At 39.5% G+C, this 138,767-nt stretch overlaps 8 protein-coding genes and 1 pseudogene across 13 annotated transcripts; 4 read left to right on the forward strand and 5 right to left on the reverse strand.

Moving 5' to 3' along the window:
* Positions 1 to 3,430: 3,430 nt before the first annotated feature.
* LOC137287370 (beta-porphyranase A-like) lies at positions 3,431 to 7,354 on the reverse strand. Its single transcript, XM_067819629.1, has 3 exons — positions 7,115 to 7,354; positions 5,599 to 5,737; positions 3,431 to 4,911 (listed from the first exon to the last, which is right to left on the reverse strand). The coding sequence occupies exons 1-3, from the start codon at positions 7,352 to 7,354 to the stop codon at positions 3,431 to 3,433; spliced, it is 1,860 nt and encodes a 619-aa protein (XP_067675730.1).
* A 3,881-nt stretch (positions 7,355 to 11,235) lies between these two features.
* Positions 11,236 to 14,132, reverse strand: LOC137287814 (beta-porphyranase A-like; annotated as a pseudogene).
* A 2,894-nt stretch (positions 14,133 to 17,026) lies between these two features.
* LOC137287411 (beta-porphyranase A-like) lies at positions 17,027 to 20,659 on the reverse strand. The gene is made up of 3 exons (XM_067819679.1): positions 20,420 to 20,659; positions 19,032 to 19,170; positions 17,027 to 18,507 (listed from the first exon to the last, which is right to left on the reverse strand). The coding sequence occupies exons 1-3, from the start codon at positions 20,657 to 20,659 to the stop codon at positions 17,027 to 17,029; spliced, it is 1,860 nt and encodes a 619-aa protein (XP_067675780.1).
* A 4,573-nt stretch (positions 20,660 to 25,232) lies between these two features.
* Positions 25,233 to 28,286, reverse strand: LOC137287371 (beta-porphyranase A-like). The gene is made up of 3 exons (XM_067819630.1): positions 28,038 to 28,286; positions 27,250 to 27,388; positions 25,233 to 26,701 (listed from the first exon to the last, which is right to left on the reverse strand). The coding sequence occupies exons 1-3, from the start codon at positions 28,284 to 28,286 to the stop codon at positions 25,233 to 25,235; spliced, it is 1,857 nt and encodes a 618-aa protein (XP_067675731.1).
* Positions 28,287 to 30,666: 2,380 nt separating this feature from the next.
* LOC137286416 (NADH dehydrogenase [ubiquinone] 1 beta subcomplex subunit 4-like) lies at positions 30,667 to 41,182 on the forward strand. The gene is made up of 3 exons (XM_067818270.1): positions 30,667 to 30,850; positions 32,573 to 32,716; positions 40,967 to 41,182. Exons 1-3 carry the CDS (start codon positions 30,686 to 30,688, stop codon positions 41,036 to 41,038), a joined length of 381 nt encoding a protein of 126 aa, XP_067674371.1. The 5' UTR covers positions 30,667 to 30,685; the 3' UTR covers positions 41,039 to 41,182.
* A 4,385-nt stretch (positions 41,183 to 45,567) lies between these two features.
* On the forward strand, positions 45,568 to 83,192 carry LOC137286407 (cyclin-dependent kinase 8-like). Of its 6 annotated transcripts, XM_067818254.1 has the most exons (16): positions 45,573 to 45,775; positions 49,970 to 50,042; positions 50,951 to 51,061; positions 52,817 to 52,957; positions 55,599 to 55,656; positions 56,224 to 56,355; positions 56,671 to 56,814; positions 57,470 to 57,539; positions 59,271 to 59,343; positions 60,163 to 60,260; positions 61,731 to 61,827; positions 64,037 to 64,060; positions 70,134 to 70,160; positions 75,626 to 75,667; positions 79,349 to 79,441; positions 80,403 to 82,539. In XM_067818254.1, exons 1-16 carry the CDS (start codon positions 45,645 to 45,647, stop codon positions 80,499 to 80,501), a joined length of 1,413 nt encoding a protein of 470 aa, XP_067674355.1. In that variant the 5' UTR covers positions 45,573 to 45,644; the 3' UTR covers positions 80,502 to 82,539. The 6 variants fall into 6 exon arrangements, with proteins under 6 accessions (XP_067674356.1, XP_067674355.1, XP_067674360.1 ...); XM_067818255.1 differs by lacking the exon at positions 64,037 to 64,060 and having other exon boundaries at positions 45,568 to 45,775; XM_067818257.1 differs by lacking the exon at positions 75,626 to 75,667 and having other exon boundaries at positions 45,602 to 45,775; positions 80,403 to 81,440.
* A 3,507-nt stretch (positions 83,193 to 86,699) lies between these two features.
* Positions 86,700 to 88,363, forward strand: LOC137287815 (four-domain proteases inhibitor-like). The gene is made up of 4 exons (XM_067820203.1): positions 86,700 to 86,742; positions 87,524 to 87,635; positions 87,996 to 88,142; positions 88,309 to 88,363. Exons 1-4 carry the CDS (start codon positions 86,700 to 86,702, stop codon positions 88,361 to 88,363), a joined length of 357 nt encoding a protein of 118 aa, XP_067676304.1.
* A 4,350-nt stretch (positions 88,364 to 92,713) lies between these two features.
* LOC137286894 (four-domain proteases inhibitor-like) lies at positions 92,714 to 95,395 on the forward strand. The gene is made up of 4 exons (XM_067818913.1): positions 92,714 to 92,756; positions 93,643 to 93,754; positions 94,446 to 94,592; positions 95,341 to 95,395. The coding sequence occupies exons 1-4, from the start codon at positions 92,714 to 92,716 to the stop codon at positions 95,393 to 95,395; spliced, it is 357 nt and encodes a 118-aa protein (XP_067675014.1).
* A 1,547-nt stretch (positions 95,396 to 96,942) lies between these two features.
* On the reverse strand, positions 96,943 to 122,766 carry LOC137286698 (probable U3 small nucleolar RNA-associated protein 11). The gene is made up of 8 exons (XM_067818677.1): positions 122,500 to 122,766; positions 122,188 to 122,249; positions 119,301 to 119,403; positions 115,200 to 115,316; positions 112,033 to 112,126; positions 111,632 to 111,762; positions 98,630 to 98,740; positions 96,943 to 97,091 (listed from the first exon to the last, which is right to left on the reverse strand). The coding sequence occupies exons 1-8, from the start codon at positions 122,557 to 122,559 to the stop codon at positions 97,005 to 97,007; spliced, it is 765 nt and encodes a 254-aa protein (XP_067674778.1). The 5' UTR covers positions 122,560 to 122,766; the 3' UTR covers positions 96,943 to 97,004.
* Between the last annotated feature and the right edge of the window lie 16,001 nt (positions 122,767 to 138,767).

The following is a 138,767-nucleotide window of genomic DNA, read 5'->3' on the forward strand; positions in this document are numbered from 1 at the left end:
AAACTATGACTGACACGGACATGGACACGGACACGGACACGGACACGGACACGGACACGGACACGGACACGGACACGGATACTGGAGAAGCATCATCAATCGCAGCCAACACTTGATCTCTTAAACCCTGTTTGATCGCTCGCTGTGTTACATTCTGCATAACTGTTTCTCTCTCGCACTAAGACTTTGGTGATTTTGCTACATATTTTGTGACCCACTGCCTTAGATTTTGTCTCATTTGTATTGTATATGAAATCGGTATAGTGAAACTGACTTGTGACTCTTGCTCTCTTTGCTTAATAGTACAATATTTGAATGTTTTGGACGTGTCTTTGTTCTGTTTTGCTGGTTCACAGGGGATTTCTTACACCTTTTGTCACGGCAAAATGTTTAACCGTAACAGAGGGAGTTAACATTTTACATCGTATCGGCACTATTACAACCATTTGGCCATGAAAACAAGGTAAAATATCTGCCGACAAAGAATAGTAAAACTAACTAGACTATCAGAGTTACATTTGGTGTTTCATGGGGAGCTCTGCAAATTGCAGAATGGTCATGTATTGAAACTATTTCATTTTTATTTGCGGATTTTGTAAACTCAGGGACACGTCAAGTGAAAATTGTTTACTCAAATTTCACCACTAACTGAAATTTCGGTTTTATCAGTTAGTGTAATGTGTCACTAAAGTCATGAGGATGTTAAATGGGAGATATGAACCTTAGCAGTTCATGCGGATATAATGTTCCATAACCTAGCCATAGGAGTGTGTAATTATATTTAGAGAACATATTGATGTTTATTTCTCAAAATCCGCATCGTGTCATTGCATTTACAGAGCTATCTTTATCTAAATTATGATCCATAAAATCAAAAGTAAGTTTTCTGAATCTGACACTCACCATCTTAAAGGTGGAAACCAATTATTAACTTCAAATTTTGAAATTGTTAATACACTCGGTAAAACTATCACACCACCAATACCAACAAGAAAGAAAACCTTCAATGTTTACATACAGCATCACCAAAAGAGGCCCTATTAGATATTTAGTGGTGTGATGATATGACTGACCCAATACCTAACCCTGGATATGGTCATACCGATCCTTCACATTATCGATCAATTTAACTAATACACTTTGGGAAATTATGAATGCATGATCCATAATCGACTAGCTTGGTACTGGAAATCACCAAACTATTTACATATTTATAATGTGATTTCTGTAAAACCAGAAGTACATGACCAATTTCTGCGTGTCAAATATACCAGAAAAAATAAGCAAGCAGTTAGAAAAAAGGGCATAAGACTCTGCATGGAAAAATGGAATTTAAAGAAGTTTAAAAGATTTTGGAATGTGAAACCGCTTGCCTATTTTCATGTCAAGATCCGGATTAAAATATTGTCCTTAAGTAACTCATGCTTGTGGATGACTAACTAGAATAAAAGAGTGGGTGGTCAGGCTCGCTGACTTGGTTGACACATGTCATCAGTTGTCAAATTGCGCAAATCGATGCTCAGGCTGTGGATCACTGTAATGTCTGGTCCAGACTCTATGGACCGTCGCCATATAGCTGGAATGTTGCTGACAGCTACACTCACTCAGTCAACCTCGACAGATTTTCATAATCAAGATCAGTGTGTCCCAGATTGCAGCATTATGTCTGTCACAAGATGGAGAACAAAGATGTTTCTTGTGATTAAAGCATCTTGGGTCCGCAGTAATAAAAATACACTGGTTTCATACTTTTTCGGTTTTTTTCTTGGTTTATGGGGGTTGGCAGATTTGCAAACCAAGCTTTCACGAAGGTGTAGTGTTAGAAACATTAATTTTATTGTTAAAAATGCTCAACTTGAAAACTGAAATTTTTAATTCAAGTCTATGGAAACAGAAAAACATATTATTACACGATGCCATTTAGAAAGTGGTCAAATGCAACATATGTCATATTTGGGATTTCACCTTCTTAGTAAAGTACAAATTCTAGTACTTTTTTCGGTTGAGTCCCATCCGGGATTCGAACCCGCACCCTCAGAGTCAGGCACCTAATCGCCAGCACACAAAGTCAGCCGCCTAGCCCGCTCAGCCGCCGCGACTTCCAGTGGAAGGTGCGGGTTCGAATCCCGGATGGGACTCAACCGAAAAAAGTACTAGAATTTGTACTTTACTAAGAAGGTGAAATCCCAAATATGACATATGTAGAAAAACATATTGTTTAACAGCCAGTCACAGACAAACCTCAGTGTTTTATTGACACCTACGTGTGTGCATGCCTGTCTGCTAATAACAATAGGCAGTACACAACCACAATAACTGACCACATGCAATTTATACTTAACACTTATCATGTTATACACCATGAACAAAACGTTCGAAACAAATGAATTACAGTATCAACACACGAATGAATCAGCTAAAAGGTTGTTATTATTACATACTCAAATCTATATTCACAGATGGAGCCAGTGATTATGACTCAATTATTTGTGCCACAATCATTGTATCCAGAACAATATATTCTCCATTACCAACAACAATAACCAATCCATTCGTTCACCAGAAGCAACTTTTATATGAACAGTTGTGAGACATATAAACAATAAAACTCCAAATAGAAGCAGTATAGACTATTTTCTGAGACACTTTCGCGTTTATAAGGTATTATTAATAGGACATGTAAATATCCGCTTTTACTTTTATCATGATCTCGCTACTGGCCAATACGAACATCTTGCGCTGGTTGCACAGCCGACGTTCTGGTAACAGATTGACTGATAAAATAAAGCAGCACTCAGCAAATCTCTGACGCCACTTCGAATTCTGTTATCATATACTGATTTCAAACCGGGTATTAGATCGGAGTTCTAATGCAAGCAACAGGGGACTCCAAAGTAAAGATATCACATAACTACGTGGAACATAGCTATCGGCTACACCGACCTGGGCTGTCCAGATTGTATTTGACGGCGTTAGCAAGTGGCGGTGCACTCATTCTCGTGAATTGCACTATGAAAGCGAATAGGTGAGAATGTTATGGGTGTTTCCCGGAATTCAGCTCCTCATCCACCGCGACAGACAACTTCTAGATCTGATCTTTTGTACCATTTATTAAGGGAAATCTGTCATAACGTTTCTGGACAGAAGTGTAAAGAATGGTGAAGGATAGGAGGAAGAAAGGAGCAACGTGAATGGGAATGACGTCAGGGAGTTGATGTTTTGTTTGAAGACAACATATCCATTCGCGTGCAGCTGTCAAGCCAGAACATTGATCCCAAAACACTGAGCCAAAATCTATCTTTTTTCATGTTTATATATGCTTTTTTACAAAGGTAATATGTGTTTGAGGCAGACAGTTTGTTTTTACTGGCTCAAGCATACTAAGCATACACTTCTTCAAAACGTTTGCTCTATAATAAAACTTCTTTAATTAGGACTTTAAATCAGATGGGACAAGTGTGCCTGTGACAAGGGCTACTGACGAAACACACCCCACTGTCATGGTCTTTGAGAAGTGAACCTGTACCTTGTTAGCCCCAGTGACGAACAGGGAGGAAGGAACAACAAACTCCCGAACCTCCCAATAGGTCGTGCTGTTAAACTTGTTGGAATCATATAAGTTATAGTAAGATTCAAGGCGCTGGCCGTTAAAACTAAGGGATGACATACTGTTTGTTACATTGATCGGCCAACTGGTTGAAACTCTCAGTCTTGCACTATGATATTGGCCTGCAGGTAGAGATATTGCTGTGGAGACCGTATTGCCCTGGATTGGTATAAGTGCATTAGCTCCATAATATGTGGTTTCGTTGAATGTGACTCTAGGTAGTTCCCCGGAGGGGTTCTTGAATGTAAAATGACATGTTGCTTCAGGAGGCAGTTTAACAATTCCTTCTGTCTTCTGAATGTCAAATGTTTCATTGAAGGTGATGACTGGATTCCAATCGTCAGTGATAGTGACACAGGTTGCTTCTCCTGTGGTTGGTTTGATCCAGTTATCTTCAAATTCTATCTTGACATTCTGTGCCTTCTGAGAATAACTATGCAAGAGGATGACCACTTCGCTCTTCAGTGGACTTGCCATTGCTAATGGTGACACGGTTCGTTCCTCTCCGTCGTACTGACTGGTAGTTCTGATGAAGGAGTAGTCTGAGGTGAATTTGTACCAGAACTCAAAGACGTCGACAACTCTTTTAGGTTGTCCTTGGGAAGTGAAAAGCGACCAGGAGTAGTAGGGCTGTTGTATATAGGCCAAAAGAAACACCACTGCTCTGTCAATGTATTCCCGTAGACCAAGAAATGTAAATCTGTGAGCATTGGAGTGATATATCGTTGAAAAGTCTTCGATACCTGACGGAGCGTATTTGTCAATTCCTATCACAAGATCGCGACCATATTCACTGATGACAAGGGGAATACTCTTTCCTGTTTTCTCAAAAGCATAGTTTTCAACGAGATCAACAAATGCTACTAAACGTGCTTCATTCATACCAGTAAGGTTGTAAGATTTTCCAGAAACAATAAGGGTGTTGTATGAGTGAAAAGAAAACACGTCTAAATAGTCTAGAGCGACGTCCATGAAATATGCTACTTCTTTCCAGTATCTAAACTCGTCTCTATCCGCAGATCCAGCTTCTGCGTCGAGTGTAGGTCCAGCCACTTTAATGTTAAATCTTGCGTGGAGCTTTTCCGCAACTAATTTGTGGAACTGGGCAACAGTTGTGAAATTCAAAATGTAATATTTGGCATCGGGTTCATTCATGGGTTCAATGTAGGGTGGGATTCGTCCTTTGGTGTAGTCGTAAATTCCTTGCACCATCAAGACCATGAACTCTGCAGCAGCATCGACGTTGTTTGGGAACTGACCTGCATGTTCAGACTGGTTCAACCAATTCGGGAACATATTTAGACCTGGAAGTTGGATGGGAAAAGGAAATAGGTCTTGTTTTTATTGTTGTTTCATTTTTGTGGTTTGTTTGTTTTGGAGTTAAAGAAATGAAAAGTAAGGTTTCCAATAGTCGTTATGATAGGCAGTTGTGTCTGTGTGAATATTGTTGAAGGCAGCATCTGTGGTTTTGCAGCTATTCACGGCGTAAAGCTCAAAATGTATGTACTTCGCAACAGACTTAAATCTCATACCAGATTTTTATTAAAATCATACCGATTATCTATTAAACTTTTCCCGTTGTCGCTTTCTGTTTTGTTAGGTGCCCAAATTTGGCAGTGCATTGCATTTTTCTATCGGCAATTTATTTCCGCATCTACCGATGTGGCCATGGAATAACTTTGTACTTTGAAAGAGAAAATACGATTAATATATTGGCTGGACTATGTAGAAAACATTCTTTTGAGGGTTTTCTTGTGAAATTAATGAACAATACTGGCCTTTCTCTTTGCCATCATAATTGCATGTTACACTAACACACATGTGATCCAGGTAGGAAACGGTACAAGTAAAATGAGACATGAAATATTTAAAAGGTTGTAAAGTTCCAAAATAACGATTCAGTATCCATTCACAACAAGGCCAAATGATTATACAAACCATTATGGAATTCAATATTTATATCATTTATATCATTTGAAGCATTGTCTTACCTTCTGACATCATGATCATGTCGTTCTCATAACCACTGTTAATGTTATCAAGGTACACGGAAAACAGCTGCTTCTGTTTGGTGGCATTCTTCAGGTAGTTGGGGTCTGGGTAGCCGCGACGGTTGGGGTCCTCAGGCCACTGAAGTGAAGTTTCATTCCATCATGTTAACATTCACTTCTGGTTGAACGTGATGGGTCTGATGCTGGTCTCCAATTTGAGGGGACAAATTCTCCCATTTTCCACAACATAAACTATCGGGATTAAGCCTGTATCACCGACTTCGCTTAACCACATGTTGGTGGATTTTGGGTTACTGCATGTTTGCTCTGTTCAACATCGGCATGCACATATGCATTTAGACCAATCTCGCAGAATTACGTGTTTCACGTTTTAAAAGCATGAGTCATATGAAGTTGATCAAGTGGGACAAGTGGTGGCCGAATGTTTTGTGTTTGGGTTCAAACTTGCATCCGCACTTTTCTTTCTTATTTACAGTTACTTGAAACTTTCTCTTAACCGGCAGTTTATATGTGCATGAATATTAGGGATATCACAGAGAATTTTCATATTGCGATGCAAAAGCATGTATTGCAATATGTTTTCTGCAAGAATTTTTTTCAATAAAAACCTTCTTATAGACGAGTAATTGCTTGATTTATAAAGCAAAAACAAAATTATGCTTGATTAAGTTTTAATAAAAGCTTTTAATTATGACAAAATAAATAATATTTAGCAAATATGACAGAAATTTGCCATCAACTTAAAGATTACTAGTTTGAACGAATTTCTTCACTCTTAAAAACAAAGCCCTGAGATTTTAGACAGATAGAGGGAATACATATCAGAGAGCACCGGTCATTAAAACATTCAGATGAAAAACATTGCGAAGCAAAAATTAAGAACACAACTTCAAAACAAACTTGGCTTGATTTCCGGTGTGAAAAACGGAATCGATTTCATGTCTGAACCGGTAGATAACCTGCGATATATTGCGCAGCCATAATGAATATCGTTTGAGCAGTTCCATACGATGTCGCACACCTTGCTAGGTCTGAACATACATAAATGTATTCTGACTGCAAAATTTGCCATTTCCTTAGAATTGATGAAAATGCTTTGGCTAAGTACAAACGAAACTCTGAAACTAGGGTAGCAACATGTGATTGATCTAGATCTCGAACGAGATATCATGGACAGTGATTCTGACGGCTTACAGTTTTGCAAAAACTTCAATGCTAATCTCAATTTGTCAGTTGGCCTATAGTTGTCATTCATGTTTGATATCAGCACACGGTAAAACCCCCTTAACACCCAAAAAGTGAAAAGCTGATAAATGTGAGTTTTATCCGAATAGCAAGGGATTCTCACCCTGATGGAATGAGAATAATTTTTAATGAGTATAGTCCATAGCAATATCATTAGCATTAGCATTTTCACCATGTTACGGCACAATAACACTGTTAGCATTGACAATGAAATAGCAGTAGTTGGTAAAATCTAAAAATATCATCTTACATCTGCAAATAGTTGATACGAAAGGCCATTGTTATTCCAGCGCCCGCCGTCAGTCCGAAGGTTCCGACATTTGGGAATGAGGTATTCCTGATCCAGACCATTGTGTTTGTTCCACCTATTGCTGTCGTAGCGAGCACTACCTCCCTGTGCCAGCCACTGAGGGTGGATCGTCACCGTCGTGTCACTGTATACAGTGACAACTGACAAACTCAAAGTAAGATACACCAGTATCCACTTCATTTTCTGCGAATTGAAAATCTGTTGTTTAGTTTAATGATATTGATTGTCTTTTGTTCAAGACCTTTACATCTCCATTACCATCGTCACCATCAGAATGAGCATCATCGATGTCATGAAGGTTTTACAAACCACGCTGCAATAATACCAGGCCATTAAATAGATTATGCATACGACTCATCCCATAGTTTCCGTGCAGGAATAACGCCCCCAGAAAACCACAGGACACAGATGGAATATCATGATAGATTGTATATAGATTATAGCGTCAAAATTTTGTGACATGACGTCATGAACAATGCTTTGGCATCACGTTTCTTCTGTGACTTTGCGTGTTACATGCGGTGACGGTCTATGTTTGAAAGTAGATCTAGGAACATTTTCCTCAGTTAGACGACTTTTGTAATATACAGAGCCTATATTCGAGCCTAGTTCATGCTATGTTTACGACACTCGTGCCTAAAAAGTGGCGTAACCCTCACTCTCGCTACCAACGTTTAGACACTCATGTCTACAGTAACAGTATGACATGGGTACTCTAATGATATCATCTATGTACAGAAAATGTCCTGGCAGTGCTTGCAGAAAGTCAACAGAGTGATTGAAAACCATTTTGTGCAACTCGCGGAACGTGACCTGTAATAAATCATTAACAACAAAACATTAGCAACTCGCTTTAACTCGCATTAACAACTCAAAGCATTTTACACCTGTTGCCTGTCAAGTTTCCTATTTCGACTCACTTGGGAGTGACTCATAAAGAGGTCGGATAGTAGTCAAGCTTATTCTTTACATGTCTGATACTATTAAATATGCTCCATATCTTCCTATGACAAGACTGTTGTTTATACTCACATACATTAAACGTTATATTAAGTCACCTGGAAGCAACAAAATCCCTTGCTCACAAGGTTCGGAAAACTCTAGCCAACTGGGTTACCATCGGTTATATATATTGTCACTATATCTTCTTATCGTATCGTGTCTGACAGGAAGGAATTCGCCAAGCCTGTTCCACACACAGGTGGTTGTCCCACTTTCGCACTGCATTATCTCCCCTTATAATGGAACGCATATGTTGTTTTCTAAAAAAACATCTTGCAACGTTTATAGGACTTGAATGACCCCGTGTCCGTAAATAAGATAACACACTTCTAGATAGTTCTTTAAGCTTCAAGTTTTGGCTTGTTTGAACCTGTTACAATATGGCGCTCCCGTAGTAGTGAGTATGTCATTCAGTGTGATGGCCAGACACAAAATACCTGCAGATTATACCTTGTTTAATGTCTGCTCATTCTTCCGTCTGGTCATTATGGTCAGTATGCATCTTTGATGAGAAGAAATCTATTGCACTTGGAGTTGTCTTGCGAACAGTCGTCAGAGCATATGAACTCAGCCATATCCCATCATTTAACTGCTATACTTTTCATCTATAGAATACACCAACAAAATGTTATAGGTTAAAACTGCGAACATTTTTAAACTCACATTGTTATCTTTTAAAACTTTTATTTCAATTCTGTCGGGCAATAGTTGAATTGCGATTAACACGTCGAAAATAAAATGTTTCCGAATAACAAAATAGTATTTTTCCTTTGCAGGATGCTGACCTGACTTCTCCGACCTAAACGAATTGGAGTGGAGATAAAGATCCAAATGTGCTTGTGACCACGGGATGACCATATAAAATATCATTATATAATTAAATAGGTCAGTGTGTTCATGCTTCAATAATGTATGACGAATGAGCTAATCTCTCTTATTGGAAGCGATGTTCATTAATATTTCTGCTACTCCAGCACCTATTATTAGTCCAAAGGATCCCACATCAGGGAATGAAGGATGTTCGGTCCAGACCACGGTGGTTGTTCAAACTACACAAACTGCTTGCCTGTGTCAACGACTGTAGGTGGATCATCAAAGTGATCTCATTGAATACATATGTCGGACTTTCAGTGAAAAGACGTGTCTATTTTCTGTAATAAATATCGTGCCTGTCGAAATGATTGCAAAACGATGACCCAGTTGCTCAATATTAACCATAAAGAGGTTTCATCATTATCATATTGTTACTAGATCGCATACATTAATAAGATACTTACAGTTACATATTACATATTGTTATGTAACAAGCATTTCTATTATAATTAAAACGATCTTCACTAAAATCCAAATCAGGTTTGGACTGTGTTATCTGATCGTTGTTGTCGGGTAAAGTCGATTCTAAACAAACCTAACTGTCCAGAGCTTCGGTACATTCCAGGTGTACGAAATCTGTTCAATGTAACACATATATTGTATTTGAGATTACAATTTCTCAGTAAAGTACAGATTCGTACACACACTCTCAAGCCAACCAGCACACAAATCAGCCGTCTAAAACACTCAGCCACCTGCAATTCAAACCAACAAAAATGTTAGAATCTTCATTTTACACAGTGGTGATCTACTTTCGGTTGTGGGAGATCTATATTCTGTTTTTGTATTGTTTTGTCTAGAGGGTGATATTGATTTTAACTTTCCACGCTAGTTTTAATGATAATTGTGATATTCTAGTTCTTTTATTGTCGTTCGTCGACAGGTTTTTATAGTAGACATATATTTCTTTTCAGTGTTAAATGTTGTCCTCACGATATGGATGAAACATTGCCGATGTGACGTTAACTATGAACTCACTCACTCACTCATTTTACACAGAAAAGAGTACACTCTGTCCTACTCGGACTCTTTCTCGGATTGCTGCAAATACCAGAATGAATTTGGTTTCGACGGAATCCTTTGTAAGAAATTTATGTGTAACGCGGACTGCTGTCTAATTAGGACTTTCTTCTCTCTGAGGTGAATATAGCAAGTAAACAAGCGGGACGCTCCAGGCCCATCTGGTAATCACAAAACCTTTCAACAGGGTTATTTTCCACTCACATAAGAAGTTCTGTGAACTCATCTTCATATTATGATAATTATAGGCATATATTTAACTGGACAAAGCGTGTCAGATGTTGTCCTCCACCTACAATGGGGTCGTATTCCACACGAAGATAACTGAGGGCGTTAAACATTCACTTTTGTGAAAAACATTAACACATATATTTCAAGATTTCTCATCACCAAAACTGTTACCACAGACCCAATGCTGCATCAACTATGGATCTCACCATATTTTTTATATGATGTATGTTTGTTAATTACAGTTTGTAATGCCATCAAATAACCAGTATTTAAGAGAAAGACTAACATCTATTGTCCATCACAAGGGATAAATGTGTTACTATCACTATGCACAATCTGCTTGGCACGTATCAGATATTCAACTGAGAAATCAAATCTCAGGAGGATCCCTTTTATCCCTCACAGGGACATTCAAGGTATCAACATGTAATCTGTAGATCTGGCTGATCATTGATAGAAGCCTACAAACAATCATGTGTGTGTGTTTTTGTGACAGACAGGTTCCAATCATATCCAATGTTCCAATTTTTCATTTCTTTATTACATGTTTTACAAATGTGTTCAGACATCGACATTTTGTTAATAAGGAGGTGTGAGCTTGAGGGTGGGCAATGGGATGGGAAATAGCTATTTTGCCACCTGTATTGATGAATCGTATATCTTATTCAAAAATACTATCAAACTAAGGCTTTTACAAATTCCCTGCAAGTAGGTATTGTTTGTGGCACACAATTTCTTTTTACCAACTGACGTATGATTATTCATTCCATGTATTGTCTGTAACGTTTCATGATAAAATCCTATTTTATGACCTAACAATCATTATCCGGATATCAGTTCAGATGGAACAAGCTTGGTTGTAACAAGGGCTACTGAAGAAACATATCCTACTGTCATTTCGTTAGAGAAATGGACTTGTATCCTGTTAGCCTCAGTTACAAACAACACACTTGGGACAGCAAACTCCCAAACCTCCCAATAGGTCGTGCTGTTAAACTTGTCAGAATCATATAGTTGATAGAAGGACTCAAGGCGATGGTCGTTAAAGGTAAGATATGAAACACTGTTTGTAACACTGACTGGCCAACTGGCTGAAACTCTCAGTCTCGCACTGTGGTATATCCCTTTTGGGAGAGATATTGCCGTGGAAACGATATTGCCCTTGATTGGTATGAGTATATCACTTGCATAGTAAGTGGTTTCGTTCAGTGTGTCACTAGGAAACTTTTCTGATGGTGTCTTGAATGTAAAATGACATGTTGCTTCGGGGGGAAGATCAACCATTCCTTTTGTCTTCTGGAGGTCTAAGGATGCGTTGAAGGTGATGACTGGATACCAGTTGTCCTTGATGGTGACACAGGTAGCTTCTCCTGTGGTTGGTTTGATCCAGTCATTATCAAAGTCTAGCTTGACATTCTGTGGCTTCTGAGAATAGCTGTGCAAGAGAATTACCGTTTCGTTATTCAGTGGACTGGCCATTGCTAATGGTGACACGATTCGTTCCTCTCCATCATACTGGCTCGTAGTTCTGATGAAGGAGTAGTCTGAGGTGAATTTGTACCAGAACTCAAAGACGTCGTTGACACGTTTAGCTTGGCCTTGGCGAGTGAAGAGTGACCAGCTGTAATACGGGTATTCTATATAGGCCAAAAGAAACACCACTGCTCTGTCAATGTATTCCCGGAGACCTAGCTGAGTAAATCGGTGAGCATTGGAGTGGTATATTGTTGCAAAATCAACTATGCCTGACGGAGCAAATGGGCTAATTCCTTCAACGATGTCACGACCATATTCACTGATAACAAGGGGAACGAGTTTTCCTGTCTTCTGATAGGCATAACTTTCAACCAGATCAACAAATGCTACCAGTCGTGCTTCATTCATACCAGTAAGGTTGTAAGATTTTTCAGAAACAATAAGTGAGTTGTACGAATGAAAGGAAAATACATCTAAATGGTCTAAAGTAGTGTCCATGAAATTTGCCACTGTTTTCCAGTATGTAAAATTGTTTCTGTCCGATGATCCAGTTTCTCCATCTAATGTAGGACCAGTAACCTTTATGTTAAATCTTGCATGAAGTTTCTCCGCAACTAATCTGTGGAAAAGGGCAACAGTTGTGAAATTTAAGATGTTAGATTCGGCATCTGGTTCATTCATGGGTTCGATGTAAGGTGGGATCCGTCCTTTGGTGTAGTCATAAACACCTTGCACCATCAACATCATGAACTCTGCAGCAGCATCGACGTTGTTTGGGAACTGACCTGCATGTTCAGACTGGTTCATCCAACTCGGATAAAACAAACCTGTAAACAAACACACATACAAACTTATTTTCTTCTATCAATATATTTTCTTGTATACTTTTAAAGATTTTTATGTTTGTCTTGAGGCTAATTATTTGGCTTAATTATCTTTATCATCACTGTTTTGCCAAGAAGCATAACGTGACTTCTCAATAAACCATTGGTCTCGAAAAAAGAAATTAATTGAAATCTTTTTGATTATATATCGTATTTTAGTTAGTACATTTTAAACATGGTCGTCCGTGTCAGTGAGTTTGAAGTGGTCCCAAAGTATGGAGATATATCTACATACTAGTTTCAAACATCTGCTAAAATCTAGTTTTGGTTTGATCTATTATAATAAATTTCGAGTGCACAGCTATATCTCAGTACCTAAGATGAAACAGAAAACCTTTCAAGTTACAGTGTCAGTGAGTTGCGCATTTATTCGGTGCGAAAGTTGGAAACATTCCCCAATCATTTCCGTATGACCGCATGGATCCTCTCAAATTATAAACAAAATGTGCTATATTAGTCATTGTAATATCTGTCTGTGGTTGCATGCCTTACCTTCCGCCATCATGATCATGTCGTTCTCATAACCACTGTTGATGTTAGCTAGATATACGGAAAACAGCTCCTTCTGTTTGGTAGCATTCTTCAGGTAACTGGGATCTGGGTAGCCTCTTCGGTTTGGGTCCTCAGGCCACTGAATTAGAGTTGTATTAATTCATTCGAGGAAACATTCATTTAGCAGTTATACACAATGGCATGCAACACGATGACGTATTTGTACAGATATTAACAAATATATAACAAGAATACACAATAACAGATTCCATTTGGTGCAAGAAGCTGTGGAATAAATGGACCGCTAAAAGACAGTGACAACAACAAACAGTGAATAATGCAGGTAGGTCTTATGTCCATTGCCATAAACTCAAAATGTGAAAGAAGCTTATATCTTACAATGTCACACTGCTTCACATTTTCACCATTGGCGTCAGAAATTGATATATATATTACACTATATACGTTTCCAGTGGTTGCAACATTTGTAAGTTATTTTCGTTCCCCATTCCCCAGTGATGATGTCAGCAATAGAAATCCTTGTTCATGAATTCATCCTTTTTTTCACGGCAGGAAGACATTCCCACTGACATGGATTATTATATATCAATAAATTAATGGGTCCGATCATGTTACCACTCTTAATGGACTTTCAACTTGTCATGGTCCACTGTCTCTCTGAGCATTATTTGTGACAACTAAGTGAGTAGTATTTAGATAGACGTCAAACATTGTCTCACATCTTCAAAGAGACGAAGATTAAGGTCATTGTCATTCCAGCGTCCAGCGTCAGTCCGAAGGTTCCGACATTTGGGAATGAGGTATTCCTGATCCAGACCATTGTGCTTGTTCCACCTATTGCTGTCGTAGCGAGCACTACCTCCCTGTGCCAGCCACTGAGGGTGGATTGTCACTGTCGTGTAACTGTAGACACTGATTGCTGACAAGGCCAAAGTGATATAGACCAGTATCCACTCCATTTTCTGGAACAAATATGTGACTTAATTAAACCTCCTGGGTTCGGAGGCTTGGTGCCTTGGGAATTTATATTTACACTTACACAGTTCATTTACACAGGAAAGATTACTGTCGGGCCATGGTGCCAATGACACATCAATGATTGTATTTTGATTCTCTTTGCCATCAGAGATCATATCTAACTCAAGACATTTATTCGTAGCACAGAAAGTGCACTGTGTCGATTCTCATATCGACCATTAATAAGATTTACCTGCACCAACACGCCACCTTCCTACAACACCAGGCTCACATTATGAGCTGGGTGGTGGCCAGTTTTTATACATTTTTGTGATATCTTATCGCACTTGTCCCACATACCAAATACCAGAATTCGTCATATGCGTTACTGAGGACCAGATGGTTATCCCTGACAGTATGACTTGTTCTTTCGTTTTTTGTTTTGTTTTGTTTTGTTTCTTGTTGCTCTCCGAAAGAAAAGTATAAGTACACTTTGTGTTTGTGTGTGTTCCCTTTCAAAATCACAAACTGGACAGTTCTTCAACTGTAAGAGAACAGCCTGCTCCGATGCTTGCTCAAATGTGTTTGTTAACAGTCAGTACCTCAGGAGACTTTTAAAAACCATTTCATAGTACGCATGTGGAAGACATTCACAAAAATGACCAAAATGTGTCTGATATGGTTCCCTATTTTTACTTGAATTGTTTTTAGGTGAAGAAAGGGTCTTTCTGATGAATAGCTTTCACCCAAATTGTCATAATGGTTGTAGATTCAGCGGCCCTAAATGATGTTTTCGCAATTGTCTGATAACCTGCTCGGTCTGATTGGAAGCCGGTGCATTGGTGACATGGAGATGAAACCATCTATGAGACATGCTGTCAAAGTCAGCACTTCTTGTTCGGTCACTCTTAAACAGTTGCACACAGTGCAGACACGTGATATACTCCAGGAATTCGGGATGTGACGTAATGAACATGCAGGGGTGAGTGAGTGGTTACTCATAGGTCTAATGCTATTGTCCCTTACGTGGCGATCAACCGTCAGCTGTGGGCAATTTATAGCCCGTTTTATGTTGAAGTGTCCTCTATAGTAGTACTGTTTTAAATTTAATTGCTAATATTAAATGGATGTCTGTGATATACTAGTGGTTTTATTGTTCTTCGTAAACAGGATTTTAGCTTCTAATATTCTTGCTCGACTTTGTCATTATTCATTGTTCTCGTCATGACATGGCTGCAATATTGCCGATGTGATGATAAATATTCACTCACTCACGTGATGTGACGTAATGAATACCAGGGTTGCCAGGTGCGTATCTGCGTGACTGTTTTCATTGTTCATGATCTGAACGACCTCTAATAATGCATTTTGCATTGTCATGCCCAGCGTTGGGAACGCAGTCTCTGGGAAACGTTGAAATGCCCGAGAAACATTTCACATTTTTATGTTGCCTAATGCTATTGTCCCTGGTATGGTGCCAAACTTCAGTAGTTTGCAATCTATAGCTTGTTTGTATATTGTATTGTCGTTCATACTTACAATATCTTATATGTAAAATCTATATCTGTGAGAATGCTCTTACTAATGCTCTTACCTCCACGAAAGACATTCACATTGTTTGCTGTTTACAGTACTCTCAATGCTCATGTGATTGAGAGTAGGTGCTAGTTTGCAATACCATTTATCCACGGAAATTGAAAATGTCACTTGAATCTGTTTGATTACCCAGTCACATTTCTGCGAACACAACGGTCGATTTTGCCGTTAAGGCAGCACTCAAAAAATCTTTGACACCACTTCTTATTCCTTACACGGATTATATAGCTACAATTAGATCTTGTTTGCGTGGTCTCATTCAGAAGACGCTGGACACTCAAGTAGGTGTAATAACAAGTTAAATGTAATAACACCCTTTATTGGTTATACCTACTTGGATTGTCAGTCTAGATTTGAGTATTTACTTAAAGGTGAAGATCCTCCGTTTTTGCATCCCTTGTGATGTAAGAATCACACTCAAGCATGTCTTCCTTGACTGTGTTGAATAGTTATCACAATGGATAACTATTGTATCTATGAAGGATCTTCTTGACAATGTTAGTTCTCATTTGATTATTGCATTTTAAAAAGAATTTCGTTTGTGAATATGTAAATATTTCTGATTGGAAGTTTATATTAAAAACCCATATTGTTAGTGACTTTACCCTCAACGTGGGTTACAATTGTACAGTTGTCCTCCTGAGAGGGGTTGTAAGTCCCCAAACATTCAAAGTAAATCAAAACGTTCCACTATTTTTAATCGCAGAATATGAGTGATTTTAAATTATGCCATATATTTATATAATATTTGTATCTAATCACCAATGAAGGGATGACGTGAATCCAGCAAAGTTACCGAAAGTACATATGGTTCCTAGTGTGGAGATCTGCCTTCAGTTGTTGCTGATCTTCAGCCAGTTTTTGGTTTGTATTGTCCATAGTAGTCTATCAAATGTTAGCGTCCCATGCTAGTCGTAATTCTCTTTCTGTGGTAATCTAGTTATTGCACTGCTCTTCAATGGTGTTTACAATTTAATTGTGTCTGTTATGAATGTGTAACTTTCAAGTCACGATATGGCTAACTATTGCCGATGTGGCTATGACTTTTAGTTCACACTGCCGAAAGGGTGGAAGGTCGATGGCTCGATTTCCTGGCTGCGACATACCAAAGGTTGCGTTCACTCGATTGTGAGAAGAAACCAGAAGTAATGGTTTGGAAGTAATTAATGACGTAATACTAAACAAAGAATTCAGGTTAAGGACAATGCTTGAAACAGACACAAACACAAAGAACTTTTATAATATGATAACAATGACCATATGGAAATAAAAGTTTTAATGATGCTGTTTCTTACCATCATCATGGTTTCAAATCAGATTGGATGATCTTAGCTGTCACAAGAACAACCGAAGAAACGTGTCCACTTGTCATGTTGTTTGAGAAGTAAACTTGTACCTGGTTAGCCCCAGTGGCAAACAAAGAGGTAGGAAGTGCAAATTCCCAAACCTCCCAGTAGGTGGTGCTTCCAATCATGTTGGCATCATACAGCTGATAAAAAGAGTCAAGGCGGTGGTCGTTAAAGGTAAGATATGATATACTATTTGTTTCATTTATCGACCAACTGGCTGAAACTCTCAGTCTTGCACTGTCATACTGACCTTTTGGTAGAGTAATTACTGTCATGGCCATATTGCCCTTGACTGGTATGAGTATATCAGCTCCATAGTATGTCGTTTCGTTAGATGTTACTCTAGGTAGTTGATCTGAGTGGGTCTTGAATGTAAAATGACATGAAGCCTCTGGTGGTAGTTCTAGAATTCCTTTGGTCTTCTGGATGTCAAATGTTTCATTGGAGGTTATAACTGGATACCAGTTGTCCTTAATGGTGACACAGGTGGCTTCTCCTATGGTTGGCTTTGTCCAGTCGCCTTCAAAGTTAAGCTTGACATTCTGCGACTTCTGAGAATAACTATGCAAGAGAATGACCGTTTCGTTATTCCGTGTACTTGACATTGCTAACGGCGAAACAGTTCTTTCTTCTCCATCATAGTGACTTGTAGTTCTGATAAACGAGTAGTCGGAGGTGAATTTATACCAAAACTTGAAGAAATCGACGACTCTTTTGGGTTGTCCTTGGGGATTGAAAAGTGACCAGCTGTAATACGGATTATTTATATAGGCTAAAAGAAACACCACTGCCCTGTCAATATATTCCCGCAGGCCTAGCTGAGTAAATCGATAAGCATTTGAAAGGTAGATCGTTGCAAAATCTAGTATTGGTGAGGGATCTGTTGGACTGATTCCTTCCACACTTCCACGGCCATATTCACTGATAACAAGGGGCAGAAGCTTCCCAGTCTTCAAAAAGGCATAATTTTCGACCAGATCGACAAATGCTACCAGTCGGGCTTCATTCATACCAGAAAAATTCTGAGAGTTTCCAGAAACACTAAGTGAGTTATATGAATGAAAGGAAAATACGTCTAAATTTTCTCCAGTGATGTCCATGAAATTTGCCAGTATCTTCCAGTCGGTGAAATTATTTCTATTGCAAGATCTGGTGAAACCGTCAAGTGTAGGACCAGCAACTTTGATGTTAAATCTGGCATGGAGTTTCTCTGCAACTAATTTATGGAATAGAGCAACAGTTGTAAAATTCAAGATGTTATATTGAGTGTCCGGCTCATTCATGGGTTCGATGTAGGGCGGTATCCGTCCTTTGGTGTAGTCATAAACACCTTGCACCATCAACATCATGAACTCTGCAGCAGCATCGACGTTGTTTGGGAACTGACCTGAGTGTTCAGACTGGTTCAGCCAGCTTGGGAACATATTTACACCTGGAAGTTGGATGCAAAAAGGAGTTAGATCTTGTTTTTATTTTTACTTTTTTTAATTGTTGTTTTTTGTTTTGTTTTGTTGGTTTTTTTTGTGTGTGTCTGTGTGAAAATTGTTGAAGTCTATGGTCTTGCATCTTTTCTCGGCTTTTTCCCCAAATGATGACTGGAAACATACCATTAACTCCATTAACTCAGTATTATCAAGCCTAGTGGCCATTTGCCTTTTCACCTTGTCTCTTAGAGCTTGCTGTTTTGTTAGGCACCAAAATTCGGCAGTGCATTGGATTTTTCTATCGGCAAGTTCGTTCTGCATCTACCGATGTGAATGGGGAATCTTTGAATATGTCAAGTATTACGGTACAAGTAAAACAAGAAATGCAACATTTAAAGAGTTGAAAAGTTCCAAAATACTGATTAACTATTCATTCGCAACAAGGCCAAATAATTATATGAAGCACTGTGGAATTCAATATTTATATCACTTGGTGGTTTATGTTCATCTCAGTGCATAAACATTGTCTTACCTTCTGACATCATGATCATGTCGTTCTCATAACCACTGTTGATATTATCAAGGTACAAGGAAAACAGCTGCTTCTGTTTGGTGGCATTCTTCAGGTAGTTGGGGTCTGGGTAGCCGCGACGGTTGGGGTCCTCAGGCCACTGAAGTGAAGTTTCATTCCATTATATTAACATTCACTTCTCGGTGAACGTGATGGGTCTGATGCTGGTCTCCAATTTGAAGGGACAAATTCTCCCATTTTTTACAATGTAAACTACCTCGGTAAAGAAAGTTATCACCGACTTCGCTTAACCACATTTTGGTGGATTTTGGGTTACTGCATGTTTGCTCTGTCCAACATCAGCCGAACCAGAACCATACACATGCGTTAAGACCAATCTCGCAGAATTACGCGTTTCACGATTCATACGAGGCTTTCGTACAAGTTGCATGTAGGTCCTATGTTTTGGGCTTGGGTCCAAACTTGTACCCGCGTTTTGGTTTTCTATACAGTTACTTTAAATTTGATAACTTTCTCTTACCCAGTAGTTTATGTAAAAGACAAGGAATGAATATCGAGTCAGCAGTCTCTTACGATGCTACACACTTTGTTAGAAATACACTGCTGTTGAGTGATGAAAATACTGATAGGTCTGATCATATATATTTTCAGTGAGTGTTGATGAGTTTAGTTTTACACTCAGCAATACTCCACCTATATAGCAGCGGTTTGTAAATAATCGAGTCTGGACCAGACAATCTGGTGATCAACAGCATAGGCATCGATCTGTACAAGTGATAACCGATGGCATGTGTCAACCGAGTCAGCGCTTGACCACCCGATCCCGTTAGTTGACTCTGACGACATGCATAGTCGCATTTATGGCAAGCATGGGTTGCTGAAGGCTTATTCTACCCGGACCTTCAAGGGTCATATATATTGTGGCTGTAAAATATCTCATTCCGTTCGAATTGATATATTTTGATCATGGTACTTTGGCTAAGTATGAAATGTGATAGATCTTGAACAACCATCTGAGGACAAACAGCTACTTGCCTCTGTAAAATTCTGAGCGTTCTGTGCCATCTGAGCGTTCTATGTCATGCAAATATAAACAACATATCCCATTCACGTCTCCAGTTATCGGTTAGCCTATTGTCGTCATTCGTGTTTGATATCAGCATATGACACGGATCCCCGAACAACTCCAAAGTGAAAAGCTGATAAATGTGAGTTTTATCCGAATAGCAAGGGATTCTCGCCCTGATGGAATGAGAATAGTTTGTAATGAGTATAGTCCATAGCAATATCATTAGCATTAGCATTTTCACCATGTTACGGCACAATAACACTGTTAGCATTGACAATGAAATGTCAGTAGTTGGTAAAATCTAAAAATATCATCTTACATCTGCAAATAGCTGATATGAAAGGCCATTGTTATTCCAGCGCCCGCCGTCAGTCCGAAGGTCCCGACATTTGGGAATGAGGTATTCCTGATCCAGACCATTGTGCTTGTTCCACCTATTGCTGTCGTAGCGAGCACTACCTCCCTGTGCCAGCCACTGAGGGTGGATCGTCACCGTCGTGTCACTGTATACAGTGACAACTGACAAACTCAAAGTACAATACACCAGTATCCACTTCATTTTCTGTGAACTGAAAAGCTATTGTTTAGTTTAATGATATTAATTGTAATTGTCTTTTGTTCAAAGCAGGCTGCAATAATACCAGGCCAGTAACTAGCTTATGCATACGACTCATCCCATAGCTTCCGTGAAGGAAAAACCCAGAGAAAGCCATACGACAGAGATGCAATGCCATGACAGACTGTTTGTAGATAAAAACATCAAAATTGTGTGACGTGACGTCATGAACAATGCTCTGACGTCACGTTTCTTCTGTGACTTTGCGTTGTACATACGACGACGGTATATGTTTGAGAGTAGATTTAGGAACATTTTCCTCATTTAGACGAATTTGGTAATAGACAGAATATTATATCCCAGCCTACATCATACTATCTTGACGACACTCGTGCCTAAATAGTGGTGTAACCGTCACTCTCGCTACCAAAGTTTAGACACTCATGTGGTAAACATAAAATGACATGGGCACTATGATATCCTCTATGTACAGAAAATGTCCTGACAGTGCTTCCAGCAAGTCAAGAAAATGGATGAAAAAACTATTTATTTATACATCGGAACGCGACCAGTGATAATTCATTAAAAATAAAACATTAGCCACTCACATGTTTGAGGACAAAGACACTTTGGTCCAAATAACCAAAGAACTCTTAGCATTTTATTCTTATTTCTATTCACTTGGGAGTGACTCGCGAAGAGGTCGGATAGTTAATTGAGCTTATCATTCTTTACATCCCTGATACTCTTGAATATGTGCCGAATTTCCTATGACAATACTGTTCTTTATACTCACATTAAACGTTATATAGAGTCACCTAGAAGCAACAAAATCCCTTCTCACAAGGTTCGGAAAACTCTAGCCAACTGGGTTACAATTTGAAACAGTTATATATATTGTTACGATATCTTCTTATCGTATCTTGGCTGACATGAAGGATTTCTAACAGGTGGTTGTCCCATTTTCCAATAGCATTATCTCCCTTTATAAAAACTGCATATGTTGTTTTCAAAATATTATTCCTGCAAGGTTTACAAGACTTGAAGGTCCTTGTATCCGTTTGGAAGATAACACAGTTCTACATAGTTCTTTAAGCTTCACGTTTTTGCTAGTTTAGGCCGGTCATAGTATGGCACTCTCGCAGTAGTGAGTGTGTCATCCATTGTGATGGGTAGACGCAAAAACTTTATACTTTGTTTAATGTCAGTTCATTATTCCGTCTGGTCACAATATTCAATGTGCTTCTTTGTAGCTGTCTTGCAAAAATTGGCCAGAGCATATGAGCTCAGCCATGTGGAGTAATTTAACTGCTATACTTTTCATCTGTAGAATACACCACCAAAATGTTAATGGTTAAATCTTAATACAGGAGAAATTTTACAGTGTCAACAGTTAGCCTTACTGTTCAGTTCAGCTCAACCTGATGAGGGGGCTAGGATAAGCCCCGAAACGTCGTGAAAATAAACCCAAGAAGTTGCTATCCATAAAATTTGTCCTGTATTACTATGCCAACTTCTAAATGCCTTTGAAGAATCACAGGTTAAATCTTAGTTATGAACGTCTCAAAATTCACATCGTTGTCTTTTAAAATGTTTGGTTCTCAATTCTGTTGGGCAATTAATATTTTTACTTGAACTGACATGAGATTGACATGCCGGATGCAAAATATTTCTGAAGTACAAAATAGGTTTCTCTTCCTTAGAATCAGAGTTTGAACGTCGATACAGGATGATTATATACAATATCACTTTCACTTTAATGTTATATATAATTTGATAAGGTTAAACATATCTTCATATATGAATAAGCTCATCTCTCCTATTGGAAGTAAGCCCTTGGTGGTTTTTAGACCTTGTTTTACATTGGTTTGTCCAAATAGTGCTCTTAGTTTTCCACACTAGTTTTAACTGTACCTGTGAAATTTCAGTTGTTTTACTGTCCTTTGACGACAGGATTTTATAATACATATTTATTCAATTTCAATGTCAAACCTGTCTTTGCCACGATATGGCTCAATCATTGCAGATGACTTTGAATATTAACTCACTCACTCACTCACTCACAATAACCTGGTTCCCTGTACCAAAGACTGTAACACCAGGCCATTGGAATCCTTCACTTTAATTCTTGTCTCTTGGGTGAATATCACAAATAAACAAGCGAGATTCTCCAGGTCCAACAGGGTTATTCTCCACTCACATCAGAAGCTCTATGATCTCGTCTTCATATTATTTTTATTATGGGCATAGATTTAACTGTAGCGTTCGGTTCCAAATGAAATTTAGAGACTATCAATTAGGAGATAAACGTACTGTGTTGGGAAATTAGACGAATGTTATGCAGAATTGATAGTCTCTAAATTTAACTGACGAGTTCGGTTCCAAATGAAATTTAGAGACTATCAATTAGGAGATAAACGTACTGTGTTGGGAAATTAGACGAATGTTATGCAGAATTGATAGTCTCTAAATTTAACTGACGAGTTCGGTTCCAAATGAAATTTAGAGACTATCAATTAGGAGATAAACGTACTGTGTTGGGAAATTAGACGAATGTTATGCAGAATTGATAGTCTCTAAATTTAACTGACGAGTTCGGTTCCAAATGAAATTTAGAGACTATCAATTAGGAGATAAACGTACTGTGTTGGGAAATTAGACGAATGTTATGCAGAATTGATAGTCTCTAAATTTAACTGACGAGTTCGGTTCCAAATGAAATTTAGAGACTATCAATTAGGAGATAAACGTACTGTGTTGGGAAATTAGATGAATGTTATGCAGAATTGATAGTCTCTAAATTTCATTTGGAACCGAACTCGTCAGTTAAATTTAGAGACTATCAATTCTGCATAACATTCGTCTAATTTCCCAACACAGTACGTTTATCTCCTAACTCCACACGGAGATAACTTAAGGCGTTATACGTCCCTTTTGTGAAAATGTAAAAGATCACATGCAGCTAAAAAATCAAACTTAATTAAATCACAGTTATCACTAGTTCATGATATATGAAATGCTGTTTAAAATCCATTGCTGATTCAGAAAACGCAAATGAACAAAATTATAAGCGTATAATCGCAAACCAAAAGCGCATTTTGTACTTGGGTTTACCTCCGTCGAAACAAAGCAGCCGCGATACCGGACCCACAGTCGATAGGCGTGCACTCAAGGGTAACGAAGCCTTTCTATTGGCCACTGGTTCAGTGAATCGTTTGAACTCCGATTTCGCGGACCTTTTCTCATTGCGTTTTGATAGGTTTAATTGGAATTTTTTTAGTGGAGTTTTAATTCGGCAAGTTCATACCGAATGGTATCAGCATCGGCAAAGTGTATTACGTTGCGTGTGACAAATTTACATTTTGTCATGTCATCCTTCCGAAAGTCAAGTTAGAGACTGCGCTAAGGAGAGTAGTAACAAGTCCTGGCGAAATAAATATACCTGGAATATTGCTGGATGCGGCATAAAACTTAACTCACTCACTCACTCACTCCACACCCACATCCACACCCACACAAGGTTCACCTATCTTTTGGTAGGTATAACTTTTAACCAGGTCAACAAATGCTATCAGTCGTGCTTGCTTCATCCATACCAGTAAGATAGTGGGATTTTCCTGAAGTAATAAGTGACTTGTACGAATGAAAGGAAATCAACGCATAATTGGTCTAAAGTGGTGTCCATGAAATTTACACTGTTTGCCAGAATGTAGAATTGTTTCTATCCGATGATCCACTTTCTCTGTGTAACTAGCTCGGGCAAAACAACCCGCATGATAAAAATACAAACACATATACATTTCTTGTCTTGAATGAATTGAAAGTGATGTAGCTTTGCGTACTTGTAAAGATTTCGAATTTTGTCTTGAGGCTAATAATTTCCTAGTTAGCATTATCGTCACTGTTTTGTCAAAAGCACATCATCACGTGCAAATAAACTGTTGGTCTCGAAAAAGAAATTGATTAATATGATTCGTTTTGATCATGAATCGTAATTAGTGAACACATTTTGAATTATGATCGTCCGTGCCTGTGAGTTTGACGTGGTCCCAAAATATGGAGTTTTAAACATCTTTGGAAATCTAGGTTTGATTTGATCTCCTAAAATATATTTCAAGCGCAAAGCTGTATCCTAGTCTAGCCTAGTGTATCTACAATGAAACTGAAAACGTTTCAAGTTGCAGTGTGAGTGAATTATGCATTTATTCGGTGACAAGAGCGGAAGGTGTAAACGTCCCCAATCGTTTCCGTATGACTGCATCGATCCTCTCATATAGTAAACCAACTGCAATATGTTAATCATTGTAATGTCTGTCTGCATGCCAGGTAACTGAGGATACTGGGTAGCCGCGACAGTTTGGGTCGGCATAAAACTTATGAGTGCGGCATAAAACTAAGCTCACTCCCTCAGGTAGTAATGCATGGTGTCCTGGCTAAGGACTAATTCAGGCTCAGGACAAAACTTGAAAGACGCCAATGTAATCTAACATAACAAACAATTACCGTTGAAATTAAATGTTTAATAATGATGTCAAGATGTAGGGTTTTGTCAGAAATGTTACAGTCATCGTGACATTTAATCAGAAGGAACGACCTTAGCTGTGACAAGAGCAACCGAAGAAACGTGTCCACTTGTCATGTTGTTTGAGAAGTAAACCTGTACCTGGTTAGCCCCAGTGGCAAACAAAGAGGTAGGAAGTGCAAATTCCCAAACCTCCCAGTAGGTGGTGCTTCCAATCATGTTGGCATCATACAGCTGATAAAAAGAGTCTAGGCGGTGGTCGTTAAAGGTAAGATATGATATACTATTTGTTTCATTTATCGACCAACTGGCTGAAACTCTCAATCTTGCACTGTCATACTGGCCTTTTGGTAGAGAAATTACTGCCATGGCCATATTGCCCTTGACTGGTATGAGTATATCAGCTCCATAGTATGTCGTTTCGTTAGATGTAACTCTAGGTAGTTGATCTGAGTGGGTCTTAAATGTAAAATGACATGTAGCCTCTGGTGGAAGTTCTAGAATTCCTTTGGTCTTCTGGATGTCAAATGTTTCATTGAAGGTCATAACTGGATACCAGTTGTCCTTGATGGTGATACAGGTAGCTTCTCCTATGGTTGGTTTGATCCAGTCGCCTTCAAAGTTAAGCTTGACAGCCTCTGAGGTCTGAGAATAGCTATGCAAGAGAATGACCGTTTCATTATTCATTGAACTTGACATTGCTAACGGCGAAACAGTTCTTTCCTCTCCATCATACTGACTTGTAGTTCTGATAAAAGAGTAGTCAGAGGTGAATTTGTACCAAAACTTGAAGACATCAGTGACTCCTTTCGGTTGTCCTTGGGGAGTGAAAAGTGACCAGCTGTAATATGGATATTCAATATACGCTAACAGAAACACAACCGATCTGTCAATGTATTCCCGGAGACCCAGCTGAGTGAATCGATGGGCATTTGAGTGGTAAATTGTTGCAAAATCTACTATACCCGACGGAGCAGATGGGCTTATTCCTTCCACAATGCCACGACCATATTCGCTGATGAGAATCGGTAAAAGCTTCCCTGTCTTTTGATAGGCATAACTTTCAACCAGGTCGACAAATGCTACCAGTCGTGCTTCATTCATCCCCTTTAACTTGTGTGATTTTCCAGAAACGCTAAGAGAGTTGTACGAATGAAAGGAAAATACGTCTAAATAGTCTAGTGTGATGTCCATGAAATTAACCACTGCTTTCCAGTCGGTAAAGTTATTTCTATCCGAATTTCTGGCGAAACCGTCAAGTGTAGGACCAGCAACTTTGATGTTAAATCTTGCATGGAGTTTTTGTGCAACTAATTTGTGAAATAGAGCAGCAATTGTTAAATTCAAGATGTTAGATTCGGGATCCGGTTCATTCATGGGTTCAATGTAGGGTGGGATCCGTCCGTCAGTGAAATCGTAAAGCCCTTGCACCATTAACATCATGAATTCTGCAACAGCATCGACATTGTTTGGGAACTGACCTGCGTGTTCGGATTGGTTCATCCAACTCGGGTAAAACAAAGCTGTAAGAAACATGGGAAACACGTATAAAATGATCTGTACATGGAAAGGACAAGACAAGACAAGTTTTTTATAACGTTTTTTACTCTCTACGTGAGCACCATATCAAATTTGAGTAATAAATGAAATATACATATCACAAGTGTGCGTCGAGTCAGTTGAAATTCGCAAATGATTCCAACAACGACAATCATACTGAATGTTTTAATGAGACCATTTCTGCTTTATCCATACATCAGGAATTTAATAGTCAGTAAACAAGACAGTGACAAGAAATAATTTGATGTTCTGAACTAAATATCTAATGAAACTGTGTTGCAATACCCGGTATCCTGGTACCTCATGACTACAATGAAATGAAGAACTGCAGAATCAGGCCACAGAACATGTCGATTGTGTATTATATAAATGCCAATCTGAAGAATTGAAACGTCCACCAGTACGGATCCACTATCCATTGTCAACAATCCCAAAGAGTTCTATAACACGTTGTGTATCATATTTTGAAATTCCACTATGTTAATCATTGTTTTCTCTGTGGCTGCCTTACCTTCCGCCATCATGATCATGTCGTTCTCATAACCACTGTTGATGTTAGCTAGATATACGGAAAACAGCTCCTTTTGTTTGGTGGCATTCTTCAGGTAGTTAGGATCTGGGTAGCCTCTTCGGTTTGGGTCCTCAGGCCACTGAATTAGAGTTGTATTAATTCATTCGGGGAAGCATTCAGTGAGAAGAGAAACGTGATGTCTCTTTAGATTTGAAAGTTTATATTTCATTTCGAAATTAGTGCACGCAGTATAGATGATATCATGTAGTTTCAATGAGATTGAAAAGACAATTATAGTAAATTTCAAGGCATAATTAGCATGTGAGTTAATTGACATATGTTGCCCTATGCTTCCATTTAACCACCCTGTTAGACATAGCAACACACACATGATACAAATGCATGATGGCGCCATAGATACCACCGTTATGTGTCTCATGTGACGACATAGATACCACCGTTAAGTGTCTCATGTGACGACGCTTAGTTTTCACTGAACACCTGAAGAGCCGCTGAACGGCGATTGATCTTATGCAGATAAAGGGGTTTGGGCACGAAGAAATATCTGGACTCATCTTTCCTATTTTTATTGCTGAAATCGGAACTTTGGATGATGGTCTCTGTGTTAATGAGTCTTTTCTTGTAATATTCACATGTTAGTTGCACGCATTGAGTCCGCTATTACATTCACCGTCGACTGATTTTGAGCTGTGATCAACTGTCTCATTGAACATTCTTTGTGACAGCTAAATTTGTAGTATCTAGAAAGAAGTCAAACATTGTCTCACATCTTCGAAGAGGCGATGATTATCATTATGAAGGTCATTATCATTCCAGCGTCCAGCGTCAGTCCGAAGGTCCCGACATTTGGGAATGAGGTATTCCTGATCCAGGCCATTGTGCTTGTTCCACTTATTGCTGTCGTAGCGAGCACTACCTCCCTGTGCCAGCCACTGAGGGTGGATTGTCACTGTCGTGTAACCGTAGACACTAACTACTGACAAAGCCAAAGTTATATAGACCAGTGTCCACTCCATTTTCTGGAAAGAAAATATGTGGCTTAATTAAAGGACGTTGCCTGTGCGAGGTCCATCGGAAGTGGTCGTGAAGGTTTCATGGATCTAACTATATGTGTGCGTGTGTCCGTGCGTGCTTGAATATTGCGAATGATTCTTTCAGTTTGTCCGGCAGAGGAGCAACCTATTTTATGGTCCTTTTAAGTGCACACTGGCACGTGAGTCATTCGAAGTATTGTCGTTCCGTGGTACCAATTAGTACCAGTGTATTTAATTTGATATTCTTTATCAGATTTCAGTCGCGCCATGAATTCTTGACACAGTTTGACATATTCCTTACATTCATTATGTAACACCTATGTAATACCTATGGATATAATCACTTGTCTATCACTTAATGTGCTGTGTTCCGCTTTATGGACAACGATGGTAGCATCGTAATGCTCCTCTGTAGACCAGATAATCCAGTGATCAACAACATGATCAGTTTGAATGCCATGACGTATGTATACCAAGTCTGACCACCCGATCCCGTTAGTCTCCTCTCACAATCTAACATTGCTGAAGATCAATTCTAACTCGGTCCTTCACGAGTCTACACCAGAACGTCTCGTATATTGTAATTAATATGTCATAACATACATAAATAGCTTGTTCAACACACGTTTGTACTCACTTTAAGCGTTAAACAGAGGTACCTTTGCATCTACACTCCACTCCTCACTCAACACCAGGGCCACACTCACGGAACAGGGTGGTGGCTATTTTTTACACATTCTTGTAGTATCTTATCGTAACACATGAAAAATACAAGAATTCGCCACGTGGGTTCCTGGTAGCCAGATAGCTGGCTCTGCCAGTCAAAGACCTGCTCTATCTCTAGCGGAGCCATTCTATGATCAGTTGAAATCTCTAAAGTGTGAAAGCTCATTTACTTTGTCATCAATGCAGCTCATGTGACATTGCTGTAATATCCCTAAAAGCGGCGTAAAACCATACTCACTCACATTGAGTGTTGGTTCGTTTGGTGAATATTTGCAGCAAAAATATTTTTAAAAAGGTTAAAGATAGAAACACGAATGATTCATTTACTACAATATAGTACAAAACATTACACTCGGTTACATCAGCTCACTTAAAGGTAAAGGAAAACGTTTTGCATTTTAGCAAAACTGTTAAAGTGGTGTTGAGGGCGAGTGCCCTTGGTCAGTGGAAATCTGAATGATGCTGTTCAACATTAAGTGGGTGAGTGAGTGAGTTTGATTTTACGTCGCTTTTAGCTACATTCCAGTAACATCGGGGCGGGGAACACCATTAATGGGCTTCACGTATTACACTCATGTTGGAAATCGAACCCGATTCTTCAGCGTGAACGTCTAAAACACTAGGCTACCCCAGCGCTCCTGATTGTGGATATTCAGTGTGACAAGTATGGTTGTATAATCAAGAATTAGATCCGAATATTTGCTGTTCTCTGTAGGCTATATATCGGTGCTAGACGGTCGTGGACCAGCTTGTAGCTGCATCACGAAATATCGCGATAATTGATACGCGATGGCACTACGATCGGTTCGCACACATTTAAGCATAGAAACAAACCAGAAGTAGTGTGCGTTTCAGTAGTGACAAAACTTACCTTTCAAGAAATGGTAACCATACGCAAATCTTAATGATCATTACTGGAGCACCAAAGTGTCTCTTTGTAGTTCCAAACGGCTACAGATACATTGCATATTTGGAAAATCTTCATATTAGTGTAATATATCCATCGCGAGTAGGACTGCGCTGTCACGTAAAGTGTCAGTAAACGCATGACTGTGGAATATTATACAATCTCATATTCGGATCCACGACCTTTCAGGTGGTGTGCGTGTGTGCGTGCGTGCGTGCGTGCGTGTTTGTGAGGGGAGGGGGAGAGAGATGGGTTGTTCGGCCCTGGAAGTCGACACCCATTCCCATTTGATCCAATGATGAGAAGATTGAAACTGAATGATTACTGTCAGTTAATTCTTCACGTTGTAAGTAAAATTGCACATGTGATACCAAAGCGAGGGTTTTCTTTTGAATGTTTGTTTATTGTTTTTTATTAAGGGCTGGTATTACTTCAAGGAGGAGCCTTTTTGCAGTCTACTTTACTCACGGCAGTTGATAAATTTAAGCCGACAGTGTCGAACATAACGCAAACGAAACAATCTCCTTTAAAACAAGCTATTTATGTCGCAGGTGTTTTGTATACACTGTCTTTTGATGTGATCTCCCAAGAGCACTATTATTTAATTAAATACCATTAATGTTTGCACTATTTCAAGATTGCAAGATCATTTCCCCCAAAGCATTATTATGGTTCCCTCCGGATTAACTGATCCGGTCTATCGATATAGCTTGCCCGGATTTCAAACACATTTCCGGTTACAAACAACATGGCGGCGCCGAAACGACCGTGGGATCCTTGGAAAGTTTTCGATGTTAGTGCAGATGAATTGAAGGCAGCGCAAGAAAGAGCAAAGATGCGGGCTGCATTAAAAGCGGAATTTCAAAAGAAAGTCACAAACCCCAACCAAGGAGCAAACAATGGAGGATTTATGGTTTGTATCTTTGTATGAATACTATGACCTTCAGCACCCTCAACTAGCAATGTGTAAATATTTCGTCGGAAACACTTTCGCGCATAGTAATCAGCGACAGAGTGAAACGTGATAGACAAAGACAAGTAGGGGCCCAGCAGCAGTGTGTAAAGCTGACCTGGTTATGGTACCACTACACTACTGTCGCTACTGTACTGAGAGACAGAACACTCAGTCTCAAATATTCTGAAATATTTTCTGTTGATATGTCTCAGTGACGGTAACTTCTAGAGGAAGCGTTTCATTACACATAATCTAAAAATACTTCCAATGTCCCATATTTCAAAAGCCCTGCATAACAAAGCTGAAGCAATATCATTTGAGTTTGTTTTGTCACAAAATGTTTGTATTGTTTAATCAAATTGACGCCATGCTGAGCAGTATCCTAGTTATGTATAGGTAAATACATATTTTCATACCCAATTGCAACCCCCAACCAACTTTGTCATCCAAGTGTGAGCCAGACCATTTGATCTCATTATCAATTGTTTCTTATGACATGACCAATGCTAATGCAACTTTTCATAGGTTATTTCATATCATCTCCTTATTTCCTTGTTGCTAGTTTGCAGTGTTTGTCGTGACACTCCCTTTCTTGGCACCATATGGTCAGGATGATGCCTAAATTTATATGCCTTGGGCAAACACTGTAATTTAGATCTGCCTAAATGTTGTTTAGGTTTACATTACAAGATATGTAAGTGCAGATTTATCCTCATTTGAAGGGGAGAGGGGGGCACAAATGTTCAATGAAGCTTCATCATGTTCATATTCAGATAAATTTCACACAGTGTCTGACTATAACGCTTCTGTGTCTGTCGACAGTAAACAAGATGACAAAACAGGACAAACACAACAGATTACATGTTTATCATGTTTCCTCAAAGCTTTATGTTGGAACTGGTAAGATATTTAATCAACCAGTCTAAGTACAACTTAGTTTCAGTGTATTTAGTTACACTCCACCACGGAGTCTAACAAAACCTAGTAGAAGGTCACGTCAGGTAACCTTTGAGCGATCAATGACCCTCCAGTCAACAGCCAGACTGTTAATTAGATTTAACCAATCAGACAATGGCTACTATTTAGGGATCGGAGGGGCTTTGAAAATATTCAGGTCACTGACACAGATCTCTCCACAAACAAAAATCTGCTTAAAACACAGTTATTTGACCTGCAGTTTATACGTTTACGGGTTTCTGTTGACATGGTTACCATTAGCTGTTATTTCCGCAAGATAACATCCTTGAATATAGCCAAAACACTATTTTCTGCAACTGTTTTCTCACCGATGTCATGGTTGTACGAACGCTGTGTGCATCACCCAGAAGCAAGCATACGTGAAATAGCATTCTGAATCATTCGGGTACGAACCTTTTGAGATAAATTTTAAAAGGTATGTGCAAATGTGCATTTTTGTGATTTGGTAAGCTGTGTTCTGATTGGTCAATCTTAAAGGATACCTGATGCGACCTCCTGTAAGGTTTTGTTAGACTCAGTAGTGGAGTGTAAAGAAAAGTACTGAGGATAAGTTTACTTACACTGTTTAATCAACCTCATTCACTGTATTTTCATACTGATAAGTGGATTGTTGTATAAAGGCCACTTTGTACAGCATTTGATTTAACCTAAACTGGAGAAAGTCAGTCAGCAAAAATGATATTGATTGTAATTATGTTTCAGTTCGATCCTGCCATCCAGAGGTTCATGTCAATGAGGGCATCACAGGCTGATTATTTCAAGGCTTCTCCCAAGACTGTGTGGCAGGGCTTTGCCTTTGTAGTATTTCCAGTAGCCCTTTTGTCATATCTGACTATTTCAGGAAGGGTGAGTGGACACCTTGATGCTCTTCTTAGACTCACATTTAGTGGTTTAACCTCAGACTCTCTCTGAAACTACACATTTTTACCTCCTATTTAACAGTATTTTGAACAAATTATTTTCGTGTAGTAGTATCTCATAAAATTATAGGAGCAGTGGGGAAGCCTGCTGGTTAAAGACGCAAGTTTGATTCCGCACATGGGTACAGCATGCAAAGCCCATTTTTGGTGTCCCTGTTTGTGGTTCTGGATTAGTGCTAAATCCATACCCTTTCATTCACTCACTCAAAATTTGTCCAAGATGACTTCATAAAAGTCCATATCCTGAGCTAAAACCCAGCTGAATTTCAGTCCTGATATTGACAGAAATGCAATAAATAAATGTATGCGACACAATGTCTGGTTAATTGTAGTAGATAAGAGGCATCTTTGTGTTTGTTTTTAAACATTGTCTGTGTCATCTAGCAAATAATCCCGTGTGGACCCGGGACAGAATGTGTCCACAACACCCTATTGCTTGTCATAAGAGGCGACTAAATTGGACAACCTGTTTGCCGTGGGTTGTGTCCCGTGTCGGTGGAGGACGGGATCCTGGTGGTTGAGGGCACTGGGAGTCTGGAACATGTTCCTTTTGCTCAACACACCACTTCGGCCCTTACTTCACCAAGACAGGTGGTAGAATCGGCCCAATTCTATCAATCGGCTGGTCATGCCGTGCGCTGAGCATGGACACATTCATTCTGAAATTGCGTAGTATCAAAATTATGAGATGCTTTCAATGAATGTCATCAATAACCTGTTACCTTTACTATTGCCTAGAGTCCTATGCCAGAAGGCGGTGGCTCTTGGGCCAATCTGGTTGATCCTTTGGTTCAACTGGAGTATAACATTCCTGTATCATTTTGGTGTCAGTATGCTGGAATACCGCTTACATGTGGCATCGCCCTTGTTGGCGCTCCGTGGCGGGCAGGGAGCAGGAATGCTGAACCACAATTCATATAACCATGGGAAAACTAAATCCAAAAAAAACAAAGCGGCAATTGTTTGACTCAGATTCACAACTCGATTCCTCTGATGATGAAATAGTTACCAAATTACTTTATTCTGAAAGGGATACTTGGCCTCGTTTTCTAGTTATTGAAGCTAAGGGTGAACGTACCCTTACTTCATATCCACCATTTCTTTTGGAAAAAGGACTTCAAGGTAAAGCTGGAGATTTAAAAGATGTGACAAAACTGCGTTCAGGAGAACTTTTGGTGGAATGTGCTAGGGAGTCTCAAGCAATTAATCTCATGACTTCAACAAGATTGGCTGATATTCCGATTACCTGCTCTGCCCACAAGACCTTAAATTTTTCAAAAGGTCTGATATGTGATAGAGACCGAAGCCTTGCCAATGAATCAATTGAAGATATTGTGTCCATACTCAGATGTCAAGGTGTCATCGAGGCAAAACGTTTCACCTTTCGAAAAGATGACCGTGTGTTTCCATCAAACACATATCTGTTAACTTTTGATTCTCCAGTGCTACCTAGTTCTATTAAAGTAGGATGTTTTAATATGCGTGTGGAACTTTTCATCCCCCGACCAACATGCTGCGTTAATTGTCAGAAGTTTGGTCATGGGCAAAGTTCTTGCAGGAATAAGCTCACTTGCTACAGGTGTGGTGAATGTGATCATGGTGATAAAACATGCACCAACAAAATCAAGTGTTTGCATTGTGATGGCGACCACATGGCTTCATCCAAGGAATGCTCAGTGTTTAAACATGAGGCAACTTTTCAGAAACTGAAGTGTGAGAAAAGAATCAGCTATGCTGAGGCCTGAAAACAAGCACGTTTACTCACATCTGAAACCATCAGTCGTCCTTCTTATGCTGCTGTAGCAAAAAAGGTAACGGCATCAGTTCCTTGCCAAACAGATCTTACTTGGATAACGTCAGAACACCCAACAAATGTTTCTGCAGTGGTACCTAGTACGTTACATTCAGATAATAGTTCAAATCATACATCAAGCAAACACAGAGAATCGTCATCATTGACTCAGACTGAATCAAAGATTAAGCCATCTAAATCCACCAAAGTGGATACTAAAAAACAACAAATTCAATCGGATCGCATGCCAAAGGCCCTGAAAGATATCGTGCAACTCCATAACAGATATGGGTTGCTTGAGGACATGGATATGGAGGTATGGTCACTCGCCCAAAAAGAAAGCAGGATTGTCACCTGTTACTGCCCCTTAAATGACTAACACATCCTTAATTCAGTGGAATTGCAGGGGACTGCGGACTAATTTCAATGATTTACAGCTTTTAGTGCAAGATTTTACACCATCAGCAATCTGTCTACAGGAGACATAGTCTGATGTTTTTGACCTGCGTCATTTCAGTGCCTATCACTCTTTTTCACCTCCAGGTATGAGAGCAACTGGAGGATCTTCCATCCTTGTTAAGCAGAATGTTATTCACAGGCCTGTTACGCTCAGAACTAATCTCCAAGCTGTTGCAGTGCGGCTTACATTGCACGTTACTTTCACATTATGTTCTCTATATATGCCACCCTCTTCCGCTCTTCAACCGAATGATCTACTTCCTAAACCCTGCATTATTATGGGTGATCTAAATGGCCACAACCCGCTCTGGGGTGGTTCAGCTACAAACAATAAAGGCACAATACTGAAAGATTTTATTTTAAATAATGATTTGTGCATTTATAATGACGGTTCAAACACGTATTTACATCCCAGCACAGGAACATATTCAGCCCTCGATATTTCAGTTACAGACCCAAACCTATTAAATGAATTTGAATGGTCAGTCCATGATGACCTCTGTGGTAGTGACCATTTTCCAACACTATTTCTTCATCATCCAGATGGAACTTCAAAAAGGCTAACTGGGCTTTATATGAAATGTTGTGTGCAGACAAGCTTAAACCTGAACTTTTTATCAATATTCCTTATGCTATACAATGTTTTTCTGATGAAATGAATGTCATTGCTGGCGAATGTATACCACAGTCCTCTGCTATTCCACATATTCGGAAACCATGGTGCAACAATAATTGCAAACAGGCCAGAAAGGATTGGAAAAAGGCAGAACACTATTTCCATCGACACCCCATGTTGCATAATTTAAATAAATTTAAAATTTTAAATGCTGAAGCACGGCATACTTTTAAGCAAAGTAAACGCCAATCCTGGCAAAATTATGTATCGAACATTAATTCGCGTACGCCAATGTCTAAAGTCTGGAACATGATCCAAAAAATCAAAGGTAAGGGCTCCAAATCTAGCATTCACCATCTTAAAGATGAAAACCAGTTGTTAACTAGTAAACCCGACATTGCAAATAAACTTGGTGAAACTTTAGCAAAACATTCTTCCTCGTCAAATTATGAACCTAAGTTCCAAAAATACCAACTACAACAAGAAAAGAAAGCTAATAATTTTAGTTCCGATAATGGGGAAGATTACAATTAAACCTTTTCCATACTCGAGCTTTATACCGCTCTTGACCAGGCTCATGATACTGCTTCAGGAGCTGATAACATACATTATCAGCACCAGAAGCATTTACCAAAATCATGTCTAGAAACTCTGTTACATATTTTTGATGATATTTGGACATTTGGAAAATTTCCTACTTCATGGCGTAATGCTATAATTATCCCTATCCCTAAACCTGGACATGATCATACTGATCCTTCAAACTATAGACCAATTTCACTTACTAGCTGTGTTTGCCAAACCATGGAACGTATGATCAATAATCGGCTCGTTTGGTACCTGGAAACCAATAATCTTCTAACTGATATACAATGTGGTTTCCGTAAAAACCGTAGTACCATTGATCATTTAGTGCATCTTGAATCTTTTGTTAAAAATGCCATAGTTCATAAACAGTTCATAGTTCAGTGTCGATCTTTTTCGATCTAGAAAAGGCATACGACACCACATGGAAACATGGTATTTTAAAAGATTTACATGATTTTGGATTACGGGGCCGTTTGCCTCAATTTATATCCAACTTTTTAAATGATAGGCAATTTCAAGTCCGTGTGGGTTCTACCCTGTCTGATCATTACAATCAGGATCAGTGTGTCCCACAAGGCAGTATATTGTCTGTTACACTGTTTAGTATAAAGATAAATAGTTTGTCAAATGTTTTACATGATTCAATCGATGGATCATTATTTGTGGATGATTGTAACATTTCTTGCCGTGGCAAAAACATGCATACTATTGAACGGCAACTGCAGTTGTGATTAAACGAAATAAATAAATGGTGTCTTGAAAATGGCTTTAAATTTTCTAAATCCAAAACAAATTGTATCCATTTCTGCCGTAAATACAAACCACATAAAGATCCTGAACTATATCTAAATGGCAACCCCATCAAAGTTGTCAAGGAGGCCAAGTTCATGGGTCTTATTTTCGATTCACATTTAACCTTCCTGCCACATATTAAGTCACTAAAAGCTATATGCCTGAAGCCACTCGATTTGTTAAAGGTTGTTTCCAATTCAAAGTGGGGAGGGGATCAAACTACTCTCCTTCATCTATATAGATGACTCATTCATTCCAAACTTGATCATGGCTCCATTGTATATGGTGGAGCCTGCAAAAGCAACCTTAGACTGCTAGATTCTATCCATCACCAAGGTCTAAGACTTTGTCTTGGTTCCTTTAGAACTGCTCCCGTTGACTCTACATTGAGGCAGATGAACCATCTCCTTTTTGCTGCCGGGATTGAGCTGGAAAATATAGCTCCTTTGCGTTTCTGTCTTCTCCTCCTTGGCAGTTGGTTAGGCCACAAGTTGACCTAACTCTAACACAGTTTAAAAAATCAGAAACTAATGAATTACAATATAAACAGGAATATCGTCAATTAAATAGCAAATATATCAATTACAAATCCTTATTTACAGATGGGTCCATGGGTGGTGGCACAGTCATTGGATCCAGAACAATCTCTTCTAGATTACCAGATGACAGCTCAATTTTTACAGCTGAAGCAAACGCCATATTAACAGCTCTTAAATATATTCAAAGACATCCAAAACATACACAATATATTATTTATTCTGACTCGCTTTCTTGTCTTCAGGCTATCAAAAACTTCTCCACTTTTAACAGAAATTTTTGAATTTTATAATGATCTTGCTACTGACCAATGCGACATTGTTTTTTGTTGGTTACCCAGCCACGTAGGCATTTCTGGCAACACAATGGCCGACCTTGCTGCTAAGGCAGCACTTAACAAATCTGTGACACCACTTCTTATTCCATACACTGATTATAAAGCCAGCATTAGAGCCTACATCCGTAATCTGATGCAGAAGAAGTGGGACACCCAAGTAGGTATAAATAAATTACACGAAATAAAACCATATATCGGTTACACCTACTTGGGTTGTCAGTCCAGATTTGAAGAGGTCATCATGCGACGATGTCCTATTGGCCATACGAGATACACTCATAACTACTTATTGAAAGGTGAGGATCCTCCATTTTGCATCCCTTGTGATGAAAGAATTACAGTCAAGCATGTCTTGCTTGGCTGTGTTGAATATTCCATCACAAGGGATAATTATTTCAAATCACGTACTATGAACGATCTTTTTAGCAACATAAGTTCTCATTTAATTTTTTCATTTTTAAAAGAATTAGATTTGTTGGCTGATTTGTAAATATATCAATATTTTATGCTTGGAAGTTTGAATGAGTAACTTAGATTGTTAGTGACTGTATCCTCGATGGGGGTTAAAGTACTGTAGAATTATTGTCCTCCTGAGAGGGTACATAAGCCCCAGGACATTCCAAGTAAATTTAAACGTTTCACTTTTCTTATCGTAGAATATGTGTAGTTTTAAGTTATATCTAGATGTGTCTCAATTGCTAACGACTGAGGGGATGTAAATGATGTAAATCCAGCCAGAGTCCATGCAGGAAGCAAATGCACTGTAAGTCCCTAGGGTCCTTAGTGTGGTGATCTACCTTCAGTTGTTGGCAATATTTAGCTTGCTTTTACCTTGTATTGTACTGTATGATTAAACTTTTTTAGATCTAGTTGCTAGTTTTACATCAGAATCTGTGATAATCTAGTTGGTTTACTGTCCTTCGCTGACAGGTTTATACAAATTACCATTACTTATTATGTATGAAATTAATTGTTCTCGTCACTGTATGGCCGAAATATTGCCGATGTGACGATAAATTTTAACTCACTCACTCACTCTAGCAAAAAAGAAATATGTTCTGTCATGATTTACATCATGTCCTGGACAACTGTGTCATTACTGGTCATTGATATCAGGAATACAGAGGTATTCTGTGTAAACTAAAGATCAAGAAAAACATTTTAAAAAATATTAAATTTTCAACTATATATTCTGAGTGTTGAGGCTCACATTGTTTTGTGCAAGTGCCTTACCTTTCCCTGTGAGTCTTGGTAACCATGGTGACAGCACTTGAGACACAGGAGTTTCTAATCCAAAATAGTATTATGGTAACTGCCAGTAATGGTTGGATCAGTTTGGGATAGTTTAGAGGAGGATGTTTTGATGATTTTACTTAAAAGTAGAACTTCAAGGACTGTTCAAGTTTAAGAACACTGAGGTGTAAGCTTTAAACAAAAGCACTTCTAAGACCCTAGCAGTGACAATGTATGCCAAAAACCTGTTCATGTGTCTAGGATTGTCTTGCAGTGTCTCAGTGACACATTAGATGTTAACAGTTTTCTATAAACTGACAATGGAGTACCTACAGAATGCATAGACAAATTTAAAAAGGGGCACAGTAAGTCTTCAATGAGCTTGTGCGTCATTAATCTGTTCACTTGATTGACCCAACCTGTTCATTTTGCTTGAAGGGATGTTGATGTCCATTTGCTCCTTGGAACCCGTAGTGAATTACTTCATTTCCTATAAAGAACAGATGTCCAGTGTCGGAGGCGCAGTACCTTACACTCCATATTGCTCAGCATAGAGAGTCATGAATCATTACAAGAATGAGTTATATCTTTGGTATCTAGTTTTTCCTATCTACTCTGCAGTCAGCTTATCCAGCCTCTTGATTCCCAGAAAGTTTGTGAATTGATCAATATTGTATATTCAGAAATCTAGTTTCCTCATCAGAACAATTGCCAACCAAGTAAAATTCATATCATTGTGTACCTTTGCTGAACCACAGTTCACTTGACCATGTCAGTTCGGCAATTCACATGTTCATGACATGAGTGCTCACACGACAGGCACAGTGTTATCAAATCATTTTGTCAGTCTTGTCAAATCATGTCTCAGCTGTTAGTTTGGTAGCCATTGTCTTTGGATACAATCTGGAGGTATTGCTTTATTTTTATAGCTGGTAAACAGTATTATGCCTTGATGGACTTTGGGTAGGGGAGGTAACTCTGGTCGGTTGACAATGACAATTGTGCTGATCTACCTTCCGTTGGTGTTGTTGTTGTTGTTGTTGTTGTTATAGCCTGTATTATACTGCATTGTCCAAATAGTGATATTAGTTTTAACTTCCCACGTTGGTTTTAAATCTAATTGTGATGTTCTAGTTGTTTTATTGTCCTTCGTTGACAGGTTTTTATAATATACGTATATTCCATTTCAGAGTTCAATGTTCTTGTCACGATATGGCTGAAATATTGCCAGTGTGCCACTCACTCACTCACTCACTCACTCACTCACTCACTCACTCACTCACAAGAGGCAACTAACAGAATTAAGTGGTCAGGCTTGCTGACTTATTTGATGCTCATCAATTCCCAATTGCACCTATTGATGCTCATGCTTTTTATCACTGGATTGCCTGGTGCAAACTCAATTATTTACAGACCACCACAATATATAGCTGGAATATTACAGTGTGTGGTGTAAAATTAAATTCATTCACTCACTCTCTTTATTGTGGAATTAATGGCAGAGTTAAGAAACAGTATAAAATAATCAGAATGAATGAGAGACGTTAAGAAATATTAATAACAATGGCATTTGCAATGTCCTGAATTTTGCACCATGGAAGGATACACTCAAACATGATTCAATATGATTATTATTACCCCTGATAACCCAAGGTGCCTGTCAGGTGCTAGAGGATAAATAGTTGCATGACCTATCTCACCGGGTACCTGTTTAAATCCCAGTTCTCATTGTAAGTACGGAATTCTAACTGATGGTTTGCCTTTTCAAACAGAAATCTTGATATGGAGCATTTTCTCTGATATTGCAATTCCTTTGTTTCAGAGGGAACGAGAGAAGAAGTATCGTGCTGGAGAAATTAGCTACAAGGACAGACCATGGAAGTTTATGTATTAGAGACACTATGTAGATAAATGTTGAAGGAACAGACTGGGAACATTATTCACCTGGGATCCCTGAAATGATCCACGGCATTCTTGGTAGTTGTTGCCATGATGTGTTTGTAAATTAAGAAATAAATATGTTGTGTGACATTCTAAACTAGCTGTCCTCATCTTCCATGTATTGTTTGTCTCATCTGGACCAAGCATACAAATTATGTTACAGTGTGGTGTCATCATTTTTTTGTGATTCCGTGTCTAAATTGGCTGATATTTTTTATCTGAAAGAAACTCTATGGGGATGGCTCATTGATTGAAACACATGTCTAATGATATGGCTGAATCCACGAAAGATTGCAAAACGGATCCTACAAAGAACAGAGAAGTGTGATCTGCTTATAATAAAGACTTTCAATTGAGAATCATGCATCCAATCACAGTGTGCACAAGAGGGTTGAACAGGGTATTCAACATCTTTGTCTGGACTGGCTGTTTTCAACATACTTGCATCTCCCACTTGCTAACCTAGCAGTGAGGATGGATTGATCTGAAAGCACCATAATGCATTTCAGATGGGTTCATTTTTCTGCGGTGATTGGTCCTGGGCTGGTTCAGTATCCATGTACTCTCTACCTGGATTGCCTGTCTGGCACTGCACGCACGCACACGCACACACACGCACGCACAATTTCCCCTAACCGTTGGACTTCATGATCTTTACGTCAGTTCTTGGTAAGTTTGTGGAAGAAATATAATATCTGGCACCAACGAGTTTGCTTATTTGGAAATGATAACTGCAGCTTGAACCTGATAATGATGTGAAATGACATGGTCATGACAGGCTATAGGACAGGTCAAGGACGATAGCGGTAGGTCAAGGATGGTGCAGTGTGGCAACATCCACAGCTGTACAACAGACCTCATTCGTTGACACATGAAATTCTTATCACGATAAATGACTCCGAGTCATTGTTCCATTCTTCTTTCAATAAACCATTTGGATTCTTCTTTTGTAATTTCAATGTTTTTTTTATTGTCAGAAAGTCCCTGCTATAGGATTGAGGGTCACCTGCAGGGTAAGGGTGACTCATTTGTACGGTATGAATCCTTACAGGTGGACAATCTGATATTTTCTAATAAATAGGAAAACCATTCACTCTCACATTCATATCCATACTGGGCGAGTTAAGCAAGTTCAAAACAAACAGCTAGCGTTTACTGTGTGCCTGCTTTTCACACATACCTAAGCTCGAGTAACTGAAAAATGGATGATAGAATTCCCACTTTGTGTAAGTATTGAGTTCATTTCGGCTTGAGAAACGTATTTTCTGAATAGAATACGGCTTGCAGTGAATTCGTAGACCAGACTGGTTCGTAGACGTGGAAATCCAGTGGATTCGTAGACAAATTGAGCGGTGGATTCGTAGACGTTAGTAAATGTTAGTTTGGTATTATTATTAATTCTGACATTAGTGCAAACGAAAAGTGTTTGAGTTTGGTGAAATAAAACAATATATTAGGTAATTATGATCGGTGTTTAAAAAAACATGATGAGAGGCGTGCAAATAATATACTAATATCTGAGTTTTCTGAAATAAATACCAAACTACACAATAGGTAACTATGATCAACATTCAACTACGGAAACAAGTAGAAGTGGAGAAGAAGGATAGAGTGTGATGGTCACCGACAAATAATTAACAACACACTTGAATATACACACACTATTTCACAACCGAAACAACTCACTACTTCCTATTACCACAGAATTGATCAACATTCAACGACACAGACACAAGCCCAGAAGTAGCACTGGAGAAGGTGGATGGGTCACCGCCAAAGTAATTAACAAAACGCAGTCAAAACAACTCACTAGTTCCTAACATTCACAACAACTAAGTGCAACCGAATGGCTTCAATGAGTAAACAGTGAAAACTGTTTAACCACTTCATGGTTTTCTTATTTGCGGAAAACAAAACAAAAAATATTCACAACATATAAGCCTAGTGGTTTATCAAAATTAATATGCTTTCAGAATAATAATTATTCAATTATTTATACACTTCTACGAAATCACCGTCTACGAAACAGTCTGGGCTATGAAATCACCACGTCTACGAACTGGTTCAGTCTACGAAAACACCTCTGCTCACACACTTTCTTAAAACCATAAATGTGTGGTTTTGCCCCCCAGCCGCCGACATTTATACACATGTAGACGGTGTAGATATAGATTCATGTTGGATGTATAGATTTATTATAAGATTCCAATGTAACCAATACTCAATAGTATTCCAGAGGACTCTTGTCAAGTATCGATCACCAACACCACTGATGGCTGCGTGTCGCGTGCCAGCGATATCTACTCCTATTAAGGACTATAAATTCGATCTGAAGTTGTTTTAACACCGTGTTACCAAAATGGTCATATCTTATATTTTTTCATTCGCGATAAAAGTTGAATTACTTTCACAAGTGATTTAAAACCTCCCTCACTCGCTCAGTCACCCTCACCATCATTCACTCACCCACTCGGTACATTTTTAAAAAGCAACGCCAGTCAGTTACCAAGTTGAATCGTTATCCCCAATTATCTAATCCAGACAGACAACCTTTGCACATTTGTCGGAAACAGCAAACTATAACAAGGAGGCAAATGTGTTGCCAAGTTTGCTGGAGTAAATCGGTAAAGTGTAATCCATTTGCTTGTGAATAATGTCACCAAAGAAACAACCTGGCAATTTTTATGTTGGGAATTAGAGCCAGACATAACTTTACGAAATGTTAGAAAAGCGAGAAAATGGAAATCTTGTGCTGTGATCTCTGATTTTGTCGGTGGGTACTACCAGACTAAGTGAATGCACGTTCATATAAATTATTTCCTCTCTTGGTAGAATCAGAGGCCATATTATATTCTTAAAATTGTTTCTAAATTATGGCATTTTCATAACAAGGGAGATATTTATTTATGTAAATATATAATCCATATGTGCATATTTATGCATAACAGCGTCATACGTCACAGCTAGTATCTACGGATGATGAACGTACTCACTCTGTACCATACCCTTACCATTGCTTGCTACATATACCATTTATCCTTGAAACCACATAGTATGGGAGTGTTTTGATATTTAAGCATAAATTGTCCAGGAGTGTACCAAGTCTTTTCCCGTGAAAGACCGATAGGTTGCAAAGCTTATACTTAGATAATATCGAGGACCCGGCTTGCCCATCCTCGATATCTCCAGGGTATTACGTTCCGATAAGTCTCCACCATAGGGTGTAGTGGAGCTTCATCGGAACGTATACCCTGGGAATATCGAGGATGCGGCTTGCCCAACTTTTTAGGAAACATCGTGTCTAAGCCCTGGCATTTTTTTTTGTAATTGTAGCTACGTACGTATGTGCTCAACATGCGTACGTCCCTGTAGGCAATGTATTACTCATTTAGTACCAAAATCAACTTCATTCACATACACGGTGTTGGGTTTTGTATTCTCAGAATAATGGGGACACGATGGGCATCTGTACCCAAAGTCATTTGATATCAAAGCGGTCAGGAGCCTTTGAGGATTCCTTTATGCCACTCAGAGAGTTTAGGAAATCACATTATTTTTCACATTATGACATAAGATAGTACCTACAGTAATATTTACGATTCGGGAGATTCTTATTCCTCTTGAGGTTAAAGCAAGGGAACATACTTCATAAGTGACAATTTCATTCTTGTCGGCTGAGGGTGTCACAATATGTCGATCGGTTTGATTTGTATTTTAGAAGTTCACTGGTAATAATAAAGGAAAAATACTTCATGGATGACAACTTCTTTATTACATATAATGTTATTTAATTTGGGGGTGCGTCTAAATCATTTAGACTCGTGAAGGTCCGGGGTAGAATAGGCCTTCAGTAACCTATGCCATAAAAGTCGACTATGGTTGCCCTAAGAGGCGACTAACGGGATCGGGTGGTTTCATGTCATCAGTTCCCAGTTGGGCAGATCAATGCTCATGTTGTTGATTTTTGGATTGTATCTTGTATGATATGATCTCTCACTTTGCTGTAGAGAAAGGAACTGAGAAAGGTGGTTGTAAATTAATGTAGTGGAGTTCATGAGTTTTAAAGGGACTACCAGTTTCTGCAAGACGCACCATTTGTACAAATGTAAATATGTTATTCCTTACAGATTATGTTCTTGCCTACATCAAGAGACTGCTTTCCGTGCCGGATATTGGTTGAAAAACAATTACTGTTCATTCTAACTTGAACAATTCCCAAGAAAATTGTACTTTTAATGATTCAAAGCACCAGTAAAATATGTCTATTCAAGGGAGGTAATACACTGCCCCATGGGATTAAGGAGAACTCCACGCACTGTTGTTTTCATTTTATTTGTCACAATTATTTGAGAAAAAACCCAAGATGCTAAACTATGACCATTGTGTACGTCAAATCTAATGTATGCATATAGACCTAGCAACATATTGCATCTTAAGTACCTCAATAATTTTTAAATCGGGACAAAGCGGTCTGGGCCATATATCGCATGACCCTGCGTTGAGTTCGAAGAGTATCACTGACAGGAACCGCGGCTTCTATCAATGGAAAACCCGGACGTATGATGGACTACGATTTTAAAGTGAAGACAGCCAATGAACGAGCCAAAGTAGAAGATTTATTCGACTACGAAGGATGTAAAGTTGGTAGAGGGACTTACGGCCATGTGTACAAAGCAAAGCGGAAAGATGGGTACGCTGCGTTAGACAATTTGAGCACCGAAATTGAACAATGCATTAACTCCACACTTGCAGTATGAACTAAAGCAATGCGATAGGCATATTGTATGAATAAGGGAAATGACTAGCATCATCTGGTTCTGTAGTTCTTGTGAAGTAAGCTACACGGGGAGAGGCTTTCCTGTAATGTGTGGGAAACACAATTTACAAGTCAAAAATAGAAAGGGGTCATCGACGATTTGTGTAAACTTACACTGTTACAGGATTATAAATCTTCATAGCTCACTCAGTAAGATTTCCTCCCCTTCCCCCATCCCAAATAATATTTATAAACTGCTATATACTAGAATTATTAAAATCACAAAAATAACTTTTAGCCCCCTAATTAAGTGCAATATGCATGTATCGGGGTGAACCATTTACAATCTGCAGAAGAATGAATATAGGGGAACAGAAGGAACTCTTTCTGCACACTCTTTTCCATAGTTTTCTTTAAATGTTAGTCTAGTTTATTTCCAAACATTAGTCAATAATTTCTCATGCAAAGCATATTGGGATTCTAAAGCACACCGAGACCTTGGTTAGGACTCCCTTACTTGGTTACTTTTAACCTTTTCCATTTCATCTCTGTTACTGTCCATACATGCATGGCAGAAACATGCATTCATAACGCTGAAGATTCGAAAGCTTATTTCAGGTGTCCCCTGCAGTGATATTGCTGGAATATTGCTAGAAACAGCGTAAGACCATGCTCACTCTCATTATAACCCATACTGTGGAGAGAGCTGACCTGGCTGTGTATCATCACAGTCTGACTGCATTAGGGATACGGGGCAGCCTAGTGATTAAAGTGTTCATTTATTGTTCAATTCCCCATAAAGTGTCTGAAGTCCATTCCTGGTGTCCCCCTGATATGATGAAAGCAGCATACACCTCACCTCACCTCACCTCACTCACACTCACTCACCTCACCTCACCTCACCTCACCTCACCTCACCTCACCTCACCTCACCTCACCTCACTTCACCTCACCTCACCTCACTCGCCTCACTCGCCTCACCTCACCTCACCTACCTCACTCATCTCACCTGACAGCATGTGTCATTGTTTTTCATAGCAACCACGGGTCTACCTCAACTCTCTTGCACTCACTATCAGACATCAAATTATCCCAGCAATGTAGTTTTTTTCGGATGCTTGGATGGTATAGAGACTGATCCAGTTTGATCCTATTTCTGTGTTTTTAACCTCAATATTTAATCATGTTACGTGAAAATATGATGTCTACAGGCACGTAGCAAGCCATTTGTTTCAGTCTGAAAGATTGCAAAGCTTTATATTTAGGTAGTTTTGAATGTTGGTTCATAACTGTGATAGCAAATATCATAAGCAAATTTCTGTAGCTATGGTAGCTACCCTGGTTTATTATTTATGATTGAAAAAACACACAGTTGATTTATTTGAAATCGTAAACTAAAATCGATGACTTTGCCTTTGATAGAGAAATCTGAAAATTTTCTTACATAAAAAACCCAACATAGTATGCCTATTTACCCAAGTACAAGGCAAATGCGTGTATGTATTCCTTATGTAACGAAGTTCCGTTGATATTCTCAAAACAGTTTCAGCCCATAAGTGTTTTCAGGCTGCATGCGACACAGAGATTACATCTTCCTTGCTGTAACTCGCATTTGATGGTGTAAACCTGCACGTGTTATTTGTCATCATTCTCTGGATGATCAGTTAATGAATTTATAACAGGCATAATTAGTAGTAACACCACTTAGGTTACTCAACAAAGGTTCCCATTTGGCATTTCTCCTGTCTGGAGTAAATACTCAACACTATAAATTAAGGTCTGTAATGGCAAATGTATTGTATGTTATGTAATATGTGCATGTAAGTGATGCAAGAGGCTTTATCAGCTGAGTTACAGAAACAAACATTGAATAAAGGATTAACCGATAACACACTGATTGATTAATTACTTTTATCTTCTAGTGGATTTGTCAAAAGGCAGTGTGTGTAATTTATACTGACTACACCCTGTCGTAAAGTGCGAGTGTAAAAACAACATCCTCCCTGCAAAGAATTAACCACCCTTGCATTGATTGATTGATTGCTCATTTTTGGTTAACTAAATTACTTAGAATGGCGGAAATCATACAATTAGTCGCCAGGTGTGCTATCTTGGGTGACCAATGAGAAGTTTATCAGTTTTTCACCAATGTGAAAGACGTGAAACAATGTGTTACTTTTTAGCAAATTAGACTGTTGTAAGAAACACAACACAGAGCAGGATTATTTACCAGCTTGGAATATCGTTCTTTTATGTGGATATTGATGGATGCATTCCTGAACAAGGTAGTAGCCTGACATTGTTGCTATAAAATTAGTCTGTTTTACATTCATTATTTGCTTTTTGTTTTAATTTAGTTGTTGTAGCATTCAGCAGAATTCATATGACAGAAAACACACTAGGTCGCGTATGTGTGTGAAATAGGATCCACATTGGCAATCTATACAATGTATAAATGTTGCTGTCATGTTAGAAATTTACTGTAACTATAAGCAGACCATGTGTTCTTTTATTAATTTTCAAAATCATACAAATATGACAATGAACTAATTACGGTTATGAGACAAAATATAGAGACGTACATTGGCTTCATTATTTTTCCGTCCTAATAGTTTTTTACCATTTCTATCACTGGCAAACGATTAACCTTCAAAGTGTTTCATTCGTTTTCATAATACATTTGTAATGAAGTAAAAATGACTTCACCTTAGTTGATCTGTCTATAATTAAACTATCAATTGCGCATATGGCAGCAGAAGTCACAAACCAGTCACAAATTCTGGGATGTTGACTGGGTACTCACAGGAGAAAAGTCCACGGAAATTGCTCCGCATCAGTGCCTGTTTAAGGTAGCGGAGGTTTTCCTTTGTTACATGAAGGCACTGCTTTCTCACATGCACGTCCGAAGCCTTTTCTCGTGTCCCATCACTGTGATACTGCAAGCTATGCTTTCGTCTACATCACCAGAACTTTGAATATAGCTTGTTTTGGGATACATGATTACGGGAGCAAAAGTAAAGGACAATTTTAATTTGAAGGGAACTTTCTAAATATTAATGTCATTTTTGTTTATCGACCCGTGAAGGTCCTGGGGTAGAATAGGCCTTCAGCAACCTTTGCTTGCCATAAAAGGTGACTATGCTTGTCGTAAGGGGCGATTAACAGGATTGGGTGGTCAGACTCGCTAACTTGGTTGACACATGTCATCAGTTCCCAATTGTGCAGATCGTTGCTCATGTTATAATTACACGATGCCATTTAGAAAGTGGTCAAATGCAACATATGTCATATTTGGGATTTCACTTTCTTAGTAAAGTACAAATTCTAGTACTTTTTTTCGGTTGAGTCCCATCCGGGATTCGAACCCGCACCCTCAGAGTCAGGCACCTAATCGCCAGCACACAAAGTCAGCCGCCTAGCCCGCTCAGCCACCGCGACTTCCACAAAAATGAAAGTCGGACAACTGGTAGTCTAGACTGCGTACTTTTGTGTACCTCTCTGATGAGTGTAAATTGGCACGGCTCCCACGGCCGAAAGCTATGATTACACGATGCCATTTAGAAAGTGGTCAAATGCAACATATGTCATATTTGGGATTTCACTTTCTTAGTAAAGTACAAATTCTAGTACTTTTTTTCGGTTGAGTCCCATCCGGGATTCGAACCCGCACCCTCAGAGTCAGGCACCTAATCGCCAGCACACAAAGTCGGCCGCCTAGCCCGCTCAGCCACCGCGACTTCCACAAGAATGAAAGTCGGACAACTGGTAGTCTAGACTGCGTACTTTTGTGTACCTCTCTGATGAGGCTTTCATTTTTGTGGAAGTCGCGGTGGCTGAGCGGGCTAGGCGGCTGACTTTGTGTGCTGGCGATTAGGTGCCTGACTCTGAGGGTGCGGGTTCGAATCCCGGATGGGACTCAACCGAAAAAAAGTACTAGAATTTGTACTTTACTAAGAAAGTGAAATCCCAAATATGACATATGTTGCTCATGTTGTTGGTCACTGGATTGTCTGGTCCAGACTCGATTTTTTACAGACTGCTGCCATATGGCTGGAATATTGCTGAGTGTGGCGTAAAACTAAACTCACTCACTCATTTTTGTTTATCCAGTTTGTTTCTGTTTTCCAGTGATGGTCGGGAGTATGCTCTCAAGCAGATTGAAGGAACGGGTATATCAATGTCAGCATGCCGTGAGATAGCAGTAAGTAGAGGAAGCTTGTTGCAAAAATTTAGAATTTCCCAGCAATTGCTGTTTTCCAAACAGTATTTTCTCTGTTATGATGTACAGTTGTAGTGCTGAGATGCTTTTGGACACAAGTCACATGACTGATAGTTTTCTCTTTATCTCGGATTATCTAGCGTGCCGAGGTTTTTGGATTGAGAGACCTTGATTGTATTGTTTATTCCCATGCTGACCCAAGCATGTCATTCACTGTGCATTCCCTACTTCTGATTATCTAGCATACCAAGAGGATTAATTAGTGTATTAGATTATGGGTCCTTGATTGAACTGCTTATTACCCATGCCACTTACAGTTAAAATTTCTTGTTAGGACTGAAAAGTCATGTCCGACTATGGAATAGACAGGTTCTGGATTAGACAGTGTTTAGTGATCATAAGATCGTTGTAAAATGGCAGAGCCTAAATTTTAGGCCTGTTTTCCCGTGTTTACAGTGTGCTGGATTAGACAGGTGCCAGTGTTCGCAGGTTTTATTGTATTTTTCTAACCTTTATCTTGAGGATATTTGGCTGATATATTTTCATGGTGACATGAGCAGCTTGTATAACAGGGATTTAGATAGACAACTCAGAAGGAGAATTCGGTCTCTGTTCTACATGAAATGTCAGTAAAAATTCCCTTTTTGGAATTATTTGATTCTGTTTCTTAATCTTTATTTGAAAAGAAGGTGCATTAAACAGAGATTGGGATAGAGAACATTGACAATGGACCATATTCTGGAATATCAGTGATTTTCTGAATTTAGAGTGGGACATTGTATAAATAGTGAATTTCAAAATTTTTTATTTTCATGTGCACAAAGGCCCATGGCCCCTGCCTTTCAAATCTCTGACTAAAGTTAGATAACTCTTTCCTTCTTCTTTTGCAGCTGCTACGAGAGTTGAAGCATACCAATGTGATCAGTCTACAGAAAGTGTTCCTTTCCCACACAGACAGAAAAGTCTGGCTGCTGTTTGACTACTCAGAACATGATCTTTGGGTAACCATCCTTTTTCAGTTTTGTTTTTTACCATCAGTTTTGTACATGTCAAACATAGCTCATGACTAGCATGGATCAAACAGCTTATTCAGGATGAAGGGGGTGGATGAACTTTTATCAGCCGATTGATCAGCACTGAGCTTATTGGCCTATAGGGGTGGTGGGGTTTGCCTTGTGGTTAAAGCATTTACTTGTCACACCAACGGCCTGGGTTCAATTTCCTACATGGGTACAAGGTATGAAGCCCATTTCTGGTGTTAACCCACTGTAAAGCTAAAAACTGTGTAAAATCCAACTTACCCAGTATGATCCAAAAGCAATGAAAATATTTATGCATATTTTATGGCTGAATGATTACATCCTGTGCATGTAAGTGCCATTAGTTAACTAATACAACTGTGTGTTTAAGTGGGCAAGACTTTACTCTGTGCACACAACATAAATATGTAAGTAATGCATTTGTAGAGGGCTTGATATCCACCTCAGAGATGTGCAGTAGTGGTGAGGATAAAGTAGGGTTATAGTTCAGACAGTATTATATTAACCCCATTGACCCAAGTTGTCTGTGAGGCACTGGAAGGTTATATACAACCGGGTACCCATTTACTGCTAGGTGATCAGAGGCAATTTTAAACAAACTCACTTGCCAAAGGGAAGAGAATCTCTGTGCTTACCTTTAACGTAAGGCTCTATGCACAAGGTAACACTGCATCACCACATTTCCAGGTATGAGAATAGTGTGTGGCTAATGTGAGAAAAAATAATCCTGGGTGATCAGTTAAAATTGTGAAGTAGTTTGGACAGGCATCACTTGCATTCTCTCTGAAAGTAATTCCCACTTGTTCAAGTGTGCAGTGTGGTTATGGATCTGTGAACTCATGCTCACTGATACCATATTGGATTAGCTGACATACCAAAACAGGCGGGGGCAGGGAATATCATGTAAGCCCAATTTTATGTATCGAGTATTGACTTGACATAAGTTAATGAAGCCTCCAAACGAAGTCATGTGCTTTGATTAATTTACAAAAGCAACAAACAGAGAAGAATAATTTTATCTTGTTTTTACGCCCAGGGTTCCTCTTGACGTGGAAAACCTGCATATATGATGCTGTGTAAAGTGAAAATACACATCAATATGCCAACACTGTATCGAATCCGATGCAATAAACTCTTTAATCAAAACCACACAATGTAATGTCATAAGTAGAAATGTAAGTTCATTGATTTCTGATTTCAAACTGATTAGAAAGTGCACACAATAATTCAGACTAATACCTGGAAAGAAATTATTTAATTAATTAATATTGGTGAAAATCAATTATCTTTGTAAATTATTTGACCCCCAAATTTAGATGTTGACTCCTCCCAAAAATTTGGAGAGTCAACCTAACCCCAAAATATGTCTTGGGGCAACCCTGTGCGCAGTGTGCATCTAGAAATCACTGTTGTGAGGAGTGAGTGAATGAGTGAGTTTAGTTTTATACTGCAATGTTCCAGCTGTATGGTAGCAGTCTGTAAATTAAAAACTCAGGACCAGTCAGTCCAGAAATCGACATGATCTGTGCTATCGATGAATGTAATTGGGATATGATGACATTGGCAACCAAAACAGAGCAAAAACGTGTCAAGTAGATGCACTGTTAATAATTATTATGTTGAGATATGTTCCTGCATCAGGCTCCACATACATGATGGTTATAATAGAGTGTCTGTGTAAGCAATGTGTTCACATGTCTTGTATATCTCTTTCAGCACATCATCAAATTCCACCGGTCTGCTAAGGCCAACAAGAAGGTGGTCAATGTGCCAAAGAACATGGTGAAGTCACTCCTCTTCCAGATTCTAGATGGGATCCACTACCTCCATGCTAACTGGGTGCTACACAGAGATCTGGTCAGTATCCCAGACACAAGGTCATTTCTAGCCAATCTTTGGCTCATTTCACTATAATATTGTATGTAAAATAACTAGATTGTGGGTGAATGACATCAACTTTTGGTTGGCAAACAGTTTGTCGTGAGAATGGATCTATTCCAATATTACGGTGTACTCAGCAATATTCAAGCTATATGGCAGCAGTGTGTAAATAATCAAGTCCGGTTTAGTCCATCCAGTGATCAACAGCATGAGCATTGATCTAGACAACTGGGATACGATGACATCAGCAATGTCAGTGAGGTTGGTCGCATTAGTTACCTCTTACAATAAGCATGGATTACTGATCTAGCCTGTACCTTCACTGGTCTCCAGGAGGAACTGACTCAAGGGTTTAATCATTGTTATGGGGATAAATTATATGGGCATCACTAAAATTTGACTTGCTCAAAGAAATTCAGAAGAGAAACCGAATCAGACTAATGAAATGTGCATGCTCGCTCTGAGTTATAAATATTCATACTTTTAATCCCTGGGACTACATAAAATCAAGTCATGTGTGCGTCTGATAGGTACACTTCGTACGAAACATGTAAGCAAGATACACCTCAGCTGATCAGGCCCAGTGTAGTCACACATTTTGCTTCAACTTCTCCCTCTCTACTGCACGGACAGGATGTCCACAGTGGTTACATCTGTCATGTCAGAGAGCTCTTTCTCTAGTATCACTACTGAGGTACAGGTCCATAGACCCGACCCACCGGACGCGAAAAGAAGAAGACTTGCATTCGAGTTCGAACCCAAGTCCAATGTAACCACCGAGTCAAAAGCAGTCAAATTTGCTGACTTCCTGATGCCTATATAATGTTAGGAATGTTAACTCAAAGAGGACCTACCTCCAAGTGCATACAGACTTTTTGGAAGCATGCCTCCATGGGGACATAATTCCCACACAACTTGTGGACAGCCCACGATTGATAAAAGCCACATACCCCATTGAGCTCGCCCAACCAGCACCCAAGCATAAAAAACGTACGCAATTAGCTTATTGAGCATGCAAATCCAGCAAAAAAATGTCCAGCTGGAGAGTATTGAGTAATCTATCAAAGAGATCCAAGCAAGCATCCCACCCACCCACCACCCGTCCCACCCACCACCGATGCTGTCACACTATCACCGCTGCCATCGAAACAATCAATCGGAGGGAAACCACCTCTCAACATGAAACCTCACCTCTGCCTGAGGTTCATCAATGACATTTTCATGATATGGACACGCACGCCTACAATTTTTCTCGATTATCTCAAGAGCGCACATCGCACCATTAAATTCACAGCTGAATTTTCAAGAAACAAAGTCTCAATTCTTGACACCTGGGTCTCATACAGTAAAGGCCTCCACAAACTGGAGTTCACACTTTATTGCCAACCTACCGACATGCACTCGTACCTGTTGTATACATCTTGTCACCCTAGACATATTAAAATGAAAGGTCCTTTCAGTCAATTTCTATGATTGAAACGCATCTGTTTAACCCCTGATTAATATGAAAAACATAGCCTCAACCTTATCAACTACTACCTAAAACGAGGGTATCCCAAGAAATATACAACAAAACAAAACCAGGTCCAACTCTAAGGACCTGAAATCTCTCGTATCCTCACACACGAAAGAACCACGAAATAACAACAAAATAGTTCTAGTTAGCAACTATAATCCCATGAACATGGAACTCCGTGCCATTGTCAGAAATCGCTGGGACGCAGACATCTGCCTAGACACTTTCCCCTTACCACATACTGCTGCTTATCGCAAAATAAAACTCTTAAGGATCACCTAATCAAAGCCACTTTGACCTATCCCAGACAACTACCACAAATCAGTGGCCAGACAGTCAATTTCTTTGACGAAACGTGCGACAAAGCAAATTGCAAAATCAACAGTGACACTTTCACCAGGTCTGTCACCAAAACGGCCTTCAAAACACGAAGCTACATTTGCCAATCCCGTAATGTAGTATACCTCCTCACTTGCAATCACTGCAAGAAACAATTTGTAGGTGAAACCAAAAGATGTTTCAGAATCTCATTAACAGAACACTATGCTGATATCACACATAAGCACGACAAACCTGTCACACTACTCTTCAGATCGGAACATCATGGCAAAAATGATCTACAATTCCAAATCATAACCCAACTCAAAGACAATCCGGACTCTTGAGACAAACACGAAAAAAGAAGATCTATTTATTTGACCTGGATATTTCAGCTCCATATGTTCCACCTGCAAAGGCTCAATGACAGGATTGTGGGCTGAAATATCCCTTTCACCTTACCTGTAATCAAGTCTAGTCTCAAAATTCCTGAATTTGGCTGCTAACCAGTTTTCAGTACCTGTGACATTAAGTGTATGTTCACAAGAAAAATCATTCATGTCACACATTCTAACTAAGCAATCAACAGCTGGCATATTCAGTCAATGTAGCTTCTACTACATGGGTACAGATACAAAGTGGATGTCAGGGTTTTACTTTTTCTTGCTGGGGACTTTGACTTGACATACATCTGTACATTGTTGACAAATGATGTTGTTTATTCCATTTGTTATGCTGTTGTTACGATTTCACTAATGTGCAGTATTTTGGTGTGTGATACAGAAACCAGCGAATATCCTTGTGATGGGGGAAGGGACAGAACGAGGCAGAGTGAAAATAGGTGTGTATGGCCAATTGTTTGTTTGAAAATGGTGAAGGTAGCGGAAGTAATTCAGTGTGTGTCAGTACATGTTGATCCAAATCTGTCACTGTACAAAATTCATTACGTGATGTCCAAATTTAACTCACAAAACTAGGACTGTTCATTATTTGTGCCAAGGGGTGATGATAATTTTAGGGGGCCATGTAGTAGGGGTCATCAGTTTAGTACACATGTACTAGTGGGAGGAAGTGCAGTTATGCACATGACCTGCAAGGGGAAGGGGCACTTACTTTAAACATAATTTTTGTGCTTTAATCACATTGTACATACTCCTCCATAAAAATAATAATCTCCTCCTTTGCCATGAATTATGAACGGTCCATTACAAACACTCTCATGATGATAAGCACTGAGATTCAAATGTGTGAAATCATGGACCATTTTTTAATCATGTTTTCTTGTTTTGTCTTTTCATTCAGCCGCCCACATGCCATTCTTAATTACTTTGAGTTGTGTCAGGTTGGTTTAACTTTCCATGATGACATACTATGAGGTGAAATGAGACTTTTGTTGTAATTTTTCCAGCTGACATGGGTTTCGCCAGACTATTTAACTCTCCCTTGAAACCACTTGCTGACCTTGACCCTGTTGTTGTGACCTTCTGGTACAGAGCACCGGAACTTCTACTCGGGGCCAGGCATTACACAAAGGCAATAGGTAATGGCACAACACTAAAGGAAAGATCATGATGATTCTATTAAATGAGAAAAAGCTTTGGGATTTCCCTGCAATTCCCACATGCCAAGAATGTACATACCATATTCTGCTGTGCCATCTCAGAACAGTCAGTTGTGCAGTTGAAGCAGACCATTTAATTGTTTACTGTATGAATCACGGGATGGCCAAGTTCAGATTCATTTATGTACAAGCCTGTGTCATTTACCAGGAACGTTGCTAAGTCAATAAACAGCAAAAAACAAAGCATACAAAAGACCAATGACTTTATTGATGATGTTTTATTTCGTTTTGCAGATATCTGGGCAATAGGTTGTATATTTGCTGAGCTTTTGACGTCAGAACCAATTTTCCACTGTCGGCAGGAAGACATCAAAACCAGCAACCCATACCATCATGATCAGCTAGATAGGATATTCAATGTGATGGGCTTTCCACAAGGTAAGGAACACAGGGAATCTATGTGACAGAAGGGACTGTAACTTGTCAATTTTGAAAGTCCTCAAACTCTTATTATTCAAGTTTTTGAGTTCTTGGCTCGCATGTGTCAGTGTGATCATACTCTTTGTATTACAGTCTGGCCATGGTTGTCATGCATTTTACTATCTTTGTGCAGATGCTGAAATGATGGGAATTTTTTCACCACTATATAAAGTGATTTCTTTCCTTGAGAAGGTTGATTTGGTGTGGAAAATTTGGAAAGGACATTCAGGATATTTACTCTAGTATCTATCAGAATTGAAACTTCATCAGTTTTAATTATACAAACATTCACATATTATTTAAACCTGTGTGATTTGCTGTACTCGTTTACCTCTTTGATATTGTGCACATGACTTCTGATCTCAGATCAGGATGTCTGTAATTTGAATCCTATCACGGAATTAAGATGTTTTATAGCCTCTTTTTCTGCTGCCATTTCAATGTTGAACGACTGCTGGATTCAAAACATTTCAGCCAGTAAACCGTGAGCTGTTTGCTGCTATAAATGTCAAGGGAGGTAATCCATGTCTGGACAGATGTCATTTAGATTTGATGAATCTTCACAGAATGTATTAATGTCAACATTATCAGTTCCATTATTTGTTTGTTTCAGATAAAGATTGGGAAGATATACGAAAAATGCCAGAACATCAACAACTGCTTAAGGACTTTAAGAAAACCTCGTAAGTACACATGATATTAGAATCCATGTCCAGTTAAATCAATGTACTGTGGAACTGTTAATGAAAAATTTGTTATTAGTATTACAACACATACCCATGTGAAAAGTCCAGATAAGATCCAAAGTTGTCTTTTGTCCCCAAATCAGCAGTAAAAAAGGAAACTTCACAAATCGCTATCTTTCGACTCTAGAAAAGCGTTAGCAAAACAAACACAAACCCATCCATTTGTTGTACAAATGATGTTAGTGCCAAATCAGGTTTTTCATGTGATCTTCGCATTGAAGTTTTCCTCATTTGCACGTGTTTGCATTGGCCTCAAGAGTTATTAAAACACTTTTCAACCACAGTTTTAACGTTACTTTAAATGCCTCGATTGTCAAATATGCAATGTAAGCGTGGGGTTGACATGTTGAATGCGGGAAGATCAGATATTGACGTCGCAAGACCAATGGGATGCATATGCGTACTGTGTATGACTTGCGATGTTGTCTACAACAAACTGGCACCACTGATTGCCCAAGGTTGGGTTGTCCACGTGTGATGTCATGAGCAGAAGACCGTCAAATCATCCTACGTCACCTACATGACAGATTTCTGGCAGCTGTACGAACCAGGGTTGAGGTGTTTAGAGTTCGACTGTCCTCACAGACCATTCGAAATCGATTGCGGCCCGCCAATCTCCATTCTTGACGTCCATATTGTGGGCCAATATTTACACTGTTTCATCAATGTCAAGGTCTGCTGTGAGCCCAACATCACCTCCAATGGACCCAGAAAAACTGGAATCGAGTTGTCTTAAGCGATGAATCTAGGTTTACCCTCAGATTCGCGGACTGCAGACATAGAGTCTGGAGACGATGCCGTGAACGGTATGCCAAATGTTGTGTACAGGAAGTCGACAGATTCGGGGAGAAAGTTGCATAGTGTGGGGTGCTTTTTGTGGAAGCAACTGTTCCCGACTTCTGGTCATCCATAGAAACCTCACAACTGTTGCTTACCGTGACCAGGTGTTCACCCCTGAACTCGTTCCTTTCATGGCGGTTCATGGCTCAGGTCTACAGTTCCAGCATGATGATGCTCAATTGCATACCATGATGTTGACACGAAATTTCTTTCAAAATTCTGGAATCAACATCATGGACTGGCCATCGAGCCCCCCTGACCTTCATTCAATAGAGCCCTTTTGGGATGCACTTGGGAGAAGGCTTCGTGGTCATAGGAACCAGCCTCAGAATTTACAGGAACTTGGTGCTACTTTGCAAGAGCAATGGCACAGAATCCCCAGCCACGTGTTCACAAGCATCCGGCAGTTGATGAGGAGACGGTGTTTGGCAATGGTGAATGTGCGGAGCGTCCGTACACAATATTTAACTGATAAATTTCGAATCTCTATTCTTTGTACTCTTGTTTTGGAACAGCGGTGTAGCCTAACGGAAATGATTGTGGCACTGTCAGTATATTGAGTACATCACACAGATCTGAGCAATGAAATAATAACAAACATCTTACCATCTCTTGATCTTTTATAGTGCCCTGAAGAAAGAGTGTGAAGTTTCTTTTTTGACTCAGTATATGTCATTATGAAATACAGAGATGCTAAATGCTGGGTGATAATGAATGAGGATTCCTCTTTATAGAGGTAGGGTAGGCTGTATGTCTAAAAGGGTCGATATTTACAGAGGTAGATGCATGTTTTGTAAGTATCAGTAATGCATTTTGGTTGTGTTTCAGGTATGTCAATTGTAACTTAATGAAGTATATGGAGAAACACAAGGTGAAGTCGGACAGCAAAGCATTCCATTTGGTAGGTCACACATGGTCCTCCTTGTCACTGAAGCTGCACTTCACACCCACAGTTATGTTGGTCAGAATATTCCCAAAAATCTTATGCTTGTCATAAGAATCTTCAAGAGGTTACAGAATTTCATTGAATAGTCAGGCTTTAGAGTGTTTGTTGGTCATCTGCTTGTGATAATATCGATCACTTGTTTGTGTAACACATTGGCACTTTTCATTTGGGAATTCTAGATAAGAATAATTGTGCCCAGCAGCCTGTTGTTGTCCTGAAAGGCAACTAATAGGGCCTGTAAGTTGGTCACGACTCTTCACACGACTCTTTGCAGAGAACCAAATTGACAGCCAGGTATGCTTGCTAGTCTAGTCTAGTGAATCATGTTTGGCAGTCGCACATTTGTAAACCAGAACTGTTTCTTCAATATACGTTTGTCACCGGAAATTTGGTCCTAGAAGTAAACTGGGCCCCATCTCTCATATCGCAAGTTGGAGCACTTAAAGGGAACTGGGATCATTTGTATTCGATTATGAGAAAATGTGATCGATTGTTTGGTCGTTTGATCACTGTGACCAATCTTCTATTACCAAAAGGTTAATGGGAACACCACTAGTAAGTAAAAAAGCTGTGATGTTGTTAACTGCAGTATTGACGCAAAAACAAACATGATCTCATGTTTGGGCACAGATGTAAGTTTTCTGTCCTTGCTGTATATAATATCCTGGAATATTGATCTCTCATAATTGCTGCACATGAAATGGTGTTATCAGTCTTGGGACATTACGAGCAGTAATAGCACCTGTGGCCTGATTGCTAGTGTTGTCATTACAGTTACAGAAGTTGTTGACGATGGACCCGACCAAGAGGATAACCTCAGAACAAGCTATGAAGGACCAGTACTTCCTGGAGGAACCACTCCCATCACAAGAGTCAGTGTCTCCACCAGAACACTTCATTCATTGCTATCTTGTCCTTTGCCATCACAAGATTCAGTGTCTCCACCAGAACACATACACTCATTGTTGTCCAGTCCTTTGCCAACACAAGAGTCAGTGTCTCCACCAGAACACATACACTCAGTGTCGTCTAGTCTTTGCCATCACAATATTCAGTGTCTCCACCAGAACACATACACTCATTGTCCAGTCCTTTGCCAACACAAGAGTCAGTGTCTCCACCAGAACACATACACTCAGTGTCGTCTAGTCTTTGCCATCACAATATTCAGTGTCTCCACCAGAACACATACACTCATTGTTGTCCAGTCCTTTGCCAACACAAGAGTCAGTGTCTCCACCAGAACACATACACTCAGTGTCGTCTAGTCTTTGCCATCACAAGATTCAGTGTCTCCACCAGAACACACATACACTCACTGCTGTCTAGTTCTTGCCATGACAAGATTCAGTGTCTCCACCAGAACACATACAGTCATTGTTGTCTAGTTCTTGCCATCACAAGATTCAGTGTCTCCACCAGAACAGATACACTCAATGTTGTCTAGTTCTTGCTATCACAAGATTCAGTTTCTCCACCAGAACGCATACACTCACTGTTGTCCAGTCCTTTCCATCACAAGATTCAGTTTCTCCACCAGAACGCATACACTCAGTGTCGTCTAGTCCTTGAAATTAGTCACTTGCGTACACTTGTCACATGTTATAAACTTATTTTTATTTCATCAGAACAGAATCCTGGATTGTCAAATAAGCTTAGTGGCTTACATAAACACCGCTCCAGTATATTATTCCAAATGCAGGATACATAATTGAAATAATCTGCCGACAAAAGAACAATACTTAGACAAAATAACAGATAAATGGTTGTATAATAAACAATCACTGAAAGAGGTTACTTTTGGAAATGAACTGGTGTAATGAGTTGAGAATGTCACTATTTGTTGAGTTATTCAGTACTCTGTTACCGTATAAAGTGGGTTTTTTATTATTATTTGCACAGTGACTGTATAAAGTCTTCACATTGTATCCTTTTAGAAATGCATAGTTCTTAAATTCTGATAGTTCTGACATCTTAAAAGGTAGTGAATAACATCTTTTTTATAATGACCACATGAACTCTGATGTTTCTGAAATATGTTGATATGTCTGTGTTTAGATCATTATAGCCAAGCTACAGGACACATACGCACACTGTTGTCTTATTTTAATCATTAGTATGCAAGTTAATGATTAATGTTGCACATCAGCATTTTTGCTTCCTTGGTCCAGCTGTCACTTTCTGCAAAGCTGAAAGATTTTTTGTCAAAGTTCACTACCAGTGATTTGTAACTTGAAAGGAAAAGGTTCCATGTACATTACACTTACCTTTTCCATGTACATTAGACTTACCTTAGATTATGTAAATGCCTGTTAGTGACATGTTTCTGTTCCTACCTGCAGTGTGTTTGACGGGATGAGCATTCCCTATCCAAAACGTGAGTTCATCTCAGATGACGACAACGACGACAAGGCCGATACAGGGAAGATGGCTGACAAGGTACATTTACAGAAATCCCTTTGAATGTTTTACACATATAGGGCGACTGCTTATGTATTTCCTGATGCTTGTTTGCATCCTTGGTACTCACTCACTTGGGGCTTTTATGAATCCTGACTCAGAGTACGTACCAGCATACACTGCTAGGTGGGGCTTCAGTTGGACTGGCCTTATCACAGTCACATGAGGCATAAAACAACATACATTCACTTATGCTGAATATGAATGAATCTTTGAGCTCATTTGTGGTACAGATCTTTGATTAAACCTTAATACCTGAATGTGCTAAACAAATCTTTAAAATGGTTATTTTAGTTCCGAATGATAGAAATGAAAACAGTGTATATCACATTGAGCCTGCTGATAGACCCTAAAGTAGTGTGAAAATGCTCCATCAAAGTATATTTCCCAGAGAGATCAGTATGTTATTTGGATGCACACTTTTCTGTTCACTTTAATGCTATTACTAGCATTTGATCCTTGTGTATTGATATTACATTCTCAGAAGGTGATTACAGGAGATTAACATACAAAAGATCTTGTCATTACGACTTGCTTAATCAAATCTGCATTTTTGTCCTTGATCTACATTGTTAAAAATCTAAAAGTTTAAAAAAGTGTTAGTGAATCATACAACTCTTGCCTTACATTTCACAGTCAGTTTTCAAAGGTGTCCCCAGTTTTGATTTTTCCAAATATACTTTCTTTCATGACATTGCCTTATCATAAATTATTCCAACATTCCAACCCTGCTTTGAACTGTAAAGGACAGCTGTGTAACTGTACTGTAAAGGACAGCTGTGTAACTGTACTGTATAGGACAGCTGTGTAACTGTACTGTATAGGACAGCTGTGTAACTGAATTCAGTAGTGGTGTATTGATAATGCCAATATAGTATTGTATCACCATGGGAAGCAAACAGTACAACTACTTTTACAACTCTTGTATGACCTGTGAATATCTGGGGTAGAATAGGTCTTCAGCAACCCATGCTAGCCATAAGAGGCATCTATACTTGTCGTGACTAACTAACAGGATCGGGTGGTCAGACTAGCTGACTTGGTTGTATGTCATCAGTTCCCAGTTGCGCAGATTGATGCTGATGCTGTTGATCACTGGATTGTCTAGTCCAGTCTCGATTATTTACAGACTGCTGCCATATAGCTGGAATATTGCTGAGTGTTGCATAAAACTAAACTCACTCACTCACAACTCCTGGGTAGCAGTTCATACAATACATGACAACCTACATTGTTGTGAAGGCGTAAAAAACAAAAGAATTGTTCTGCAAACAGTGTATACAGATTCTCTACTATTTCCTTACTGGCTGCAGATAGCAGAATCTTTACAGTGCCCCAAGCTTATATATGTCTGCCCTACAATATGCTATCTTCACTTTATCTTGTTTAAAACGAGTGATTTACCTGTAGAAACGTCGATAATGCAAACTTTTGAATCGCGATATGAATCATATTGCACACACGTCAGCATGGGTATCATATCGCAACCTCGTCATGCCATTACACCTCTAACAATTTTGGGCTCCTTTCTCAAGGCCCAAAGGCGATCAAAAGTCACTAAGGTAACCTTTGTGGAATGTTAACCTTAGGAAGGGTTGCTTCATGACAATTAATGTGAATAGGCATGCCCCTTTAAGTAATAGTGGTGTGTGCCAATACCTTACAGTTATCCCCTATATGTCAGCACAATAATGATTTCCCTTAAAACTTGTGCCACCTGTAATTTCCCCTACACAAGTCTGACAGTTTGTGATAATGCTGAAATACTGCCTAGGTGAGTCATTGGTGTCAATGCAGAAAGGATTTTTGTAAACAAGTCGGTCTTGGAGCTCAATCCAAATTTTGATTTTGCGAAGAAGGCGGTTCTATTGTAGCCTGTTTATATTGAAGAAGAATGATTACAATTTTTATGGATATATAACTTCTTTTATTCTTTCACAGAATAAAAGACGTTGTATATTCATAAAAATAGTAATCATTCTTCTTCAACTCAGCTTCTAAAATGCCCATCAAAGAAGTCATACATTTATATTATTTAATTTTCCAGCCTTAATTTTGTGAACTATTGAAAGCACAATTGATCTAACCTCTGACTTTGAAACATTGATGTTTATTCCAACAGCTGATGATGTTGCTTGTGATGCAGGCAGTGCATGTATTATGTGTGTGTGTAATATGTGTTATTCAGGTGAAGCTTGGTGCTGGGCAGAAAGTGAGTATGAAGCTGTTAGCTTTTCCTCCCTCATCAGCCGCTGTAGTAACACTCATGTACTGTGTGCTCTCTTAGCAGCTCAAGACCATTTCACTTCGAAAACGGCAACAAAATTGTCAATTTCCATTTCGGTTTTAATTGAATTTTAAGTAAGTAAACATTAATTTGAGGCTGTATTGATTCATTGCAAGGTTTCTTAAATTGATGATGGGTGATGGTTTTAGGAAGTTTGTATGGATTCTTGACCTTGTATTCTGAGGTGTTAATCTTGTTAATTGAGTCATGACATGGAGGTGTCATTCATTAATGTGTAAGAGCTCCTGATTTGCCCTGAATGTCAGTGGAATATCAATACAATAGATGTACTTTCTGTTTCACCTGGCGACAAAGTAAACTTTCAAGCAGGTGCACTTGAGGTATCATATGTGTCAGCAAAGATTCTGTTGGTGTACGCTGAAATGCTTCTGTTCTGGTCTGACTGGAACTTGAAGGTCAGGACCTATGCTTTTATTAGTGTTTGGTGGATGCAGGTTTTGCATAGATTCTTCATGAATGGCATTGGGAAATACCATCTCTCTACATACACCTATGGGATTGTCCAAAGATTCAACAGGCAGTTGGGATGTCGACATATGCTAATGAGCTTGTCCCAAAATTCGGCAAAGTTGGATGTGGCTCTTGTAAGCATGAGTTGGTTTCAGCAACATTCTAGTTGTACAGGTTACCATGGTTACAGTGGTGGGCAAGATGGTGCCATAATTCACAGTGCACAATTGTATCATTTGGTTATGCACAGTTTCACTCATTGTGGGTTTGAGTCATCAGGTTTAAACTTGATGAATTTGTCTGCAATCATTGTTTTGGGGATTCAGTAATTCTTGGTTTGTACAAATGTGACAAAATCTGCCTCCATCATCACTTTGAGTTTTATATAATGTTAAGTTGATAAACCTTCATATAGCAGTAATAGTTCCACATTGATCTCAGCTTATCTATTTGTTCTTGATCATAGGATGGGGACTTAGTTTAACTTAAAGAGTGTGGGTAAAATCATGTAGGTATAGAGAGAAAACCTTGGACTGGATTTATCCTTGCCTCCTTCAAACCATTTAATGGATGAATTTATTGTAAAGTAAACTAAATCTGTGGCTGATGCATGAAACACTCTCAGTGAAACAAGTACCTAAAAGGCATCTGTGTTCCCACAACACCCTCACAACCTGAAATACACTGTACTTCAGTCTCATTTATAGCAAACTCTCTGTGGTATAGACATTGATGTATTGAGCAGGGATGGCAAGTTTCCTCGAATCCATGGATTTAAATGCAGATTGATCCTGGACCATTTTGGGGCCTGTGGCCCCCATTCCCTCAGCTGATTTTCCGCTGAAATCACTTGCACCTGTTGCCACTCCTGGATATCTAAAAACAACCAAGCATATTATCCCATAAACTATGACAGAAAGCGTAATATCTAAATATATGAAATGTTTTCGGGATGCCTTTTTAGCAATGTTTCACAGAAGGAAAAGCATAACAGCTTTTTGATACTTAAACTCCTCAGAGGAAGAGTTGTATTTGAAATGTCCTGGTCTATTGTCTCATTGCATTGTGTACCATACTACATATTTTGATATCATCCTTAGTATAAAATCATTTTCTGTATTCACTTTTATGTGATGTTCTCTCCATAGTATGATGTGAATAATACATGGAGATGGTGTTTTTTTCATTTAGGATGTTGTTTCAGCGTACCTATCTCACTTGAGATGTTGTTTCATCATCCCTATCTCATTTGAGATATTGTTTCAGCATTCCTTTCTCATCTGAGATGTTGTTTCATCAAGTTTTTAATTTGTTTATCACTTTTCCAGTGTAGATAGATTGTTGGTTATCTGAGACACTTTTTAACTTTAGTGGGGTCATTTCACTTAAAATTGGGCAAGGGTATTACTACCCCTATCTGTGACTTTCAACTTTGACCCCTGATTTCCTACTGTGGGTGTTGACAGATCACTCCCTAACACAAAGAATGATCGGTAGAAAGGGAGGTAAGGTTTTGGGGTAGAACTCAAGATCCCAGTGCAGCCAAGTACGTTAAACAGTGTCATGGGGTTTGACATTCAGGCACACAATTGGCCAGAGGCCTGGGTTATTTTCTTTTGTACAATGCAGACTTTAGTGTGATGCACACATTACTGCGAAGAGATACATTTCAATGTAGATTCTTACACCATTAAGAAGCTAAGGGTTTACTATATCAAGCTTAAAGTTAACTCTCAGCAGCTTGACAACAATGTCAGAACATACAGAAAGTTATATGCTTTCTTCCATGTACACAACTGTATAGCCATTTTCACAAAAAATGCACTGCACACAAGAAAGTATGGTAAATAGGAGTCAGAAGATAAAGTGTTTGCATGGTGTTTCAGCAGAAGTATGTGTATAGTAGAAGGGTAGAAAAGGGGGTCGTATAACGCCATTCTTTGACCCCCTTACCAGTGATCCAAATTATGTATGAGCTCTCACTCTTGATGTCAAGGGATTTGTTGTAAATTTTATTAAGGGATAACTGTACTGTGTATAGGAATAGGGACGATATATCGTGGCTATGTAGTCACAAATTTAGTAACGTTAAATTTGTCATCGATGTAACTACATTTGTGGGTATATAGCTATCAACATATGTTTCCAAATCGTCAAACACAGCACAGGTATAACCATTCTAATTCGAATTGTTTTAAGCTGTTATTCATGACAGAAATTGATTACTAAACCAGGTCAAAGGTCGTCGAGATCAAAGGTTAACCATGTCACTCCTTGAACTTACACAATAGCCAGAAAAAGTAGTTCCCTTTTCAAACTTCAACATCTTGTTATGTGCACACTAACTAAATCTGACAGTGATGAATAAATTATAGTTTCATAGATAAAATTGATGGAATAATGAAACCGCCCTCTAGTTATCAGAAATGAGCGTGCAAATGATAATGTCCCGTTGATTCCTTAATGACGGCAATTAACAGTTCTGTCGTCAAATGACGTCACACTCCGTGATGATGTCATAAATCTTGTTCCATGATCTAACAGTGTTAGGCTAACAGCCTGTTTCGAGTAAGTTATTTGAACGTAAATAAGTTTATGATACTGGGTTAGTTTTCTTTTTAAAGTAAATTCCATCCATTTCAGAGGGGTAGGGGTATTCATTGACGTAGGGGTTCTGAAAAACAGCACTACCAAAATAGTGTATGGATACATTCAAAGGTTTTGGTGCATCGGTTGTCAATGTGAAACTGTATGTGCTGATTATACAATCAGAGGTTTATAGCACTGACCAGTCAGAAGTCATGTTACACGCTAAGTTGAATTAGAATTCTTGTTTTATGGACTTTTGTCCTCATAAAACATATAGAAATTAAAAGCACCAGTCAAAGTAATATTCCTTCTAAATACATTGTACTAAGAGTATTTTACTTTTGGCAGTTTGTGAAGTGTAATTGGGACTTGAATACAATTTAAACCAAATTCCTGTAGGTTTATTTTTTTGGCCAGTACACAAACTAGCATTTTATTTTGTGAGTGAGGAAAATTAATTTTATTTTCTTCCAAATTTTTGAAAGAATTATGACTGGTGAATCCTTAAAGCAAGAAATAAAATAAAAATATATATGTACAGACATTGAAGCCCTTAGCCATGTTTGTATTCTCCTGTGACCCTCTCTGATGTATTTTTCATGTGTTTCCTGAAAGCTATAATTCCAAAGTCTGTCTGCAGGATCATTCAATGTCCTGTTTTCAGATGTTGATAATGAGCTTCCATACTAAATGGTAGCTTTCTGGTTTGTGTCTTAGGTGTTTTTTCAATGTTTCCACCCAAAGTCTAATGCCCAAAACCCCAATGAAATAAGGCATTCACTGATTGAAACTGCACATTTTTGCAGGTATGTACTTTCAGAAGTTATTGTTTCTTCATATTTCACAGGGTTTAAGGGTCTCTCAGAGTATCCTGCCAGTATGTGTGTGCTTGTACTGATTTAGAAATCACTAACATATTTGCTGCAGGTAGTAGTGTGAAATTTTCAGTATTATACAAAACATTTCTATAGTGTAGAAATAATATCATTTCATAATGTAACTTGCAAGTTGTAACATTATATGCTTTTACAGTGGAAGCTGTCAAACCGACATCTGTCCAATCCGGCAAGTTGTCAACACTGACACAAAATCTCACCCATCGGTGGTTTGTACATTTATCATTAGCTCTACAATCCAGCACACTGTCTAAACCAGATCATTCTGTCAATCCCAATGAGTGCCCTATTAGACAACTTCCACTGTATTTACTTTTCTCACCTACTTTTATGTCTATATTTAAAGCCATATTTTCTCCTGTGGCCTACTTGCCTGATATTTATGGTTTGTATTTCAGTGTAAGTCTGGTTTAACTTTTGCAGGAATAGGGGCCCGTAAGTAGGTCATGGCACTTCGCGAGACCTTAATACTTCCTGTGATAAACAATGTTTCAAGCCTTTTCAAATGGTCTCATTTTTGTCGGCTGACATTAAGGAACCGATAATTCTTGCATAAATAACACATTTCAGGTTTGAGCACCCCCAAATCAGCCAACTATTATGACTGTCACCATTTGTGACTGCCAAGCATGTTTGTACCCTTCGTCCGGTCTTTTAAAGTCATATTTGATGGTCATGCTATTCGGAACCAGAACTGAGTCCTTATTCTTTAAACATTTGTAGCCCTAAAAATTTGTAATTTTGATCGAAGCCAATGTGAATGGGCTTAAGAGGTTTGTAGCACTACAAACATTTGGAGAATAGCTAGCATGGTTCTTGAGTAATGGTATCTCCGCAAATCTGGTTCTTGAAGTAAGCTGGATCCCAATAGACACCACAAGTTGATGTGCACAAAGGGAGCTGTGAACCAGCTTAGTGCTAGAAGTAGCAACTCGAGAGATGGCTGAAGGGAAAGTATGAATCATATGTATCCCTTCTCCAGATAGTAGACCTACGGTGTTGAGACTGTATGTGGTAAATATTATATGTTATTTTCTATCTGAAAACTACATGACAGCAGATTTTCTAGATATTCTGAAAGTAGGAGAAAGTGGTGAACATTATTGTTCAGCTAGATTTTTGACACACTTTCATTATGTATCTCTGATGCCATGAGGCAATGTTTTGATAGGAGCCTTTACAAAACCCCTCCGTGCAAAAGTATCTATGAATGATTGATAGACTGTGTAAACTTTCAGGGTATGCTTACATATTACATTGTTATATATAGACTGTGTTTGATATGACTTAATTTTATGTGCTGATATGCATCATATAGTAGTGAGTTGATGGTAGGGTAGCCTAAAGGAGAGAGTGTCTCCAAGTCACATGGAAGACCTGGGTTCAGTTCCACATATTGGTACTATGTAATACAATGTACATGGATATTGCTGGAATATTACTGAAAGCGACATCAGAACATATGTGCTCACTCATTCACTCACTACAAAGACATGTAGTTGGGTGGCCTAGCAGTCAAAGACATGGCTGATTTAGAAGATGTACTTGTTTGCCTAGATGGTGAACCTGTGTTTGCGAAGTCCAGTCTTGATGTCTCTGTGTATTATGTTTCTGTATCACTCCTCCCTCAGACAAGACATTTAATTGTGTTAAAAAAATCAGTAAAATGTTTAGCACTGTTGCTTATTGGTGTTAATAAAGGTGAGCCACAGAACCGTATTTTGGTGCTCTCATTGGTATGTCGCCTTGGCAAAAACAGGGTTGGAATGGTTGCTTCAATCTTTGCACCTTGGCATGTGTAAAAGCATGTTTGTGACAGATTTCCCCCAAAATATCACATGTATCCAAGATTTGGTTTAGAATATTGCAGTGAAGCATTCTGTCTTAATATGTTCTGCCTTTTTTGTCAAAGAGAAAGTGAAACATGATTATAAAACTACTGAGTTTCTGTTGTTGTGACTTAGAGATGTTGCTGTTGTGCTTCAGTGTGTATGTTAGCATCCTTGGTAGTAACCCATGCATGTGTGCTTACCGTTATTCAGGTGTACAAAGTACAGGGTGGTCACAAAGTAAGTACTCTCCTCTCTGTCTCGCATTTCTTCCCCCACCCATCCCCATCACCCAACAACATCATCCAACAACATCATCGGTGTAGGCATTGCAGCACTTCAACGGTGCATCTGACAGACATAGCAACAGATGGCCCTTCACCCAACGTGATCCAACAACATCATCGCTGTAGGCATCACAACACACCACCAGTGGATCTGACAGACATAACAAGCAACACATGGTCCTCACCCAACAACATCGTCAGTATAGGCATCACAACACTCCACCAGTGGATCTGACAGATATAACAAGCAACACATGGTCCTTGCCCAACAACATTGTCAGTATAGGTATCACAACACTCCACCAGTGGATCTGACAGATATAACAAGCAACACATGGTCCTTGCCCAACAACATTATCAGTATAGGCATCACAACACTCCACCAGTGGATCTGACAGATATAACAAGCAACACATGGTCCTCGCCCAACAACATCGTCTGAGTAGGCATCACAACTCTCCACCAGTGGATCTGGCAGATATAACAAGCAACACATTGTCCTCGCCCAACAATGTCATCCAACAACATCATTGGTGTAGGCGTCGCAGTACTTCAACAGTGCATCTGACAGACATAGCAACAGATGGCCCTTCACCCAACAACGTCATCCAACAGCATCATCGCTGTAGGCATCACAACACACCACCAGTGGATCTGGCAGACATAACAAGCAACACATGGTCCTCGCCCAACAACATTGTCAGTATAGGCATCACAACACTCCACCGGTGGATCTGACAGATATAACAAGCAACACATGGTCCTCGCCCAACAACATTGTCAGTATAGGCATCACAACACTCCACCAGTGGATCTGACGGACATAACAAGCAACACATGGTCCTCGCCCAACAACATCGTCTGAGTAGGCATCACAACTCTCCACCAGTGGATCTGACAGATATAACAAGCAACACATGGTCCTCGCCCAACAACATCGTCTGAGTAGGCATCACAACTCTCCACCAGTGGATCTGGCAGATATAACAAGCAACACATTGTCCTCGCCCAACAACGTCATCCAACAACATCATTGGTGTAGGCGTCGCAGTACTTCAACAGTGCATCTGACAGACATAGCAACAGATGGCCCTTCACCCAACAACGTCATCCAACAGCATCATCGCTGTAGGCATCACAACACACCACCAGTGGATCTGGCAGACATAACAAGCAACACATGGTCCTCGCCCAACAACATTGTCAGTATAGGCATCACAACACTCCACCGGTGGATCTGACAGATATAACAAGCAACACATGGTCCTCGCCCAACAACATTGTCAGTATAGGCATCACAACACTCCACCAGTGGATCTGACGGACATAACAAGCAACACATGGTCCTCGCCCAACAACATTGTCAGTATAGGCATCACAACACTCCACCAGTGGATCTGATGGACATAACAAGCAACACATGGTCCTCGCCCAACAACATTGTCAGTATAGGCATCACAACACTCCACCAGTGGATCTGACAGACATAGCAACACATGACCCTTCACCCAGCAACATCATCCAACAACACCATCGGTGTAAGCATCACAACACTCCAGCAGTGGGTCTGACAGACAGCAATAGATGATCCTTCATGCATTCCACATTGTCTGACAAGTATGAGTCAGGGCTTTTCTTTTGTTTTCAGAAGTTATTTTATGCAGTAAACAATATTGCAATAGTATGATGGTAGTCTGTAAATAATGAACACGCCATTTCATCCGGCAATCATCATGCATGGCCCATCGGGCATTCAACATTGTCCAGGAGACATTCCACAGAGAACAGCAAACAATACATATTTCCTGATTAATGTCACATGTCACTAGACGAATCATGCATTGTCCAGAATCATACTATGACTAAGCATGACAAATGGAACAGAAAGTGTCATGCATTGCCCAGAAAGTATGACGCATGACCCATTAGGCATGACAAATGACCATTGAGGCATCACACAGGACTCCAGACAGTGATGCGTTGTTCAGCATCACTAACTGCACTGCATGCATGAACTGTAGCCCAGCAAACTTGTCCCTATCAACCTCACGCAGCCCTTCAGTTATTACACATGACTAAACAAGCCTTATGTTGCCCTAGCATGTGTCACAAATGGCCAAACACTTACACATGTCCCAGTAAGCATTATGTGAGACTATGCAAGCATTCCACTTGCAACAGAAGTACCACAAATGCCCAACAAATGCCCCATGAGCATCTACATTGATGATCAAGCATCACACAAGCCCCATCAAGCAGTATGTATAATTAACGAGCATGACATACTGCGCTTGGGGCATAAACAATTCACAATTGGCAATGCAAGTATGGCACATGAAAAAACTAAAAAACTAAAATCACAGATGGCTTGTCAAGCATTCTTCATTGCCTGACAAGCATTGCAAATACCTTAACAACTGTTATGCTTTGTCATTCAAGCATGAAACCAGCCCAAGCAAGTATCATGCACTCTCCACCATGTACACATGACATAGCAATCATCAAACAACCCAACAGGCATGGTCCAGGAAACATCATACATGACCCAGCAAGCATTGTCCTGCAGGCATCACATGACCCAGCAAGCATTGTCCTGCAGGCGTCACATGACTCAGCAAGCATTTTCCAGAAGGCAACATCTGAGCCAACAAGCATTGTCCAGCAGGCATCACATGACCCAGCAAGCATTGTCCAGAAGGCAACATCTGAGCCAACAAGCATTGTCCAGCAGGCATCACATGACCCAGCAAGCATTGTCCAGAAGGCAACTTCTGAGCCAACAAGCATTGTCCAGCAGGCATCACATGACCCAACAAGCGTTGTCCTGCAGGCATCACATGACCCAACAAGCGTTGTCCAGCAGGCATCACATGACCCAGCAAGCACTGTCCTGCAGGCATCACATGACCCAACAAGCATTGTCCAGCAGGCATCACATGACCCAGCCAGCACTGTCCAGCAGGCATCACATGACCCAACAAGCATTGTCCAGCAGGCATCACATGACCCAACAAGCATTGTCCCGCAGGCATCACATGACCCAACAAGCGTTGTCCCGCAGGCATACATGACCCAACAAGCGTTGTCCCGCAGGCATCACATGACCCAACAAGCATTGTCCAGCAAACATCACTTGGCCCAGAAAGCAACACACATTGCCCAACAAACAGAACATATAAAGTATATGGCCAAGCAGGTATTCCACATTGCCGAGCAAACATTCCACATTGCCAAGCAAGCATCACCCTTGGGTTCACAAGCATTCCACATTATCCATCAAGCACTAATATCAACTTCTATGGAACATGGCTTTACAATCATCACAACCATCACTAGATCACCCATCATTCTATCATCTAATCAAGCCATTGTCTCGCTGACTCCCACACACTGCATCAGTCTCCATCCAGTGGATCACATCCTGTACAAGGTATAGCAGATGTGCCTTGACACAGGTTCCAGGAATCATCAGAAGTTGTATACATTTGATTCTCTCATCATTGGTCCAGTGCATAACCAATCATTCATCCTTTGCTCATTATCTTGACATTGTATAACATTACTCAGCTATTGATCTGGTGGCAAAAAGTCACAATTTAACATCACACGCCATCCGTCTTGGACCAACATTGTTTACACTTCAGTTAAAACTCACACTTACATTCACAGAATGTACATATGAGGAAAATGCTGTCTGGTAATTCTGCCAACATAAGCACATTGATCGCAACATGGCAACTAATGTCTCTTATTTTCTGTGGTTTGACTGTACTGGAGTTTTGACGACATCGCTTGCTGTCCGTTAATTCTGTGCAGCAACTGATGCACATTATGTCCAGCTGGAGATCCACAGTATTTTCAAAAATCACTTCACATTGTCGGAAGAGTGTTTCGTATTAAATCTAGTTATGAATAATGGGGAAAAAGGTTTAAAAGTCTGAAGAAAACGAATTTTCATAAAACTGTCAAATAGTAACTATTTGCCATTATTTATTTACCTTTAGTGAAAGCCAGTCCTTTGTAGAAATGTCCTGATTTCCAGTGTAAATGTGATAGCAGATTATGTTTACCTGCGATAGGAAGTATGCTATTGCAGCTGTGCAGAATTACCGGACACTCTGAATTAAAGGATTCAATGATATACACACTCATACTTAGGTCAACACTTAAAGACTTAGCCAGCTTGCTCACACTCAGCAGTCAACACACATACACACCGGTTAGCACTCCATTCCAGACTAACACACACACACACACAAATTGACTGGCAGTTACAGATAGTACACACCCCCAGGTTATCACACACCTTCAGACAGACCAGCGCTTCGGCGGGATGAACACTTGCAGATGTGCAAACACACACACCTTGACCTGCATTGACACACTCATCAACAACATATTCCTACATCAACGTACGTAGTTCTGCATTGGGGATGGTGCAGTAGCCTAGTGGTTAAAGTGTTTGTTAGTCACACCGAAGATCCGGGTTTTATTCCCAACATGGGTACAATCTGTCAAGCATTTTTTGGTGTCCCTGGTTGTCATATTGATAGATATTGCTACGTGGCAACATTAAACCATACTCACTCACTATTCCTACATTGACACATCATTTCATAGACTCCATGTCACAACGTATGACAGATCTCCACCATAAATATTCTTAAAGTCCCACCCTCTACACACGAAGGTTGCCTAGCAACCAGACCCTCCTCTTACCACCTCACAATGCACTGGTTCTGACAAAGCCTCTGTGTATATATAGTTCATACCACCAGACTGTAAGTATCCCATACCATTCATGGCTACACCATTGTATTCACATCATCCATAGCATAACAAAACCCTCAGCTATGTAGGCTAATTCCTAGCTGTAGAAATATACAGGATATGTATTGCATATATATTCATAGGGTAGAACTATTTATTTTGCATTTGTCATGTATGCTTTACATTTCCATGATGATAATATATTCAGAAGTCTTGCTAAAATTTCTTAGACAATAAATTTCATACATATATGTGTAAATTAATATCTGCTTTATAATGTATCACTTAGTTCCTGTACTTTTACAGGCAGTAGGGTAGCCCAGTGGTTATAGCCACTTGTCACGCTGAAGACTGGGTTCAATTCTCCACATGGGTGAAATGTGTGAAGCCCATTTCTGGTGTTCCCCACCATGATATTGCTGGAATGTTGCTGAAAGCAACATAAAACTAAACACAGTCACATACTTCTGCACTTTTGCTGAAATTGTCAGACTTTTTTTGTTCAGATTGTCCATTTTCATCCTAAATCTCACAACCAGACCCTGTGAGAGGCAGACAGGGCAGGGTTGTCTCCCTTGTGGGTTAGGGTTGTCTCTCTTACACCAACTATGGAAGCTCATTTCACCTATCTTCTCTCTCTGTCCCCAGTTCTATCACATGCAAGCAAACAACTGTCTACAGTACCCATCTGCAAGTTGATACATTCACATTTTGTTAAAGTTAACTTTTTATGCTCCTCATGGAGTGGTCGTTATCTAACAAAGTTCTTTGAGGTTTTGTTCTTCACAACTGGCATTTTGTACACTGATAACAATATGAATGAAAGTAATGGTAAAGCTGGATGTTCATCTGAGCAAATTTGTAGGACTCCAATTAATGGCAGGTTTCATTATGGCATGATGTCAGATTCCTTCCAGATATATACCAGTCAAGGTATTATTATCTCCTAGCCTAGAAGATACCAACTAGATATTTTTGGTGCTTTTTTCACATTTGACTTTCATTAACATCTATCATAAATGTTTGGGAACACTTTATTCTTTCAAGTTTCAAGTGTCTACATTAAATAGACAGAATCATGTGGTCTTGAAATGTTTTGAGTAGTGTAGAGACAATGCCTCAACTAAGCATCTACCGCTGATCTGAGCCTTGCCATAGATTGGAGTCCTGCATCTTTAAAGTAAATGATTCTATCACTTATTAAGTTCATAGACACAAAGAACTAATGAAACAAATACTGTGAACATTTATTCAAATACAAAATGATGATAAGCCACCCTTTCCTGAGTTGACGGCTATGGGTTGGAGGTTGTAAATGAATGTGTATGTACCATGGAATACTTTTGGTTCAGCTGGAGAAGTATACTGCTTAATAACTGCTGTTGAACAAAAGGCTCAGTACTGCACCAGAGCCTAATGACCCGATCAATAATCATATACTAACTTAAAAATAATGATAAGTATCATACTCACATAATTCTATAATTTTGGTTTATTTTTAAGTGACTATGAACATTTTAATTTGTCAAGGACAAGATTTGTTTTATATTTTAGTTGGTGTTTTTGTTGGTGGATCATTTTCTGTTTGTTGAGCTGGAGTTGCGAGCTGCATGGTGGAACACTAACAAGCACATGTCGTGTTGAAACAGAGCACGTTCTGCGGTTTGCAGCTTCAGGGACAAGCAGTTCAGTCCCTAGCAGCATACATGTCAGACTGTCTGCAGTAGTACAGTGTGTAATGATTTATATGGATGAATATGCTAGTTCTCATCATAGAGGGATGGTGAGGTAGCCTAGTGGTTAGTGTGTCCATTCGACAAAATGAAGACCCAGGTTTGATTCCACACATGGATACAATATGTGAAGCCCATTTCTGGTGACCCATGCTGTAATATTGCTGGGATATTTCTAAAAGCAGCGTAAAACCATACTCTATCATTCTGATCGTAGGTATACTGAAACTTCCTTAACATTTTTCCAGAGTTTGAGGCATGGAGAGTCAGTGCATGAAATAAGCCAAAAGCTCAGACATCAGGACTGGTAACTTGAAAATGTTATCAGCCCAAAATGGATTTTGACATGTATGGAACATTTATGGTGCATTTAAAATGTACCAGACAATAGGGCTGGCTAGGTGTAAGTTTAGACCGTCTGTCAGAAATTTAGCTCTCTTGAGTAGTCGGACAAGCCTTATTTCATTCACTCAAGTTTGACTCAAGTTTGAAATGCAGCATGCATAAGAGCTGATAAATAGTTTCTTAGAATATCCCCAGCTCTCCTTTGGTTAGCGAGCAAGTGAATGTTGATAATGCTGCATCAGCATTTTTCCTGCTGTTTGCATTTACCATTGGTCACAGTATGTGGTGACCAAATCAGACTGTGAGTGATTACACATTATCATGAGTGATTTCACGTTATCAGTCCCTGATTGACTTGGGCATCACTCAGTACCAGTCACTGGATTGTCAGATGCAGCTCATTTATGACAAAATGCTGGGACTAAGTAAATTGTGAAGAATGTGACAAAAAAGGGAAGTTGTAGGTAAAGTCATGCTGACACAAGCTTATCAGTGTTTTCTTCACCTGTCCACATTGTCCCATCCTTGGAGAAAGTGAGATTATGTTTGATGTTTGATGTTTGATGTTGAATGAGCAGTTTTCCAGCTATGTGGCAGCGCCATTGGTTGTCAAAAGTAGCTGCATGATACGAATATTATATTTATTTCTTCACTAGGGTGAAATCTAAACCTCCGAATGGGAAGTGTATGTGTGATCAGAATGACAAGTCTCATTATTCCTATTGAAAATTGAGTTGTGTTTTATGGATTCTAGGGTAAACTATGACAGAAGTGACAGTGTTATAATACTGCCTCTGTAGTGTGCCACTGTGCCGTTCGGAACATCTTTGTGCAGATGGTAAAATATCTCCAGCCCATTGTTGTGAGCCTTCCTGACATGATACTGCTCTTAAAGCTTCCTGAAGATCAGGGTTATGGTTTATTACAGTTTGTACATTAAAGCTTTCTGGAACTGACATGTATGCTGCTGAAACTAACACAAGTAACCATGGTAACAGATGATGGGATAAATGCTGGTATCTACACAAATGTTGGTTGTGTGTTTTCTTTTCAGGAAATACAGTTTTGTTACAGTATTGGCTATTATCTCCAATATTTTGCTTTCATTATCATGTTGGTATTTAAATTAACAAGGTGCCTTTTTTTCCTTTTACAAGGTGTAAACACTGATATAAATTAAAAATTTTCAAAGGGAATTATGTCACCCACATGTGTATTTCAAGCTTTCACTAATTTGCAATATTTTAAAATTATTTTAGATCTGTATGTTCTGATTGGAACATCCTACTTTCATTATATGTATATGGATGATACTGATGTGTGCCATATTATTATGATAATAGTTTATGTAATATATATAAGAACAATTTATGCAAGTATTTACAATTGTAAACTGTTGGATATCCTTATATGGCAGGTTATTGATGATGCGAATGAATTAAACCTCTTGCTCATTTCCAGGCTGTGTAACAATATGTTAAGTACTGACATTTATTTGGGTGATATATATTACTCTGATCCTCCCACGTACAGTGTGTCCTGGCATAACATGCGAACCTGTTCAACTATAGTGAAGAGCAAAAGAAATGGAACTTTGTTTTATTGTCAAGTTTTAAAATAGAAGACGTAAACATGAACGTTTACTTTATAAGATTTCATTTTTTCGAAACTTGCGTTTCTTTTGCTGTTCAGTATACATAGCAGCAGGGATTCTGAGGTGGATGTACCCACTACTTCAGGTGTGTCTCAGCAGATGATGAATGATGAAATGATGATCAGGTGGTGACACTACAGGGCGTGGATGATAACATGTCACTGTACCACAGCAGATCATGCTTTCAAGAACTATTCCTGCTAGTCCCTGAATGGATTGTTTACAAGATACGAGCAATGGGTTAGCCTATTGGTTACAGTGTCTGCTTGTCACACCAAGGGCTTGAGTTTGATTCCCCACATGGGTACAAAGCTCATTTCTGCTGTTCCCAGCCGTGATATTGCTGGAATATTGCTAAAATCAGCGTAAAACCACGCTCACTCAGAGAACAAGAAGCCTAGATATTGCAGGAACGTCAGTGTCTATTTTGCTTGGTTCTTGCTAACACTGAAGCACATATTTGTTTCTTCTAGTGATTGGTGTTAATATCTCCTATAAGTGTCTTTGCTTTGATGTCAGCTTTCATGAAGCTGATTCTCCATGGTACCACGTGTCTGATCAACAACACAGTTGAAAGGCTAATCGTCATTTTGCTGTTGATCTTAGTAACCTACATAACGTTTGATGGTCTACTTCCAGCAAGCTGGGCAGGCTGACCAATCATCTGGACACAATCAACCACCAGCCAAGAAAGTTCGAGTTATGCCACCTTCAACGACAAGCAGTAATATGGTAGTATCTCATGTTTGCTGCAAATATATAGTAGAAGTGTTTCATGCATACAGAATAAAGGATTTTTTTTGTCTGTGTTCTTACATTATCTTTACTGTGTCTTTTCTGTCTGCACTAGTTTTATCCAGTATTATGCTTTGGTTAAACAAATATTTTCACTGTGCATGACCAATATCTTGTCTAAGTACATTCACCATCTTTTCTATGTGTATTCAGTGTCTCTTCCAACTGTATCCAATATTTTGTATATCTCTATGCAAAGAGGTTGTGGGGCAGCCTTTTGGATAAAGAGTTCACTTGTCACACTAAAAGCCCAGGTTCGATTCCCTATATGAATAAAATGTGTGAAGCCCATTTCTGGTGATCCTAGCAGGGATAATGCTAAAACCCAAATCATTCATTCTTCTTTATCAAAATTCTTCTGTATAAAACCCAAAACTCTAATAGAGGTAAAAAAACCCAAATCATTCATTCTTTGTCCAATGGGGTAGCCTGGTGGTTAAAGAGTTCGTCCCTCCGAAGGCCTAAGTTCAGTTTCCCACGTGGGTAAAATGTGTGAAGCCCATTTCTGGTGATCCTAGCTGGAATGATGCTAAAACAGAAATCATTCATTCATCTTTATCAAAATTCTTCTGCTGGTTTTCTTCTGCAGACTTATCCAGTATATTGTGTGTGTTTATCCTGTATTGCCCTGTACGTATCCAACACCCTCTTCAGGTATATCCACTCCTGGTATAGCTACCATTGAAGAATCGGGATGGTCAGGTTCTGACTTGGTTCACTTGTCATTATATTGCAGTTATGTAGAATGATGCTCATATTGTTCATCTGTAGACTGTCTGGTCCAGTCTTGATTATTTACAGACTGCTGCACCGTAGCTGAAATAATGAACAACAAACCAACCAGGTACATTGTATATCAATTATCTAATATGTCATCACTATTGTCTATTCTCTACAGGTTCACAACATGCACGGTCAACAACAGCAAGGCATGGCTTTCTCCACAAACAACACCCAGACATCGTCGTCAGGCTCAACCTACATGGGAAGATATTGATGCTTGCTGCACGGACAGCTTGAACAACTCAAAACAGCGGTTCTTCCACGAAGCTGTACCTGCTTCAGGAGAGATGGGAGACAGATGCCTCGCTGCTTCATACATGATGTGGTCTCGCATAGTTCAGGGAGCATAGGTCTACATCATCGTGCATTCCTGCTGTATCGATAATTTCAGTATGCTGGGGTTGTTTCAGAGATCTGATTTTTGTGTCGCACTTCCAACAAAAGCCCGTAGATGTTATGCAGTGATTTCTGAACACAAATTTTAACAGTTCTATAATTAATAATCAGCATTTTGATTTCCTTGATATCAGTTCTGCATTTAAGGGTACATTCATTTTTAACAATACAGTAATCTGTGGAATATCTTTTCAAGGAAGAGAATGTTATAGGTGAAAAATCGTTCCCCTGTCAGACACCTATTATCCTTTAGCTATTCTTGCTATGTCATGAAAACTAATTCTGTACTTTTTAAAAATTCTTTAAATTATTGTATATAATTAGCTTATTTTTGATGATAATGTCATTTGGTCCAGTAACACAGGTCTTTTTTTAGAAAGCATACTTCATTAATGTACTCGTGACAATCATTTTGATTGGAAAGGGCCAATACTTTTATTTGGCATTTGGCCATCAAGGCCTGCTGCCACCTGCAGGATATAAAATCTACAGGCCTGAATGAAATCTGCAAGCCCGTTTTCTTTCAGTCAAACCAATAAAATCAAACCAGACTTCACTGTACACAGTTTCACACTATTTGTATGAAATCAGTTAGTGAAGCCTTTTGCACAGAGTGAAGTCTTTATTTGTTAAAGCCTGGTGTTGACATTTGTCTGCATAAAGCACAGAAATACCAGGAAGTGAAAGTATGAGTTATTGTAAGATGAATGATGATAATAAAGAAAAAAAATATGGGAAAGATTCTAGTTGAAAAAAATAAGAGATAATTTACTGAAGGCCACAGGGGTCTGCAAGTATTTGAAACTGCTAGCCTGATACATTAATAACTGCACTGGGCCTCCAAGCCTTGAAGAAACAGTACTTAGTACCTATGATTCATGTGTCTCAATTTGCATTGTGTAACTCTCAAGTGGATAGTTTGCTTGCCATCTTGCTGTATGTTCATTAAATATGTGAAGTGAAGCAAGGTATCTCTTACATGGGACTATTCTCCTTCAAGTGGTGAGCATATTACCAGGTGAGTATGGCAAGATTAACATACAGTTTCTTGACAACAAGGTCACAGGAATATGATCATCTGTTTTGCATTAATGGAATCGAATAACAGATTTGGCAAATGGTTCAAGCATAGTTCTCTATGAGACTGTTAATCTTCGTAGTCTGTCAACTTATCACAACATAGTGTCATGTTGTGAGGGAAAAATGAAGATCCAAGTATTTTTTCATGTTTCTTTACGATCAAACGTCCGCGCTTGAAAGAACGTAAAATCAGAACTGCTGGATAGCTCAGTGGATACTGCAGTTCATGCAGATGGAGGGTTTGACCCTGTTGTTCATTCATGGCTTGTGGCAGTGGGGTGGCTAAAGTTTTTGCTCATCATACCAAAGACCTTGGTTCCATTCAGCATAGGGGTACAGTGTGTGAAGCCCATTTCTGGTGTCCCTAGCCATGATATTGCGGGAATGTTGCCTAAAGCCGCATAAAACCAAACTCACTTTTACTTGGGTTCATTCTGTGCCAGTTGGTAAAGTTCATAATGTACACTAAATGTTTAATCTGGAAAACTGAAGCTGAGTCGGTGACTCCTCTGTTGTCGGGATTTTACTCTCAATTTGAAAGAATATAACACCAGGGTTAGTAGTTATAATACGAAGTGAAAAAAAGTGAAATCCAGTAGTGATGTTTGACATGAAACCATTCATAAATAAGTTATTTTGCAAAAGGAAATGAGAATGACAGCAGAACTGTAATGATCTAAGGGGCTGTTTATAATTTATGGCTGGGGGTGGGGGAGGGTGTGGGGGTGGATGATGATTTTATGGAGCAGCATGTACAATATGAATGGAAAAAAAAACACACACACAGAGAGAGAGAGAGAGAGACAGACAGACACACACAGAGAGACAGAGAAGAAAATGGGTGACCCCCCATTAAAATCATCATCAAGCCATATGTTATGAAAATCAACATTGTCCTAGCCATATCTTGAAGTGGTCCCAAATATTGTCCATTGCTTAGATCGGGCACTAATTATTGAAACCCCAGGGTTGCTTGTAGTTTGGCAACTGGTATTTCTAGAGATCTAGATCTATGTACTGAAATATGTACTCTTGAAATGCTATTTGCTGAAGATGAAATCCGAATTGTGGGTAACTGCTTCAGTCTTGTGAAATTGACACTTATTAAAATTGAGCTTGACCTCCAGGAAGAACTCAAAATGGACAGTTACATTATGAACCATACAATGTCTCCTGTGCTTTATGGATGTTATCTACGTTTCTAAACTGCTAAAACATCAGGACTTAGTTAATGACAGACATAATTACAACTGTTGTTTTACCTGAAGTGTGTGTTTGACACTTGATATGGTGTTCAGTGCTGCCAGAATGTTGGGAGGCTTCAGTGTTGCGAGAAGAGGGACTCGTTGTTGGTAGTTGTTCATGGTGTGGAAGTATATGTCAGGCATCGATCTGTAAATAATAATAGGAATAAAGATGTATCAGTTGATGTACTCAGTGTTGTTTTCAGTTTTCTGTCAATGTTTACACTTTCATTAGATGAAAATAGAAGCCATATTACCCTTTCCATAATGGTGATATAAACTGTATGACTGTATGTGTTTAGTCTGTGAAAATGTCATCATACCTGATGTTCGAGAATAGGTTGGCATATCCTGCCTAAACAGTGTACAACACGTAAAAGTCTTTACTGTGAAAAGATGGAGTGAATGAGTGAGTGAGTTTAGTTTTTCGCCGCACTCGGCAATATTCTAGCTATATGGCGACGGTCTATAAATAATCCAGTCTGGACCAGACAATCCAGTGACCAACAATATGAGCATCGATCTGCGCAATTGGGAACCTATGACGTGTTAACCAAGTCAGCGAGCTAGACCACCTGATCCCGTCAGTTGCCTCTTACGACAAGCATAGTCGCTATTTATGGCAAGCTGAAGGTTGCTGAAGGCCTGTTCTACCCAAGGACATTCAGAGGTCGAAAAGATGGAAATTGAAAGGTCATTTCAGTAACTGCTGGTTTCCAAGTTGTACATACGAGTGGTGATTAAAATTTTGTATGGAGTATCACCAAACAACTATACAAAGGCAGTTATTTTTATGTTTTATATTTTGACATATGATCTGTCAAGTTCAAGCAATTTGGTTTTGCTGTTACAGTCTCACAATCCCCATTTTGTTTGGTCTATCTTGGTGCTCTAAAAACCCTGCAAAATCTACAATAAATGCATTACAAAGTATGAAAGAAATATTTTGCGTATTTGAGATTGACAGAAGTCCCCAAGAATCACACTTAACTATTGAACGTAATAAAAAAGCAGTTTGAAATTACAATCGCTTGTTAAATGAGCCTTTGCTAAAAATTCCTTCAAAATAAAATGGAAGCTTTTCAAACATTGGACATCGAGGATACATTTAGTGTACGTACGTTTTGATGTACTTTATAATCTAGCCTCGCCTGTGTACTACAGACTTTTGGAGCTCTCCCCAGGCCCTGAATATGGCAAGACATATCAAGCAGGAGTCATATGTCGCCCTTCGACAAGTGCGTGGCTTCGTTCAACTGTACCGTTGATAGACACAAACGGTAAAATTCATTAATGCTTGTTAGTCTTGTATGTATTTGTATTAGTATTAGTTATGTAATAATTCTACCAAGTGAAATGCGGGTTTATCAACTCGGTTTTTATTAAAGCTGACTACCAATGTGATTCGTAATGGGAGTTAACTTGACAAACAGTTTTTATCTCCACTGTGAAGAATCATTCTGCAAACTGAAGTCCCAACATTATGGCTTGGTCGTATATACATCTCTCGATTCATCAATGAGTGATTTGGAATAAGACCTCCACATAGCCAGGACTAGCACTGGTCTTCAGTAACCCATGCTTGTCGTATGAGGCGACTAAGAGGATCGGGTTGTCACCGCATTCCAGCTGCTTTATCGATGGTCATGATGTTGATCACTGGATTTTATGGCCCAGACTCGATTATTTACAGATCACCGGATTATGGATGAAATCATAGAAAACAAGTCACTGAATCCGATATGTCTGGAGATGCGATAGGACATCAGAATTGTTGAATCTCTTGAATGCCCAGATAAACATTAGCACATGCGCAGGGCATGTTTGAAGAGCAACCCCACACATGCCTCAGTAGTGCTACAGGCAAAGTATGGTCATATACCATCTCTACTTGCAGCTGACAAGAGTCGAGTGGCAGTGTGAGGAGTGTGACAAAAGCACTGGTATCCACTGGTACCTTTTTCAGGGTAAGAGCTCCGCACAAGTGACTGTTTCAAAAGCCAACAAACCGCCACTTCACAATATTGTGAACGCTCTAGAAGAAATTACGCACCACCAAATATTTCGAGAGTGTCATCAGATTACCTCTGGTTTGTTGAAGTGCATACTTGTTACAATGTCTTACCAGACTAAAGCACCTTGCCCCTATCCGACACGGCTGGAAACCTACAGATATTTTCGCTCAGTGCAAAACGTATGGTTTGTGGAACAATTTCAGGGGGTCCAAAGAAGCAGACTCCTTTTATAAGGCAATGAACATTTTTCTTGGTGGAAAAATACATTTCCTCCATTTAGGCTTCAGCTTTGTCTGATCCAACCGTTAGCACATAACTCCATCACAATAGTCACAGTGGTCATTCACTGTCCCTTGTCCTTTGACAATCAACACACGTAAAAACCAAGGTTAAAACTGATCTCCAACAACCCATTCTTGTGGTAAGAGGCGACAAGCGGGATTGGGTGGTCCGGCTCACTGGCTGATTGATGCATGTCATCGTATCCCCAATTGTGTGGATTGATACCCTTAATGTCAATCACTGGATTCTCTCGTCCAGACTTGATTCTTTACAGACGACGTCATATTCCTTGAACATTGGTGAATGCTGAGTTTATTTGGAAATTATAAGAACTTTCAGGCAATCAGCTTGTTTTTGCGAAACTACTATGGCCTGAGGTAAATGCCAAGGTTATTATTAACGTCAAAATTCAACCTTTGACAAACAGCTCCCTTGGGAAGCTGGGATGTTGCTGGGTGTGGTGTAAAACAAAATTCACTCTCTCACCTGGAGGAAAGACTCATAACCTATCGACGAATAATCACATCTCTTTGTACTTGTTCTTTTATGAGTATTAACCTATTTAGAATCTGTTTTATACATAGAGTGAGACAATATACTCAAAGATAAGTTTTGAAGCTGCTAACTGGATGGAAATAATAATTCTAGAGAAAGACGAGTTGAAAAGAACCCACTTTCGTAATGAGAGAAAGAAAGTATGGTTACGTTATTTTAACTTCGTCTTTTGACGTCACAGTTCTGGTTCATCGTATTAACAAATACGCATTTGTCTTTGAAAGAATGTACTACATTCCAAAGATTGTGTTTAGTTACAGGTTAAGGATTCAAAAGAGAAGTATGGGCCTAATACCGGGATTCATTACGGCCTCACACCGCTTGTGGTATATAACTTTCAACAAATAGCGTTGAACAACATTTTTATGCCTACTGTTAAGCCTTCCCTGCAGTGCTAAAACCTTAAATGAAACAAGTCTAGATTTCCTCAGGTTCTGAATCTCTAGTCTCACTGGGGCTGCTTTTCAATTAAAAAGGGTTTGTTTGTTACTACCAAAATTATATATATTCAGAGACTAAGCCTTAGTCTATGAGTCGTCCTCACATTCAAGTAGCTTGCTCCATTGTACACTCGCTTTCCAACCGAAATAGTGAGGTAACCGGTATTGTCATGATTTCCTACCTTTTCCTCTACTGACAGTTTTATAAATTTACGATTATTTGACAAGGAAATTGTATCCTGATACTAACTGAAACGAACACTAGGAAGGGGTAAACAAGTTGAATTATTATGTTGACACTTGTCAAGGCGTCGCGATATATATAGAAGTGTGCAGCAAGGTTGCTTCATACACCAAGTCTTTTTCCTACATCCTGACTACAAACAGCTCCTGTTTGAAAATGCTGAAGACTGCTATTCTGGCTGTTGCTGTGGTCCTCATTGGTAAGTTCCTTTAAACCCATTTTATTAGACCTACATAGTTACAACATTAGCTAAACAGGAACATAATTTGCACCATAGACGAGGAAATGATATGTAAACTTGTCAAAAACTGTATTACATATTAAACTTGTTAAATGACTCCTTTTCGATAAAGTAATGTCCGTACAATTGCCAAATATGCATCACCAACCTTCGGTTGCAATATAATAATGAATATACGCAAAAGCACGGTTTCTCAACCTGAAAAAATACGGCCTTTGGAAACAAATCAAATAAGTCTCGGACATCATTTCCGTCACGCCGAAAATTAGCCTGATCGAAGAAACCTTGACACGAGTCGTTGAAGGGTCTCAGCGAAAGCTCAGTTCTATTCAAAGCTGTATAAGGTAACACTGAGACTGTTTGTATGATGTTGAGAAAGGGTCATACATTCTGAACGTCAATGCAACTTGGTATTAACAAACGAAATGACACAAGCAATATGGCTACAAGAGTTCCTAGATGGGACCATAGCTTAAGACATGTGATTACTTTGAACGTAACGTATTTCTTATTCATTACATTGTACACATGATTAAAACATATGTATTCCCGTTCCAACACTATATGTCAGCCTATTGTTGCAAGAAAGTTTGAAGGGATGTCGGTCTCGGACCTTTGCCACTTTGTGAAATCCACGAGCTCTTGTATTGTTCTGACAATCGGGATTCGAACCCATTGAACTAGACAAAGTACTCCATTATATAAGATGCATTTCCAATAACAAAGTGTTCATATCCAGCTGGCGCCGAAGACGAGTGCCTGAAGGCATGTCCGAGAAACTTAAGCCCTGTGTGTGCCACGTTCACCAAAACCTATGGGAATGAATGCATGATGAAGGCTGACGCCTGCAGGTGAGCTACCGTAAACGTAGCGCAGATGCTTAATCCACTTGGTTGTAACTACATATAAATCTGTATGTAGTCTTTCGCAAACCCTGAACTGTAAATGCATAAACCACAAGCGTGGATACAGATTGTTTCAAAAAAGGTAAAAGGTATTTTTTTTTCAAAAAAAGAAAAAGAGTGAAGGCTGGATGTGTCCACCCCAACGCACACCCTTTCCCCTCGATCCCGATTGACAGCTCTGCGTGAGAGACTGCTGCCATGGATTGCATCCATGATCTTAGTGATAAAGCTCAATGACAAAACTTGCTTCACACAGAAAGGCGACAATTACACTGAACCACCGTATATTTTTATGTATATTTTCAGCTTGGCTAAGCAAGGCGTCCATCTTATGACTAAGAGGGACGCTGAGTGTAGCTGTGAAAGGGCATGTCCCTTCCTCCTCAGTCCCGTCTGTGCCACGGATGGCGTCACATACGACAACGAGTGCCTGATGAACGTGGCAGCATGCAAGTGAGTAGTGCAATAGATTACCGTACAAATGCAATAATAGCACTGCTGTATTTTCAACCTAAGTGAACATCGAGACGGTACCGGTCGAATGGCTCATGTCAAGTGGAGGATTATATCAGAGTCATTAACACCAGTCTGATTTTAATCGTTTTTATTCTTGTTACAGGCAAAACAAGTGGCTGGAAGTGAAGAGCGCTGGCAAATGCCCAACCGATTACTAATGACCTCTTTGTCAGGCAGAGCTGTGCCAGTATTGTACGAATAAATTGGCGTTAAATTGTAATGTTAATTCCAACTCTCTGAGTGCAGATTCTTTACGGTATGCCAATGTTCACATCTTGCTGTATGATGAGACATATAATGAATTCATGCATGCTTACAGATTTTTCTGATTTGTAATCTGGAATAAACAATTTGATCGGAGAAATGTGTTTAAGTATGTTTTACGTTCTTTTACATCTTTAAATGAGTGTGAATTGAGTTGACTTGGCTAAGCTAACCCTACCTGTGAATGTTATCGGGACGGGAGGACGATTTCATGCCGCACTACCGATGTGGCTCTTAAATGTCAGATTTATATACAGGAGTAGTGGATAGAGTGACGGATAGGTTCAAACCTCTTACCATGTCAGATCCAACAACGGTACCTACCATAGGGCGTCTCTGTCAAACTATGGTGTTAGAGAGCTGTCATGCTGCAACCGACACTAACCGAAACACAATCACAACCACAATGCACTCATTGCCATCTTACATTACTTCACTATTTACTACGATGACAAGTATATATACATATACATCATATTCATGAATAGGGGCGGTGGGGTAACCCAGTGGTTAAAGCGTTCGCTCGTCACGCCGAAGACCCGGGTTCGATCCTCCCATTTCTGGTGTCCACATATTCCTGAAACACTCCTGAAATACTGGTAAAGGCGGCGTAAAACCATAGTCACTCACTCACTCCCTCACTACAAAGACATCTGGTAAGGTAGCCATGCAGTCAAAGCCATGACTCCTATAAACTTGTACTTGCTTTCCTGGATGGTGAAGCTGAGTTTGTGAAGTCCAGTCTTGGTGTCTCCTCTCTATTATCTTTCCGTATTATTTCTTGCTCGAACAAGACATGTGATTGTCTAAAGACTAAAATGTTCAGCACATTGTTGCTGATCGGATTTAAAAAAGGTGAGCCACATATTTATGTACTCTCATTATCATGTCGCCTTGGTAAAACAGGGCTGGAATGTTTGCTTTCAATCTTTCAATCTTTGCACCTTGGCATGTGTAAAGGTTTGAGTGTGATAAGATCCCCAAAAGATATCACATGCATGCAAATTTTGGTTTAGACTGTAGCAGTTGAAACTGTCGTAATATGCTCTGAGATAAGACCTCATATCCAAGTAGGGGCGGTACTGTTGCCTCGTGGTTAATGCGTTCGCTCGTCACTCAGAAGACCCTGGTTTGATCCTCCACATGGTTACAATATATGAAGCCCATTTCTGGTGTCCACCACCGCGACATTGTTGAATGTTGCTAAAGGCGGCATAAAGCATAAAGTTTTCAGAATGTTTGGTACTCTAATGTTTATACAAATAAAAAAGCAAGCACAGACTTCAGTCATGTCTGAGGTTATTTGAGATGCGACAATTGGTTACAGCAATGACTGCAAAGTGCTTCCTACATGTCCAACTAGCCAAGCATCGATGCATGTGTCTTGAAACGTAAACGTCTATACTGGCTTCTGACTCTGAACACGGCTAGTCACTGAATGGTGTGGGGACCGATCTGTGATATGTGATTTCCAACCGTCTAATTACATGCCGTCTCAGAGATTCTAGTTCTGGATATTTATCATCCTAAAATTTATTCGCGAGAAAGCCTGCACATTTGAAATATTTTCTGCAAACGATACGGTGTGGTTTTTCTGATGTATACCTTATATTTCATATTAAATAGCCAACACATTGAAATAAATTGCAAACATTTGCCACGTACGAAACAATGCAATGTCAAGGTAAAGGTGATCTGGTCTCAGTATATTACATTGAAAGTATGAGGGTACAGAACTACCTGGCATCGTTGACCCTTGGAAAGAGATTGTTAATTCCAGTCCTGGAAAGCACGTACTCCTCCAGTGCTTGTGCTAAATGTTTGTGGGTCTGTGACTGTTGCTGACGTGTTCACAGACGCTGATTAAGAGCATCCTATAATTGTTCAATGGGCATTAATCTGGAGGCTTTTAGAGCTATATTTGCGTGGTTCCTGAAAATGCAAAAATGAAGTTGTCGGTGGCGTGTGCTGTGTGTCGTGTCATGCTGAAAAAAATACGTTTGCTTGTAGCATAATGCGAAGGACGTGAGGCCGAAGAATACGCACTTCCTGTTTACAGTCTGGACCAAAATAAATCTCCACAGTCCCGGCTGGCTAGCAGCGTTCAAAGGAGGCCTAGCGCCGGTTGTTATTGTTTCGGACCGGCAGTTCTAAATATCATATTTTTCTGGATTCTTTCCTATATTTGATTTCTTTATTAACGTTTTGGAATCCCCCATGATCCATCATATCACGATAACTTACAGTTTCACTTCGGGGTATTTCAACGTTATGCGCATATGAATGAAGAAACCTGTGCCAACAAGTTGATTTTGTAGAAACAATGTGAAATTTGTTTTTAATGGCTTGACTTTTAAAAAAATGTGCAGATTTCATCCAGGGCTTGCAGAGTTTAAAGCCCGCAGGTGGTTGCAGGCCCTGAAGGCCAACTGGCAAATAAAAGTATTGCAAACACTGCTGGCTAGGGAATTTTCATGAGGTCATTTTGGAAAACTATCGTTCTCTCTGACTTGTTATGTTATAAAACACTTTCAAATGATGCAGGATTATGGCCAGATTACAATGTTCATCATATCAACAGCTTTATGATGAAACCCGTTCCATGCCGACACAATCTTATTGTCATCTACTTTTGACATCTTTTGCTTAGTATCTACATTCAAATTTCGGAGTAGTGAATTATCTGGGGACTAATAACTTTCAGGCATCGATGTACCGACTGGTTCGCAAAATTTGGAAACTATTTCGCGCACTGCTTGTAATGGCGTCTGGTGAAACGAGTAATTGCTCTGAAAGAGAGACGGGGAAGAGAAAGTAATTAGCCGTATCTTTCAGACGGTGTTGAGTAAAACTCTGTGAGAATGGGCTCATTTGTACCTTCTGAGAGACTGGTGCGAGTGGTAAAATTTAGCTTCAGTGTGATCATTAGGCTAAATATGAAAATGTTTTCTCGGGCATCGGCGCGCACATTTATTTGTGGGCATAATATTTTTTTTTTTTTTTTTTGCCATTTAAAAAGACAAGAATTGACTTTCTCCCGATCATCCATTTGTCCACGACATCTTGTATAGGAATGAGTGTCTGTTAGAACGAGTGTGGCTGAATCTACAACTCATTGATACGTGCTAAACTTCCCAATATGTATTTCTTAGAGAAAAAATAAAAATGTCTCCCTCCCTCGTCACCTTTTTTCTATCATTTTTTTTTATAAAAGTCATACCGCCCTCGTCACTTTTAAAAAAAACATATGTGCCCGAAAAATATTTAATGTTTTGAAATGGACTCCATGCATTGCACCCATTCTTCGTGACGAGCGAACGCTTGAACAATTAAGCTCACCACTGTCCTTATTTGCTATGGTAATCGAGGGAGAATACACCACCAAGTTTAGACACTGGTCACACTTGGATGTCGAACTCGGCTTGACCAACGAAAGCTTTAAACACTGTGCTACTTCGCCGTCTTTGAAATGTAGGGGCATTATATATGATCGATGATTTAAACAGCAAGAAAATACAGTCGGTGCTAGGATGTGGTCTGTACCCGAGAGCCAAGGCGGATACACGTCAAGTGGTTCATTTACTGCGGACTTAAAAGTGCAATTTACAGCTCTCTGGTGGTGCCTGGGGTATATTCATATATTACATCACATCAGAGATGGTATATTGATGTGTATCGGATCCGTCTTTAGATTCTTAAGATACTTCAACCAAAAGGAGGTATTTACTTTCGTGAAACGTCAAGCATCTGATATACATTGGAGAGAAGCGGCCTGTTCAAAATACGTGTTTGAAAACAACATCTGTGATAGTCTACTTGTTTTACCGTCCTTTGATGTCTGGTAGCATTTCTAACGTTAAGTAAGGCTACTCCTTGATTGAGCCACCGAACCTTCCTCCCTCAAGACAGGCGCTCTATCTCAAGACAACGGAGGCGGTCAAGACATGTAGTTGTATACTACATAATGTCAAAAGTTTTTATCACTACTCGTGTCGAAAAACCTTTCCCTATATCATTTGTTTACAAATATTCAAGTATTTTTCTTGTTAAAAATTTATGATTTGATTACTTTAAAATGGGAGCCTCATACTGACTTGTACAGCGATAGGAAAGGGGAAAACAAGCTGACCTATTATGTTGACACTTGTCAGTACATCGTGTTATATATAGAGGTGTGCTGCAGGGCTGCGTCATACACCCAGTCATTTTCCTACAGACTGTCTGCAAAAGACACCTTTTTCAACATGTTAAAGACTATTCTCCTGGCAGGTGCAGTGATGCTCATGGGTAGGTTGTCGCATCAAATCTTAATCATGTTATTTGTAGATTTGGCCAAATGTTTAGTTGCAACGAAATGGAAACTGCAGATGTAGCAGATCGGATTAGTGCCAGTTCTCCCAATCTCTCATTCGTACGGGTCTACGAAACACATGCAGTTAGTGAAGAATCCAAAACTCGTCTTAAAATTATTCAGGTTTACTGTAGTGAATGCCAATAATCAAAATACTATGTTCATCTTTAGGAATTGTGTTATTGTGATACGACATACTTACTTACTTTATCAACTTCCTCACGTATCAGCCACGCTCAGATCCACCATAAATTTCTTCCCACATGCATTAACCTCCCGTGAGCCATGTTGTCATATGCATTACCATTAAAAGTTAAGACTCACTTAAAGCACTCACTATATGTTATGTCTATATGTCTCTCTCTCTCTCTCTCTCCCTCTCTCTCTCTCTCTCTCTCTCTCTCTATATATATATATATATATATATATATATATGGTTACAACTGTAAACCCTCTGCAAATGGTTAGCACGGAAGCCTGTGCAAATATTTTAAAAGCTGCGTTTTCGTGTAAAGTTATGTAAAGAATTCGCAAGTTTTCACTGAGTTTCATCATTTGTTGAACTCGTGACACTAATCTTTTCACCGTTTTGAATTTTGTTTTACAATACATCAGTTCATGTGTAAACAGTATATTTAAACAGTATGGAATGTTTTTGCATCCATGTGTAATCATTATGTTTAAACAGTATGGAATATTTTGCGTTCATGCCCAAACAGCATCTATGAACGGTATGGACTATTTTGCAGTGGTTATATTTGCACTAGTGAGTCTAAACTTTTGATGGGTAGCATTGTACACGTTTAATCTGACCGTCCACAGCTGATGCTGCTGACGACTGTCTGCGGCCTTGTCAGATGATGTACAGTCCCGTCTGCGCCACGTTCACCAAGACCTATGGGAACGAATGTATGATGAAGGCTGACGCCTGCAGGTGAGCTACCGTAGCGAGCTGCTCATGTCAGCACTATGGTATTGTTGATAATAAGTAATACCGGGGTACAGGTGGACGTTTCTTCTTGTGCGCTTCAATTCGCCCTGCAGAGGTTCATTCCGAGGTGGGTTCGAATCCGGATTGGAGCGATTATCTTCTTACATTTGTTTGTGGGTTTCATACTGAAAAAAGCTGATCACATCGAGTTTCACCGTTTAACAATAGAACCCTGACCTGTGTGAATAATGTCCGAGTCGGTTTCAGTGAGCGAGTGAGTTTTACGCCGCTTTTGGCAATTTTAGTACACTTTCAGGGCGGGGACATCAGAAATGGGCTTTACACGCTGTACCCATGTGGGGAATCGAACCCTAATTGTCGGTGTCACCAGCGAACGCTTTTAAACACTAGGCTCTTCCATCGCCACCAAATGTAGATAGGCAAGTCAAACAACACAGTCGTGAAATGAAAGGGTTAATCTAACAATGTTAAAACCTGGTCGCAGACACTACTGGTATAAACAAAATACTGACAAGGGCGTGATTGACTTGTTGTGATCGAGTGGATGCCTCTTTGAGTGAGGCCATTGTCTTGGGTTCTGCACACTGAAACAGTTACGACAGAAGTGAATCTGAAAGTAATACAATGCGTCAAGGTGACACTCACACCATCAAATGTCTCTGTATGGTTTCAGCTTGGCTAAGCAAGGCGTCCATCTTATGACTAAGAGGGACACTGAATGTAGCTGTGAAAGGGCGTGTCCTTTCCTCCTCAGTCCCGTCTGTGCCACGGATGGCGTCACATACGACAACGAGTGCCTGATGAACGTGGCAGCATGCAAGTGAGTAGTGCAATAGATTACCGTACAAATGCAATAATGACATACCGTTGATAGGCAATGAATGAACAAATGGATTCGATGTATGAAGTTACAGGTTCAATGACAGCGAAAGTGCCATACCAGCTGCTCGTTCCAATAACTATGTCTGTATCCAACGTACCATTCATTGATTATGAGCACGTTGTGCTGATTTACCTCCCTTGTGCGTGCCAAAACAAAAACCCATGCTCGTTGGTTCGAATCCTTGATTGGCTCTAATAATATTAATTTTCTAAGTCAGTCGAGAACAATACATGTGTTCGTGGGTATGGCCCAACTGATTACCATCTAAGACCTGCATCAATACGGGATTTCCTACAACTACTGTAAAGATACAGACTAGAAGTGATATGTGGGCCCCCATTCTCGTATATATACCTTGAATTGTTCTAAGTGTTGCTCAAACCCTACATTGTGGTGTCACCTTAGCACTGGAACAACAAAAATATTATTCATATCGGAACCCAAGTAGACACTGGCCTCAGCAGAGTTACGCCCCTTGGTCTCCAGGATCCGTTTATCGTGGGCTAAAATACAAGTTACGCCTCGATTATGATCCACAGTTTGGTAGCACAGCGCTGTTCATCAACTGGGCATTCTTCACTCACACACGTAATATGTCGCGAGATCACAGAACTTATGTTATAGTTTGAAGAAAGCTCTCTTTGTAGTATCTGTGTTATATCTGTCTCTATATCTACTATTTCAGACAGAACAAGTGGTTGGAGGTCAAGAGCCCTGGTCAGTGTCCAACAGAGAACTAAAGAGAGAGGTTGCGTCAGATTGCTATTTGGCTCGTAGTTCCAGATGAGCTAAATTCAAATTTATTCACAATTCACTAATTTTGCAATGCTTAAAATATATGTTGTATGCCAATAAATGTTTATTGACATCCTTAATGATTTTCATAATGTGCGATAGATTCCAAAGGTTGCCAAGGGATGTGTGCATGGTTAAGTGGGAATGATAGTTTTCGTCCAACGAGAAAAACCCATAGTCACGCAAATCTCTTGAGCTCACGTTGTCACTAGTGGGGCGTACATGACACAATGTGTGAAAAGTGCAGGATTTGGTTTTAAAGCCAGGTTGACGCATGCTATTTTCTTGTCCAGATCGATGCATTGTCCCCTCTCTGAAATGTCTTCATCGACTTCTGTACACGATGTTTGCTTCGGGCGGGGTAATGGTGGGACTAGGCATATTTTACGGATGCTTCCTTTGCTTAAAGCGTACAGCGATAGAAAGGGAAGGTGGCTTAATGTGTTCTCAATTCTGAAAATTGGATCCTTGTACTACGCACGGTTGAAGTTAAGGAAAACTGTGTGTGTTGCGAAATGACAAAGCATCAGCACACTTGGGCATCCTGCTCTTTAGTGCGTATCAGAGCCACAAATACTTTTTTCAAGCAATTGGATACTTTACTCTGTCTGTTCATGTAAGAGTAAATCGCACTTTTTTAGGAGTAACTAGCATTTTATATAGTTTAAAGAATTGAGTACATTCAATCAGGGTTTCTTATCCTTATTGGTTAATAACACTTCTAAACATATAAATATAAATGCTCCTAAAGATTTTAGCAATTCCTATATTGCCAAATAGTTGGCAGACACTTATAAACACTCAACATAGAAGTCATGAATTTGAGATTACTACGGTAAATTCCAGACAGTGACTACAGCTATTATAGTATACGTATATACAGCCAGAAATGGCCTTCACAGATTGCACCCATGTGCGGAATCGAACCCCAGTCTTCAGCGTGAGGAGCAAATGCTTTAACCACTAGGCCTTGTTCCCCACTGTCCCATTTGTAACATTCGTTTGAAAAAGAAAATGTGGAAAATGTATTGCAAATTCTTGACTCTTTGCAGTTCTTGACTCAATATTCAATCATATTCAAAATGTACTGGTTGACACTGTGGAGACACACTACAATCGCGGGTCCATTGCTGTACACAGCCAAGTTCCTGATGGTCACAGGTGGATGTTTTGTACTATCGGCAGTCTGTAAATAATCGAGTCTGGACCAGACAATCGAGTGATCAACAGCATGAGCATCGATCTGCACAACTGAGAACCAATGAACTGTGTCAACCAAGACCTTCACTGGTCAAATATAATCAGCAGTAGCAGCAGGAACAGTAGTAGTGTGATAGGTAACAGCAACAGCACTAGATTTGGTTTGCTGTTTAATATGTCACTCAGCAATATTGCAGCTATATGGCAGCAGTCTGTAAATAATCCAGTTTGGACCAGACAATCCAGTGATCAACTTCAATGCTCTGAAGTGATTGAAATAACTACACATGAAGAACATAGTGAAATATTTCTTTACTATTTACAACATGTACAAAAAGCACAGCAGTTGTGGTATTATTGCTTTCTGACAGGCTTCCATCGGTACTGAGCGGCTGCAGTCTTGGTCTCGTCCTTGACCTTCTCCTTCTTAGCCTCCTTGTCCTGAAACAAAAGAGAAATGAACATCTCAAAATATTAATTTACTTGAAAACATATTTACTTATCTTCAGACTAAAATTTCCCGCAGACTTCCTTTCTGTAACTGCAACAGAAAAAACTGTTTTGAGAGTTTGAGGCTGAATTCTCAACTGGAACACAGCATGAGGACACGTGGTGGTGACAGAGAAACAATATATTAATTGTTCTCAAACAGCATAGATCCAGACCTCAAACCACAAAAGAGTGCCTCCTGTCAAAGCTAAGGGAAGCAACTCAGGGAAATAGGGCATCTTAAACTATAGGACACCTTAAATACCCAAATATTCAATTACCATGTGCCAATTATTGAAATACAGAGAATAAAAAACTTTAGTCTTGTTCAACTCTTTACCATACAACAGCTATGTAATAAAACTTTTGTGAACAATGATAACTGCTATCAACAAGAAGTATTTTAAAGTCTACTGTCAGAAATAGAAAAACAAATGTTTTTAGGCTGTTACGTTGTATCCTGTTAATTTACACAACTGCAAATAGTGTATATGATAACTCACTTTGGCTTAACTGGGCTTTCAGTGGGATGTGTTAGAGGATAACTAGAAAGCATGTTTGCCTCTAAAATTGGGCAAACTTAGTAAAAATATGACAATAGGTCAGACTGTAGATGGCAATAAGGTCGCTCAGCCTTTTATAACGATGGACTGTTGACTCACCTGGCATGAAATGTATGTGCTGCTTACTGGTGCAAGGGGTCATGTCAAAGATATTTTGTGCTTTTTCATGTGTGTTGAAAATGTCTTATCTATTGATTAACATCCTACATGTCTTCTTTCATGAAGTTTACGTTAAGACATGTTAAAGAGTATGATACCTGATACCCTCAGAAAAGCATTGTATCAAATTTGTCAAAATACATAGGTGGCATGATCACCCGAAGACTGATACACGAGGATACTGTGATATATGTTAGGGCATGCCGTGTACCTCCCTTCTTTAATTCCTCTATGGGATTATCATATCCTAGCTGATATCACTATCCTCCAGCCTGACCCCAACCATCGTCTGCTTCACCTGTCCCAGTTTTGCTTTTGAGATGACCCCTCCTACCTGTTTCTTGTCATACTTATTGTGAGACTTGATAGTAGCTACATCCTTAACAGTTTCAGCATGAACACTATTATTTTTTCACAACAGCTATCGAGTATACAGAAGGTGAGTCTAATTTCAAATGGGCATTTAAAAAGTGTCCTTTGTAATATCATATCATTGCACACTACTTTGCACAAAGCCATGACGTGCTCCAAATATGTCACTTTGGACTTTGAAAAAATTTGCATTGTTCATTTTTTTAATCTCTCCTCAGTAAAATCCTTTTTCCAAGGGAAAGACCCTTTCCTGTCTCCCTCCCACTAGAACTGTAGGTATACTGAACAGATATTTCACACTTTCCCATATCAACTACAAAAACTATAGAGACAAGCATGAAAAAAAAAAAATTCTCATTTCTAACAGGACTTTAATGTTGTGTCTGACCAACTGACCATTAGATGTATCTTGGTCTCCATCTTGTCTGCAACAACACTCAGGTCCCTCTCTCTCTCTATCCTTTTGCCCAACTCACTGTAGCGCTTGTGTGTTGCCACGGCGATGTCCTGGAAGCAACAATATCAACACACTGATGGTGAACAAGATGCAAACTATAGTACATCTGTACTACACACATGGAAAAAGCATCATATACTCATGGAAACATATAAGGGAACAGATGAACGTACACATAAGGGAACAGATGAACGTACACATAAGGGAACAGATGAATGTACACATAAGGAAACAGATGAACATACACATAAGGGAACAGATGAACGTACACATAAGGGAACAGATGAACGTACACATAAGGGAACAGATGAACGTACACATAAGGAAACAGATGAACATACAGATAAGGGAACAGATGAACGTACACATAAGGGAACAGATGAACATACATATAAGGGAACAGATGAACGTACACATAAGGGAACAGATGAACGTACACATAAGGGAACAGATGAACGTACACATAAGGAAACACATGAACATACATATAAGGGAACAGATGAACGTACAAGTGTTCCTCTATTCTTTTCCTGGGCCTCATTTCACAAAGCTCTTGCCAAGCTTAACATTTCTTATAGTATATAGCAGTGTAGGAGATAAGGATGCTATATGAAAAGATACGAACTTTGTGAAACAGAAGCCCAGGTTTCTTCACAAGGTGTGAGTTATACTGTGAGTGAAATTCTGGAAATAAATAAAGGAACACTATTTTCATTATCCACCTGACGAAGGGGCAAGAATTAGCCTTGAAACGTCGTGTTAAAAGAAGAAGTTGTCATCCATAATAGTGTCTTGTAAAACACTATTTTCATATGTTCCCTTATTCATGTCTATGAGTTTATTTACCATAGCATCCATATGTTACCATCAATCATAGCAGAAGAGGTCTCCAAACCTCAATTTAACTTACTTTCTGGATATACTAACTCAAAAGGAATAATTAGGTTGTGAAAACAAAAAAACTAAAACTATCCATAGAGGCAAAAATGAAATAAAAAAATAATCAAAATTCTGTGGTGCTGCTCTGGTTGTATGACGTTAACAAGGTCAGACATTTCCAAGAGTCTGGAGAATTCTGTTTGTACAGTACTTAATGCTCACTAAACTGGCATCCCCTTTCTTGGCTCTCCTGATGATTGTCTGAACATGCATTAACAACACAGTGGATTACAATTAAGTAAGGTGGAGTGTAGTTAAGAATCTGAAGGTGAGGTAAATTGTTGATTGGTATGTGTCACTTGTATCATGATCGTATAAGATTGGCATCTTACAAATTGTCAAAAGGATCAAGTGTATCAAACAAAAATTTGAAGAAAACATCATTTTGAAAACAAAACATGTGAAATCAGTAAAATTTGTCAAAAATAACACCCTGATACTAGACTGGCTTTTGACTGCTCGCAGTAAAAACACGTCCATTTATGGTCCTATATTGAAAGAAAGAGCTATTCAGTTTGCTTCAGAATAAAATATCAGCAAATTATAGGCATCAGATGGTCGTCTGGCATTGCTCTTAAGATGAATTCAAATGTTATTTGTATTGATGAATACAGAAGATGATGACTATCAACTCGTTGTTCAGTCATATTGTACAGCACTCAGGATATTCTTCTCAGGTTGGAAAGGAAAAAGTTCACGCCCACTATACTGGCACCTATACATATACCTATGATCACCTAACGCACTCCTGGCACACCAAAGAAATGGGCACAGATCAGAAATCAGTAGAATATGCTCATGTCAAAAGCATTTATTAGCTTCTAAAGGGGAAATTGCTGAGGGATGGAATAAAATCAACCACTACTGCTCCAAACTTTGAATGAATTCCAGCACAGATGATAGTTTTCTGACATCCATCTACACGTTAATAACTTGCATGATTTAACCACACCATGAGTTCTGCGGGCATGTCAATTCCATGTCTCCTCCTAATTCTGTATGCATAACAGGCATAATAATGTGCATTGAGTCCAATACTGCCTCAGTGAGTGAGTGAGTGACTTTAGTATTACTACACTTTTAGAAATATTCCAGCAATATCAGCCTTGGGGACACCAGAAATGGGCTTCACACATTGTACCTATGTGGGAAATTGAACCCGGGTCTTTGGCATCATGAGCTAATGCTTGAACCTCTAGTTTAACCCACCGCCCCCATGTACTGACAGAATGATGTCCATGTTTCTTCAAGTGTCCAACAAGTCACTCAAATAATACTTTACAATCACATTTAGATCAAATCTCACTGTCCACTGACTAACTAATTTCAAATTTGGGTTTCTTAGTCAAGCACAAACTGCAGTACTTTTACAGGTCATTCCAATTTGGGATCTGAGGGCGACAATCTCTGTGAGTGGGCCAGTTCACACTTGTTAGTGGGGTACACAAAGTACATGAATTTTAATTTGATCATTAATTTCCATTTTATGAAAGCCACCGTGGCTGAGTTGGTAAGCCTGGTGTCTGGTGACTTTGTGTGTTGGTATTTGGTGCCTCACTTAAAGAACGTGGGTTTGAATCCTGGGGGAATTAAACACCAAAATATACTTGAAGTTTGTTCAGTAATTTGGAAAGTACAATCTGAAGATTTGTTACCACCCAAAAGTTTTCCAACCTACTGAATAGTTACAGGGATGAACATAGGGTACGTTTGTGCAGAATTTCCACATCAAAAATATGAATTGCCACTGACAGAATTTGGGTTGTATCTCATGGACACAATAACATTTGAAAATGCTGCATCCAAAAAATACAAGTGTGGCCTAAGTAAATAGAATGCAATACATATTCTTATTGTTTGCTGCAGTCAAGCAAAAGACGAGCAAGTGAACCAGTTTTAACCCACATGCAATAATATCCCTGACTGGTTGTTGTAATAAGTTCAGCCACTGAGAGTGTTTTTCTAGAAGTCTTGCACTTGGTAACTTTCAGCCAAAAGCCCAACAAAAAAAATATGAGCTTATCAAAACAGTTTATTAACATTCAAATTAAGTAAATACCATTTAGCTGAAAACTTCAAACACAAATCCAAGAGAGGCCCACCTAAACTTAATCTGGTGGGGCACATGGACCCTCCTACATAAACCTGAAGTGTGCTTCACACTATACATTAGGTCATCTCTTGTTTTTCCAGAATAACCGCATATGAGGTATTTGTTTTGTAGGGACAGGTTTTACTTTCTGCCAGAATGACCTCTTCCCAGGTTTCACTCTCTGCAGTTATCTTTTCCTAAATCTATATGAACATCAATATTCACATTATATACTCTTAACAAAAGCAGGGGAACCGTACTTTCAATGTACGATTGTCGAAATTGGGATATATATGGGACTGAATCAGTGTTGATATAATAATAATAGATGTTTTGAGAATGCATCACCACATGGATTTAATTCTTTTCATTCGAAGCAAAGCTGTTCATTCAGTTATCCCCCTTGTTAGGTAACTGGAGTATGACTTGGAAATTTCAGGTTTACAATTCTCAGCAGTGTTTGATTTGACCCTGAAAACCCTGACCATGCACAGATGCATGAACAGTATTAGAAAAAAAGGTCTACAGTGATTTATCAACCTGCCAGGAAATGTGAGGATTCATAATGACATACCAAGCATGTGGCTCTCACGTTGTACATGTGTTTTCCATGCTTGGTTTTTGCGTGTGGTGATATCGTGAAATGATGTTGTACACACAAGACGATAGCCTGTCCTACAGACCCTGAAGTATATATATCCAAGAAAGCCCATGCAAGTCTAGAAAATGTGGCAAGTCTAGATTTCCTTAGCTTCTGAAAATGAAGAAAGTCTCAGGGCTCCATTTCATTATATTATTTTTTCGCACTATGAACATTTTTTCAGTAAAATATGTTCATTTCAGAGAATAATCATTTGTGTAACAAGACGAATGTCATTGTAACGTTCCTCAGTGGGTTTTCTTTCTACCAGACTTAAAAGTTTAGGTTTCCCTACTATTTTTTAAGGGTATATATGAGTGTTTGAAATCAAGAAAAAGTATCATATAGATTAAGCTCAAAGTGCAAATGTTTTCCCTTGCAAGACTGAAACTGTAACTCTCAGATTTGTACACAGATGCTCTAACACGGCCAACTAACGGAATCGGGTTGAATTATATTTACTGTCATTCATAAAATTGATTTTATGTGTGCTTCAGTTTTTGTTATGTAGTTTCATTAAATGATCATCTGCATTGTGATTATCCATCATTGACGGTATATATGTTAAAGAAAACACTTCTCCTCGGTATTTGTAGACAATGCAGAACCATTGGGGTCCACAAATTTCCCTCTCACGCCTGTTCTACATTGTCTACCCAAACCTCAAAGGCATGTTTTCTCCAATAAATCAAGAACTGGGGCCCATACAAATTTTAACCAGGTGGCGCATTGGCACACCCCAAAAAACTCCAAGGTATATCCCTGTAGTTAGCACCCAATACTTTTACTGCTTTCTAACTAGTTCCCCTCCTGGCTTTTATTGGCTGCCGTGTAGTTACAGCCCTTCCCAGCCACCCCAGCAAAATCTACAGCCCTCTAGTTCCATACACCCCCTTCTTCCCTTACTTCTTACAGACAAATAACCATTTTAAAGTCACAGTGCCCACAGACTAGTCTCTCCCACCCTGTCTCCCCTCTCCTCTACAATCAAGAGCCTAGGCCGCATGATCTCTGTCACTATGGAGTCTTGAGAAGACACCAGTTCTGGCCAGAAATGCAAAGTTTGACCAGATGGCAGGGTAAAATGTGTTGCAGCCCTTGTTAAGTCCAACTTTAGTAGCGCAGCTGTCAGTATGATATATGCCTCCATAGATACATTAAAAATGGGAGGACGGAGAGAGATGTTGAGCCACGTTTAATGACATGACTACATGTGAAATAAACATGGCTTGTCAAAAACACACAAAAAATGCCCCCCAAACACAATTTCAAGTGTATCTACACCTCGCCAGTTTAATAGCCATGATGCAACAAAGCAAGGCAAATCTGCATAACAGGCTGTTCATTGTGACTCCGCTTGTAGCTGCCCATCACATGGCGTGGGCAATTTATCATGACTGACAAGCTACAGACGTGCAGAGGTGACAGACATCCACTGTACAAACACTGAAATTGGGAAACTAACATCCGAGCATGCTGATCATCAAAACATGCCTTGTAGATGTCGGGGAGAAATTAACGAGTCGCCATCGAGAGGAATCTTCAACCGACAACAAGAAGCGAGGGGAATCACTATGGGGCTTGGGAGGCTTGCGAAATCAATATCGAAATTGACGCTGCCGATCAGCTGACTGTTTTTGTCAACACAGTGCACTTGGGGGCTAATGGTCAAAATGAGCGTAATGAAAACCATCCAAATTCAATCAACGTCCAGTTAAATCAGACAAAGTCATCCCATCTGTGATACCACTGACTCACCTATGGGGTTGCCCCCCACCTCCGAGGGGACGTTGCATCACACCGACCCTCAGGGATCCCAATGAGAGGCCTTACAGTGTAAACAAAGGTCGATCAATTACCAAAACAGCACCCTCGCATAGTAGCGATCGCTAAACCATGGAGCAATGGATTACAAAGAGTAACACTACCATGCTTATCAAAGCCCCCTTGCTCTTTTCTCTTCTCCAATTTGGCGAGGAGCTCGTCAGAAATTGGATGAAAATGAAAAGCCCTTATTGCAATATGTTCGTAGCTCTGATTGAAGAAGATGTTGAGTTTTTTAGCAAAAATAACATGTTTTGACAAAATATTGGAACTCCCTCCAGAAAGTTTTATGAGAAAATATTTTCTCATTGCTAAGCAAACTCTTGCAAGGAGTCCAAAGAAAACTAGCCGACCATTTAATCAAAAAAAGAGCCTCTCGGGTTCATAGAAAAACAGCGTGGTTTTGACTAGCCATTCTACGAGTGAAATGCGACCCTGTACAGCCCCTGTTCAATGAAAGGGTGTTTGAAATGCGATACCCAGCATGTTCTTCACAACTCATGGATTACACCAGGGGAATTAACTAAATAAATACAAGTACGACATAAGTGAACCACTCTCCCTTCAATGGATAGGATGGGAGTGCTGACGAAGCATTCACCGATTTCATGTCCAAATTTTTAAAGCCTTTGTGGTCATTTGAAGAGATTGATTTCCAAAATGCAGGAAAGTGCTGAATTCTTCATGATTGACGATTTGCTACATTAGACTCAATGCATTAAACGTATTGAATTTTTGGAGCAAAATTGGTTATTTTAATCATGTTAACAGAAATTGTCCTTTTTTTCAAAACTGCGGAAGTTCCAGTTTATGAATGGGACATAATTATGATTACTTGTGGCGAGTAATCAAAGTGTTGGGAATAAACAAATCAGCATGTTTGCTGAGTGACTTTAGTATTTATTTAGAGGTAAAATATTTGTAAACAGAATAACTCCAATTTATGGAGACATTTAGTGGCTAGTCATTATCTTGATTATCATGTTTATTATGATATTATCGGGAAAGCATAATAATAATAGTAATACTAAGCATCATGATATCCTGTAGTCATATATATCCATCCATGTCATTGTCAAGACAATGTCCAGAGGAGTGCAAAAACAGTGACAATTTAAGAAATGTACTAACATGGAGTGAGTGATGTCCCATTGGCAACTGATCACGAACTTGCTGCGACAGTTTTCATCTTCCAAAAAAGATATTTAGTTATGTTACTTTCTATTTTCTGTTGTTTTCTTTGTAAAGTGTTTTTGTGAAATGACTCTCAATAAAGATTTTAGATTTTCAGTAGAAATAATAATATTCAAAGGCATGTCAAATACAATTCAGAAATGAATATATTCTGCTGAAAATACTCTCATATTTCCGTGTAGATTCAACTGTTAAAGGAAAGCTCTATACTGTACAATGACTTTACATTCAGTTCAAGCTCCAATGAACTGAACAGGTTGCACACACAGAATTTTACACAAATAGTATGCAAACATCCAGAAAAAATATCAACAGTGCATGAACAAATGGTTCCAGACTGAAAAAGAAATATGCAAATTACAGAAACAAGCATATCACTTGAATATGCAGATACCAGACGCATAACTAATCTTTGTTTACTTCCAAACAGACTGGAACCTAATGTCACAAAAACATGTTTGAAAATATTTATTTTCCCAAATGCAGGATTTAGAAATTCTATGGGAGTGAAAAGTATCTTTTTAACAAAAACAATGTACAATAGCTGAAAAATGCATAGTTGAGCTGTTATGGCTACAGACATTCAGCAGAGCAAACCAGTCTGTGACAGAAGGGAGCACCTGGTGCTAGGGCAGCCTGAAATGACAGAGTAACACCATCTTTCATGCTTTCCATGCAATAACAATCAAACCAGATGAATGTGCAAAATGAAATAAATAAACAATGACAAATAACTTGTTTGCAATACTGCAAAAGAATGATATCAATAACAGATGATGCCTTCGACGACTCAACACCACAACACCACGACCAAGATATTCCTTTCTCCACACATGCCTACTGCCACTATTAAAGTCAGACTGAGATGCTCCTTTCTCCACACATGCCTACTGTTACCATCATCAGACTTAGATGCTCCTTGTCTACACATGCCTACTGTCACCATCATCAGACTTAGATGCTCCTTTCTCTACACATGCCTACTGCCACTATCATCAGACTGAGATGCTCCTTGCTCTACACATGCCTACTGCCACTATCATCAGACTAAGACACACCTTGTTCCACACATGCCTACTGCCACAATCAAAGTCAGACTGAGATGCTCCTTTCTCCACACATGCCTACTATCACCATCATCAGACTTAGATGCTCCTTGTCTACACATGCCTACTGCCAAGATATTCCTTTCTCCACACATGCCTACTGCCACTATCATCAGACTGAGATGCTCCTTGCTCTACACATGCCTACTGCCACTATCATCAGACTGAGATGCTCCTTGCTCAACACATGCCTAATGTCACTATCATCAGACTGAGATACTCCTTCCTCTACACATGCCTACTGCCACTATCATCAGACTTAGATGCTCCTTGTCTACACATGCCTACTGCCACCATCATCAGACTTAGATGCTCCTTGCTCTACACATGCCTACTGCCACTATCATCAGACTGACATGCTCCTTGCTGTACACATGCCTAATGTCACTATCATCAGACTGAGATACTCCTTGCTCTACACATGCCTACTGCCACTATCATCAGACTTAGATGCTCCCTGTCTACACATGCCTACTGCCACCATCATCAGACTTAGATGCTCCTTGCTCTACACATGCCTAATGTCACTATCATCAGACTGAGATGCTCCTTGTCTACACATGCCTACTGCCACTATCATCAGACTGACATGCTCCTTGCTGTACACATGCCTACTGACACTATCATCAGACTAAGACACACCTTTCTCCACACATGCCTACTGCAACAATTAAAGTCAGACTGAGATGCTCCTTTCTTCACACATGCCTACTGTCACCATCATCAGACTTAGATGCTCCTTGTCTACACATGCCTACTGCCAAGATATTCCTTTCTCCACACATGCCTACTGCCACTATCATCAGACTGAGATGCTCCTTGCTCTACACATGCCTACTGCCACTATCATCAGACTTAGATGCTCCTTGTCTACACATGCCTACTGCCACCATCATCAGACTTAGATGCTCCTTGCTCTACACATGCCTACTGCCACTATCATCAGACTTAGATGCTCCTTGCTCTACACATGCCTAATGTCACTATCATCAGACTGAGATGCTCCTTGTCTACACATTCCTACTGCCACGATCATCAGACTTAGATGCTCCTTGCTCTACACATGCCTACTGCCACTATCATCAGACACTATCATCAGACTTAGATACTCCTTGCTCTACACATGCCTACTGCCACCATCATCAGACTTAGATGCTCCTTGCTCTACACATGCCTAATGTCACTATCATCAGACTGAGATACTCCTTGCTCTACACATGCCTACTGCCACTATCATCAGACTGAGATGCCCCTTGCTCTACACATGCCTACTGCCACCATCATCAGACTTAGATGCTCCTTGTCTACACATGCCTACTGCCACTATCATCAGACTGAGATGCCCCTTGCTCTACACATGCCTACTGCCACCATCATCAGACTTAGATGCTCCTTGTCTACACATGCCTACTGCCACGATCATCAGACTTAGATGCTAATTGCTCTACACATGCCTAATGCCACTATCATCAGACATTATCATCAGACTGAGATACTCCTTGCTCTACACATGTCTTCTGCCACTATCATCAGACAGACATGCTCCTTTCTCCACACGTGCCTACTGCCACTATCATCAGACTTAGATGCTCCTTTCTCCACACATGCCTACTGCCACTATCATCAGACTTACATGCTCCTTTCTCCACACATGCCTACTGCCACTATCATCAGACTGACATGCTCCTTTCTCCACACATGCCTACTGCCACTATCATCAGGCTGACATGCTCCTTTCTCCACACATGCCTACTGCCACTATCATCAGACTTACATGCTCCTTTCTCCACACATGCCTACTGCCACTATCATCAGACTGAGATGCTCCTTTCTCCACACATGCCTACTGCCACTATCATCAGACTGAGATGCTCCTTTCTCCACACATGCCTACTGCCACTATCATCAGACTTAGATGCTCCTTGTCTACACATGCCTACTGCCACCATCATCAGACTTAGATGCTCCTTGCTCTACACATGCCTACTGCCACTATCATCAGACTGACATGCTCCTTGCTGTACACATGCCTAATGTCACTATCATCAGACTGAGATACTCCTTGCTCTACACATGCCTACTGCCACCATCATCAGACTTAGATGCTCCTTGTCTACACATGCCTACTGCCACGATCATCAGACTTAGATGCTAATTGCTCTACACATGCCTAATGCCACTATCATCAGACATTATCATCAGACTGAGATACTCCTTGCTCTACACATGTCTTCTGCCACTATCATCAGACAGACATGCTCCTTTCTCCACACGTGCCTACTGCCACTATCATCAGACTTAGATGCTCCTTTCTCCACACATGCCTACTGCCACTATCATCAGACTTACATGCTCCTTTCTCCACACATGCCTACTGCCACTATCATCAGACTGACATGCTCCTTTCTCCACACATGCCTACTGCCACTATCATCAGGCTGACATGCTCCTTTCTCCACACATGCCTACTGCCACTATCATCAGACTTACATGCTCCTTTCTCCACACATGCCTACTGCCACTATCATCAGACTGAGATGCTCCTTTCTCCACACATGCCTACTGCCACTATCATCAGACTGAGATGCTCCTTTCTCCACACATGCCTACTGCCACTATCATCAGACTTAGATGCTCCTTGCTCTACACATGCTTACAGCTACTATCATCAGACTGACATGCTCTTTGCTCTACACATGCCAACTGCCATTATCATCAGACTGAGACACACCTTGCTCTACACATGTCTACTGCCATTATCATCAGACTGAGACACACCTTGCTCTACACATGTCTACTGCCACTATCATCAGACTGAGACGCTCCCTGCTCCACACATGCCTACTGCCACTATCATCAGACTAAGACACACCTTGTTCCACACATGCCTACTGCCGCTATCATCAGACTGAGACACACCTTGCTCTACACATGCCAACTGCCACTATCATCAGACTGAGACACTCCTTGAAATTAACTGTCATCAACTTTCAAAAATAAGCTTCCGAAGGAATCACTATGTATATAAAAAAAGATCAAACGAAAATGAGCGAGTGAGGGCGGGAGATCTTATGGTGCTTTGTGCAATACTGCAGAAACATCAGGATGGGGGGCACCAAAAATGGAATTCACACATTTTGGAATCAAACTCAGTTCTTCAGCATAACAAGTGGACACTTTGACCTTCAGGATACCCCACCACCCTGTGAAAATAAAATGTCATGTTTTCGGTTTCAGCCTTCTTGGAAATACAACAGGCTGAAAACAAAAAGCTCAAATGAAAACAGTATCGCTGTGGGATTTATCCTTGAATATCAAGAATGAACCTGACAGATTATGTCCACTAATCTTGTGAAAATTATCCATGATTTCACATGCACAATTCATTTAATGCATGTGACAAATTACATGAAGCGATTCACCAATCACTGAGACAGCAGAGGCTGGCCCTCTCTTCTGGTAAGCTGTGAGGCATCTGCCCTAACACATAACCTTTGATCTCCCACTCACCCCTGGGGGTACTTTGGGAGGGTTTATGCAGACGAGAGTGGTAATGAAATAAAAATTGCTAATTTCCCTCATATCTCCAAAATGGCCGATTATGAGGTCCATGCACTTCAGAACTAATTGTCCCAAACAGTATGATTGACTGCCATGGGTGTGTTATTATGAAATGTTATTGTATAAATGTCTCTTAACTCGTGAGGCAAACAAGCAGTGGACTACGATGCCTCTGGGGTCAGTTCAACATGAGAGTCTTAAAAATGTCACTGTGGGACTTGCCAATTTAATTTGTTGATTGTCAGATACTTTTGCACTAAGCATGCAGTGGCCCATGTACTTTCAACATATTCCTTTGGAAATGTGAAGATTAATGTTTTTCAAATGAAAAAAATCAGCATTAATTTACAAAAAGGAAGAAAACATTAAATTTTATTGAAAATGATTACACAAAAACAAAATAATCAGATACATGTAAGTAGAGAGGAGGTTTATGCATTTATGTGTCAGAATGAATACACAGGTTTTATTTCCAACACAGGTACAATGGGCTGGATTATTGCTGTGGCTGGCATTATACCTTACCCACTATGAAATGTAAAAGATCAATGTAACCAGATAATCTTTTAATTCTCTTTTCATCAAATGTTTTCTGACTCTTCCTTCAGTCAATACGCTGTCTGATATTGGATGTTAGACATAGGGGTGAAAATAAATGTTTTCACAGACAAAGACACGTAAAGATCCTGGGCCTAGATTTTCTAAGAGCTCTTAGTGTTAAGACAGTCGTAAGTGCCATACATTAACATTAACTTATGACAATCTTAGCGCTAAGAGGGCATTGAAAATCTTAGGCCCAGGGTAGAATTGACCTTCAGTAATTCATGCTTGTCATAAGAGACAACGAATGGGGCACGGTTGCTTGCTAACTTGGTTCACACATCATCATATCCTAATTGAGCAGATAGATGCTCATGTCGTAGATCACTGGATTGCCTGCTCCAGATTTGATTATTTACAGACCATTGTCATATAGCTGGAATATTGCTGAGTGTCGCATAAATCTAAACTCGCTCAAAGACATGACCATAAGTTTGACTTTTGCATAACATAAACATGTTTTGTCACTGCAAAAGGCTTTTGTGTAACTCTCAAAAAACAAACTAAACAGGTTGTGTCATGTGACAGTGCAGGTAGTGTCATGTTGCAGACCAGTTGTGACATGTAACAGTGCCGGTAGTGTCATGTTGCAGGCCAGTTGTGTCATGTGAAGGTGCAGGTAGTGTCATGTTGCAGGCCGGTAGTGTCATGTGACAGTGTAGGAAGTGTCATGTAGCAGGCTGGTTGTGTCATGTGACAGTGCAGGTTGTGTCATGTGACAGGAACAGTTATGGTAGTGTCATGTGACAGGTAGAGTTATGTCATGTGACTGGACCGGTTGTGCCATGTGACAGGACTGGTTATGTCATGTGACAGGACTGGTTATGTCACGTGACTGGGCTGGTTGTGACCAGTGGCAGGGCAGGTTATGTCATGTGACTGGGCTGGTTGTGCCACGTGACAGAATCAGTTAAGTCACGTGACTGGGCTGGTTGTGACCAGTGGCAGGGCAGGTTGTTATAGTGACGTGACAGCTAGGACCCACCTTCAGCATCTCTTCATCCATCATCTTACTCAGGTCCATCGACTCCAGCATGCTGCGAGTTGGACGGTTGTAAGCTCTGTTCACAAAGGCTGGGTGGGTGTCAAAATGTTTGGCAGGATCAAAGTTTTTGGCTACAAAAAGGAGAAATTTGTTAAACGATCAGAGTGAAGTGAAGGAGTTCTCATTTGTTTATCATTTGTTGATAACATTTCACATCATTAATGAATTGAACCTTCTACAGTAGCATCAGGTATACTACAGACAATTTGAATTCCAGGAACCATACACAGCCACAGGATCAATTTCTGGCTGTCTATTTCTGAAATCTCAAGATAGAAGTCTGTAACAAACAGCCCTTATATAAATGATGAATTATGAATATTATTTTGGCAACTGCTCACCTTCTTTCTTGCTGTCAACAAAGATGATGTGTTTGTTTTTGGGTTTGCTCTCGCCATCTATCAGCTGTAGTGATGATTTCAGCTTCTCAACTTTCTGTAAACCAACCGCAGAAAAAAATTACAAAATATATATCTCTAGTGCTACAAAGAACACTTGCAACAGGGCGTCGGGCTGACCAGCTGTAAATTTAGACTGTCTGTTACAAAAGTAGCCCGTCCTAGGTGGTCAAACAGGCCTTATTTCATACACTGCTATAACACACTCACAATTACAACACTCTTGGATTTTGGTCCTTGTAACATATACAACATAGCTGAAATGTATATAAGCAATTATGTTATACCAAAGTGAAAAACTGTCCTTGTTTATTGTAGTTTGCCATATATGATATAGGATATTTACATAGCACACATATCAACACACTAATGCATGCTCAAGGCACTGGTATTTTTCCTTTGACCATTGGATGCCAATCTCAACAGCACATCATATTTCTCCACTCCCTGAGGCGTATACAACTCTTGCTGCCACTTGGGGCACCGAGTTTATTGATTCTCTCTCATCCTTACAAGGTACCAATTCAAACCTGGGTGGACTGGGACACATAATCACAGTACTTTGTCCAGGTTCACTGCACGTTGCTGTACCGACAACTAGGTGTTTTCACATATTCATTTGGCCACCATCTGGTCATATACCGACGGATTCGCGGGTTCTTTCAAGTGCACAGGGTTGTGAACTTTATGCCAGGGGCTGTGACAACACTGAAAGAGTCTGCCCACAAAGCTGACTCCAAGGTTTTTACACCCGGCCACAGGTGGGCTCGATCCCGACATCTCAACCTCGCCAGATCACTAGCCTGGTAACTTAGCCAGCTCGCCCATCATGCCCCAATGTGTGGAACTGATGTTTTGGTACTTATTAGCAACCATCACATTATATTCATTAGCAGTTTTAGAAAATATGAAATTGTACACTCCACAGGTGCATTCATGCCAGTGAGTGAGTGAGTGAATGAGAGAGTTCGCGAGTTAGCGAGTAAGTGAGTGAGTTTTACGCCGCAATATTCCAGCTACTTGGCGGCAGTGCGTGAAAAACTGAGTCTGGACCAATCAATCCAGTGATCAAAAGCATGAGCATTGATCTGCGCAAATGGAAATGTCACATGAGTCAATTATACCCATGTTATACACATGCATACCTCGATACCTTACAAACAACAAATCCATAATTTACGAAAATCTGTCTTCACTTTGCTTTTAAGACTGCAGCTCAAACAGAACTGTTACTTGCCATTCACATCTAATAAAGACATCAAAAAACTTCTTAGTGGCTGCATCTTTTGGCCTCTGTCTCCATTGGAAGGACAAACATCAGTACGACTGTAACATCTGCTGTGAACATTGCATGGCTCTCTACATTTAAGATGAAGTCCAAATACGTTTTTACTGTCCAAAATATTCTGCACTTTGAATGGATATTTAAATTCAAATGGTTGACCTCTGTTTTGCCAAACAAACGTAAGTTCATCAAACTTATTTCTTCACAAAATCCACAAACAGTCAAACTTCTATCATTATATTTGAAGCAGGTATTTCAAGCACACCATTCTTAATTATTCGTTCTGTTTACTACATCAGATCCATGTGACAAAATAAAATGTTCTGATGTAATTGTACAAGTGGTCTGCAGTACTGAATACACGAGTCTGAGTCTGAGCTATTGTCTTCATGAGAACTGTCAAGAATTTCATCAAACCTGAGCTAATATTAAAGTTTTGAAGGGCATTTAGAAGTGGCAAGCACAAGAAAACCCAGATTTATGGATGTCAACCTCCTTATTGTGGAAAACATAACATCAGGTGATGACGGAACAAGCATATGCTCCGAAACCTTGTGTTTTCCACAAAAAAGAAGTTGACATCCATAAATCTTTCCTACGCTAACATTCTACGAGACACAATCTAGATTCTTCATGTGAGACTCCACACAGGCAATAAGTTTGAATAATGAATAGGACAATGTTTCATATATACATGAAAGTCATATGATCACTTCTATGCCACTAGCAGTAGATCACATCTGCTGGTTTCCCGATCAAAGCCAACTCTTTACAACAACTTTTCGAGTTTTGATGCCAAAGTATATCTATTTCATGTATTTTATCTAAATATTGTTGCACTAATATTCAACACAAATATTCAGTTGTGAATGAGAACATTCCTGTTGTCTTGTAAGTAGTTGTGAATGATCTACTGTTACTCGACTTATTGTCAAATGCTATTGCACCTGCATCACAACAACCTGTTGTGTATACAAACAAATACTGGTATAACAAACCAGTGGGTGATGGAATGAGCATCAAACAACACAAGTAACCATCAGCTGGTTCTTACAAAAAAGCAGAGTGAGTGATTAAGTGACTGAGTGAGACAAGTTTAACACTGCTTCAAATGATAGTCTAGTTATATCACAGTTCTCTAGGAGTTAGTATTGCATTCCTCTCATTAATACTAACTATCAGCCTTTAGGAAAGCTACCAGATAATTTACTCCTGAAACCTTACATATTATGATTACAAGATGAAATTAAGCAGTTCAAAACGAATTAATACCATGGTGCATTTAATGAACTCTTGTGCAGACCCATTAGATCTGTGTCCCTTGGAAGTTGGAACAATCCGTAGGGACATGCTATAATGCAACCTGTGATTGAGGCCAGTTCAGCAAACATCAATAACATCACATATGACAGTTTCAATGTACAGAGCTTTGGTAACATTCCATATGCGAGTGGCGTCTGTTTGGAGGCTGCTCGTCTCAAAGTTTCCACTATTGATTCCAGGCAAGTCATGAGGAATAATAGATCTTTTATTGTATCAATATTCTGAAGTGCCCCTGTAAACATATCTCAGACAAAAACATTGCTGAAAAAGTGTGACATTGTTCCTTTAATGTGGTGGGAAACACAAACTGATTACCACTTGCGTAGAACCAATGAGTCCATATTTAAAGCCAAAGTCATTGGTTTCTGGCATGCCCAAGGGACATAACTCTGCACAGTGAATTCTGATATTTCAGCAGACCAGACAATCTGTGTCAAGAGAGCAGGGACCTATTTTCCTGCCTAGCAACCCCATAGTGTTACGACAGGTGTACTTTGCTTACCTTTTTCTCTGTGAATCGTTTAAAGTTGACATATTTCAGATCCTGCGTCTCCATCAGTTTCAGCTGCTCCTCGGTGTTCATCGGCTCCGAACTCTCACGTCTCTGATGCACTCCATCCTAATGGGACAATTACAAAATGATATATATACAAAACTAGTTCACATGCATGAATGCATCTTACTGTCACCTACATGACATTTCCATCACTGATAGATTAGAACAGGAAAGAAATAGAAATACTTTAGTCTTATTTAATACCAGTTATTGTTGAAATAAATTGTTTTGGATGTCTTCATAGAGAGCAGTGGGGTAGCCAAGCGACCAAAGCATTTGTTCATGCCAAAGATCCAGATTTGATTCCTCACATCGGTAAAATTGTGAAGGCAAGTTCTGGTGTCCCCAGAATACAACCAAAACAAGGGTAAAACCTCACTGATGCCATGCTCAGTTCATTCCTTTTTGGAATTCATCATCTATTTTTACAAGTGAATTAATACAGATTTATTATCTTGAAATATGATAAATTTAAGAATATGGCAGCCTGTACTGTAAAAACCCATAATTGGCGGTTGGGCAGGGAGATATTTTGAACGTTGATAAAAGATAGTGTTATGTTTAAGCAGTTAGTGATGTGTTTCACAATCATTCATGAAGTATTTGAAAATCATTAAAATCTAAATATTTCAGATGTTTAAATACTTACCTTACCATAGGGCTTATGTATAATACCTCAAGCATCACTTAAAAGTGATCAGACAGTCGTTGATACGCCATTCTAGTGAATGGCTACCTCATGTATAGGAACAGAAGTGACAGGATCTCCCTATCCGCGCATGTGCGAACAATAAATAAAAACTTCACTTTTACTGAAAAGAAATAAGTCCAAAGAAGTCCAGAGTGGGGAGGAAAAAACTTCCATTGCTGGGTGGGCGTAATCTCCCTATGGCAAGGTAAGTATTTAAATATCTAAAATATTTAGATTTTCATAATTTTCTAACTTACCTTACCATAAGGCTTATGCATATGAATTCAACAGACAGGATGGTGGTGTCAGGCTTCTGAAGAAACCAAACATGTCTCAAGAAATCAAGACCGAGGAGACTAGCTGACGCTTGGAAAACTGGGTAACTGGAGTAATCCTCAGTAAAACCAAACTCCGAAAGAGATCAGCAGACAAAACAAAATTCACCAGATCATACGCTTCCTTAAAACCCATGGTCAGAAATATAATTAAAATTACCTAATGGGTGGAAGGTCGGGTGAGTTGTTGGGCCACCACCAACGGTCTGAAAGACTGGAAACCCTCCACATCTTTGAATGCTACATCACGAAGGTAGTGACTTGCAAACACAGTGGAGGACCACCAAAAACATTCCTCCATAACTGTTGGTGCAGAGCAGTTTCTGTGAAGAGCCATGGTGGATGCTAAGGCCTGAATCTCATGCGGGTTGCTGGCTGACGGATGTGGTAAGTGTCTTGCATCGAGGCCGCCAAAATGCTCGAACGTAACCATAGCGCCACAGTATTTCTAAACACCTCTCCTTTCACTGATGAAGAAAACAGGATGAAAAGTGTTTTACAGGTCTGTGTTCTCGATGCTGACCTGGAAATGTACACTTTCAATACCCACACTGGACAAAGAAGAAGCTCATCGGAGTCCTGAGGGACTAGAATGGATGACAGTGGAGGGATGGAGAATAATCTGTCTGGTTGTCCAGGGAGCTGGTTTTTGGCGACGAAATCCCACAATAGACCTAAATAAACCCGGCCATAATGAGCTTGTTCAAACTTTACATCCAGAGCATGAATCTCACTGACCCTTTCCGCAGTGGCCAATGACAACAAGAAAACCGTCTCCTTCGAAAGATTCTCGAATGAAGTCTTCTCCAAGGGTTCATAAGGGGGACCAGGGAGATGGTCTAAAACAACATTTAAACCTCAAGAAACTTCACCTTTTGATACTCCAACTGATATGCCTTCAACATGGCGAGGTGTACCAGCACCTTGGACACCTGCCAGTCCCACTTGACTGCTAGGACAGAATTAAGAGCCGATAAGTATGTCGCAATGGTACTGCCTCGAAGATGTTTGGACCTTCTCAGGTAGAGGAAAACTTTCGCAAGAAACTGAGGAGACACTGTTAAAGGATTTTGTTTTCTGAGTGTACAAAACTTCTCAAAGGATGTCCACTTATTATCATACAGAGATCTAGTAGATACCCGGTGCGCAAGAGCAGCAACCTTTGCCACCCCCATAGAGTAACCCTTTGCTCTCAAGGCTTTCTGCAGATGGTCCAAACGTGTAGACGAAACCTTGCCGGATCGGGATGCGGAAGATGACTGTGTGCATGACGTAGTAGATGCGGACAATCCGGTAGTGGTAACGGGTTTCTGTTGACGAGGTGGCGCAAGTCGGGGAACCAAAGTCTGGCCGACCAGGGCGCGACTAAAAGCAGATGAATCTGCCGGGTCTACTTGATCTTGGCTACCACCGCTGGTAGAAGAACTGGTGGAGTGAACACTTAAGCTTCCAGCCCCTCCCACGACAGGGACATGGAGTCAGGCCCGTGGATCCGGTACGGGAGACACTCACAAGGGAAGCTGACTCTTGAGACGTGTCGCGAACAGGTCGATGAGTGGCTGGTCGTGTTGTTGACACAGTAGACGAAAAGCTTCCGGGTGCAGCATCCACTCTGTCAGCTATGGTCTGCCTGGTCTGGAGAGGACATCTGCCAGTACATTCCTGCAACCTGGGATGTGGCGAACTTTGAACACGAATGTTGTCGTCGTTGAAGAGTAGATGGCACAGTAGGGAGCAACGCTGGCGATGGTGCTGGTTTTCAAAAGAGTTTGAACCTCAGGGTGAGAGAGAGCGTCCGGATGGGAGAGGTCGACTAAAGTGTCTGAGGAGCGCTGTGGTATAGGAGGTAGAGCAAGAGTCGATGGAGGTGGCGGAGTTGCCAATGGTGATGGGTGGTCATCCGGCATCCGACGACCGGGATCCCAGAGCCGAAGCATGGGAAGACATTTTTCCTTTCCTCTGAGTGAACTGTTCCCTTTCTGCCGACAGATAAGCCTTAAGTTCCTGAATTGGGAGAGATGAACAATGATGACATCGATCATCAACAGTACAATAAACACACGCACAATCCGGACACCAGGGTATGGATCCTTGACGGACTTCTGCACCTTGCAGAGTGCGCAAAACTGCCAGGTAACAAAGCTGCAACACGCAGAGAAACAAACAAATAACTTACTTGATAAACGCCATAAGGGAATTTAGAAAAAAAAACCTACAGCAGGAATGAAACTAACACTCCAGCAGAGAAAATAAGCACACCCTAGCAACGAGACAGCAGAGAGTAAACAACCAAAATGGCTGCCCCCACTGAAACACATAAAGCGTAAAAACCAAGCAACAAATGGATATATAAAGTAAAATTACGTACACAGAACACAAAGTGGTTAAGAAGATGTACTGGCATACAAGATTTACCAACATGTGCAAAGAATAAGGACAACCAAAATGGAGACTAAGACAAATGACCGCAAGTCGAAGAGCACAAGGTAGCCAGGTAAGTGAAGAAAAAATACTGTAATCTTCACCAAAAAACAAGGGAAAAGGCAGAAAAAACATACTTACCAGAACAAAACACAACTTCAATGCAAAGCAAGGAGCAAAATAGCATAATAAAAAAAACCCCCACATCTGACAGGTAAGACGCTTGAAGTAGAAGTGAAGGTGTTTGGATTGTTCGTGCATGCGCAGATAGGGAGATCCCGTCACTTCCATTCCTATAAATTGGCGTGCCTATACATGAGGTAGCCATTCTCTAGAATGGCATATCAACAACTGTCTGATCTCTTTTAAGCAATGCTTGAGGTAATATGCATAAGCCCTATGGTAAGGTAAGTTAAAAATATTAATGTTTGTTTCCTGTGTTAAGTTATATTGATGAAATGTGCTGCACATTTCCAAACATTATTACTATGGACAGTTTTTGTTCACACTAAACCAATTCACCCCAACAGCTCTAAGCCAGATTGGTAATACCTAATGAGCTGATGAGTAGTCACCAGAAACATTCAAAACATATCTCACCACTTTCTGAGTTTTCACCATGTTGAAGTAAAACTCATCTGGATTTCTGTCTTCTGCCTTGCGCTTCAGAGCTTTTAATGTCTTCTGTTTTCTCTGGAAATCACTGGAATAACACATGTGGAAATGTCACTAACTTGAAGATTTGTACTAGTAGCGATCAGTGATCATGGTCCTTTTCTGGTGTTTAATTTCAAAGAACAAAACACAATAGCCTACTCAATTGTTGCCACAAGGACATGATGAAGCAAAAAACAATCAGTTCTTATTGAAAACCTGTTTAACTCACATCCATTAACTGTGTCAAACATTGTTTCCTTGTCATTGCTATGGATATTGACTGATACGGATAATGTCTCAAATTATACAAATGTCTACTGTACCAATATATACATTTTTTAATGTGTCTAGTGGTCATGGATGGAAAAAGGGTTTATCAGTTTCAGTTTTGGATATGCATGGGCATGTATTGCCCAGTTCATTGTCATAATGGGTGATACAACTTTACTGTGTTTTACTGTTTATTTACCTGAATTTTGATATGACATATTTTATTACCCAATGAGCTTCTATATGTCACATAAACATGTCAAAATGATTACAGACCATCAGAAAGTCTACAGACACCCAGAATGAAATGATGCTTCAGTTGAAGATGTTGGAAATGTTTACACTGCCTACGTAAAAGAAGACAGTTCCCTAGAATTCCTTGGAATCGATACCTGGGACAGTTACTGGCGATATCCAGTCAGGTGAGATAACTGAAACAGCTCTTCTTGTAAGCACAAAAACATGGTCAGAAAACGGTGTGAAAAACAGGGGGATGCTTTTACGTGCATTTGTAACGTTGTCTCTGATTGCACAGAGAATACAAATGAACCAATGGAAAGAAGGATAACAATGCTAGACACACCTTTTTTCATAATTTGAGAAATGTGACGTCAAATGTTGACTTTGTGAAGGTAAAAACTTCAGAAGTGTAAAAAAACATATTTATGCAAAGCGCACATAAAAATTCTCATAGTTAGAAGAATTATACAGCTTCAAATAGCATTAGTAATTGTATTTTTTTAAAGAACGTGTTGATCTCGAAATAAAAATGGAAAGGAGGAAGTAACTTTCGCTTACGATGAAGCAACCATCCTGGTTCATTTAAATTGAGAGGCCCAGGAACCAGGATGCATACAGAGCCTGCCAGTGGAGATCGTATTTCAACTATTTGTCAACAAGCATGGATATATCATCCTTGGTGCGAAATAGGAGAGTGACAACATATTTCATACATGCGATATGATGTATCTTGAACTAATGAATGGATATAAGCCATTTATTACCGCCGATCAATCCTATTTTAACACAAATTTGGTGTAAATAAATAACATGCACACTGACACTGACTTGACGTACTTTTTTTATGAAATTGACATGGTTATCAAAAACGAAATACTACTAACAGTTAGTGACTTGAAATGTGATTGAGTTACTGTTTGTATACACAAGTTAGTAACATTTGACAGTTGAGCATGGCGACATTTTATGTTGTATTGTCTCCAATTTATGTTGTGTTGTTTCCATCATTTTCAGTTGCAGGAGCTGACCAAATGAAGAGAAGAAAGAGATAAAGCCAGGCTACTTATGTTTTGCAGAGTGACACAGATTGGTGGCTAGTGTTATATCAGATTTGCATGATTAACATGCATCTTGGCCTGTATTCTGTTGTCAGGATTTCTTTGAGGCATTTATACCTGCCATGTATTGATAACTTGTGATAGAGTTGAAAGAACAAGAAAGGAGCAAGAAGCCCTTACATTTTACTTGGTTGTTACTTATTTTGACAAACTTTTGTTAACATCAAACTTGCCTTGTATACAGTCATTGTCTTTTTCTAGTCATTACTACATTACTACATGTCATATGTTTATGATGGTGTTGAAACAGCCGAGTTGGGTAGTACTCCATCAGTTACAGATTTTACAGTTGTATGTGTTAGATATATTACTTTTGTTGCAACAAAGACAGGCTTGGGGCCAATAAACAAGTCTATCAATATTTTTCAGAAGTGCAGAAATATTTTGAAAAATTACCCTAGCAAATATATGGCCGGAAAGAAATGAGGTAACCTTTTGATGGAACAGGTGTTTGAATGCTAACAATTTTTTAAATAATGTTTTGTGTCAAAACAAAGTGTATTTTGACACATTATCCCTTGCCCTAGCTCCACATAAAATTTCATGTAAAATTTCACAGGTAGAACACTAGATATTCTTCTAAAGACATTTATATATGTTTGTATCACATGACCCTCAAAATTTAAGGTCGAACGTAAATTTTCATAAAAGCTGTAAAATATTCTTTTTTTCAAATTTTACTGTCACTCGTTTGGGATAGAAAGGCCTGTTGTACTATGACAATGTATATGTATGCTTATTTTAATGATTTTTACTCACCTTTAGACATTAATCATGAAAACTTAGTATAAAAAAGCAAAAAAGTGTAAAAATTATTGATATAGTGCTACTCTTACAGGGACAGATTTCCATATTGTATGTTGTAAATGTGTCACTACTATCACCAAAATGGATAGACAGGACACCATTACAGAAGTAGAATACTAAAACATAATTTTTGGTAGTGCAGAAATATTTTTAAAATGTTCCTAACACCCAAAAATGGCTGAAAAAAATCTAAGAACATTTTAATAAAATTCTTTTAAATGAAAATCAAAGTGTTTGGTTTTTATTGAAACTGCATTCTAGTAACACCAAATTTGGTTGAAAAATTCCCATAACAAATGACTGGTTATGCCTATATAGGCTATAATTAACTCGTTGTCATAGCAGTTTATTTCATTTTATACAATTACAATTAAAACACAGCGACATGTACTTACTCTGCTCTTTCTTTGTAATCCCTTTTCTTCTCTAACATTCCCAATTTTGCTCTGGATTCAGGCTGGAAAATGGAGGTTGAATACATCAGTTTTCATTCAACTGCTCAAGATTCATCTGACAAATACTTGAAGTGATGTGCAATTTATCAGGACAGTGTAGTGCATTATATAAAGTCAATCTACCTGTGATATCTATATAATGTATTACATGCACATGCAAACTTTGTAAACATTGACGTTTTCTATTTTCGTGGCAATCCTGCCATGTTATTTAATAAACACACGACATTTCTCGGTTTGGAAATACTTTACCTGACTTCTTTCTTTGTATGTCCGACGCATTGCTTTGTTTGCCTTCGTAAAAGACGCCATGGTTGTATTTTCAATCTGAACGGTGCTCTTAAATATATCAACACACAATATTTCACGTGTGAGAAAAAGAACGGAAGTTGACTATTTTTAGCCCTTTTCTCACGAGAGCTTCAACAGGGGACGTAACTGATGATTGGTGAAACTCCGTTCATTTTGTCTGCTTTAGTGAACACATGCTGTCAACACCTTGACAGAACTATACGAAGCAAAACACTGGTTTCAAGTTTCATGTGAAACATTTGTGTCTCTTTTACACCAAAACAAAACAAACAAACAAAAAACTACACACGTTGAAAAGCTCGTTTTCATAAACAACATCTGCATAAAACATTAAATGTTTTTAATAAAATAATGTGTATGCAATACCATGCATAGGTGTTTTGTGAATAATTTATAACGGACGGTCTATAAATATGGGCGGTGTCAGTGTTGAAAGATAGTGAAAAACTGGTAGACAGTTTATTCAGTGAAAAGGCCATAAGTCTATAATACGGGATACATGAGTCGCGCATGCAAAAGAAGTTAAGTTCATCTTAGCTTTTGCTATATGTTATAAACAATATGTGACAACCTTTATGCTATACACAAGTTGGAGAGGGACTGCGCAGCGATCTCCAAAACCCACTGCATTGTTTGTTGTTTGAGAAACCGTTTACACATTTCATGCTGTATGTCTCTAATAATACCTCAACACGATGGTGCACCACAATAAACTACAGAAACATCAAACAACTTTAATACATCTTCGTCAGGTATATCTCCAACTACATCTTTTGATGTCATTACAAAGCTTTCAATTGTTGTACTGCTCAGCAGGAGTTGTTTGTGTTTCAGTCCAAATTAACATCAGTCCATAAACACATCACCCAAACATCTATAAAAAGACAAAATTGAAATTTAATGTTAGCATTACCTGTCCATTTTTAATGTTTAAGACGTTCGTCATTTCAGAAAAGCATATTTTTTTCGAATTCAGCTTCATGTAATAGGATAAAACAGAGATCATTAGAAAATGTAAACTATACGTAGGTGAGAGCTATGAACACCCGCCGTGTTTCTTTACATCGACAAAACACATTGTTTCCTGCAATAGTTCCAATATCTCGAATTGGTGTTGAAGAAAGATGAGGGTCTCTAAAGATGTCAACCTCCATGTTTGTGCAGAGTGTGTCCATATCTGTCAGTAGGAGGTCAGTTTCAAATTTGGTTGTAGTGCAAGCGTTCAAATTTAGAGGAAAGCCACGAGAGCAATAATACTACATTTGCTGTTCTTACAGGTCCAAAACATGTCATTGTTGGAGGGAAACAAGTCACATTCGAGCTAACTCACGTGAACCAAATAATGCTACAAAAAAATGGCAGAACATTTTATTGTGCAAGCAAGTGCTATTGTATACACCGTGATATGTATATAGACAAATGCAGTGTATACACCACATAAATACAATAACCTTTTAATCGAAACGTTTAGAATTTATACACTTTAAACATGATCATACTTTGAAAATATTTAGCATTGAAAAATGTATAAATGAAGTATAGATGAGGGAGTGAATGAGTTTTACGCCGCACACGTAGCAATATTCCAGCTGTATAGTGGCTGTCTGTAAATACTCGAGACTGGACCAGACACTCCTGTGATCAACAGCATGAGCATCGTTCAAAACAACTGGAATACGATGACATGTGTGTCAACCACGACAGCGAATCTGATCACTCGATCCCGTTAGTTGAGATCAATCCTTACCAAGATATTCACGGGTCGTGAGGGGCGGTGGGGTAGCCTTGTGGTTAAAGCGTTCGCTCGTCACGCTGAAGACTCGGGTTCGATTCCCCATATGGGTACCATATGTCCACAGCAGTGATATTACTAGAATCTTGCAACGAGCGGCGTGAAACCATACCCACTCACCCATGGGCCACCAAGTGTGTATAAATGCAATATGTCAAATACGAGTGTGAGTGACTTTAGTTTTACGCCGCTTTTTAGCAATATTCCAGCAATATCACGACGGGGGACACCAGAAAATGGGCTTCACACATTGTACCCATGTGGGAATCGAACCCGGGGCTTCGGCGTTACGAGCGAACGCTTTAACCACTAGGCTACCCCCCGCCCCTATGTCCAATATGGATAAGATGTATTACACATATTAAAACTAGGTGAGGACACCAGATTCCGAGACACGTGTAAAACAGAGGTGCCAGTAGGCCTTGGTATTGCATCAACATAAACAAGCACTAGTTAGCCAGGCTGACGCTGAGGACAAGTGACAATTGTGATGACACCAGTCTCCGCAGCAAAGGCGGAAACGTGGAAGACTACAAATCAAGGGGCAGCAGGTTTCCAGGTTTAAAAAGTGGTGCTTTCATAAATATGATGTTGTATGACATACGGTAACTCATACATACGTCTAGCTTCTAAACACATCTGTAAATGTGACCTAAATGTCATAATTAAGCAAAAGGTAACGTGTTAAGACTTTAGCCTTGGATCTACTCATATTAAAACAGTGCTGGTAGTGATTAGTTGCGTATTTCAAATCTTGCTTGTGTGAACCTAACGTGTACGCGCGTGTGTGTGGACGAGTGCGGCAATTGAGGAAATTTAGGGAACAGGGTTGCGTCCCTTTGTCAGATCCTTAAGACCTGGGTTTAAATCCCATATTCCTGACTATGGAACTAGTCTTACGTTCAAGTGTTGGTAGTTGGTTTGTTTAGCGTCGAACTCAGCAATATTCCAGCTATATAGCAGCGATGTGTAAATATTAGATTTTGGACCAGACAGCCCAGAGACCAACAGCATGTGTTTCTGTCTGCGCACTGGGAAACGATGACATGTATCAACCAAGTTAACGAGTGTGACCAGTCGATCTCGTTAGTAGCCTGTCACGGGACGTAAGGGCTACTGAAGATCAATTCTAAGCTGGATCTTCACAGGTGTTCTGTGGCGTACAGGCTAGTAACTAAACCCACTCAAATAACAACATTTATTTATGTCAATAATAACATTAGAGACAACACAATTTCAATAATATACAACAGTTGTACAGTTTCTATCTGTTTCTGCTTTGTGAAACTTTCAATACTCTCGATGACAACGTCAACGACAATCAGATCCGTGAGCTCTTAATCAAAATGGGGACACACTAAACAAGAATATGAGTTCAGGTTATATTGGTAGTATGAAAGCTCCGGAAAACCAAATTGAAGGAATCAATTGTCAATGATGTAATGTTGAAGGAATTAGATAGTATACAAAGTACCAGAGTACCATTGACATCCCACTGACAGACTGCTGTCAACATCATCAGTCGGCATTCCTGGAGTCCCCCGCCGTGATATTGCGGGAACATTGCTTAAAGAGCGTAAACCCCACCTCACTCACTCACTCACTCACTCACTCACTCACTCACTCACTCATTAGACGGTTCAAGGATCCGTGTAAAGTAGGTTATGTTTCATGTATTACACGTGCAGCATTTTCGACTGTGTTGACTGAAATCCTCATCGACATTAGTGCGTATGTTCATTACCGGTCCGTAATTATAAATAGCTGACTACTGACATGGATTGTGAAAAACATGTTCTGTCGCAGAAAAAAAATATCTACTGCAAAGTTAAAGAGAAAGGCAGCATTCGAAAGAAAGGAGATTTTTCTTCTTCGAATACAGAACTTCTGTGAAATAAAATCGAAAAGTGACAGATAGTTGAGCAGGTTCTGTAGTCATTAGTAAGTACTCGATCCTTTCCGTTTCCAGTAGAGATCTTCTTTCAGGTTACGGAAAGGGACGAGTAGTTTTACGAATGATTCCGTAGGTTTACAAACGTGCACTTTCCGTATAGTTCAGTGCAGACTAAATCATCCGACTGCGATTGGATGATTTGGAGTGAAACTTTTTGTGTTTTCTAATGTACATCCTTCCAGTGATTACAAATGGCCATATTGTTCATATTTAGTGCTGTTTTTGTTAACCTGATGTTTTCTGCAGAATGTGCGCGGAGATATTTTCATGTGGGTGACATTTGGAGCGGAACTGGGGTTGGTGTGTTCATCTTCCCGTTCTCGGAAAAGGAACTGGTTAACCTCAAAATGTGTATCTTATTGTAGCTTGAAGGCCATGCATAAACGTTCGTTTAATGGCTATTAGCGACCTGATTTTTATTTTTATTCTTTGGAAGTTAATGGTATCCGGTATGTATTAAGAAGTGCCCTTGCATTGTTGCGACTTTGAATAACAAGAGGGCGGTGGCGTAGCTTTGTGGTTAAAGCGTTCGCTCGTCACGTCAAAGACCCGGTTCGATTCCTCGCATGGATACCATTCATCGGTTCATTTTGGTGTCCTCGCCGTAATAGTGCTTCAATACTGGCTATGTCGTAACAGCCACTCACTCTCCAAATGTTACTGCCGCAACCAGCCATTCATGCCAAAATAAAAAAAATGAAAAGTGTAATCCTAGATTCTCTTTGCTTCACGTTACGTACCTACTAACCCTCCTAGGGTGATACAATGCCTTAATGTAACCATAAATAATTTGTTCAACCTTCTGTTGCCTGCCAAAGAAGGGACAAAACAACGTTTCTTCCGTGGAAACATTTCAGTGTGGCTCTCCTCCGCCAAGCATTTGTCACTGAAATAACAAAGGAGGTATAAATTAGTCTCTCTCAAACAAGCAGGGGATTATCTACGGTTTAACGCTGAAGTTTTATGTGCGCGATTCTTGACAGCGCAATGAGTGTGTTGAAGTGCGATTTTATATACGATATATTATGTCAAAATAGCCCGATTGTGGGGCATGATTTATAGAGTGATCATGTATGGGAATGTATAATTTAAAAGTAAGGTCTATTGTCACACGTTTTGTTTATGGCATATAAGACGTCAGTTATAACAGAGACCGTATAGCGGTATATGGTCTCTGGTTATGAACACTATTGTTTTTGTTCCGGTCGTTTCTTAAGCTTATATGATTTGTTACAAGTACAATGGATGTTGTAATTGTGCTTTCGTTTTGTGTCGTGGATTGTGTTTTCAGAAATTTTACTGAGGCGTCCATATTACGTTTTCTTCAAAAAGGACCCGGAACAATCACAGGTATACTTGTCTTTACTATAATGATTATCTGTAAACAATTTGCAAGCATTGTGTATGTAGTCGATTTAATTGAGGATTTGATATGGCACACTGGAAAAGTTGAGATTTAACTAGATATCGTATATGACAAAAAGGACCGATTTGAAAATTCACCCAGCAAAGAATCGCACACGCGCATGCACACAACACAGACGGTGTGTGTGGTAAGGTGAAGTGGGGTTGTTGGATGGAGGTGTGTGTGCGTGCGTGCGTGCGCGCGTGTGTGTGCCTGTGTTAGTGTGAGGGGGAACAGGGAGGGGCGGTGAAATTTGGGGTCGCGGGAGTGTTTCTTTCGTTATATATCACGTGGAATATCAATCAATCGACACTTTCGATCTTTTAAAAAAATCCAGCTTTCTGTTTAAATGCATTTCTTAACAGCTGTGCTCAAGGGTGCTGGGAGTGTTTATCCGAAAGAAGTAATTTGCTGTTCTCACTTAAATGATATACGGGTGTTTTATATGAATGCTGAGGCCAAATTACATCCTATGCCTTTCATCAGTTTGGCCTTTTGGAAAAGCGTTTTGAAAATATTTGCATCTGAAAAGGTCTTGCGCAGAGAGGTCGAGTGTTTTAACATTCTTTTCGCAAATTTAGATTTATAAAATATCGATTTTTAATTTTTTGGAGTGTGTCGGGTTTATTCTAAGGGGGAAATCTGTGGGGGAAACATGTTGGACTCGTTTTAGAACTTTTATACTTTTACCTCCATCGACCTGGATATATGCATTAAAAGAAGTTGTATCTCTAAATTGATATTATGAAGAGTCATGTCTTTCAATAAACGTATTTATTTCCACATATGATAATATGTTTTGAGTATACACTGCTACTTAATTCTCATCGATGTAAGTGCTAGTTTTCTGTTCCGGGTAATCGTAATATTCGAATTTCTCCCTTAAGGAGACCTTTGTGGTAACATGGCGTCGGTGTTAACGCTGACCATGTTGAACAAGTGATTTGGATTTATTTCTTTTTAAGAGAATCCATTCAACGGCCAAAAGATTCACGAAAATCCAAATGGTGGACATGGAAAGGACCGTCTCCATATTTTAATCGCTGAAGGAAAATATCCTTTATTTCAGTAGTGAGTTAGTTACGCCAGATTCAGCACTGAACCATGTAGGGAATCGAACCCGGGTTTTCGCCACTTTAATCATTAGGCGCACATGTATCAGTGAATACAACATATGTCATATTTGGGATTTCACTTTCTTAGTAAAGTACAAATTCTAGTACTTTTTTCGGTTGAGTCCCATCCGGGATTCGAACCCGCACCCCGCATTAGGTGCCTGACTCTGAGGGTGCGGGTACCCAAATATGACATATGTTGCATTTGACCACTTTCTAAATGGCATCGTGTAATCATATCAGTGAATATGTATCAAACACGGACAACATCCGTCATAAACACATGCGAGAGCAAGTCAACTGTCAACCCGAAACACGCAAAGGATCTAATGGCACTCGAAGTGGGTAATTTTGTAGGATCATTTTTGACACCGACTGGTCAAAATTGTCTCTTCGGGTCTACCAAAACAGGCACAATGTTTTTTCTTGATATTTTCACATCAACATTGTCTATAAGCCACGTCATGGTCGGCGAAAGAAACGGCGCATACACTTTATGGGTTCTACTGTAGAGTTAAGCGTCATATAGTTATGTAATGTACCGGCTTAATGAAACCTAAAATTAGACTGCGGCGTAAAACTACACTCACTCACTATTTCCTTAAAAAAATACATATGTCAGGCCTTTTACGCGGTAGATCGTGTTGTTACTGAAAGAAGACGCCATGTTTTCTTGGTAGCAAAATATCGTGCTATAAGCACAGAAAGCAACCAATTCTTGTCGTAAAAGGCGACTTGCGGGATCGGGTGGACTGTTTGATACATGTCATCGTATCTCAAATGCATATATCGATGCTACTGATATCAGTCACTGAATTGTCTGGTTCAGAACCGAATACCCCATAACCAATATAAATACTGAGAAGGACGGAAGACGCGTTAGAGTATTTCGTGACCTCATATCAGACTGACCATCGAAGCAAAGAATTCTTTCTGACACTGGATATATACATCATCGAAGGTGTCGGATTAGGCGCTGGTTAAAAGTAATTGAACAAGTAACTGAGTGGAACATCTGTAAATTTGATACGATGATTGGTTAGTTTCATCAGCGCGAGGGAGAGACTTGTCTGAATCACAGCGTGGTAGCTTTATGTTGGACTGGAGCTCAGTATGATGCAGCGATTTGACACTCGGGTAGTTTGATTGTTGTTTAACGCCGCCCTCACCAATATTCAAGCTATGATTTTGTAATCACAGCTTGTCAGTAATTGGTGGGTCCGGACTATATACAATCCAGAGATCGACAACATGAGCATGATCTACGCAGTTGGGAAACGATGACATGTGACCTGGTCCCGTTAATCGTCTCCTACCGCAACCATTGGAGGCGGAAGATCCGGATCTTCGCGTTTAGAACACTCTGACGAAATCCACCAACGCGGTATGGTGCTGACAAACGTTTAAGATCATTAAGGGCCATCGGTATCGGGCATGTGCTAGGAAATACCCCTCCATTGCAAGTGTGATTGGGGTTAGTCGAGTGGTTAAAGCGTTCGCTCGTCACGCCGAAGACCCGGGTTCTAATCCTCACATCGGTACAACGCGTGAAGCTCATTTCTTGAGTCCCCCCGTCCTGATATTGCTGAACAATGGCTAAAAGCGGTGTAAAACTAAACTCATTCGCTATTTATAACAAACTCTCATCAAAATACTTCCTTAAACAAATCTTTTTACAAGGATGCGTGTTTTCTTTCTCTGTGTTTCAAGCATGTTTTCCTTTCTGTTGTCTTTACAATAATCGACAACCGGCAGCTTGTCAACGACAGCCAGAGAAAAACTGAGACAACGATGCTCAGGATGATTCAAGGTTCGATTTCGTATTTCATAAATCACTGTTGCACTAGATATCAAACGCAATCATCAAATTTTGAATCCTCGAATCTGCCTAAAGGATCTCTTATCAGTGTTATTTTCAAGTGCCGCTCTCAATCAACTTTAATCACAAAACAAGTCTCAAATAGTTTTTTCTCCTCTCTACATTAGAAGGTGTTAGTTTTACATTGCTGCGTTACAAATTTCAATATGATTCCAATTGATTTTATGCGGCTAAATAACTTATTTAAATCTTGTCGAATAATCTCGGTATGAAATGCTTTATCAAAGAGGAGTACTTTTTAAGAAACACGTTATTGCGCTCAAACTTCAAAGAGAAGATAATATTTCCTCTGTGGGTTGATGAAATTGACACCATATTGTCAAATATCATAAATCATTTTAATCACTCCCATAGCATCTTGTCCAATTAAATCTCTAGTATTATCGCTGACAGAGCAGTATGACCCTTCTATCTCGTACTACAAATCTTTCCCGATTCCTTTTTTCGATTCTGAAGAAATGGGGAAATCTGGCTCAGACGTTGTAACATTACCCGGAATGAATAACGCAGTATCGGAAGGTTTAAGCGGAGCCTTTTGTGTTCAATCGACGTCGCCATTCAAAGGGGGATAACTCATGCCGTGATTACAAGATGGCGGCCATGCTATGATTACGAAACAGATATAACGATCTAATTGTAAAAAGGGATTGCCGTTTATTGTGGTTTCTGGAACAAGACAACGAATCCCCGATAATGAAACATAGAGCCTAGATTAAGAGTGGGTAATAAAATGCCTGAGATAGATTCCTCCAATTTGAGAGAAAGTCGCTAACACCAGTAACGGATTCAATAAATAAAGGAACGATGGCATGACACGTGTCTCGCAACCCTTGCAGCTGCACCGAAGTCGTAAAATGGGGAAAAGCCATGTTGATAACTCTTGCCGTAAAATGATATGGAGATGGGAGACAACACTGACTATTTTTCAGACATAACCGCTAAAATGATCCCCATAAACGTAATTTTGAATATTGTGCGGTTTTTCCATTGACGTAAAATTTATGCAATCGTTGTGATCGCAATCTGCCGATGGAACATCACAAGAAAGCGGGGCGTCTTTTGTGGCGTTTTTGTGTCTTCGTTCTGGCATCAAATGATTTCAGACAAATACAATGTTGCATACATATTGGTTTGCGTCATCTTTCATGCAGTAATAAGCTATACTTTCGGTATGCAATATTTAGGTCATCTGTTTGAGACACCGCGTTCTCGTTGTCTGAGGAGTTGTGGTTAGGTATAAGTTTAACTTGTTTGGTCGACAAGCAAAATACATGGGTTCGATTCCCAAAATTTGTTAAGACAATTCTTGGTGTCCGCTGCTGTTACATGGCGAGAATAACTTAATACAAATGCAAAACGCAACCTCCAACTTCCTTCCTCTGTTCTTGAAAGAACTTTCCCCATATCATTTTATTAACTGTGATCTGGCACCGGTTACCATTTCCTTGATCTTGTGGGTAGAGTTTCTTCCTGGAAAGCAGTTCTTGAGGGATCGATTCTTGATAACTTTCCAAAAGACTTTGAATGGTAGATGAAGGATACAAGACGGAAAGCCTGCCTGATGCTCGGAGTTGTGGGTAGAAAACAAGGTCTTGACGATCGGAAGCCAGTGTACTGTTTTGTGAGTGGGGTGTCAAGATCAACCTGCGGCATGGTATGTTCGTGTTCTGGCGTTATCACTACCGCAGGCAGTTCACGACAATCTACGAACCTACCCTGAAACGAAAAAATCTACGTGACTTAATCAGCAGTTGTACAGATAAACATACACGCACGCAAGCACGCAAGCACGCAAGCACGCACGTACACGCAGAGAGAAGACTGCATGCTTCATCTCGACGTTAAACCCCATTCTACCACTTCTGTGGCAGTTACTGGTCATCTCAGTTCAGTACATGGTTGAATTCCATACACTGGAAGAGTGTAGAAAGCCCGCGCCGATACTACGTACCAACATATTCATTCTCTGTTACTCTTTGTTCTTGATTATCAGTTTCATGTCGCTTATCATTTCATTTATACTTTTCAATAATTCCAAGCTGTGACCATTTCTTGGAGAGTTACAAACATGGAAGGCTTGTTTCGCAGCCGAAAAGAGCATTGCCATTTAGTTGAGTAATGGGATAAAAGAACATTGTCATTTAGAAGAGTAATGGGATACAGATTAAGTTCACTTAAAATACAGGTACAACGGTAATGTCCGAGCGCTGATTGTACGAAACAATCTGCTAAGCAATCTGCAACTGATATCCATGTTGAATTAATTGAAAACTGTTTACTTTTAATTTTGTGCCCAAGCAACGTATATAATTTAACCACCACTTTTATCAATTCTTTGAAGGTCATTTAGGAGTGGAATGCATAAATAAAGCAAAATTTATCTATTTTAATAGTACACTACTTTTATATTTTGACCAGCTTAACTCACCAGTCTTGCTTTCGTATTATGGATGTCCAGTGGCTTAAGAAGTATCAAAAAGTGGAACAATTGGCTCCCTGTTGTCTGGTTCGACTGGCACTTTGATACCTTTATGTTATATTTTTTTATGTTCCTGGACAAAGTATGACTGACTATTGGAGTAACTAATCTGGGATGCAACGACGGAAATACTATGTGAAATACGTTGAGTAAATGACTGATATAGAAATACGATTGACTTTAAGGGTAACTTTAATGTGCAAGTGGGTGCGTATATGTCAGCTGTAACAAACACGTACTAAATTACCTGTTCATAATTCATTTTTACGTCTTTTCTGAACACGTTACCTGAGAGATATTATGGTCATAAAACCATCGACCAAAATCCAGATTCAAAACATCCCATTCCAGCAACGAGCTGTGAAACAGGAACCTCGTGAAACCTAACCCAAACTTTCTTTGGGAAAATAAGAGACTGTAAAATCACGAGCCGTTGAGACCCTGAGCCTGATTAAGACTGACCCGTGTCTAATGAATGTGTCTACTTGATGACAATTTGACCGTTTGACCATCATGTGACCTAGTGCAATGTCTCAAGCCCGGATAGTTCCATCCCCATCATTGTACACCGTTTCCATTCCACTAAACAGAAGGGAGGAATCGAAGCGTGAAAGACATATTTTTGTGACGGGCGATATGAAGCGAGAGGAATATTTATTCGCTTTGTTTAATGATGCGTCGCGGTCTCCAATCATCGGCTGCGAAGGATAACCAGCGCGGACTATCAGTGGCCGGAGCTATCTTTCCCTGTCACTGAGAGTTCGGAGACATTCGGGCAAGTTCCTAAAGAGTACTGCGCCCTCGACCCAAAACGGGTCATTTGCTCCATGAGATTAAGCTAATCCTCTATGGTCTCAGAGGACAGATATTTAAGACTCGTTATTATTACAAATCAAATAAACCTTATCTAGTGCGGCTCTAAGTGCCTGGGTCCTCGTGCGATGGTCTAATGAAGTGTAACAATTGCGCTCCCTCATCGCAGCGGCAACGATCGGCGTAACGTCGTTGCCAATTGACTCGCTTTCTAAAGAGATCAATAGCGCATGCGCGGAGGAGAGAATAATTTCCGATATCTCCCTCCTCTGTAAATCGTCTTTTGTAACAATGGCAGATGAGAGGGTGATTTATCGTACCGGCTAATTCGCCAGACCTGTTTGGTTGCGCAGTTTAACCTAAGAGCATAAAACAGAAGTGATATATTGGCCAGCAACTGTCTGAGAAGCGATGGACGTCATTTACGACATTTTGAAAGCACAAAGAACGCTTTACGGCAAGTCGTGCTCAATCTGCCAAATCCACGCGGCCATTTTGAGAAAAAAATAGAAGAAACTCTGATAGAGAGACCGCAATTTCTGTGTAATGATATTAGCTCAAGTTTGATTTCCTTCTGACTGCAATTAACCTTCGCCCGTTATTCATTCTTGAAATGACGTGAAATATTACTCCCTATCCTGCTAATTACAGTACCAACTGTTCAAGGAAATTAAAGCAGACGACCTCGACGCGGTTCAGAGTAACATACGTTACTAAAGAATCGCCAGTGTTACTTAGGACGAGGCTCACTACACGATAATGACACATCGTCTTTAAAAATCAATTCGCACAATAACACGGCCTGTTCTTGTTTGTAAACGCTCCTTAATCTGTCTGTCTTTTGTCTGTCAAATAAACATATATTGTAGAGAAGGAATGATAATGATTTTCAAAACTTCCCAATTTTTATTGTCCTTAGAAAAAAATCTGTTTTGATTCAACCGAAGAGTATTTCTACAGTTGGATTCATTGGGGACCCATGAATTGCCCTCTAACACAAAGTCTAGTAATTGCAACCTGATGATTTGTCTCATAATTTTGAACACCGGAATAAATTAAAAGAAATTATTTTGTTGTCATCTTTCACTTTTTCTACAAGGAGGGCACTGTCTGGTAGAACAGTCAGGTGTGTGAGTTGCTGTTGTGAAATTGAGATTTCACTACAGACGCTACAAAGTATATTTTGTTAAACGTGTAATATGGCTGGTTACTTGGTCATTTTGCGACCAGTGTTGACATCTGCGGACTCCAGTTTGCTAAACATCTACCAGATTACAAATTCATAATAATCAATATATTTTGATATAATTATTTTCAGTGGCTAACCACTTCCCTCCACAGAGTACATGCGCTTAAGTTCTACATTTTGTCAATCATGAACAGGTCTTATCACAGTTTCGATCAGTTTATTCTGATGTAAGGTGTTTTAAGGGATACTTTCATAAGAAATCTACTATCTGCAAATACTGTAAATTGAATGTCTTGGAAGATGAATACCAAGCTCTGCTAATTTGTGATTATTGTAGAAACATTACTAGCAAATACATACCCAATTACTTTAAAAAAAACCCCGCCAAAACGTAAGTTTATCAAGCTATTGTCAGCTTCTAGTCGTATATTTATTGCAAATATTGATTTGTTTATCTGTCACTGCTACTTTGAAGAGAAATCCACTCTGCTGTTGAACGTTGTGTATACTCCTCACAACAAAATATTAAGCAACATGTATTTTCAGTGTAATATCTTTATCAATCTCGATAGCGTTGTTTGCCGACATGTAATTGCTGATGTTGGAAAAATACATAACCTTTAGTGCCTGTCAGACTGATTTATTTGTTAACATTGGCAGAACATTCCACAACAGCAACTTTAAAGACTCATTTGGTCAAAGCAAAGACGTCCAGAAGCTTGCATTTGTGCTCACGGTGGCCATACACATTACTGAATACTGCTTTACTGTCCAAAACTGACTTGAACCTTAATGGTAACATTTTGCGCCATCAATGCTGCACATTGTGCACGACTGTTTTACGGGTACGTGGTTTTCATGCTTGTTAGTCGTTTGTACATACGTTTCACCTTTTTAATGCACCATTCCATGATTTGCAATTTCAATACATGAAAATGTAATGAGACTAAAAGTCTGTGTTGCGTAACTTTTTGTGAGGAGTATATACTTGTATCATGGCTGTGGCCGTCAGTTCTGAATATAGACTGACTGACTAATCTTAGAGACCATATTATAGATTATATTAATATCTAATATATGGTCTCTGCTGATATGACTGAACAGGCGTGCCACACGGTACTGACAAAACCCCTCTCTACTGTTGTCTTCCTTACAGATTTGTAACTTCATTGTTTACCAACCTTACTTACGTTGCTACTAATGAAGTCAGTAGAATACACTGATTATTTTTCTCAGTGCGCGTGTTACCAATAAATACACGTACATGTATCGCCGATTCCGTTACCGACCCAGACAACAGAGCAGTGATAATGACATACTGAAATCATATTTGGTATTTTAAGGCTACACTTGGAATTACAATTCCTGGACCAGGCAATGAAAATACTGATATTGTGTTAAAGATCAGCAACATCTGGTCATGATGTCATCAAACAGCCCACCAGTCTACCCAATCTATTAGGTCTACTCGTATGAGTGAGTGGCTGAGTGCGTGCGTGCTGATTTTAGTAACATTCCTGCAATATCAATAAATATAACACCAGGAATTGTCTTCACGTATTGTACCCATGTGGGGGATCAAACCCAATTTTGCGGCGTGACGAACCTCCTCTTTCGATTTTTTGAGTGAGTGGATATGATTTTTACGCCGCGTTTATGAATATTCAAGCAGCATGGGGTTGACAGATTATACCCATGTGGGGAAGTGAGTTTAGTTTTACGCCGCACTCAGCAATCTTCCAGGCATATGGCGGTGGTCTGTAAATAATCGAGTCTGGACCAGACAATCCAGTGACCAACAACATGAGCATCGACCTGCGCAATTGGGAACCGATGACATGTGTCGACCACGTCAGTAAGCCTGACCACCCGATCTCGTTAGTCACCTCTCACGACAAGAATAGTCGCCGTATATGGCAAGCATGGGTTGCTGAAGGCCTATTCTAACCCGGGATCTACAGCCACTCAAGACATTTGTACGGATTAGTCACATGTTTGAGTGACATTTATCCTGTAAAAATACCAATATTATTTCTTTTACCATGGGACACAACTTACATGATTTCGTTAAATAAGGTGATTTTGTTGTCATAGGTTCAATAACAAGTATGGCAAAAACTGGGAAATGCCAGTCGAAACATAAATATAGGTAAACAAAAACAAAATATATCGGTAAACAAAACTTCACTTGTTCATCATCCCAAAGATGAAACAAGAAGTATTGCGATCCTGAATAACCCAACTTCACTCTGAATAAGGTGCAGTTATTTGAAATGACATTCATAGAATTAGTCTGTAAGATTATAGTATAACGTTAGATACTCTAGCGTCTATCAAATATAAAGATTTACCAATATACTGGTGCCGTTCTTTACGACTGACACAGTGACCTCCTGAGACACTCTCAAGCCATCCTAATCGAAAGCCAAGAACAGGTTGTCCGTTGTGGTTCAAAAAAGGAAATCTCATCAAGATGTCAGTAAGATAACAAGAGTCAAGTTCTACCGGTCCAACATCTGAGGATCTTTTTCTCTTTTTCCCAGCTAATGTCTCCCCCACAAAGAGCCCAGAGCACCCGGAGTCGTCCGTCTTTAATGAGTTGGGCGGCTATCTGAGGTCCTCATCTCCGTGCTACTCTACCTTAGACTCAGTTGTCAGTCAAGCAGTACCCAACAATCCTATCGACGTCACCGGAAATGATGACCTCACCGATAGGGTGACATCACCGTGTTGGCCATCTCCACGTAACGTCAGTTAATCCCAAAGAAGACCTGTCTCAGAAGACAGAGCCAAGAATCTAAATTGTTTTCAATTAAAAACCGATCAGCTGGTGACTTGACTTTTTATCTTCTTAACTGATGTATATCGTGTTTGAATTGCACTGTCTTTCGTTCTAATTCTCTTCGACAATGATCGATTGTTGCGGATCAATATCGAAGTTATATCATCAAGAGTCATCAATTTGCGTACGGGGAGTAAACGAATTAATAATAATAAATATTCATAAATTCCTTTTCCAGACAAAATGTTGCGGAAGCTGAATTTGATCATGTTTGCGATAAGCACGAAGAAACGGAATTCATCTACCCAACTTAAGGGCATAGAGTTCGTCTGGTGTCATAAGCTAAAGGGTGCGATACTATGTATAGCGTACGATGTTTCTTCACAACACCTCTCTCCCTCTCCCACTACCCCGATACTTACTTGGAGATGTTATCTCAACATGAATCGGGGTATCTACATACAACTAAGAACATTTGACAACACTACAGTAAACTCAACGCACTTAAGTGCTTGCAGACACATGTGAATATAGTTTTACGGCGCTTTCAGCAATATTCCAGTAATATCACAGGAGAGAACACCAGAAATGGGCTTCACGGATAGTACCCATGTTGGGATTTGAACCCTCATCATCGGGGCAACGAGCGAACTCTTTAACCATCAGGCTACCCATTGGCCCCTGCAGACTGCACAAACAGCTGACGTTTCGATGTAAAATAGACCCAAGACTCGTCATATGTGTCTGAAAATATGTTTAACAAATGTCAGTATACCATAAGTCTATACATATTCACATTT

This window comes from Haliotis asinina, chromosome 6 (genome assembly GCF_037392515.1).
Source record: "Haliotis asinina isolate JCU_RB_2024 chromosome 6, JCU_Hal_asi_v2, whole genome shotgun sequence".
NCBI classification, from domain to species: domain Eukaryota; kingdom Metazoa; phylum Mollusca; class Gastropoda; order Lepetellida; family Haliotidae; genus Haliotis; species Haliotis asinina.

Bases quoted from the DNA above. Each gene is read 5' to 3' on its own strand.
- LOC137287370 (XM_067819629.1), bottom strand. From the start codon at position 7,354: ATGAAGTGGATACTGGTGTATCTTACTTTGAGTTTGTCAGTTGTCACT. The intron at 5,738-7,114 runs GTAAGATGATAT...ACTTCACTTCAG, and splicing joins CGTATCAACTATTTGCAGAT to TGGCCTGAGGACCCCAACCG. The intron at 4,912-5,598 runs GTAAGACAATGC...TCCAACTTCCAG, and splicing joins CATGATCATGATGTCAGAAG to GTCTAAATATGTTCCCGAAT.
- LOC137287411 (XM_067819679.1), bottom strand. From the start codon at position 20,659: ATGAAGTGGATACTGGTGTATTGTACTTTGAGTTTGTCAGTTGTCACT. The intron at 19,171-20,419 runs GTAAGATGATAT...ACTTCACTTCAG, and splicing joins CATATCAGCTATTTGCAGAT to TGGCCTGAGGACCCCAACCG. The intron at 18,508-19,031 runs GTAAGACAATGT...TCCAACTTCCAG, and splicing joins CATGATCATGATGTCAGAAG to GTGTAAATATGTTCCCAAGC.
- LOC137287371 (XM_067819630.1), bottom strand. From the start codon at position 28,286: ATGGAGTGGACACTGGTCTATATAACTTTGGCTTTGTCAGTAGTTAGT. The intron at 27,389-28,037 runs GTGAGACAATGT...ACTCTAATTCAG, and splicing joins ATCATCGCCTCTTCGAAGAT to TGGCCTGAGGACCCAAACCG. The intron at 26,702-27,249 runs GTAAGGCAGCCA...TGTTTCTTACAG, and splicing joins CATGATCATGATGGCGGAAG to CTTTGTTTTACCCGAGTTGG.
- LOC137286416 (XM_067818270.1), top strand. From the start codon at position 30,686: ATGGCGGCGCCGAAACGACCGTGGGATCCTTGGAAAGTTTTCGATGTT. The intron at 30,851-32,572 runs GTTTGTATCTTT...ATTATGTTTCAG, and splicing joins CAAACAATGGAGGATTTATG to TTCGATCCTGCCATCCAGAG. The intron at 32,717-40,966 runs GTGAGTGGACAC...CCTTTGTTTCAG, and splicing joins ATCTGACTATTTCAGGAAGG to AGGGAACGAGAGAAGAAGTA.
- LOC137286407 (XM_067818254.1), top strand. From the start codon at position 45,645: ATGATGGACTACGATTTTAAAGTGAAGACAGCCAATGAACGAGCCAAA. The intron at 45,776-49,969 runs GTACGCTGCGTT...TCTGTTTTCCAG, and splicing joins AAAGCAAAGCGGAAAGATGG to TGATGGTCGGGAGTATGCTC. The intron at 51,062-52,816 runs GTAACCATCCTT...TATCTCTTTCAG, and splicing joins ACTCAGAACATGATCTTTGG to CACATCATCAAATTCCACCG.
- LOC137287815 (XM_067820203.1), top strand. From the start codon at position 86,700: ATGCTGAAGACTGCTATTCTGGCTGTTGCTGTGGTCCTCATTG. The intron at 86,743-87,523 runs GTAAGTTCCTTT...GTTCATATCCAG, and splicing joins TGTTGCTGTGGTCCTCATTG to CTGGCGCCGAAGACGAGTGC. The intron at 87,636-87,995 runs GTGAGCTACCGT...GTATATTTTCAG, and splicing joins ATGAAGGCTGACGCCTGCAG to CTTGGCTAAGCAAGGCGTCC.
- LOC137286894 (XM_067818913.1), top strand. From the start codon at position 92,714: ATGTTAAAGACTATTCTCCTGGCAGGTGCAGTGATGCTCATGG. The intron at 92,757-93,642 runs GTAGGTTGTCGC...GACCGTCCACAG, and splicing joins AGGTGCAGTGATGCTCATGG to CTGATGCTGCTGACGACTGT. The intron at 93,755-94,445 runs GTGAGCTACCGT...GTATGGTTTCAG, and splicing joins ATGAAGGCTGACGCCTGCAG to CTTGGCTAAGCAAGGCGTCC.
- LOC137286698 (XM_067818677.1), bottom strand. From the start codon at position 122,559: ATGGCGTCTTTTACGAAGGCAAACAAAGCAATGCGTCGGACATACAAA. The intron at 122,250-122,499 runs GTAAAGTATTTC...TCCATTTTCCAG, and splicing joins CATACAAAGAAAGAAGTCAG to CCTGAATCCAGAGCAAAATT. The intron at 97,092-98,629 runs GTCAGTTGGTCA...CTTTTGTTTCAG, and splicing joins AGACCAAGATACATCTAATG to GACAAGGAGGCTAAGAAGGA.